General features: G+C 45.0%; 1 protein-coding gene and 5 long non-coding RNA genes across 10 annotated transcripts in view; 2 read left to right on the top strand and 4 right to left on the bottom strand.

The window, feature by feature from the left end:
• The window catches only part of TCERG1L (transcription elongation regulator 1 like), a gene marked incomplete at its 5' end in the record, with an annotated part of 102,397 nt that extends 95,810 nt beyond the window's left edge, over positions 1 to 6,587 (top strand). The window contains 3 exons of the mRNA XM_035330119.1: positions 48 to 137; positions 3,297 to 3,415; positions 5,602 to 6,587. Of these exons, the coding sequence (XP_035186010.1) occupies positions 48 to 137; positions 3,297 to 3,415; positions 5,602 to 5,758 (366 nt within the window). The remainder of the gene's footprint in view (positions 1 to 47; positions 138 to 3,296; positions 3,416 to 5,601) is intronic.
• Positions 6,588 to 49,045: 42,458 nt separating this feature from the next.
• On the top strand, positions 49,046 to 49,942 carry LOC118169449. The gene is made up of 2 exons (XR_004752110.1): positions 49,046 to 49,210; positions 49,365 to 49,942. It is a non-coding gene; the product is annotated as an uncharacterized LOC118169449 (long non-coding RNA).
• Positions 49,204 to 72,445, bottom strand: LOC118169450. The gene is made up of 3 exons (XR_004752111.1): positions 72,435 to 72,445; positions 63,954 to 63,960; positions 49,204 to 49,422 (listed from the first exon to the last, which is right to left on the bottom strand). It is a non-coding gene; the product is annotated as an uncharacterized LOC118169450 (long non-coding RNA).
• Positions 72,446 to 79,604: 7,159 nt separating this feature from the next.
• On the bottom strand, positions 79,605 to 88,465 carry LOC118168740. Its single transcript, XR_004751764.1, has 5 exons — positions 88,035 to 88,465; positions 82,318 to 82,640; positions 81,001 to 81,163; positions 80,091 to 80,164; positions 79,605 to 80,001 (listed from the first exon to the last, which is right to left on the bottom strand). It is a non-coding gene; the product is annotated as an uncharacterized LOC118168740 (long non-coding RNA).
• A 21,791-nt stretch (positions 88,466 to 110,256) lies between these two features.
• On the bottom strand, positions 110,257 to 137,058 carry LOC118169375. Of its 5 annotated transcripts, none has more exons than XR_004752051.1 (7): positions 136,885 to 137,058; positions 135,009 to 135,221; positions 133,759 to 134,289; positions 132,329 to 132,444; positions 131,392 to 131,542; positions 130,061 to 130,301; positions 110,257 to 110,595 (listed from the first exon to the last, which is right to left on the bottom strand). It is a non-coding gene; the product is annotated as an uncharacterized LOC118169375 (long non-coding RNA). The 5 variants fall into 5 exon arrangements; XR_004752054.1 differs by lacking the exon at positions 110,257 to 110,595 and having other exon boundaries at positions 129,737 to 130,301; positions 133,759 to 133,846; positions 133,935 to 134,289; XR_004752050.1 differs by lacking the exon at positions 110,257 to 110,595 and having other exon boundaries at positions 129,738 to 130,301.
• Positions 137,059 to 140,152: 3,094 nt separating this feature from the next.
• The window catches only part of LOC118169376, a 5,092-nt gene continuing 1,065 nt past the window's right edge, over positions 140,153 to 144,179 (bottom strand). Inside the window, exons 2-3 of the long non-coding RNA XR_004752055.1 lie at positions 140,666 to 140,770; positions 140,153 to 140,556 (exon numbers count right to left, since the gene is read on the bottom strand). This is a non-coding gene — a long non-coding RNA (uncharacterized LOC118169376). The remainder of the gene's footprint in view (positions 140,557 to 140,665; positions 140,771 to 144,179) is intronic.

The raw sequence follows: 144,179 nt of genomic DNA, 5'->3' as shown, positions 1-144,179 counted from the left end.
GTCCTTGTTACAATTCTTTAATGCGGCTGTCTTTGTATGCTTCACAGGTTTCAGCATTTTCTACATGGGAGAAAGAGTTGCACAAAATAGTATTCGATCCACGGTACCTTCTGCTAAATTCAGAAGAACGTAAACAGGTGAGCATTACTGCCAGTGCAGCTTCTGACTGGTGGCAGGCATTTCCCAAATTAGCACCGGGAAGTGAGCGGTTGTCTTGGTAAGATAAAAAGCATTGCATAGAAGTGAAGTTTCTTTTCTGAATTTGTCAGTGAGGCTTGTAATTGAGGTTCTGTTTATAGGAAAGGCAAATGGTAGCAAGTGAGTTGGCGTGTAGAGAGGAGCTGCGGTCTCTTAGGTTGTAGGAACACAGCCAGCGGAGTCTGGGGAACTCATCTGTAGAAAGGCTGATGGCCATAAGGTAATGTTTCCACTCTGATTTACCTTACATATTGTGGTGAGACTACTTAATTAGAAAATTTCCTAGGAGTTTGGCAGTATTTATTGCTGTATTTTGCAATAACTGAACTTGCTGGACATAAATGGAGAGAGCGTGTTGGCTGTGCTTGTGTGTGTTTGAATGGCTGTAGCTTCTGTGGCAAGCTGCAAAGGGAAGTACGCTTTTTGCTGCCTTGTTTATTTGGGCATTAATTATCACGAGTACATAAAAGGACTCGAGGGCTGAAGATTAGTCTAAAAAATTTAGGGGAGATGCAGGGATGTGGCAGGGAAGGTGAACTCTTTTACTCTGCGGTCATTTATCTTCCTTACCAGTTCTTTGTCATCCTGGAAAAGGAAGAATTTTGAATATGGAATTGTCCATTTTTAAAATAAACATCATGGCAAATGTAACACTTATTTATATTCTGCTGCACTGGGGCCCGTGTTGTCTGGGGGGTTCTCCAGAGAGCTTGCTGTAGGTAGTTACTGAGGGGCTGGGCACATGCATCTTCATCTACCACCTTTCCAGTATTTTATTTCCTGAGGAAAAAAAACCTGAAATAAAACAATAATGATACATGGGAATGAAAATGCGAGTGAAACTGCTAGGGTGGAAAATACTGCTAAATAAGAGGCTAAGCAAGGAGCTTTGTATTGTATTTCAGGGAATCAGCAAGGACAAAACCTAAACCTTGATCAGTCAATCAAGATACATTACTTCTTTTATTTTATCAGCCATGGAGATGATATAATAAAAATACATAAGGAACACACATAATATAATGTGGAGCTTTGCTTGAAGTGCTGGTGACAGGGACCTCATCTGTGGGGTGGATTTAGTTCAAGGAGAGACTGTGAGAAGCGAGCAGTCGGCAGTGCTGTGGGTAGAAAGCCTCTGTCAGGCAGATGTTGGCTCAGAGTGATTCGGGGCTGAGGGTGGTTCAGAGCTGTGGTGGAAGAGGCGCCCATCAGGAGCTCTTTGACTAGCCAGGTTAAAAAAAAAAAACAATGAAAAAAAAAACTTGGGAGGACATGCCGTGTATGTAATTTATTTTAGCTGCTAAGCTTGAAGTTAAGAGCTCTAGACGCTCACTGTAAGTACTTCCCTTTAATTAGACCTCATTCTCCTCCGGGAAGAAGTTTAAGAAGAAAGTGAGACCTGGACAAGGATAGATGACTTAATGAAAGCGCCCACTGAAATACAGCTCACGTTAGTAGAAGACTGCATTTAGATCCATGGAAACGTTTACCACGACAGATGCTGACTGTGTGGCCCAAATAGCGAGCCTCTCGAGTACTGGTGCAGTTTTGCAAAGGGATTAATATTTGAGGGGTCTAGGGGTGAGAAGTGGCTCCCTGTGAAAGCGAGGCGTGAGGGAGTGATGCGTGCATGCGTGGCTGGCCGTACCGCAGATTTCTTCTGCCTGCGGTCAAGCAGGTAGCCTGCAAGGGGCAGGGAAGGCGTTCTGAGTGTGATGTGCATGTGTCAGAGCGAACATCCTCTTGACTTGACCGTCTCTTGGGGTTTGGTTTGACTCCAGGAGTGCAGGCTCTGGTGGTGTGTGTCCTTACCCTGCCTGAGGAACATAATGATTGAATATTTACAGATTGATCTGCCTGCTGAGCAATATTTGCCAAGGGGTTATTAACAGTTGAAAGATGCTACTGTGTTTCAGTCAAGGATCAGTGAAGGGTAAAGAAGCAACTGTATTAGATAACGAGCTATCTGTTAATTTTGATTTATTGCTGTCATTAATAGCTTTACTGAGACCAGAAAAGCAAGCTGTAACAGTTTCATGGATTTTATTTCTTCTATATTCCCATCTCCTCTTGTATTCGGCTTATGCAATTGCGTGCAGTTTAATATATTTAGATTTCCTGTGTTGTCACAGTAGGTCTTGCATGGCCATCTCTGATGTTTACTCTCCCAGTGGTGTTCTTCCCTTTTTCACACACCATGCCCAGTACCAGTGGTAGTTCTGCTTTCATGAAATGCAGATTTGCACCTCTGCACCTTCACGGCTGATGAGAAAGCAGCCATGGCAGTGACCCCTGTAATTGTATTTAACGTACAAAATGTGTGGTGAAAAGAGAAGGGTGGCAAATACGGAAAGCTAACAGCATTCTGAGGAGCGGCTCCTCAGCAGCTTAGTGTGCCTCACTTTTTAGAGCACAAAGTCAGCAGGATCAGATTTTTGGTATTTTACAACGTGATTAAAGCAGTTGGCAGAATTTTTAGACGTAGGGAAGTCCTTAGTTCCTTTCCAAGACACCAAAACTCCTGACGTTGAGCACTCTACCGCGTATTTAGCTGCCGAGTGCTGTTAGGAGGAAGGTTGTCAACGCTTCCAAAGGCATTAAAGCTTTCGGGTGTATGTGTAGAGAGAACCATGTGTAAGCTCGTGTTTTTTGACAACTGAATTGAAGGGTCTTCAAGCTTTTTGGGGTAACATACAGGACATTGATGTTTAGCATTGTAGACATTTTCAGGAATTAATGCAAGTTGGGAAGGACGTGGGATCCCAACTAAATATATGCAAGTAGTTGTACAGATACAGGGGAGAAAAAAATAACGCTATAGGCATGAAGATGTGAGCAAGTCGGGAAATTGTGATTTATGTTGCACTTGATGTTTGAGTGGTTATATTATCTGTCAAAATTATGCCTTTTCCCATCTGCTTGTTTTCTGAAAACACGTGGTCAGTGCTCCGTGAAGCAGATTCAGCTGCATTTGAGTCAGCAAGTACTGAGGGCAGATAAGAGTTGGAGTTCTTGAGACTGACAACCCTTTAATGAAGCACAAATACCACAAAGCCTTTGTTAATAAATACTCTATCTTGTTTCCCTTATTTCAAAAGATATTTGAACAGTTTGTCAAGACGAGGATAAGAGAAGAGTACAAAGAAAAGAAAAATAAATTGTTGTTAGCCAAAGAAGAATTTAAAAAACTCCTCGAAGAATCCAAGTTATCACCAAGGTATGGCATTGCCTTATGAAGATTTGCTCAGACAAGGTTTCTCATTTAGTGTGTGCTTATCAGTCCTGGAAAGCTGTAAAACTGAATGTACTCGTTGCAGCAAGGCTTCACATCTGTTGTTACAATGCCACGTTGACATTTCTTTAGTAATATTTTACAATGTTGTCTGTTATTACTGGGAAGGAGAATTTCTCCCTGTTTTCCTCTCTCATTTAGAATGTGTAATATTTTGCAGAACACATTTACTGTATACACACAGAGATGGTATAATCACAGAACGCACGAGTGTCTGTAAAATCGGTACCTGAATGCACTTACGTTAGGCCTACAGTTAAACCTAGTGAAAAACTGCTTGGGATTCGATGGAAGAGAAGCATAACTGAACAAAGTTGTTATTAATATCACATCACTAAATTAAAGTAAAGCATGCAGTACAATAATTTATTTTTCTACATTGATTTTTAAGTAATGGAACCAGAATTGCACGGTAGCAAATGCAGTGCTAAGGATGGCATTTGCTCATTTGTAACTGATGCAGAAATAAAGAGGTTTATGTATAACAAGTCTGGTTAAATTGTCGGAACTAAGAAATTACAGTTTTCTCTACTAAAATCTTCAGGTAATTGTACAGCACTGCCTGCCTAGACACGTAGATGCAAACAATACATCAGACTCTAGGAAAGTAATAATTATAAGAAGTTTTTTTGCAATGAAACAGAAACTATTCTGGGATAGCCTAACCACTAACGCTGGTTGCAGCAATTTCATTTTCAGTTTGCAAGGGCAAAAACATGCTGGCCTGCAGGAACAGAGAATGTTTTACCATTTAATGTTTTTGTTGAGCTAACTGTGAGATCTCGGTGTCAGGGAAATTCATCTGCCTGCAATAATCTCTAGCTTGATTTTAGTGTGCAGTAAGATAAATAAACAGAAAATATTTAAATAGAACCAAACCAGCTCTTTACCCAGGTGACTTTTACAAATCCACACAGTGTTTAGAGCCAACAATACATATTGTAAAATTCATGTGACAGAGTGTAGTGAGCTCAACAAAGTCCTTGACAAGACAAACAAGGAAGCGGCGCGGTGCAGCCGGACGGTGTAAGCCCAGAGATGTGCATTGCAAATCGTCCCTGGTGCTGGCTCAGTGAGCAGCCAGAGCGCAGAGTAGCCAGGCTTGGCAGCAGCAAAGCAAACACCGATGGGACCTGGAGCACCTCCAGGATTCCCTGATGCCCTTCTGGTCTGACAGACAGCACTCGATAGAAATCCTGTGCACGACATGGCAATGCCTGCCTTTCCTATCATAGTAGCTTTGCTCCAATTCTTTGTTAACTCCAGTTTTCCATCATTTATCCCAGCACTGAGAATGCAACCTAAAAGCAAGTTAAGCTAGAAACCATTGCTCAGGCAGTGTGTACCTATGAGATTTCAACAGTCCCGAAGTTTAAAAACAAAGCCCCAGCCATCGCTCTGTGGATGCCGGTACCTGGAAGTGCCTGGCTGCTCTGCTCGCGGGTCTGGGAACGAGGGGAGGGAGGAGACCGGCTGCTGGTGAGAGCCGACCCTGCCCGCCCGTACGGGGGCCTGCAGAGGTGCCGCCAGGCGGTGCTTTTGTCCTCAGATCCCGTGTTTGCATCTGAAAATGTGGGTCCTGACCATGAAATCCCCAAGCAAAGCTCCCGGTGGATTTCAGTTGTGTCATGCCTATAACTCTCAAACTTACAATTAATTTGTTGCTGTTCTAGAAGAGATGAAGCTACCGCGGCATCAGGCACCGTGCGCTACCGGCAGGCAAAGCGCGTTCGTTAGCAATGAGGCCTAGGTTTGTTTCTGCTCTATCATGGGCTAATTATTGAATTGAGCTGCTGGGGATAGATGACAGCAGGAGTAACCTGCCTGTGCAAGGGCGGTGCTGAGCACTCAGACCTGGCCTCTCAGCTATCGCCCAGCTGTCTGCAAACCCAGAAAGGGAGTTAACCGTGCAAGCCGATCGGGGAGGCAGGAGCCGTTCTGGCACTGGCCCTGCCTTCCTTGTCGCGGGGGTTGCCGAGATGTTCACGTCAGTTTTTTCCCAGAACACGCCTCACTTGTAGCGCCCGTGAAAAGTTAGGCGTGCCATCCAGGTCAAAGAGGCGGGGTGGATCGACCAAGTTGCAGCTTTAAAATGTCTGTCTTTTCTGCAGAACAACATTTAAGGAATTTGCAGAGAAGTACGGAAGAGATCAGCGGTTTCGGCTTGTTCAAAAGAAGAAGGACCAAGAGCATTTTTTCAATCAATTCATACTTATTCTTAAAAAGAGGGACAAAGAAAACAGGATAAGGCTACGGAAAATGAGATAAAAGCTCTTGAAACTGGCAATAAACACAGAAGTTAATGCTGTGACTGCAGTTAGAAAATAAAATGAACGCTAAAGCAAAGGTTAAACTTGCAACAGCTTAACGAAGAAGTGGATATCCCTGGGAAGAACTTTAACGAAGTTTGTTGAACGTACGTAGAAGTTGTGAAGGCTGTTCTGCAGGAGTCTGAAGGATATTTTGTTCTCAAAGAATTAATGTTTCATATTGAAGCTCTCTTTTGTACAACATCCAGAGTTTGATGCATTTCTAATTGCCATGATATGTCAATCCCTTAATTGTTTTAATTATGCAAATTACTTGTAATATACACAAATTATGAATCCAGTGCAGATTTGTAATTAAGCAGAAGCAGATGCCATCCATAACAACCTCAAGATATTTTCATCATTTAGGGGAATTATCTATCGCAATCTTTGGCAACTTTACGCATTATCATAAATTGTTTAGCAGTACAGTGGTATGCAGGGATTCGTTACCCGCTGTTCACACGTCTATGTCCAGTTCTCTGAGTAGTAGTAATAAGATATTAATTGTTAATCTTAGTGAAGAGTGTGAAAATCTTGGCATATGTTCCATAGGAAAACGCTAAGTTTCAGAACTAGCTCTCTAATTACTGTGAATGGTGCTCTCAGGCACACAAGTGATAGCAACACTTCTCCGTCAGTTCCTATAAAGAAGTATTTTGTAAAAGCATCGCAGTATGAGTTGAATTATGTTCCTGTATGTGGAAAGTCTGCATGAGATTTTTCTCATCATCTTTGTATGAATAAATATTTAACTTTTTTAATTAATAATAAATATTTTAAGCCAATTTTCAGGGTTTTTTAAGTTTCTAAACTTTTGGAAATACTGGATAAAATAATGCAGGTCTCAGTGGTTTCAACTTGAGAGGGAGAAAGCCACGGCGTTCCTAGGACTGCTGATCTGTATGCAAATTTCCACTGATGCCGATTGGTCTTAAGGAGCATACTGGGAGCACAGTCGTCTCTCTGGCCGTGAAGATAAGATTTCATGGCTGGGGTAAATCAGCACAGCTCCGCACCGACCTCCAGCGCGTCCCTTCTCTTTACAGTACAGGAAGGACAGACTCTCCTGTCTGTGGTCATGATCATTTTCTCAGTTGACCTCATTTTTAAGTTGTTATGCATTAGATTTACAGATTTCTATTTTGTAGGAGCAATTACGATATTTTCTCCTACTAATGGGGATTTTTCTTTAGACTGGCTGTGGATATTTTTATAATCAAGGAAAGAAATGGTATTTTCAAATGCTTTGCAAAAAATGAACTCAGCATTTCAAGGTAGAGTACTTAACATGAGATGTAATCGAGAAAGTTTGTAGAGTTCCAAAGCAGGCTGACAGCTTTATTTAAAGTTGTTTCTGTTTTCCAGTTCTTTGTCACCTTTGTTTGGAATTTTTTTTCCTTCCATTCTATTTTTTCTCACTTTCTTCCACGCCGGTTTCAGAAATGCCCCACACAGCAGAGCAGAGTGCAGTGCACACAGGATCCGTTCCTGCTGCATCTCTGGGAAAAAAATCCCATTTATTTCTCTGAAAGCAAGACCTGACCCAAAGTGCATGTTGGTGAGAGGGAGGAAACGCGGCCAGACCGGCATTAATACGGGAAGCAGAGCCTGCCGCTTCTTGTCTCATCTCAGGAGGCGAGGTTTGTGCCTCCGGACCGAGCGGGTTGGACAGCAAGCCGGTAGCTGCAAGCTGATTTTGAAGGCCTGTAAGACTCGTGACAGCCGCTCCCGTACGACTTTTGTATGGCTGGAGGAGCCTCGCTCCCACCCATGGGTAACTCAGGAGTCTCGCCTGAATTATCCTGCAAACACTGGTCACCTGCAGGGCTGGTGAGAGCAGACGGCAGTGACCCCTGCAAAAGGTGCAGGGCTTTCGAAGCACAGACTTCATAGCGGTTTTCAGAGGGTTTTGCAAAGTTTCCCATTTAGGGGGAAAAATAACAGATGTAGAAAACCAATGAGATCTTGCTTTTCTGGCTGAAGGCTCTGCTGCGTCAGTGGCTCGTACCACTTTTGTGACTTTCTGTTCTAAATGTGTGAGCACATCCATGCCCTGCACTGCCACCCCCTGTGTCATGAATAAAGTGGGGTTTAATATCTTGGGGATTCTCCCATATTGGAGCATTTCCTGACCACGTCAGAAATCTTACACACGACAAGTGTGCCTGTAATGGGTAAATCTGTGGTTTTCTTGTGAAGCTCTGTGAAATGCCAGGAGTGAGTGATCAGTGCAAGTGGTGATGTTTGTTATAATGCCTCCAAGTGCAGCTCTGTTTTGTTATATTTAAAATGGAAGAATACTAAAATAAATGCGCTCAGCCCCGTGGCCCAGTGGAAGGCTTTGTATTGTCACGTTGCAATGCAAGCTGCTGCTGGTCACTGAGCTACAACAATTGCAGAGAGGAACGAGCTGAATCTCGTCAGAAGGAAGGAGCCAGCATCAGCAAAGCTGCCCGCATGTGGGGTTTCCTTGGGCCAGAACAAACTTGTATCAGGGTGAAAAGATTTTGATGCTGTTGCATTTGTTCAACACGACGGTATTTCAGCAAATGAGGGGCTGGGCTGGTGAAAGAGCCATGGAAAATAACCTTTCTGACGGGGAAATAAAATACTTGAGGGGGGAAAAAAAAGCACAAATTGTTCCTCTGACCCCTCCCTCCTCACCCCATTGGGCTGCAGCACCCTCAGCTGTGCATCTCCTGGGTGTGCACCGCTCATGGCCGGCACCTGCCTGCTTTGGATCCCCAGGCCTGGAGGTTTCGGGGAGCCCCCCGTTCCCTGCCGTGCTGTCGGAGCAGGAGAGGCTTCCCCCTGTGGCTGCAGCTGCTCCTGCTGCGGTCTGAGCCCATTGCATCTTAGCCCACAGGGGCACAGGAAGCTATTTACTGTTTCTTGTCTTTCCCCTGGAAATGGCACACGCTGGGAGTGCTTCGCTCTCTGCCCTGAGCAGTGCCTGCCCTTGGTGCGGGCGCCTCTCGCCCTGGGGGCCACCCCGCTGCTGCTCCCTGCCCGGGATCTGCCACGCTTTGGGCTCCTTTTCTCAGGTAGGTTCCTGCGGATATATAATGTCTTTAATTTTGGTTTGCTGCATTCCTGGCCTTCCTCATTTTTCAGGCTGAAAAACAAAGTTACAAAGCGTTTAATGGTGTTGGGCTCAGCCGGCAGTGTAGGGAACAGTCCTGAAACCCCGCCGTGCCCAGAGGTGTGTGCCAGGTGTATTCACGAGTCCATCGGGTCCCTGGGAAACCGCTTCGGGAAGAAGAGTGGATCTGAGCTGACCGCAGGGCACAGCGAGCTCTGTTTTGGCCTCTACTGGGTGCAAAATGCTCCAAAGCAAGGAAGTTGTGATTTAAAACCAAGCCGTGGTGAAACGCGCCGCCAAGGGCTTGAGCTGGCTGTGTGCTGGCTTCGCGGGCTGGTGAGACACTGATGATCTCATCACCAGGGCGCTGCTCTTTCAGTAATTTGTCTGTTTCCCCCCTTAGTGGGACCGCATTTATAAAAACAGGATAAATAGGAAGAAACAATAAGAACAATGATGTTTACATGGTTTCGTTTTCTACATATGAGAAGTACGTAAGGAACAAAATCTGGCCAGAATGGGCAACACGGAAATGAGCCCAAGGCTGCTGCTGGCCGCCCTTTGTGGGTTTTGGCTTTCTTGGCTTCTTTGTTTTCTGCCTCTTGGCCTCCCAGTGAGGATGAACGTTTTGGGGTGGAAGTTTAGTGGTTCGGTGATAGTTGAAGTCATTTTGTTTTCCTCTCCTAAGTAGTTCGTGTTTTGTTGTTGTTTTTTATATAAACTTAGTTCTTCCCATTTTATTTCCTCACTTGGGTTTACTTTGGTAAATATTACTTTCCTCCCGTTCCTCTGGGAGCGCGTTTTTATATTGCTGTGATCATTGTTCGGAGAGCTAATCTCTAACATAAATGAAGAGAAGTCAAAGAAATGAAAACAAATGATGGCAACGCTCCCCCGGGACTGCAAATTTACTTTTCTAGATTCACAGCGAGATGCTTTGGGTTTGCTTCTGTGAGCAATTTAACTTGATTTATCCTTCCAAGCGCCAATGAAATATCTATATATTGTATTTCTTCAGCAGTGGCTGTGACATCCAGAATTGTTGCCTCTCCACATGCTTTTCATAATGAATACACTCCTGGCAAGTGCGCTTGATTCTGAGCTGTTCTGTATCCAGACAATTTTTCATGGTTGTCTTCCATTTACTTGTCTTCAGGTTGTGTTATTTAATAACGCCTTCACATCAGGAGGAAAGCAGGGCAGCTACCAGAAACACGGCAAAAATGCTTTTTCTTACCAATGGGCCTGAGCTTCTCACCTTAGCGCCTTTTGGTATCGACAGGCCTGAAACAGATGCAGAGCAGTTAACTTTGAAGGCTTCTGTGAACAGTTTCCTTGGGAAAATAACCGGGATGCTTGGTGTAACCCTGACGTCGTGGCTCAGCAAAGTTTTCCAGGTGCCGCGGGCTGCCCTGCTCCTTTTTATTGCTGCTTGTTTCACGCAGGCGATGTCGCGTGTGTGCAGCGTGCCTGGTGCTGCTGAAGGCCGTCACCTCCTTTCACACCTGATGGAGTTCAGCACAGATGCGAATAAATGCTGGAGACGGTGTAAAAGGAGGTGTCTGCAGAGGGAGTGCCGCTGCTAGCGGCAGGAGGACGGCGAGACGCCCGGGCAAAGCCCCGCAGGTGTCTGTCCGTAGCTTCGGTGGGCATTAACCTGTCCTGGGTTTTTGGTGGTCGTTTGTTTTGAAGATAGTGGGTGAAATCTGTAGCTGTGCAAATGGAGGAGGGGGTGTACGAGGCGTGCTGGGAACCCAACTCCTGAGTCTCGAGCACATGAGGGACTGCAGTCTCCGGCTTGGCCAAATGCGCAGAAAATTAGAACAGCATGTTTATGTTTTTAATCTAATAAATCTAATAACCAGTAATTTTAAATTAATGCATAGATAAAATGCTTTGACAAAGCTCCTGCTGTTACCAGCAGGCCAGGCTTCTCTTGGGCCGTAACTGCTTAAATTTGGAGAGCAGCCAAGGCAGCAGGGGCTGGGGCCCTTCCCTCTCAGCCCCGTCCTGCAGACCAGCCCATTCTGTCTCCTGCAGGGCTCCCTCCCAGACCCCCGTCCCTTCATGCTGATGGTATTTATGCATTCTGTGTGATGTTTATGGTCCAAATTCAACCGTTTTGTTCAGGTGTGTTGGCAGAACCCCCCCGTGACCCTCCTGCCACCACTCACCCAGCTCTCGGGCGTGCTTCTGCCGGCCTCTCGGGTTGGATGCTTGTTCTTGCCATGGTCTCGGAGCTTTTCTTTGCACCTGCAGCAATCTGCACTTAGGGAACGTTTTTCTGTGCCCACAGCAAAGCATGGTAATTAGGTGCAGTTGCTGTATGGGTAGAAGGTAAATTTGTCATGTTTCTGCTTGATGTTCTCCTTTGTTGTAGCACAGATCAACCGCCAGGTGCTTGCTCTTCCATTTCACACTGATAAACGTTTCCCATCGCCGCTCGTTCCCCCAGGTTACCAGTTTCTGCTTGCTAAGCCTCCCAAGTTTGTGCCAGGCTGGGTCTCACCGGCGGCATCCACCAGCAGCGGTGGTCCTGCACAGCCTCGGGCCGGGCTCTGTAGCCCCAGAGCTTCTCCTTCAGCACCTCCCGTGGCTCCTCTCCCCTGATGGGAGCACACCTTAAGCTCCAGCCTTGTCCCCGCTGATAGCAGAACCACTGCTGATGCCTCCTCGGGCTCCTCCTGCGGGGTCTCCTCTGCGGAGCCCCCAAAAGGAGCCCAGCAGGGGACGAGCTCGGGGGTACCAAAGCTCCAGGGGGCAGTTCTGGGGGCCGTGTTCTGCATCGCCGTGCCCCAGCCTTGTGAGTACCCCAGGCAGCCGAGGTTACCAAATGGAGCCCCAGTTACCGGCAGCTGGAATCCTGGTGGCGGAGGCAGCAGTGGGGGTGCCGGGAAGTCGCGGGCTGCACAGCGCCATGCCCAGGAGCAGCCGGGGGAAGGCAAGCTGCAAGAGTCACCTTGCCGTGGTCCTGGGTTGCATTTCACCGGCAAAAAGTTGTCTTTTTTTTTTTTAATGTTTTCCTCTTTTTTCCTCCTTTGAAGAGAAAAATCTTTTTCCTGGCATCACAAGAAAGCGGTGCTCCTGCTCAGAACAAGCACTGCATGAGAAACACGAATGTGTTTAACTTTAAAGAGCATTCTTAATAAAGACATTCTGCACCTGAAAAGGCTGTGATCGTAGGCACAGTAGGCTGAGCTTTTCAAGGCCTGTATCTTGTTGGTGTGAAAAAAAATAATTTTCTATAATCAGTGGTATTTTTCCTCCAAAAAGAATAAAATATTGGCTTAATTCAAACATCACAGTCAACCGGAGGTTGATACATCTAACCCGTGTTGATGTTACAGGCTGCAAACTCAGAAGCTTTTGTGTAAAAATAAAGCCATAATTATTTTCTCCAGAATAATCGGCCCAGCTGTGGGGTTACAAAATGGGGACATTTCCATCCCCACAGCCCTTTCCAGCATGAAGGCTGTGCAGGGCAGGGTCGCCGCTGGCAGACAGAAAGGCAGCAGGGACCTGGCGTGGCCGGAGGTTGGTGGTGAGGGATAAGCACGAGAGCCTCCTTCACGGAGATTTCTTCATGGTTTCTTCTTTCCGCTCTGTTTCCATTTCCTACTTGTAATCCTGGAGGATTTTAAGGCGTTGAGTTCATTCACAAGTTTTGGTAAGTGGCCCGAGGTGAAACGGAGGCCGTAATTAAAACGTGCAGTTCACAGGGCACTGCAGAGCTCTCTCCCCGCGTGGTTCCCTCTGCAGGGAATACCTGCCTGCTCTCAGCCCTGGCCCGGCCGCCAAGCGTCCTGGCACCCGGCTGTGGCTCCGTAACTGGGAATTAGGATGCAAATCATGCAGCATGAGAAAAAGTAGGTTGAAACTGTCAGGAGAAGGAGCCACGTCCCAGTACAGATTTATTCGTCCCGGCATCTGTGGCCTCCGTCGAGCACAGACTTCAATTTCCCTGCTGAGCTGGGATCCTACCGCTCCTCCCCTGCCAGCCACGGCTCTTCTCCTTAGGCCGTGGGGTGAGAACTTCCCTTGCATGCAAGACGTGTTTCTAGATTTCTGCCCATTTCTGGATTTCTCTGATCTGGGTCATTAGGCTTTAACTACGAGGAGGACGAATTTCATTTCCCACAGCGGAGCTGTCAGCTGTGTCTTGGACAAGGAGCCCGTGATTATCTTTCCGTGATGAAACCTCCATGGTGATGAAACCGCTGTGTTTCCCAATGGGCTGTTTGTAGTCTGGGACAGAAAAGGGAGTTCTTGTTTGTTTGTTTGTTTTGCTTGTTTTGTTTGGTATCTTTTCTGATATTTCCAACTAAATGAAGTTTTCCGCCACCAGCCTGCCTGTAGTACCGAGGAAGGCACTGCTGTTTGGAATCCCACGTGTTTTCACGCTGGGTTTTGCTGTGTTTGGCAGACTGTCGCCCTGCCGTTGGACCTGTACCGCCAGGCACAAATCGATGTCTGTGCTGTGGGATCGGCTGCAGGGCAGGCAGCGGGAGCCCGAGTCCCGCACCCTGTGAGCACCCCCAGGGGCTGCCAGCGAGCCCAGCAAGAGGCCAGTTTCGGTCCAAGTAACTCAGAAATGTTTTTTAGTCCAGCCAGCGCCAGTCTGATTTCCAATTAAATGAAAAAAGAAGCAAAACAAACCGGAGAACCTGTTGCAGCTGATGCCCTTGATAGTTCCAGCCGCACCGATGCAGACCCGTGGCAAAGCGGAGGGCTCGGTGGTGGGAGTAACACAGTTCCCTCTGACAGTAATGACAGCAGCAGATGGTTTTGCACATGGTTTTTATTTCTAGTTCTATAAGCAAACGTTTACTCTGCCTGCCATGCTAAATATATATACCTCATTAAACGGCCTTAGCTGCTACCGCAAGTAGCAGCGATTTCCAAACCCGTGTGTTGGGTTACAGCCGCAGTCTGACACCTACTTTCCAGCAAATGGGTAGGTGATGGATACGTGTATGGATGCAGTGACACTGCCCCGAAGTGATGTGAGTGTAGTGAAACCACTGCCAACTCCAAAAAGAAAACACGGAGCGGGGGGCCAGGTGCCCAGCGCTGCTCCGGGGGAGCCCGCGGTGCTCTCTGCTCTGCAGAGGGGTCAGGGCTGTGCTGCAGGAGCGTGTTGGGGGCACGCTGGGGTGCTGCTGGTGCCCCCCGAGCTGCGGGCAGCCAGGAACGGGGCGTTGTGCGTGAGGCTTTGTGAAGGGAGCTGTGGAAGTGCCTGGGACACAGGGAGAGCAAAGCAGCTGATTGCTTTGGGGTAATTACAGGTTTCTGTTTGAGCAGATTCGTTAGGCAACCCAGCGTACTTGTACATGTGCGTGATCAACTGCTCCCAACTACTCCTCTTTCTTTTTTTATTCCTGATTAAAAGGGAAGCAATCAATTACCAAACAGAGGCTTTAAAAGAGCTCGGGAAATAATAATCCCGTTTAATGAGCAAGGACTTTTTAGACCTGCCATTTCAGCTACTTTCTTTGAGGAAAAGAGCTCTCCAGCCCAGCACGTGCCCAGCACCATACAGCATGTGGGCTGTGATGCACATCGGGGCTCTGCCCGGGGGCACTTTGTGCCAAGCCGCCCCCCTGTTGTCTCCTGCTGGGGGGCAGCACCCCCTTGGCAGGATGCTGAGGGCGCTTGGCAGCAGTTTGCTGCACAGAAGAGGCTAAGCTGCTGCGGCGTTGAGCAGGTCCGTGGTGGTGCTGTATTTAACGCATGCTGAAGAGCCTCAGAAATGTTGTGCTGAGCACCGTTAGTTATGTTTGCAAGCACGGCTGTGTGGGTTTCAGATCTCTGTGAGCAGGGTAGAATCAGGTGCTCCGCAGGTGTGAATTAGTGCTGCAGCAGAGCGTGACCCATGGGTTCTCCACGCGGCCCTGTCCCCAAATCCAGCCCCTCCCGGTGCCCCCAGGCCCCTGTGGCTGTGGCTCTGCTGGGCTCGGTCTCCGTGCCGCCCAGCTCGAGGCTCTGGGGTTTAAGGTGCAAACTCACACCTCGGTCAGGCTGTGGTTTCTGGCTCGAAATCTCAGTTACCATGCTCCTGACACAGCAGAATTGCTGTCTGTGCCTTGGCTCCCCGTGTGTTCCCTGTTCCCCAGCGGGCAGTCCCCTGGCACGAGGCTGTTTCCCTGCCCCGTCCTCCCACGGGGGCTGGCACCGCATGTCCCACAAAGACAGGTGAGAGCTGAGCCCCGGGGGACAGGAAAGGGTTCTCCAATGCTGCAGTTGTTAAAAATTTGTATCAATCTCCTCTAATGCTCACTTTTATTGACACGGTGCCACTTAGCAAAGCAACAGCTCCATTAACATCTGCATTCCTCCATCAGCCGTGCTCCCTCCCAGCTGAGCTGGCTCCCCAGGGTCTTTTACTTCTGCATTAATTCCCTCAAATTGACGCTTGCATCCCTCTGCAGCACTTTTAAGCTTCACATTAAGTCAAGCTGCTGTTTGCCCTGCATCACCCCTCCATAATTTTTGGTCAGACTCTCGATGTGTCTCTTAATGTGCTTTTAATTGGCCTCTGACACCGGCAGTGTCTCCTCTGGAGCAAGCCCTGCGCTGGATGGGGCTCGGCAGCCTCCTGCCGTCACCTGCTCAGCCTTTGCAGATCCAGGCTCCTCATCGGTCAACTTCAATGCAATGATTTAAAAGCATCAGAAAACGATAGTGAAGTTGTTAGAAATCTTGCAGTTTGGATTGAAATGAGGGTTGTAAGGGGAGCAAGAGCTGGGCAGGCTGGGCAGGGGTTGTGACATCCAGCCTGCTTTTTCTGTAAGTCTCTGTAGGCACTGGCCTGCAAAAGCCAGGCCAAAGGAAATCGGATTTTGTTATCACTAAAAGTTCTCATTTTTGCAAGAAGTGTCATCATAAATATTTTCTCTTAGTAGGGAAACATCCTTTTTTTTTTTTTCTGATTAGCTATGTGGTGAAAGCAAGTCCAGAAAGGGGAGCAGATCGTGCTTCATGTAAGTAATTTCCTTAATCTCGTGGGCTGCCTGAAGGCTTCAATCCTGGCTGCGAGGATCACAAAGATATTTTATTACTGCTGGTATCGCTGATTTAGTTAGGCTTAGGTTCTCCTGAACAGAAATCCTGCATGTACTTTTCCTGCAGATCCAAACCTCCTTTATTAATCTTTTAATGGGGCTCGGTGAGAGAGCAGAACAAGACAGGGCTTTTAGCACCTCTGGGGCCTCTCTGGGATGCACCCGGCTGTCCTCTGCGTGTGCTGGTCAGCACAGTCCTTCACACCAGCCTGGTTTTCTAAGGTGCCCCATCACAAACCAGGTCCAGGCTAAGCTCTCCTTGGTGCCAGGGCTGCCCTGCAGGAGCAGCGGGCGCTCAAGGGCAAAGAACATGCGAGCGATCCAATTCCCAAGGGAAAGGAGCAAAGGCAGCACAGCCCTCGCTGCCCTGGGATAAAAGGCCTTGTGTGGAGCGAGGGGTGGAGGCGAGCGGGGTTCTGTTGGTCCCCTGTGTCCCCCGTGCTGGTGAGGTGGGCGTGCTTTCGGCCACACGGGAGCTGGGCTGCAAGAAAAGTTCCAGCAAGATTCACAGGAACGGGGAAAACCCCATAATTTTAACAAACCTTTATGTATCCCCTATAACCAGTCTATGCTAAATAAGTAAGTTAAGAAAAGTGTTTTGCTACCACAGCTGTGGCCATGCAGATAGCTGATGCACCACCCGTCTACTACGCGCGCCCTGATATTGATCTGGTGCTGGAGCAGCTTGTGCTCAGATATTTATATTCCTAAAGTGATGAAGTCTTAAAAAAAAAAAAAAAAAAAAAAAAACTGAATAAGCAAACAGTAAAAATGCATGTGGGTGAAGCGAGAGGTGTGGGTGCCCGAGGAGAGCAAGGGGCAGCCCAGGCACGAGCTGGTGCTGGGAGCCCCCCGCAGCTCGGGGCAGCCAGACTGAGCCCCGGGGCTGGGGGCAGCCAGCGGGCGTGGGGAGGCCCCGCAGCGCCTGCCCGGTCCCGTTCACGCAGGGAGGGACCAGGGAGACCCGCAGCAGGATTAATTTATTTTAATGCCATCGGTGAGCTCTGAAATACGTCCCTTCTTTATCTGCTCCTCGGGGAGATCGCTAAATACGCCTTGGAAGGATTAGCCTCTCCGTACCAAATCTGCTTACATTTGCCCTGAAATAGCTCCGTGAAAATATTCCGTGTCCGGATTTTATTTCTCCTGCCGCGGAAGCTGGCGTATAATAACGTTGTCTGCAAATACTGGGGGGAAGAAAGGCAAACACAAATAGGCAGAACGGAAGAGGGGTTGGGATGGCAGAAGAATTTGGGAAAAGTTTAAAAAGAGGATTTTAAAATGGGGAACTTAACCCTGGGTTCTCTCTAGAGCCAGACACGGCATGGTTCCAGCGAGGCTGCTCCATGACAGCGGGGTTTTGCTGAGCCGGGGGGGTCGGGGCTCGCTGCTAGCTGCGGCTGTGCCACCTCGGCCTGCGGCGCTGGACGGCAACTTCGGGCACCTTCTGGCACCTTCTGGCACCTTCTGGCACCTCCTGGCACCTCCTGGCACCTTCTGGCATTCAGCAGCTCGCTGTGTGCTCCCGTGAGAAGCCACCTGGCAGGGTGTGGGAGCAGTCTGACCCGGGAAGCAATCCCTGCTTAATTGCAGCAAGGTGATTAAACACGCCTTTATAGGCCCACACAGGACACCTTCAGTAACAGCGTGTGCTAACCCCAAGTTATTAAATGGACGTAAGTCTGAATCTAGTTGATACAGGGCCTTCCCGGTGGCAGACGGAGGGTCTGACCCTGGCCCAGCGGGCAGCTCGGGAGCAGGGAACGGCCCGGGGAGGGCAGGGGCTGGGTGAGCCGTGGGAGGCCTTGCTGCAGGGCCGGAGCCGCGGGGAGAGCAAAGCTTCCAGCCCAGTCAATGGATCAGCGCATTCGCAGTTCCTAATTCCAAACGAGTGAAGTAATTATTGAAAGAAAGTCGTTAATTGAGGCAAAGCTCTTTATTGGAAATGCTACCGAGTCCTTCCTGCAGACGCTCGGGGGTTCGCTACGGCAGCTGTGAAATGAGGGCAGTCGCTGCTGTCATGGGGCACGGGCACTGCAAGGGGCGGACGGGGGCTGCCATGGAGCCCACCCTCCTGTGGGGCTCACCGACAGGCCTGGCGATGCCCTGCAGCCCCACGGGGTGACACGAGGAGGGCAGTCTCCTTTGGGCTGGGACTTCTTACTGCTCCCCACGTCGCTGTCATCAGGCTGTAGTGCTGTACGCAGAAGAGGGGCTGCGGGCACAAATCACCCCTCACTGGCCCCGTCCCCAGCATCACGTCCTTCAGTGCAAGGCTCAAGCTCCTCACCACTGCCCAGCACGGGCTCTGCACGCTGCTTTGGTCCTAGTCTCACCTGCACGTGAGCGCTGTGGGTCACGTTATTTCTGTAAATTCCACACCAGTAATAATCCGAAGGCCACCTCCCACCAGCACTGGTTTAATTCCGCAAAATGAAAAATTAACCAGCACCCCGCTGCACCAACACAACCTATTTGGACACCCAAAATCTCTGCAGTGACCTGTATGTGAGTGAACCCCACAAGCTGCCTCGCCGAGTGGCCGAGGGGCTCCTGCTCCTGCACGCAGCCCCCCAGCCTCTGCCCTGCCCCCCCGGGCACTTCTGGCCACAGCCTCGACGTAGTGTTCTGAGAGACTGCCCTCAGATTTTCTTCCATCTCAATAAATGAAATGAGAAGATGAAACAAGCTATTCCCTTATCCCAGCTCCATCTATCAAGGGCTTTGTGCTTTGTTACCGAGTCAGTTTATACTCTCATTATCAGCGCTGACTGGCTCCTACCCCATTTTGCTGCAGCTGATGGAAAGCACCGTGTTGTTCCCCTGTCTGTTAAGCCTCGCGTGGCTCCAGCCTCAGCGGCTGCGAGGCTGAGCTGCTCCTGAGCCAAGGCCAGCTCGGGGCAGGTTTGTGTCCCCGCGGGCTGCGGCACCTCGGGTCCCGGTGTCCCGGCTGGCAGAGAGCAGTGGGGTGCCTGTCCCTCGGCACAAATGGGGAGAGGTGGCCTTGAAGGAATGGGGAAAAAACAGGTGTAAAGGTGCCTGTCGGATAATGGTCTTAGTTTTTGCTATTGATTAGTGGTATTCTGATAAAATGTGACAGTTACAGAGTCCCTATTCATCCATAAATGGCAGACTGGGGAAAGGCGCCGGGGAGGGCTGTTAGTGGGGGTTTTCAGTGTTCTTTTCTTGTGAGGCACAAGAAGTTTTGTGGCCTTTTGGGGGATGTTTGTGATTACAAGCCCCAATTTTCTGTTTCAGGCACTGTGCTGTGAGTAGTATGTGACTAATTTCTGTAATGTGGTAGCATTAGATTAAATGTATAGTGTCTTTTTTAATGGTGCTGGAAAGAAATCCAGCAAGGAACAGGCATTTCAGCAGCAATATTGGTTTGGCTGCGTGTCTGTATGGACTTTCTGTATGGACACAGAATAAAGTGTAGCTCCTTAGCAGAGACTAACTCAGGAGGACAATTTGCTCAGGGTGGTTCTAAAACACCAAGAAATCGATAGCTAACTAAATAGCCAAAACAAACAAGCGGCCTCAGAACACAGGCGTGGGGAAAGGCTGGCGTCAGGAGCACAGCACTTGAGACTTCTGATTCGGATGCTGAGCAGAATTTTATTTTCAAAGGGTGCTAAATGGGAAGGCACAGAAAAATCATTCAGTTCCTCAGTCTGCAGTTTGGAATAGTACCGTATTTCATTTAGTCTTTCAATAGTGCTCCTTTATGTTGCTTTCAAAGCTATACTGCCTCTCCTTGGAATCACTAATACTAATTGATTTCCAAAACCAAAAAGTTGCAGAAAACATAAAGTAGATTGGCAGTTTATTAGCAAAACACGTTGCACCTGTGATCAGAAGCCTGACCCAAGGACATGCACAGCGGGGGAACTGCCTGCCCGCCCTGTTACTGCAGTAATCGGTTCTAAAAGCGTGTAATCAGGAATGACACCAGGCAACAAATGAATATGGCTGGTAATGGCATGGGCAGTAGCCGTGCTGATTAACATATATATATTCCATAGCTTCCAAGCGCAATGCTTTATCTGGAGTGCAGGCTGCAGAAATTAAATCATTTATTTCTGTGACCACATTAGATATAAAAATTATGTCATAAAGAAAATGGAATAAAACCTTCAGCGTAATTTAATAATGTTTTAAGTAATTCTAATCCACATGCTTGCATTTTCTGGCACGGCCACTCCTTTCTGTTTCATATTCCTTTGTCTCCAAGAGAATACTTTCAAATGAACAGCAGAGAGGTGTGTTGGAGGATTTTGCCCGGAGCCCCAGAGGACAGGGCACCTCCTTCTGCAGCTGTCCCACACCTTCACCCACTCTGTATTTCAAGCTGCCAAGCCAAAACGAGCAGTTACTGATCATTTAACCTCTGCTTTTTTGCCACCTCCACAGAAAGTGTTAGCTATTTTTTTATTGAGCTGATAAAGTTTCTCCTGTAAGAAAGAAAATGTGTCCAGGTATTAGCCAAAATTTCACTACGTGATAAAGCTGATAAAATCCATCCTGAGCTTGTTCATGGCAAAGTGCAACTTCTCCCTCCCCACCCAGCAATGACAGCCCCTTCCCTCGCTGCCGCGTGGTACAGGACACATAAGGGAGTAGAAAACCTGTAGGACTAAGTACAGACACGGTGGTACTCCTTCCTGCATTTCTCATTCTGTTTCAAAATTGAATAAAACGCTAGGAAGTCAAGTGGGAATTACCCTGCTCTGCACAGACACACTGTGTTCTTGTATGAAGTGTTAGGCTTGCGAGATTAAGGTTATTCTGAATAAATGGATTCTTCCTAATTTTGCTGAGGACTTTTCTGATATTCTGCCAGTGATTTCCAATACTCGAGGCTCTCTAAGCTATCCGTGTGTGTCACTCCTGAGTGTACCAGCCACATCCCACCTTCTCCTTTTTATTTTAATTTTTGTGGAAATTTTCAAAAGCACAGATAGAGTGTACAGAACCAGGTCTTTCACGGGGATAAGGCTTCCTCTCCCCTGATAAACAGGGAAGTTATAGCAGATGTGCCACACATCCCTCCTAGCTGAAAATTGGTTAGAATGCATTTTGTTTGTTCCTCCTATCCCTGATGCTCTTGGAGTTTCTTAAACATTGAGCTTCTAAATTTCCTAGATTGTGTGGCAGCCCAGACGAGCTCTCTTTGGAAAATGCAGTTCTGCTCTCTCTTTTATTCTCCCTTTTGCATTCAAAGGCCATGCTAGTTTTCTTGGCTGCTGCCTAGAATTGCATCGGGTGTTTCAGCTCAGACCAGCCCCAGCTTAAAGCCTTCTGCTGCTCATTTGTTACATGCACGGACAGCGTGCTCGTACTCGATTGCCCCCAGCCTGGTAAGCAGTGTTTGCAGCTCGCCGAGCACTGCCCGTATCATTATCGCTTTGCAACACCGCCACTTGATCAAGGTGAGGCTGCAGCCGCTACCTGGTCTGGCCGTGTGGCCAGACCCACTGGTGCTGCTGCCGTGGGACAGCAGGCTTTGCTCCTTGAGAGGCATTCTTCAGGAAGAAAACAAAACAAAACAAGTCAGATTCCAAACAAGTCAAAAGTAAAACTAATTTTGTGTCAGAAATTGTTGGTGTTTTGTAGATACCCAAATGGAGCGAGTGTCAGATGTAATGCTTCTTGCTCTTCCACTGGTAATTCCATGTATCTCTACAGGATGCCCTCTTATTTATTTTTTCTCGAATCCAACTATCCTATCTTTTTGTTTTGTCATGTGTTAACTGATTTTTGACACAGATAACTTTCTATTTCTGCCCAGCTCTTTCAAGGCAGTGAGAATTACTGGATGCACTTTCCAAGTAAGACCACTCTAATTTAAAGAAAGGTAAATCTAGGTTGAGAAACACTTCACATTGTTTGATTTCTGTTTCATTTTTATGCTGCCTAGCACTTCACTTGTAACGAGCAATACCACGCAGCGAGCAAACGAGCTTGCTCCTAGAAATGATCCCATGCCTAATGCCTACGTGACTGCAAGAAATCATCCAAAATTGTTACGACTGTGTCTTTGGCAAGACGTGGATTCCTCCACCATCATCCTGGCAATTTACCTTGACTTGTCGGGATCTGCTAAAGGTCCTCCCAGTCTGGTTGTTTTCTTGACCTTTGGTTCCAGGTAATTTGCAGTATCAGCAATTTCCTCACTCTATTGCTCAGTCTCTTCTAGAGCCAGGCAAAGATGTCAATTTAAACCGTAGAAAGTCTCAGCCATTCGTGCTTTGACCTTGATTTCTGTTGGTTTCTGAGTCATAAAAAAAAAAAAAAAAAGAAAAAAAAAAGAAAAAAAAAAAAAAAGACTGGATTTTCTGAGAAAATTCCCAGAAGTTTCTTAAAAGCTCGTTGAGGGTCACAGGTCTGAAAGCTGTGGAGACAGCTCCCGGGGGGCGGCCGCGCCTCCTGCTGTGAAACCAAGCAGAAGGAGCCCAGAGTGCTGCTCCTCTCTTCTTTCAGCACACAGAAATGGGGAATTATTTCTTTTGGTACAACAGCTCTGTCTGCAACACCCATCCGTAGCCTCTCCCTGGGGAACTCGGGCACTTTGCGCAGCCGGTGGCCAGAGATGCCTGAGGAAGCAGCAGCCCACACCAGGGACAATGCACTTCACCATCTCAGTTATTTTTAACCAAGTTTTATTTTGATAAAACTTTGTGATTCAGGCTTGAGGGGTCAGTTCCAGCCTTTTTTTTATATATATATATATTACTATTATTATTTTTATTTTTTTTAGATAATGCTTATATGAGGTGCAGACTGCAGAATAACAGCCGTGAATATTCATTCACAATCTGTCAGTAGCCTTCAATGCTCCTTAATGTGATCCGACAGCTTCTGGGCTCAGTGGGAGGGTTAGCAGCCTCTGTTCAGCTGCTGACATACAGGTGACAACAACAAAAAATATCCCCATCCCCACAGCAATTGCAGCCCCAATCAGCACCAGCTCCCGCACAGCGCTGGAGGCTCCCTTGCCCCATGGTCCCTTGGGCACAGGATGGGGACGTGGTTTCCTTCCCCATTGTTCCTGTAAACATGACTTTCTGCACTTGTTAACGCCTTTTAGAAGAATTTTAAAAATAAAATTCTCAGCGAATTTTATGTATTCGTAACCAAGGGGTTACCTATCATCGCTAGTATTGATCTGTTCTGCTCGACGTGGTGCTCCTTAATTCCATCCGTCCTAGTTATCAGAATAAGGTGAACCTCCTGGGACCAGAGCAGACAGTGGCTAATCTGTGGTCAGTGCTGGTGAGAGATCATATCAAATCTTTTCCCGATTTAAATTCCATGCTCATATCGAACATAAAGGCACGTCTTCATTTTTTCCTTCATTTTTGAACTCATATCAAATTAAACGATTTTTCCACACCTACTGCAAATGAAATTAGGAAAATCCTGCACGAGTTGTGCAGCTGATGGAAGCGGGGCGTGCTCTGCATTTTGTGAGACACCCGCAGGTATCCTCTGGAGCCAGGCAGTTGCAGACGGAGCTTGCACAGCCCTTGCAGAGCCCTCCCAGCAGGCTGTACCAGCAGCAGAGCTTTGGCTTTCAAAGGGGAGCGGTGCCAAACACGTCTGGGCACAGCAGGCAAAAAGGGAGCAGCCACCAGCCCAGCACTTCCCCGAGCTTTCCAGGCCCCGCAGGGGCTCCTCGGCAGGGCTCGGTCCCTCGGCTCGGGAGGAACTGCCAGTGTCAGCCCCGAAGCACCACGTTTCACGGGAGGGATGAGAAGGAAACCTGTTCCGATTAACCTTGGGGAGTTTCCCAGTTTGTCTGGTGCTCCACTTCTCTTCTGTGGGATATTCCTCTTTTCTTCCCACCCACTGGCATTAAATTCAAGGATAACACAGAATTAATCATAAAGCCATTTGATAGCTCATCTGAAAATTTATATTCTTTTTCTCAAAGAAAAGAACATAGCCTTGCGCGGCTGAATGGCCATGAATCACCTCCGTGTCACTGGCAGGACAGCAGAGAATTAATGTTTATTTTGCTTTTAAAATCTGATATTTAGGAAAGGAAATTCTTCATGCATTTTATAGTGTTATTTTTATTACTCTTGTCACTCCAGCATTTAGCCAAAATTAGGTTTCTGAGGAAGAGACGTTTGGAGAGGGAGTCAGATTTTGTGATGCGGGACTGTTTGCAGGGGCTGTGCGAGGCTCTGCAAACAACGCGCTTTGCACGTGCCCGAGGTCGGGGCGCTGGCACGTGCAGGTGGTCTGTGGGGTTCTGCTGCTCCTTCTGCTCCCTTCTGCCATGCAGCAGCCGAATTGTTGTAGTGCTGGGGTGTTTACTGGCGTGCAAACGACAGAGGACAGTTATGCTGCCCAGCGCGGCCGCCCTGACGCCTCCCACGGCTTATCCAAACTGCAGTACCAAAGCAGCAAAGGGGCGCTGGGTTGTTGGGCTTCGTTGGGTTCCTATGTTCATAAACAAAAGCACTCAAAAACAATTTGATTCCAGGAAAGTATTCCTACATAAGTAAATGGACTTTAGCAAATTGGTTTCAATTTATTTTTCAGTAATTGAAATTAAAATTGTCATGCAGCTATATCGCAGTCAGGTTTCCCTTCACTGTCACGAGCAAGTTTTACCTGTGCCGCTTAACAGAGGCATGCAATGGTTTTTAACGCAGCTTACCACGTTAATCTTAAAGGCTCGCCAGAGACGTTCAGTTTTGCGACCTGAACTGTCCTGGGAGTGATTTTAAGATTTTGTATGGAGCAGATATATTTCAAAGCTATTGCCTTATTCGGTGATCAAATTTCTTGACCAAGTTTTATGATCTATGCTTTTTTATTGTGATCCGTATTAGAATAAGTACTTTGTCTTCTGTAGTCATAACTGACGTGGTAAGTGTTATTGATGCTCGGAGTGCTCATCTGTATCTGGCTGGCAGAGATCATTGTGCCTCTGGGTAAACCTTGAATAGAAATTCATCTGCTTTGCAAAAAAATGTATGAGCCTCAAAAAAATGTGTGAAAGAACATGAATAATGACTTGAACTTTAAAGTTCCTAAGACTAATCCATGTTGCTCATAAGTTTTCAAATTCCCCCTGTACAACAGGCAAAAGTAATAAATGTTGCTTTTCTCCCCTCTGTCCTTTGCAGTGCAACAGGCCCTGTTGCGGTAAGAGCAGTCCCAGTTTCACGTGTGCCTTCGGGCACCGAATTGCGGAGTTCATTCCAGCTTGGCTGCAGCTGACGGGCCAGCCATTGCCGCACGTCGAGTGGGCAGGACAAGCATCTGTTCTTTGGATGAAGACGGAAAAGACGTATAATGAGTTGGCCCCTTCTATTGCTGTGGGGGAACAAAGATAGGCGTTGCTGTCCTTTTTATATACCACAGAAATGGCAGAAATCTGTCACCAGAAAAAAAAAAAAAGGTTGTTGGCTGATATTTCTTTTTTCCAGTGTGTCCAGAATTAATTGGCTTGTGTGTCTGCTGGCAAAGTTACTCCTGAGAGGAGGCTGGAAGACAGGGTTATTGAAAAATAGCTCCTTAAGGTGTTTTTTTTTTTTTTTTAATTATTATTATTATTATTATTATTATTTAATTTATTTATTTTTAAATCAGAAGGCAAGTATTTCTGTTTTTCGTGGGTAACGCGTGAAATTCCCATCACCTGCCATCATCTCATCTCACAGACATTGAGGGACAACTTGTGATTGTTCTCTGCAAAAACCCTTGCATTGTCAGGCTGCCTGTGGCAGTCATCAGCTGGTTTTCAAACGCTTAATTAAAGGCTCTCAGCACATACCTGGTACATAAACTGTTTCTTTTCCGAAGCTGTCTATTTGATGAGAATTTTGGAGAAATCCTTCTACTCCTTGTTGAAAAATAATTCCTGTATTTCATATGTGTGGGTACAAACACAGTCTGTCTTTGCAGAAAGCCTCCCTTCGCCAGAAACAAGTGGCACTGAGCTTAATCTTAGTGAATTGAGCTGAGCAGGTTAATGCCATGATATCGTAAAAGTAGGAGGGCTTGTTCATGAAAGTTGGATCCCTGCTAACCAGCCTCTTGTAGTCCTGGGCTGAAAAATAGGCTGTGAACAGCCAGAGGTGAACGAACTGCCATCACCACAGAGAGATCAGATGTCTCTTGATTGCCTGTCCTTCGTAGAATGAGTCTGCTGCTGAAAGGTTGGGAAATGTGTGCTCCGTTCAGATAACTGAATACTTTTTGCAATTGAAATGACTGAAGTCTTATGTTCCTAATGATGAGAACAGCTCTGGTAATTGAAGGCATGTGGAGCCGTATGTGTGTGGTGTGTATGTGGGATGATCACTGGTCTCAGGCTATCTTCTAGTGGAGCGATTTATATGCCTAAAAAATAAATGAAAAAAATCATATAGCGATCTTGCTGACAGCCTCGCGAGGAAGTGAGCTATATGCTACAGAAAAATTCTGCAAAGAGGATCGCAGTCTGCTTCCAGCTAAATATGGAGAATTTGTCCTAGCAGCTGTCACGCTTTGACATGGTTTTTAGTCAACAGTGTTGTCAGCCATTTTTCAAGATGTGTGACTAAAGCCAAACGTGTTTTGGGAATATGCTTACAAGTAGAAGTGGCCATCCACTTCAGTAGTATTTGCAAACCCTTTTGTTGCCTTCCTCGTGAATATCAAAATGAACATATTTGCCCCACCTCAGATGCATCCTGTTTCCAGGAGCAGAGGTGAGCTGGCCATGGCTTGCTCTCCCGTCTGTATTTCCCTTGTGCTTTTTTGTGCTAAGAATTGTCTTTTTCCTCTGGTCAACAAAAGTCCACATAAAATATTTTGATTCTTCACCAGTAAAGTACAGAGATGCTTTTCTGGCTCTGCATAATCCATTCTTTGTAAATGGTTCCATCTTACAATGTCCCGTATATCCTTTCTGCTTTATGACTTTCTGCATGCACACATGGCAGTACGTGTTTTGCGGTGTTATGATCCCCTAACTCAAAAATGCATTATTTTGAGGAGACTCTTCTCCCAACACCATGTCAGAGCACTCTGTGCAGAGGATGCTTGGAGGACATCAAACAGGTGGAAAGGAGACAAGCTCTGTTAAAAAATAAACAGGAAAAAAGCAGTATTTTTATCCTTTTTGATATTGCAATTTTATATTACAAAAGTCCTCTAGCCAGAGAGTGACAGAACATGCATTTTTTCTGTTTCCAAATTACCTTTAAAACAATGGGTCTGTCCTTTGAATAACAGTTTTGAGCAGTCATAATAACGATCTTTTCAAGCAAATACTAAACATGATGAGAACAATTCTCTTTCATTCTTTAGATCTATTATTCACCTGACTCTTCCATTTTATGCTTTGTCCAAATCACAAAAAAAAAATTAATTAAAATATTTGAAAAGAAGAGCAGTATATAAAAGCAAACAGAGCAATAAAAGGAACACAGAAGACAGCGCCATGGAAATTTGGTTGGGTAATTCTCACAGGGTCTATACTTTGGAAATCACTACAGGCAAAGTAACTATTGAAATTAATTTTTAAAATCTGATAAATGCACTGGCCTTCTATTTTAACTTGGGTACTTAGGTAGATTGAAAAACGTTAATACTTCATTTTAGTGTCTTGACCTTCCAAACAGCACTGAAAAGATTTCAGGCTGAGGCCTCAGGCCGGCAAGCATTGTGCACATCAGCTGCTCCCCCAAAGGCCTTGAGTGTCTCAAACCTATCAGTGGAAATGGGAGTTTAGACAAGGAGGGCCAAAAGGTGTGCTGAGATGCAAGGTGAAACACCCAGCTGGGTGTAAATTTAAGCTGCTGGCTTTCCTTCAGCTTGCAGCACGTCAGCAAACTATCCGAGTTAGAGCAATGAACTCAGAACCTTTCCTGCCTTTAAAACAACGCAGGTTTCCCTGTCTTGCAGAAGCTCATGTTGTTCTTGTGTCTGGATAGCTCTGCTGCCACCAGCCTTGGAAGCACGGAGGATCCACAGCTGCACGTGCAGATGAAGATGTGCAACCTGAGCCCACCCAGACGTGGTAATTGCAGTGAGGAGGGAAGGATAATTGGCATCAGCCCTTTGAAGAGTTTTTATTCAGGTTGATTGACCCTGCGAAGTTAAGAAGTCTTATTACATCTGATAAATAGTGGAAGAGTGAATTCATTGAAGTCGAGGAAGTAAATTTGTACGCGTGTAACTTAGAGAGGTCAGACCCTGGCTGGATCAGCATTTCAAAGGGGACCTTCAAGAGAAACACATGAAAAGATCCCTTCCTTCATAACTTAATAGCGAGGCCCCGGCTCAGCACGTCCCAGCGACGGCCCCTCACTGGGGTCAGCCTGGGCATGGTCTGCGTGCACTCGGCAGCATTTCTGCCTGAGCTCCCACCACAGGGAGAGGAGGGCATGGTGACGTCCCCATAACTCTCCTGCCTTCAGGCTCGACCCTTTAGAAATCTGCTCTGACGAGGTCTTTGCATTTTGAATGTCAATGAAGCAATGCTTGACGTGATTCCATTTACATGTATTAGGCTATTACTGTACCATATAAAATACTCAAAAAATAATAAAAAAAGTCAATACATATTCTCCATGCCCCAAACGACAGAGATGTGGGGGCATGAAAACAAAGAAAGGTGTCTGTACCCATGAGGTCCTCCCGGCCTTCATCAGTAATGGCGTTGTGGGAGAAATTCTGAGGGAAAAAAAAAAAAAAAAAAGGAAAAAGAAACCACATGTGTTTTGTGAAGAGCATAGGTTTTAATCTCTGGGTTGAAAGTATTTATTATCTAAATCTATCTTGTATGGTTGCTTTATGATGATTTCTCTCACACTGTGTGAGAAAGGCTTGCTAGAGATGATCCCGTTGCCCTGCCCCATTGCTAGCAGCACTGTTCTCCATTTCTTTCCATCCCCCCAAAATTGTCCCACCTTTGCAGCTTTCCTGGAGCAGAATTAGTACCTAATTATTTCAGAGTTGAAGAAATAGTTATCTCCAACAATGACAGTAACAGGAAAAATAAACATTATATCCTTCAGAATGAGCTGAACCAAAAGTGCTCAGCAACATCAAAGTATGGTTTTAACGAGAATGTTACATTTTAGTCTGAGAAGACAAGAGGGAATAGGGTTGAATTAGAAAATTATCAATCACCAGAATTTCCTTTTGAGGTCAGTACTGAGATATTCTATCATCATCTTTCCATTAGAGACAGAAAGTCACATGTTTAACCTGGCAAGAACCACGACTTAGTTTGAACTGTACTTTGATTGAAGATTTCTTTTGAAGATCCACTACTTTATTTGAGAGTATCAGATAGAATAAATAAGAGGAGCATCAGTACAGACCATGAACTGAAAGATAAATGCCATAGGATGTGTTCAGAGCATAGTATGAAATTCAGATCAGTGGTACATATTTGAAACAGCACTACAGAGAATGTAAGCATTTAGAAATGAATGTCGAAATGGACTCAGTACATGGCAGAGGAGGGAGAACAGATTAAAAATGATTTAGAAAAATTCTTGCCTCAGTCCAGTTTAACATGTTTAACACATATTTAAAGTAAGACTAGGCCCTTATAATTGTCCAGGCTAATGTCATACAGAAAAACAGCAACGGCATTTCATGCCCTATTCTTGCATTGTGTCCAGGATTTCTGGTGAATGCATTTTATATTTATGTTTTTTTGTTATCTGTAAGGAAGCTATTCACTCTGGATTTACGGTTTGTTCCTGAAAAATACTCTTCTGTATCCTTTGACAATGATCAGTGGGTTTTGGCCCTTGCTATTAATTTAGATTCTGCCAGAGGTCAAGTGGTCTCTGGGGAGGGAGTCTGGAGATGTGTGTGGCTACTTGCGGGGAAGGATCTTTCTCCATCTTCTTCTTCCTGCCCACATGAGTCATCTGTTCTTCCCGGGCATCTTCTGTGTTTTTGAACAGGCTTCCAAGACTGGGATTTCAGTTCAAAATCATGGCCAGCATTCATTACGAACATGATTTGAAATAATTCCTGCATTACCAGTGTGGGTTTTAGCTGGCTGTACTATAACTTGTTATCATCCTGAAGCTGATTTTAAAGCACAGCCAAAATAAGAATTTTCAGAATTGTTAATCATAAATATTCATATTGCAGCCTCTGTTCAGCAATACTGATCAGATCTGTAACAATGGGATGAATAATAAGAGCTACTAATCATTGTAAGCCTGTGGCTTTGTCTTCTAACAAAGAGAGCGGTATGTATTAGTCTGCTCATGAACACAATTAATTACATCAGTCGTCATTTCCTTTCCGTGCACAGCTGCTGGCACTACCGGCGGAGGAAGGGGTGAGAGAGCTGTGTGAGTGCACCAACTGTGTGATTAATGTCACTGTCAGGGCAGGCAGAGGAGAGCTTCTCCCTTATCTTCTGCTGCAGGACCAGCAGACAGAGCTCAAAATAATGATGTGCTTCTGTTACTTTAAAACACGTATTAATGACAGTATGTTTAATTAAGCAAATTCTAGAGATGCATAAGGAGAAATCATTTTCTGTGTTTTAACATGGTTTAGTGTTGTATGGAAAATACTCGAGAGTTGAAGTTTGATGTCAAAGGGTTTGCTTTTCACCCGTTTTCCCTCTGGAGGACGGTTAGTGACGATGCAACCAGCACCTGGATGGGAGCTCCTGCAGCCTCGTGCACCTCAAGCCATGCCAACACATAACACTTCAAAAATCAAAGCACCCCGAGAACCAGCTAGCCGGTTACCAGCCACTGTTATCAAAGAAAATAAACAGAAATCAAAATCTATAGATGTCCTACGTGAATACACTGCTCAAGCTCAGGTTAGCTGAATTTGATAGAGGCAGCAGGAAAAGCACACAGGGATAGGTCCTGGCTCCTGACAGCCTGGTTAGTATTAATTCTCATTTATAGGAAGCATGACCAGCAGGCGAAGGAAGGCAATTCTGTGCACTGCCCCGTGAGCCCCACCTGCGGTGCTGCATCCAGCTCTGGGCCCCCAGCCCCAGAAGGACACGGAGCTGTTGGAGCAGGGCCAGAGGAGGCCACGAGGACGCTCGGAGGGCTCCAGCCCCTCGGCTGTGGGGACAGGCTGAGGGAGCTGGGGGTGTTCAGCCTCAGAAGGCTCCAGGAGACCTTGTAGTGGCCTTAAAAGGTCTTCTGAAGAGGATGGAGAGAGGCTTTTTACACGGGCAGATGGTGACAGGACAAGGGGGAATGGTTTAAAACTAAAAGAAGGAAGATTTAGGTTAGATGTTGGGAAGAAATTCTTCTCTCAGAGGGCAGCAAGGCCCTGCCCAGGCTGCCCCAAGGAGCTGTGGGTGCCCCATCCCTGGCAGTGCCCAAGGCCAGGCTGGGGGGCTTTGGGTAGCCTGGGCTGGGGCAGGGGGCCTGCCCATGGCAGGGGGGGACTGGGTGGGCTGTAAGGTCCCTGCCAACCCAAACCGTTTGGTGATCTATAAGGACTCAGCTAAAGTAATGTCTCCTGTTACTGTACACGGTTATTTTGGGGAAAGTTAACATGAGCTGCAGCTCTGCCACAGCACTGAGCAGGAGCAGGTCAGGACCTAGTTAGGGTCTCATCTTTGGTATGTCAGGCCTTGCCTTAGCTCAGAAATTTAACCCACAAAAGCACGCTAATCTCTCTCATTTTGGGGGAAATCAGGACCTGGTGGGACACACACCCACAAACTAAAAGAACAGCACCCAAAACGTGCTTTTATATCTTGCCATATCCATAGCCCCTCTAACTCCCAAATACTTCAGAGACCTGTTTACAAATATTGAATTATTTCTGACTATGGGTCCCTGACAATAGTGGCTTTGTATGGACAGCAACTGCCTGGGGATTGCTCTGTTTTATGGAGCCATGTTTCAGGAGAGCGGCCTCAGGCCCCGAAGGGGAAGGTGGGTGGGAGTGCAGGCCGCAGCTGGGAGAGGCCAGCTCCTGCAGCGCCTGCGGACCCCTTCCTTCAAGCCAGCACCTGGAATCAGCTGTAGAGGCTCCCCAAAGGGTACCCTCTAGACTAGAAGGACATCCAGGAAGTTTAATTTTTATTGATCTCCCCCCTTCCCCCATTAAAATAGGTTAAAAGGCCTAATTGGTTTCCCTTGAAGAGAAATGAGCTCTGGCTGGTTACTTAGCAACAGGCGACAATTTGCCTTTTCCTCTCTATTCAGGAAAACTAGATCCAAACTTTACAATAGGACGTTCAATTCATGTTTATATTCATCATAAAAAGGCTCTCCGATACTGTTTTGTTAGCCTTTAAAAGCAGCACACACACACACACCCCGCTGAATTGTCCCTTAATGACCAAATATATCAGAGACAATTCCCACAGTGTGGTGTGCATGGAGGGGCAGGTAGCATGGACACTGGCTTCTCATGGCATTTGTACCAGCAGAGGAAACAGCAGGTCCCCTGCTGAACAGAAATTGTAAATAGGCCCCGTCTTGCCCAGTCCTGGCTGTGGCCTTCAGCCCCCAGGCCGAGCGGGGTGCCAGGAGGGCTGGGAGGAGCAGGAGGGGCTTTCTGGATGTTTCAGCCCCTGTTCTCCTGGGGCAAGGCTCTTTGGTGGGCAGCACAGGAGCACAGGATTCACTGGCTCAGCACATTTCCTGGAGCAACTCGGTAGTTCTGGAGGCTGTTTCTACAGAATTTTGATCGTGCAGAAGAGACCAGTGGTCACTCTATAGTGTGGCTCTCCAGCAGCTGTCTTCTCTCTGAATCCACTGAAAAGACATGAAATAGTTTTCTGTTGCCTTTGTGTACACAGTTTTTGCACAGCCATTTTCATGGGACAGGCCTTTCTGGTAGCATTGACATGATGGTGCTGTGCTTGTGCATCCCATGGACAAGCAGATGGTGCTGCGGCATACCTTTCACCTTCTGATGGTGATTTCCAATTAACATCAGCTTATCCCTTGATGACTTAATGATCTTATGGGTCTTTTTCAACCTATAGAATTCTATGCTGCCTTTGTAATTGGGCTTCCATGTCCCTTTTCCTGTTATTTCCTGAGCCACCTTATGCTGGTCTTTGCACCAGCCACCCTCCTGGTTCAGTTCTCTGTCCCCAGCACTTTCTTCCCCACACCTCCAGCCCTGGCAGGCAGAGCTAGAGCCAAGAGCTTGCAGAAAACAAATTGCTAAAAGCTCGCAGTTGATCCAAGACAACCGAGATATTTTGGCACTCTGTTTCACAGAGTCTCTGTGGGAAATTAAAAAAGGAGGTGTGCTGCAGCCAGGTTCTGCAAGGGCTATTTCCCATGCCCAACAGCAGCAGATTCAATATGGTGCACGCTCTGCTGTAACAAACTGCGGAATAAGGAACAGCAGGAAAACAGCTGCAGTCATCTTTAATGGAGTTGTCCATAACACTAAACCTTTCCAACAAAACTTTATTACCATTTCTAAATTGTCTGCTCGTGTTTTGTTTAATATGGGTAAACAATAAACTGTCTGTGTGCAGAGATAAAAGCTTCTAACGTTCTCACAAGCTCATTCAAAACATTCAAACATCTCAAATGTAGAATAGTTATTAAAAAAAGGAGAGGGGAGAAAAGCCCAGATACATGTTTGGTGTAAAACATCGGCCAGGCTCACCAGCGGTGACACCTGGAGTTGGTGTCCCCAGGCAGGGCTGAAGAGCAGGGCTTGCTAAGAGCTTGCTTATTTCTGTGTCTCATCTAGGAAACCCACGAGCTGGCAGAACCTCGGCCTCTGCAGTTGGAGATGAGCACTTTGCACCCCTGCGGCACCCACCCCCGCCTCGCAGCCTTCCTGTGCCCCCGTGGCATGTGTCCTGGTGCAGAGCTGCAGCCAGCCTGGGGCTGGGGGCTCCGTGCCACCAGCGTGGGATGCACAGGGACAAACTCACGGTGCTCTGCTTGGAGCTCTCCTTTGAGTCTCTCCATGCAGGGGGTGCCAGGTGGAGGCACGCTTGCCTGTGGCACTCAGCAGCCACTCAGGCACTCAGTAGGACGGGGAGCAGCAGAAGAGCAATGTGCTACTCGTGGCTTGGCCCCAGACATAACAGCAAATTACAACAGTGCTTTATTTAGCAGTCTGGAAGCTACCACTAGCTTTGCTTTAAAAGACGAACTCCAACGAGAAGACTGCCAGATGCTTAGCTGGTAGCAGGACATCTGTGACAGCGTGAGCAGCGAGCCCTGCGCTGAGCTACAGAACTGGCCCTGCGCTGCTGGGGGAAGCCAAGCGGCTTCACTGGACAGCAAACCTTGGTATAGCTCCACCACTAAATGGCTCTGTAGGCAATTTGCATTATGCCAGACATTATTAGAATTGCATTATGTTCTTCAGCTGACACAAATCAACAGTTCAATATCCTCACATGACGCTTGTAAAGCACCATTGCTATATCTGCCCCATCCCCAGAAGGCTGTTATTCCTTCCTAGGTGTTTTTGGAGGAGGAATAGAAACTCTGTGCTACACAAAAGAAGTAGTGATAGTTGTAATAGAGCAACACCGTAATGTAAAGCTTCTTTTATTAATAAAAACCTTAAAATTGTACACAGTAATAATGGTGACAGGCAGGTGAAGAACTGGTGAGGAGAATGAAGCGCTTACTACAGGAATGAAAACATTATTTCTTACAGCACCGATCACGGTGACGCTGAAATACATAATACTGTATGTTTGATGTGAAGAGCCACGATGCTAGACCTGCAGATGGCTTCATCTGAAGTTAATGCAGGTTCATTGAAGCAGGCGATGGATGAGCTCAGCCTGCCAGGGCGCCCAGCGTGCTCGTGGGGAAACAACAGCTAGGTGTGTGCTCAGCCTCCGGCTAACAATCCTTCTCATTCCCAGGACTGTGCTGACCTGAGGCTCTGACCGAAGCCCCGTGCAGAAGTATGCAGTGAGGGTCCCCAGGGAGCAGGATGCTGGCGGAGCTGCAGCTGGGCAGGCAGACCCCTGCCCTGCCGTCCCCGGGGCATCGGTCACCGGAAAGCCAGGGGCACACGGTGCCTCCAGTTCTGGCATGAAATGGTGGTGAACTGAGTTCTCTCCGTGTGATTTTTTTAAACTTAATGTTTTCATTCTCACCTTTCACAGTTTAGTCTGCTTTCCCCCACTTTGGTTGGTACTTCAATGCGATCCCATACAGCCCTTAAGGAGATGAAGAACTCCCTGGGGTTTCTGGGAACCTTTTTTTCCAACCTTCTGCTCAGCGTTTGGCAGGATTAAAAACATCCAATACCTTTGAAACCAACAGGAGGTTTCTGCAGGTTTCAATTGGGTTTGGAATAAGCCCTTTCTCTGTTATCTGGAGGCAAACCAGAAAGTCTGAGGCCCTTGCAGGTCCCTGCAACTCGGCTGACGTGCGGGCAGGGGGCAGCTCGCAGGGCGCAAAGTGCCTCGGCTGCAGCACGGAGCCCAGCTCCTGCATCAGGTGAGGCTGTGGAGGCTTGCTGCTTATCACTGCAGCATGCAAATTAATTCACTAAAATGTATTTGAAAATATTTCTTTTTGGAAGGTAACAATTTTGAATGTGTTTTTCCTTTGACTGTACTTTATTTCAGCTTTATGCTGAAATATGTGGTCAGATGCAGGCATGCGGCTGTGCACACTGATATTTTTCTAAGAATATCTTGCACCTGACAGTCGTACTGCCATATAGAGGATTTGCATAATAATGAATTTATTCCTCAGGAGTGTGCCACAGATCAGAGCAGATGAACGCTAACTGGATCTGGAAATTCAGAAAGATGAACTTTCTCCATACACAGCTCCATTTTAATCTTCAGAAGTGAAAACGCACTGCGTGACAGAATTACTGTGGTCTTGGAATGCAAAACCAAAAGGCTTTATTTACCAAAAACAGAGAAATAATGCAGTGATGTGGAAAGAAAGCCACAAAATGCTTGTATACTTCTGGAAATGTATACATCTGGAGAGGGGAGACATATAATATCACCGGATTAACCTTTGGGAGATTTCCAGCAGCTGTTCCTGATGCTCTCATGCTCAACCCAGTGCTGAGCACTGCAGAGTGAACTGAAGTTACTGAGATAGTCATCACTTTTTGAGAGCTCCTCTTGCTATTTTTCAGCTATTAACTTCTTTATTCACACTGATTTCATCGAAGCTTAAGTCACTGTTTCAAAATCAGACAAAGACAGTTTTCCCTCCAGTTTACAAATTTTATCACCCTGCAAGAAATCAAGGTACCCCAAATAGGATCTTGGTAGAATATGGGCAATCTGCATATTTATTTAAAATCCTTTACGTAAAGATTTTGAAGCTGTAAAGCTATAAGGAGGTCTGAACATAGCTAAAGGATATATATATATATAACACTGTTTATCTGATGTACATTTTGTTAGCTGAAAAAATTGGTTGGCATCACAAAAAAAGTATGAAATGTTACATGCCTCCAGTCCTGGAATAAAATGTTAATAAACTATTTTCTTTTTCCAGACCTTCCCCCTTTTTTTCTTCTTGTTACTTGATGACTTTGTTCCTACTCAGCTGTGTTTTTTATGTCTCATCCACAGCTCTCTAGGTTTCCTTTTGATGTGGTGCTCTAGAAGCCTTCTATAGATGTCAGGTTCTTGAAAGAGAAAAAATTTTACTTTCTGAAGGACATGCTCTGTTTGCAAAAGACACAGTTCCTAAAGTATTGAGAAACTCAAGTGACTGCTTCGTCTCTTGTAAGACTCTTTAAAAAAAGAAAAAACTATTTATCTATAGATGAAAAAGAACTGGGCCGTTCACTGACTTCACGCTTTCTCTTTTCCCTACTCATTAAGCCGATCTGCTGTATAAAAACTTCTGAAACATATTTTATAATCAGGAAGAGATGATACAATATGGTTCAAAATAACTTTCAGGCTGGGAACCATCGTAGAGATGCAAGCTCTGATTTTGTACATGTCGGAAGTCACCCACTGATGTCCGTGAGAGTTTCCGAAGGACTTTGGATTAGGGTAAAGGGACGGGGGTAAGACTGGGCCATGCACCAGAGAGGGGCTTGAGAGAATGAGCTGTAGAAGGAAACAAGAAGCTTGGCGGTATAAAAGTCATTGTCTGTGAGAAAAACAGCTATCGTTCTGGCTTATTACTGGGAACGGTGCATGTCTGCTAAATGGCAGACTTTGTGTCTGTGGAGGCGGCATGGCACCACCATGAACCCTTTCTGTGTCTGAGCTGACTGCCAATATTTTCAGCAATTCTTTCCAAAGCTTTCCTTCCCACATCCCGTGCTCTTTTCACTGAGCACACTTTCACCTGCTGCAGAGGGGAGGGCAGGCAGCGTGGCTGCGCACAAAGCACCCTGGCCGTGCTGGCGCAGACCCTCGGGGGGCTCTGCCTGGCGGTCTGTCACCTGCCTTTGTCCCAGAACAAAAGCCGGTGCCTCTCGCAGGGGCTCTATCTATTGGGTTTTAGAGGCCAGAAAAAGATCCGACAATTTCATAAAATGAATGTAGGGATGAAGCAATAAATACTTTTGCCTCCCTTCCAGGTCTCTTAATCTGTCGTTAAAAGAGCTCACTGCCTTGTTTCCGGACTTACCTTTGCAGTGAGAAAGCAATTAATCTGACACACAAGAGACTGCAAGAAAACAAATACATCATTTTCCAAAACAGCATTCCACAGGTTTTGTGTGTGCACCATGTGTAATAACAGCTCCAAATGCCATGCTGTTTGCTGTGAAGCTTACTGAATAAAACCGATTTTCTCACACGTTTATGACCACTTTGTTTGTAAATTAACATCCTGATATGCGTCTTCTGATATCTGTAAGCTACTTTTGTAATTTTTACCAATGTTTCCCAAAGCTTTAACATCAGTATTAATTAGGCCCATGTCTTATACTGCAGTTGACTGCAATAAATATGACATCTTTTTATTGTGTCTATTTCTCCTAAATTCTAGAAAAATATCCCATCATTATTTTATTTCAGAGTTTGAGAAGTAGGTTGCAGCACTGAGGTATGAATGTATATACAGCTATAGCTATTTTGGGAAGGGGGAACTGTAATGTCATCAGAGCTGTCAAGAATGTGCTAGAGCTGTTTGCCAGACATTTATTATTTTGTATGGAATCTTATATTTTCTTTGATATCACACTCTGTTGCCATTTTCTCCTGATAAAAAAAAATAACACAAATCTCCCATTTTTTGCTACATCTCTACTGAGTCTCTGCTAAAGATTTTTATTAAATTGCCTTATTCAAATTATAACCACGTGGCATTTCCAATTAAGAGTGTCTTAACTCGTGTGAAAATGAGCTTTAGACACCTAGATGTAAGTGTCTGATAAAAAGCTTTTTTGGAAACAGCTCTGAAACTGGCACAGATAATCCCCAAATATTTTCATTGTGACTCAGACTTTGTAATTAGACTAGTTTTAAGACTTTTTTTGTGTGTGTCAAGACTATTTTGTACACTGTCTTTACTATCTGTTAGAGTAAGAATGGTTCTTGTGTCATGAAAGAGCACTGCTGGAAATGGGATCTCCCTTTCTGGATAACAAACCGTAGCTTCAGAATGAATAAATCCGCTAACTCACTTGTGTCTGCCAGTAGGACAGAGGGCTATTAGCCATGAATAAGGCGGATCAGCTCTTGCTCTGTAAGCACGCAGGGAAACGTTCCTCCTTGGGAGCCAGGGGCAGGTGTTCTGGATGAAGGTGTAACATTCACACCCCCTGGGAACAGAAAATCTGGGATGGCCAGCTCTAAGCATGGCAACCCTTCCTCACCCACAGTCTGTCAATTTACAACTGGCTCAAGTCTGACTTTTAATATACCTCACAAGGTTTTCCACAGAGTCTCCCTCTCTTCCAAATAGTAGGAAACAACGGTTTGGTGGGGCCAGTCTGGTATTGTTCCTGAGCATTGTCTTTCAGGGCATGGTGTGGTCAGTGCTGAACGCTGTTTTTCAGGGAGGACAGAAGGAGTTTGGGTCTGTCACAGCATGATATAAACTACTCTGTACACCACAGAGTGTACAGACTGCGTGCCAGTGCACTGGAGAATTAAAAAATAATTCAGTGACTTTAAATTGTATGGAAATGAAAAACAAGATTTTCAAAAGCACTTAAGAACTGAATTCCCAAGGACATCTGGGCAGTAGTTTGCTGATGTGCTTAAATTTGTCTAAACCTCGACTCCAGTTTCTCTACCAATTTTGCATTAAGTCACCGGTGATTTAGGGGCATACATTTAATTTTCAAAGACCATTTGGGACTCTTGGCTTTTTCTGAGGGGGGCGATTCACACCTTCTGACTGCAGAAGCCAGCTTCTCTGTGTGAGTTTCACATCTGCTGAGACAGTTGTAGTGTTAGGATGCCGTCTCTTGCACATAAATATGCATGACAGATGAGCGTGGAGCTGTGCCAGCCGAGGCGCTGCCTTACACATCCATATTGCCTGCACTGCGCTCCTGCCTGAGATGTTTAATGGAGCTGTCCAGAAATGTTTCTGTGCAAAACACTTTTTTTTTTTTTTTTTCTTTATTTTCAGGAGTGTTATTTGTTGAGACTGAAGCTCCTCCTCAGAAATAGCCGAATCTCCTGGAAAGTCCCCAGGAGGAAGGAGGAAAACCGTGCTCACCCTGAGGGCTGGGGCAAGCACAGGAGCACATCCCAGAGGCTCAGGTCTGCCTTTAGGTCTGGTCTGGAATCAGACCGTCTTCCCCATCCCTGGAGTGCCTCAAGCCACTGATGCTCACAGACAAGTTGATGGCTCTTCTGCAATTCATTTCATAGCTGCCCTTAGGGTTTTGCTGTTCCAGTGCTGTGCCCAGCTCCCTGCCTGGGCCGAGGAGGGCAGCACAGCGTGGGGCAGGCTCGGGAGAATCAGCGCTCTGCGGGCTTGGACCAGGAGATCTCAGCCCTGCTGTTTAAGCTATTGAAGCCCAGAGGGACTCAGAAGTGTTTTAGAATAAAATTCAACTCTTACAGGGTAGTATTTGGGTGCGGGAGGGATTTTTCAATAGAGTGTAAGGTTAAAATAAATAATTTATCTTCAAAATTGCCAGTCTGATTTTCCCATAACAGACATTAAGCTCATCCTGCGGTACCAGACATTCGGCACGGTTACCCAGGCACTTCGGAGGATGTTCTGTTTCACAGACCTTGTAGTGTTGCTCACAGTCTTTGCTCACATCCACACAATTGGGTAGCTTGCCTATAAATGCAAGCATACTTCTGGGCAGTGGATGTGGGGAGAAAATAAAATTGTTCCAGCCCAATGGGATGCCAATTTTCCAAGTTCTTTTTTAGAGATGAAATCTCCCTTAATAACCACGCAAATGTGATCCAGAAGATGGTGAAAGGGAAGGGTAGTTGCTTCCACATTCACAGAGTACAAAACATATATCCTGTCTAACAGGCAGAAGCAGCAGCCTTGGACCTTTTAAACACTTGAATTTATTGACTGACAGCCTCCTAAACAGCCTGAGGTTTAATTTGGTAGCTGTCAGGCAGTACAACTCAATTCTTCAGCATTTATCATAAACACAAGCTGGCAACTTGTCAGAAGTTACAGATTTCTCTTTTACTTAATTTTGGGGGCATAGAAGTCGCAGACTCCGTCGCACCAGTGCCACCGCGGCGCAGCCACAGGCCTGGACACAGAGGCCTTTGCTCTGAGCTGTGTGCAGGCCCTGCTCCTCCTTGCTTGGGGCTGGCACGGGGGGAAAGACTTTAACGGAACTTCAGACCCCAATAATTGCATCTCGAGGGCCGTGCTGGCCCCGATCCGCGTGGGTCAGTGTGCAGGTGTGGTGGTGGGGCAGGGTGGCCGTGGTGCCCCCTGGACTTCTGGTGGCACGTCGTGGACACAGCCCAAAGCCCCGCGCAGCTGCACCCCACTCGGTGCTTTGGAAGGACCTGCTTCGGAACGAGAGGAATCTACCTTTTGGCTTCAGCTTCTTCCCATCTGTTCTGCTAATCTCTTTGAACCTGCTAAGCAGGGCCAGGGAGGGTTTTTGGCTTTTGTTTTGTCAGGCGGGGATGGTTTGATAGACAACGAAACACTTCAGCCGCAGCAAAAATCAGAAGTGTTCATGGGAAAATAGTTTTGACAGGCCTCATTCAGCGAAGCCTTCAAGTTCTAATTAAATAGCCCACCAGTGCGGATTCGGAACCCCATCCCGCAGCCACCGATGAGCCTGTGCTCGCTGCCAGCAGTGGGGGAAGGCACGGGGATGGGCAGGGGCGCGGGCAGAGGGCCCCACGCACGCTCTCGTTGCCATCCTCGGGCTTCTGTGCAGTGCCAGGGTGCCAAAAATACTTGTTTCAATTGGCCACATCTGTTGTTGTCAGCCAAGCAACGGTGTTTTTATGATCTACTACACTGTTACACCTCCACAGCAGTGGCACTACACATTTACTATGGCAGTAAAATCCCTGAACGTTGGCTGCGGCCGGTGCTGGCCTGACCACGTGCAGGCGAAGCCCATGGAGTGCTGCGGGCCTCCGATGCACTTCTACTGACCTGGGACAAATTCGGTACCTGAGGGACCGTGGTGGCCTGGGGGCTGGCTTCCCTCCTAACAGCTAACAGAGCTGAGGGATGGGGACCGTCTGATAGACTAGGATGCCTTTTATTTTATAACGTCTTCTTGTAAGCATCATTCAAATAAAACAGCCTCTTCAGCTACTGATGATGGTCTGTACCTGTCCGATAGCATTTCATTGCCAACAGGTTTTGTGGAATGATTTCCCAGCTAGTGGATCCCAGAGGTCTCCTATAAACACACAGTCAGGATCGCTTTGGAGACAAGCCCGAGTCGTTTAGCCCAGCGCATCTTGCCAAAGGACATCGTCCAGAAGGGGCTGGGGGCAGAGGAAGAGGCGCCTACCGCTGGCTCTGCCCATGGCCGGGCAGCCTGGGACATTATCCTTGACCGAGCTCCCATCATCTGAGCAGCCAGCCTTAGGGGAAAGGACACAACCAGCAAGCTGTGTGTATTGCAGAAAATGATGATTTTTTTTTTTTCTTACAGTGAATATGCTTGTATCCTGGTAGCTGTACTCTGCTACAGCCAGTCCCATAAATCCTATCTCAAAAATAATGCGACCCAGTAGAATACCAGTGCATTGCTTACAATTTCTGCCCGAGAGCTAAATTTTTCATGTGAAAATGCATAAAATTCATAAAGCACATAAAGTGCTCTGCACTAGTTTTTATGGGGATGTTCACTGTCATTTAACAAAGGATAACAATAGTAAATCCATAAGGGTGGGAGTTCAGTAAGTTTGCCGTGGAACATAAATTACCTAGTTGTTTAGGTAATTACCTAAATTAACTATGCAATTCACATTACTTTGCATAAATTATGTGCTTTAGCCTAATGAATCCCCTTTATTTCTGATAAACGCCTTTGCCTAATCTTCATTGATCCACCTGGCACCCGTCCCTGCCGCCCTGCACCCCGCTGGGGCTGAGCTGGGAGCTGTGGGCTGGTGCTGGCCACGAGCAGGTCCTGCCCTCGGGTTCGCCCCTCTCGCTTCAGCATTGGTGTGTCCCTGTGACCCAAGGGATGTTCTCCTTGTGCTGGGTGGGTGCACAGCAAGTGCTTTGCATTCTCCCCATCACCTGTTCATCATCATTAGCACCGCTAATCATCATCCCAGCAGCCCAGCCTTCAGCCTTGTATAAAGCAACTGCTTCCTGGGTGCTGCTGGCTTTGTGCTGGATGTCAGGCAGCGCTGGGCCTCCTTAGCCAGCAACCAAGTTGACGCAGGCAGGCTAAGAAGCAGGACAGAGGGATTCGCGTGGTGCTGCATGCACAGAAGGTAGGTGCTGGCTGCTTCAGCTGTCTTGTTTGCAAGCATGGGCACAGCCAGGTGCAGTGCTTGCACTTAGAGGGTGGTTTTGTATTTAGGGAGCGTTACAGGCAGGTTCACGTGGTGCTTGGCAAGAAGTTTGCTGCCAATGCAGCTGGTGGGGCAGAGGGAAGAGCTCTCTGCTTAAGGAGAAGGCACAGAAAAATTATTCACTTGTGCTTCAGTTTGTCTCTGGCTGTGCTCAGCACAACAAACTTTAGAGATTAAATATTTGTTTGTATTTAAAGGTGTGTGCGTAAAAGCATACATGCAAACATAAAAAATGCCTGTTCTGAAGGCAGAGCATATTAGTCAGAGGAAAAAAGTCTTGTTCCTTAAGTAGCTTCATCTTCATTAGCTGTTATTTGTAAGCCTCCCTGGCAGGGTGGAGAGGTGTTCTTTTTATTATATATATATATATATAGCACTATATATACTATTATACATATAACATTATATATATCATACAGTTTGGGTGCTTACCAACACTGTAATGTAATAAACTTGTCTGCTAGTACCTAAAGGGGGCCAACAGGAAAGCTGGGGAGGGACTCTTTCTCAGGGAGCCTGGTGATAGGTCCAGGGGTTATGACTTCAAACTGAAAGAAGGTAGATTTAGATTAGATGTTAGGAAAAACAAACAAACAAACAAAAAAACTTAGAGGGTGGTGGTCCAGAGTGGGCCCAGAGCTGAGGGATGCCCCCAGCAGCTGCTTGAGCACCTGCCCTCACCTTGAGCTGTAGGAGCTGCAAAGCCTGCCCTGGCTGGGTCTTCCCGTGCCAGCAGCACTTGTGGCAGTGCTGTGCATCCCCTGGGCAGTGTGCTTGGGCCCCTGGCACCGAGCTGCTGCCTTCTGGGCTGGGGTCGGTTCTCCCTGGAGAAATGGCACGTGGGTCACCTCTTCCTCTGCCGCTGCAGGGGTCTAAGGGCCTCTAGACCTGCTGGAGGTCTCGCTAGGCTGATGCACGCTGATGGAGAGAAGGCAGAGCAGCTGGCAGCTATACGAAGCTTTCATGTTTTTGGCATTTGGTTTTCTTAAAGTGGCTGTAATGCTGCTTGTTTGCCCATAAAGAGCATGGGCGAAATTAAATTTTGGAAGGTGTAACTGATATGCCTGCAGACAGGATGTAAAAGATTGCAGTGCCGTTTGCATATTGTCCGTTTGATTCTGCCCTTGGTAAATTATGTTATTTTCATTTTCTCTTATTATAACTGCAACTTTATCCTGGCTCATGTTTTCATCTGTCAGCCGGCATCTCCGAAGGCCAAGGATAATTCATTTTAACTGCAGCTGCTCCTTGCACTCTGGTACTGTGACTCACTGGTTTGTGTTGTAATTCACAACACATTCCACCCAAAAGATGGCATTTTGGGTGCTGTTCTGCTAGCACAGTGCGATGGAAGCTATCGCTCCTGTTTTCTTTCATAACAAGTTCATCCCTGGTCAGAGGAGATCAAGCTGAAATACAAAGCCTGTAATTATCAATAATGCAGTTTGAAGTAAACCAAAATCCACTCTCTATTAGTGTCATATGTTTAAAGCATTTTTTTTTGGCTAGATAAAGCAATTCCTTAAAGAGTAATATCGCAGATATGATAAATATGATAACTTATTTTTGGCCTGGCAATTTTATGTTATCTGTGCACACAAGTACCTCCTTGGCTGATTGCTTGAGGTATTAAAGGGAATAAAACCTGGCATCAGGCATCAGAGCAACTGTGAAATGGGGCCAGATTTCCCATATGTATGGATATATATGCATGTATATATATTTATTATATATTTACACACACATTTGAAATGGCATCACGGTGAAAACATGCTGAAAAGACTGGAAGCTTCTATAACCTCAGTTTACTGCTGGGACAGTACCACAAAGTTGGCAGGTAAACATGCATTACCTGGAGGTATTTTTCCAAAACTTTCCAGCACTGCAGCTTTCCCACCAGGAAAAAAAAAAATGTAAGTGGGAGAAAAGGGTTTTATTTCTTTTTTCCCCCTAGCTGTGCCTCCATTGGCCCTGGCTCTGGGCATCCCCATGGGGCAGTTGGTGGCTGTGGATCCTTGGGGTGTGACATCCCCGTGTGCTGGCAGGGAGCCCCCTGAGCCTTTTTACCCCAGCTGCTGCTGGGTCAGGCACTGCTGCCATCGGGGGAGGCAAGAGCAGGACGTGTGCCTCCTCGGTGAGGAGGTGCTGGTGCCCCCCAGCATCTCCCCAGTGCTGCCGCAGCCACTGCTTTCAGGGCTGTCCCTAAGGGTTTACATTCCATCCACTTGAAGGACCGTATTTCAGTTTTATCCAGACTGCTAATAAGGGGTTTAAGCGTGCTGGCTGTATAAAATAGTGTCATTTTTCTTCCTTCACCGAGTAGTGGTGCCAGGCCTTAATGGAGAGCTGTAACCTGGTTTCTTTCTCTCTCGTTTAAAAAGCAGCTTACATCAGAGCTGGGAGATGTAAAAGCCTGACATTGGATTGCGTTCATTGATCATGTCCCTCGTTTCATTAGGCGTCCGTGGCTTTTATGTCCTGTGGCTTGTATCACTTTTATTTTGCACAAATTGCTTGGAAAGTAAGCAAAGAGATGCTGTTGTGTTCGGGGGTGCGTTGCACCCCCGTGTGAGTCGGGGTTTGCCTGTTTGTCGTACCTCATTCCACCTCTCTCGGGGCTCGTGGCGTTATAGGGGGGGTGTTTGGTGACTTCTAATGCACAGAGACAGTCGCTGGTCTGAAGAAAAATATTTATTTTGCTATTCAGGAGAAATAGAAAATGAGAGCACTGGAAGCATAGAAGCTGTATATATGCTGTATCCCTTTCTGCATCTCACCTTGTACACAGCCCTAATTTGACTTGATTTCCAGTTTCCACCCTCTAAACCTTAACTTTACCTCCACATAGCTCATTCCAAGAGGCGATCAGCAGCTCTGCTTGTCCTTTACGGGAGGCCATCCTCTCGCGGGAGGTTTCCTGGGCTGGGCAATGGGAAACCCTCATGGGACAGCCAAACCATGACTCGGGGACTTCACTGTTTTCCCCCGAGAAATGTGCTCCTCACAATTGGGTTAATTAGTCCAGGAGCTACAACTTCTTCCACTGGGTTGTTTGTCCTCATTACAGCATGCATATAGCTATATGTCCGGGTTATTCCACTCCCATTACCCCTGGGCAGAGGAGGGACAACTCTGCCCTGTGCTGCCAGGCCCCGGGGGACACCAGCACGCCACGGCCGTGCCCCTGTCCCCCTGTGCTGGTGCGGTGCTGCTGGAGGCCCCAGGGTGCTGCGTGCTCCAGGCCGAGCCACGCAGGCACTGCAGGAGGCCCTGAGGCTGCAATGCTCCCCTTGATTGTCCATAGCCCCTTCCTCTTAGAAGCTGGGACTCTTCTGAAAGTAGCATTGTGGCACAGAGCTGTGGGTATGCCTAGAGGTGCACTGTAAGCTGCAGGAAAGAGGATTGCCGTCACCTGGAGCAGCTGAGGGGTGCATCAAAATCCATGTTCTTCCTGCAGGATGTCCTCCGAGGCAATCAGTGCCTGTTCTTCTGTCGCTTTTTGCACAGAAGAGCCATGGAATCCCAGCTGTGACGCCTCTCGCACAACTTCTTCGCTGCCTAAGTTGTCTCTAAATATAAGCTAGTACATGCTTAAGAGATCTGGTTTTGAAGAGGTTGGTTTGAGCTTTGGTTTTGGTGGGTTTGTTGCCTGACTCTGAAATCTCTCTTGGTATTGACACAAAGTTGTCTCTTTTTAAAGACAAAGGCATGTTATGGTATATTTCTGTACTTATAAAAAGAATTAGAAAGTAGGCCATGAAACACAGAGAACACTTATGAAATAAAACAATACTACTTTTCTGGACCAGTATGTTTTTTTTCTTAAAGTTCATTTTTTTTCTATTGTACCTTATAGATAATGGCAAGATACCAATAGAAAGTATTTTATATCTTTAAGTACAAAAATCAATCTCTAGAAAGAGTTAAGAAAACAGCTTCCTGGAGGAGCCAAGAGTATGTGCCAGAGCAAGTGATCCTGCTCAGAATATCCTGCTCAAAATATCCTGGGAATAAACACTTCCATAAAAACTCCTAGAAACTAAACCACAAGCGTCAAACAACACTTAATATCTCCCAGCACACTGATAACTGCTGTGTTAAGTCTAGATATAACACAATGAGAATCTGGATAAGTAATTGTTTAATAACACTTCTTCCTATTTTAAAAGCTGAGGCTTCAGCTGTGGCTTTTAAATAGCGAGGGCAGTGTGCTGGGCTGTGTCACGTTTCCAAAGCAATAGACGTGATGGGGGATTTAGGGCTCCAGAATCTGCAAATGCTTCCTCCGTGGGACTTCTTGGCAGCACAGCAATATATCACCTCTTCCTATAAGTCTGTCTTGTGCAATCTCTAAACAAGTAAAATACATTTTTTTACTCCCATATCTAAGTCCCTAAATAACCTGAAAACTCATTTAACCACCACACTAATAAAATGTAATTCTAATGGATTGGGGGGGGGGAGAGAAAGCAAGCTGCTCAAGCAGCTTTTTATCAAATCCTGACAGTTTGACAAAAGCAAAGCATTTTGGGGGGTAGGCACTTAGATTTTGGCCAGATTCCCCCTAAAATAAATCAGGGCTCTGAAGATGACCTGCCTGTTGTATTTTGGCTCTGGCAGCCCAGCCTGCCTTGGGCAGCATCTGAAGTTGCAGGTCATCTAGTGTAATCCTCAGCTCAGAGGGCTGACTTCAAGGATATATCGTGTTTTTCAGGACCCTGTCCAATTGGCCTTTGAAAATCTCCAAAAATGCTGAGTTTGCCCGACCCTTCTGGGCAACCTCCTCCAGTATTTATTTCTGTCACTGTAAGCAGGGATTCTTCCTTATGTCTATTTGGAATCCACCGTTTTGCAACTTCTCTTTTGTCCTCTTGAATTTTTCATCAATTGTATTTTGTGGTGAAACGTTTGGTTTTATTAGTTCAGAATTAGGAGTAAAAACATATACAGACTTTTTTCTTAAAAAAAAAAAAAAAGCTGCTCCACAAAACAGAGGAGTCATGTTCAAAAGCAAATATAAATATAGAGGCTGCGTGTGCTTGGATCCATCCAATTGGTCTTTCGGGGTCTCAGTGGATTTCTGCGTGAGCAGCAGGGTCTATCCTGGTGCATGTGACTGTAAGAGCAGTTCAGGGATCATAGAATGGTATCAGAACATGCATATAAAATAATTCATAATAAACTTATTAAGATTCCTTCATATAAAATCCCATTTACATCCTTTATTTTCTGTTGGGAAATTAAGGATTTCTAGTAGTGAAATTTTTTATTCTTGGGAGACTCAGCATTTGCAGCCTTCTGCTTTCAGCATCTCTGTAGCAGGGTAAAGAACAGGGCAAAGTAAGAGCTGGCCGTGTTCTCAGAGATTAAAAACCATCACCAGGTGAAATCCCCCCGTGGTGCTTCCTGCTGTACCTGTAGCCCGCGTATGCTGGCATGGGGTAAGGAAGTCCTTATTCTGACACAGATTCAAAAAGCAGAGCAGATGGTTTTGCTTATGGAGGTTCCCAGATCGTAATCACAAAGGACAAGTCAAGCTGAGGGTTTCTAAAAGGATCCTAGGAGCTCTGACACCACACTGCCAGGGGTAACCGAGCACGGGGACCCCAGCTCACAGCAAGCTTACTCAAATCACTTTGTGCTTCGGTGTTAACGCCTGTTGTACAGGTTCCCTGTGTTCTGCATTGCCGTATCACAGAATGGCCGAGGCTGGAGGAGACCTCTGGAGACGATCTGGTCCAACCCCTGCTGAGCAGGATCACCCAGAGCACGTTGCCCAGGTGGGCGTCCAGGCGGGGTTTGAATATCTCAAAAGGAGACTCCACGGCCTCCCTGGGCAGCCTGTCCCAGTGCTCTGTCACCCTCCCAGTAAAGAAGTGTCCCTTCATATTCAGCTGGAACCTCCTGACAATATATTTCTGAGGAGCTAAACCTAAGCATGCTCCACTGAAATCAAGGATTTAAGCCTATTTAAGCCATAAAGAGCTTGCATCTGAGCTTCAGTATCGAAAGCTTCAGTAATAATGAGTTATGACCAGAATACTTGAATCTTTGGGACTTGGTGGTAGCACATAGCAAATTTTTGGTAGCAATTTTTTTTTTTTTTGTATATTAGGAGTTCTGGGAAAAAAAAATCAAACTCTTTTCCTGCGCTGTCAAGAGCCATCAGTAGATGTCAACATACAGTGCCAGAAGTACTATAAATTCCAGAGTAACAATATAAAGGCATTTTTTTGTATCCTAGGTGACCACAATTTTCTTCTGCAAATACTGAAAGGCAATTCTTTGCCCCTGTGCCACCAGCTGCGCGGAGAAGCACTTAATTCCTGCGCTGGATGGACGGTGAGCAGCCACCACCCCCGTGCTGAACGGAGCTCGGCGGGGAGCAGCGAGGGCACTGAGCTCTGCAGGGTGATGTGCCTGCACCTCACCAGACAAAGGGGCTTCTCTCTTTTACCTTGTTCTGATGTGTTAAAATGTGTCCGTGCTGCTGGCTTTTATGGAAACGTTGAGATTTGGCACGCTACTGCAAGTACTCGCTGTTAATTGAGTATGCTATTTCCAGATGGCACGTGGGGTCTGGCATGGGGGTGTTGGTGGGACAATCGCTACAAGAAGATGAGCTGGGTGCTGAGTTAGGGTGGGGACATGAGCTGGAGCTCTTCCTCCTCAGCCTGGGCTGCCTCGCAAGCTGCCTTTGCTCTGCCTTTCTCAAGGGAACCTCAAGGATGGTGAAACGACTCTAGAAAATACAGTCTGAGGCATTTTTAAAGATGAGTCAGCTAGAACATTGGTCAAACATGGATTATGATGAAATTCTAGTTTCTTATCAGAAAAAAATCACTGCTGCAATTTTAATTTTTCATTAGCGATACCCATACTACGTGGATTCATAAACCAGTTCATTTAAGCCCAGCTGAGCTCTTTGTATTTTACAAGCTATTATGGGCAACAGATAATATTAAAATGAATATTGAAAATATTAGAATTGCTCTGTTTCCCTCCTTACTCCTGAGCAAGCAAGAGCACATTTGTTGTCCTCCTTGCATTCGGAGGAGAACACGAGTAAATTCAAACGCTTTTAAGCAGTGTGATTGATGTATTTCATCTCACAGCTATGTGATCTTCTGTCTTTTCACCATCTGCACAAAGATTTCTTTGTGGCCGCCTGGTTTCTCTCTCCCCTGTGGGATAGGGTCCGGGTGATCACCACCCCCTGCCTGGCATTCCAGGCTTGGGGCTGCCCGGCAGGGTGGGCGAGGGGTCCCGTCCCTCCCACCACCCAGAGGCAGGGGCGGGTCGGTGTGGATAGGACAGAGGAGGTAATGCCTCCCTGGGTTTATAACCTGCAATTTTCCTACATAAGAGGATGGAGATGTCCTAGAAAAGGTATGCAGACTTTCAAAGGTCATGGGGGACGAGACAGTGGGATCTGGCGAGGCGAGAGAAGAAATATTGCCCAGGTGAGGCTATTTCTCAGCTCCGTTTTGTTTGGGTATCTATTACAATGTTCCTCCAGCTTTAATTGCTGACAGTAATTAACTATGTAGGTGGCTGTCTTTAATCATCCTTTTAATGAGTCAGCCCATACTGCAAATGGTTGCTAGAGATAAAGCTGTGCTTCCATTTTTTCTCTGGTTATCATCTCGTCCACGCCAAGTGCCTGCAGCAGCAATGTGGTGCGACCCTTCCCTGCTCTCCGGCTGCGTGGGGCCACCCTATTCATTAACTTCCCCCAAAGTCCTCTCTGAGGCCTGCTAACGTCTGCCAGGACTGGCCGGGGAGGCTGGGACGTGCTGCTGGTTTCCTACAGGTAAGCTGAGGAGCAGAGAGGACGCGCGGATGGGATGGTTCAGTCCTGACAGCTGGTAACGCAAATTGCTCTATCCTGGTGCATGCGTGGTGCTTCGACAAGAAATCAGCTAAGAAAATCCGAATTTGTCAGTCATCCAAAAAAATGGATTAACGAGAGAGAGAAAAGGCACGATGTTTGTTATAGCTAAAGGAAGCCCAGATGAGAATTAGATTTAGATTTTATATATGTACATGTATTTCCTGTTAGAACACCGTGAAGGTTATTTGGGTGGCTTATAAGACTGTTTCTGCTGCTGGCCCTCAGCGGAGGGTCCCTCCCCGAAGCGCTGATGCCAGGCCCCCCCCGCTGGCTGTCCCGGGAGCCCTGCTCGGCTCCCTCCAGGGCTGAGGACGAGGAGCACAGCGCAGAAGAGAGAGGAAATCGTTCAAGGTAGTAGCTACGTAGTAAGTTATATTCTCACCCCTTTACTTTACAGGACTGCTATGAGAATGAATCAGCTGGCGTACCTTAGCATGATATGCCAGTATCCTTAAAATAAAAATATTCTATTAAAAAAAAAAAAAAACACACACAAAAAATAAAAGTGAAATGATATATGTAATACTAAGGAAGTAAAAAATAGGAAAGCCCAGAACAAAATGCGTCAGCCCTTCTGTTTTGTTGAGATACTAAGAAGCAGTCGCATCATCAAATTAAGCCAAATGCTGTTTTCATAACATAGAGTAATAGGAAATGATTTTATTACTGTGTGCTTAATCCTGATAAACGATTGTCTCTATCTTCCAAGTTGACATGAAATGATATACTGTAAAACACAAAAAAATACAGATATACAATCAAATTTCTGGGGTTGTCATAACGTTTGTTCAGACAAAAGCAGTGTGGGGTTATAACATATCCTACAGCTCATGGCACTTTGACATGTCTTATTACTGTTCTTTTCTGTTCTTCTCGGCGTTGCGGTTCTGACAAGCAGACCCTGCCGTTTGTTCCATCGTTATTTAATTAACACTGGCATTCCCAGCAGTTCGGCAGGCTCCAAACTCATCTCATGGTGTTCCTTCCATCGTGTGTGAAGGATGAGCTGTTATCAACAACAGGAGAACATGAACTGCAGCTGAACAAGGTGCTGGGGCTAAATGATGCGCTGAGTTTCATCCGCGTCCTTTCCTCTCCTCTGGCCTCACATCACCTCCGGCCCCGATGTTCCTGGCACCTGTGGATCCAGAGCAGGGCATAAAATGCACCTAAAGGAGGAGAGCTGGCTTCCAGGTAACAGACACCCCCATTAGCTTTAAAGGCATTGGCATGCCAGTAAGAAAATCACCCCCAAACCCAACAATTTTCACAGTGCATTGTAAAGGAAATGTTTTCCGCAAGGAAAAAACGATGCGCTTTCTGTTCAGACCTTTTCCCCCTGCTGTGGTCGCTGTGGCTGGAAATTCAGCTTTGACAACAACTGTAGAAATTCTAACAACAAAGAAGATGATTTCAAATGCTACAATAGTGCTTTCTATTATGTTCTTTAAGAACATGTCTCCTGGAAAATATGCTGGCCATGGCAGCCAGGTTGTTACTTTGATTGGCCAGGTTTTGTGTTACCAGCACGGTGTTACTTTGATTGGCCAGGTTTTGGGGGTGGATTACAACCCCCCCTAAATGCCGATCATTGCCATATTTGAGGCTTCATTTTCATGGGTGAATATTGTTTTTTGACTAAACTTTTTTTATTGTTTGGTACCAAAATTGTTGTATGAAATTTCACTTCAAAGTACTCTCAGGGTCACTTCTATCCATATAATGGGTGGATAGGTTAAATGAAGAGCCCTTCACTGACACTGCGCATCCAGTTACACCAAAGCCTCCGTGCTGGGAACTGAAACAGCTACCAGCACAACTTTGCCATTTCACCACGCTGTTTCCTGGCCAAATACCCATTTGCTCTGCTCCATTTCAGCAGAGCACGGAGACAGAGTGACCGAGATTCGTGATGCTGGGGAGGAGGGGGAATAACGTGATCAGCAGCAAGGCCTAACGTGCTGTGCTTGAGTGGATTGTAGGAATTTATCTATGCACCACAGATGGGTCTGCCCATCCTGAGCACGCCTTTCTTTGATAAAAGCCTTCTTGGAGCTAGAGAGAGATGTGTGATCTAATACACCATGTGTTGTTTTGTCTAATAGAAAACAGACTTTGCAAATGAGCTCCTGAGCACTTTAGCAGGGGGTACGTTTGCTCTCATATTTGCAATTTCCAGTTCAGGTGTTGACAGCCATGAGTCTCACCGTGATAATGACACTTAAGACCCGTGTGAAGGTCAATTTTTAATTGTGCTTTACAGATCAAAGAAATGTCTGTATCAGTATAGTCTAATAGCATTGATTTCAGCATGGAGTTATCAGCTATTGTTCAGAGCTCTCTGTTATCTTGCTGCAGTCCCGCAGCAGATAGTTAACGTTTCGTGGGACAACCTTTAACGAACTTCCATGTCAAGAGTGAATTCCCATGTGCAATCCCTGTTCCTTCATAGAGTGCTGCTTGGGTAAATAAGGCATTTGTTGCTTCCGAGGATTCTGACACCCTGAGAATACTTTCACCCTCAGCTGTTTGCAGATGCTGCTGCTGTGTAAACAGCTCAGCTGTGCAGGAGCTGCACCGCAGGGCAGCAGGAGAAATGACTGTCGTTATCCTGTTACAAGAAGAAGGAAAAGCAAAGAATCACGACCACGGCGTGCAAAGCTGTGACTGGGGGACTGATGAAGCATCAGGCGTACAAAGCGCAGGCCGCATGACTCTCAATGTGCCTGCGTTCTGCTTTTACTCAGTAACGAGGAGATGCTTTATTAGAGTCATCACTGATGACTGTGCTGCTTACAGCAGCAGCGTGGCGGCTGGTGGTGAAAACAGATGGTTTCTGTGGTACCGTTCCTGTAGTCCTTTCCCTTTGCTTGTTTCTCTTTGTCTTTTCCGCAGGCTTCACGTACATCCCTGTGCCCCAGCTGATCTCTCGGTGCCCTGCTGGGAGAGAATGGTTTGGTCATTGGGGATCTTCCTGATCCCTTCTTCTTCTGACAGTTCCCTTCATCTTAAATCCCCATCTCTGTTCTTAAACGTCTCTCCGTGGAATTACGTGCTGTTTGCCAAGAGGCTGGGAAGGCAGCCTGGATCCTCAAGTACGTCTTGAAGAGGCAGGACCATTGCTCACACTTTGAGTGACCTTGTAAAGCGTGGCCCATCACAGGGACTGAAAGAACATGATAATGATCCCATTTTGTTTTAGTAAATGGCTCAGGTTTCTCAAAAAAGTATAGTTCTTCCTGCAGTGTCTGCATGAATTAGCGAAGCCAAACCGCATTTATTTCTTCCCGGTAGGCCTGTAGGACCCTCGCTGTTAGTGGTGTTCAGAGTAGACACAGATACTCTCTGCTATCTCAAAAGAAAACCTTTCAGCATTTAATTATTACAGTATAAGCTCAAGTAATGTATTCATGGAAATATCAGTGCAAAACACTGAATGGCAGGCACATGGCCGCGTGCTGATTCACTGCCCTGCATTTCCTGCAGGGATTGGCCCGCAATATTCTGCGGGCGTTGTGTCTGCACTGGGGTGGCTAATGGAAGTGACTGGGAATTGTACCCCGGGGAACTGGTGTGGGTCTGTCAGCAGTGCACGAGCCACCTCTTGCTGTCTTTTTTTTTTTTTTTAATTATATTTTTTTTTAATTTCAGAAATATTGGGTTGCTTTGAAAATCCTGGGCTTTCCGGATAGTTTTTGTGCTTTCAGCTGACCTCAGAAAAGAATGCTGTAATTATACACATACTTCACTTAAATCAATAGTGAATTACAATTCTGCAGGGCAGTTTAGTGAGACCGTTCACGTAAATAATGCTGCCAAGGCATGCCCTGTTAGTCAGTAAGTACAGCTGCACAAAGAAAAGTTCAGGGTAAAAGGTGTCTTGGGCTGAAATTCTGAGCTCAATGCTCTGCATGTCGTGTGTGCAGAAGCTAGGAAAGCTGCCTGAACCTGAAACTGCACACATGCATAATATACATAATGTTATAGCATGTGAATCATTATTACTGTGCGCTTATGTGTAATGTGGTCATGTAACTTGCATAAATACTTAATTCTTCAAAGAGAAAAGTCTTAATTACTGAGATCAGGAAGATTCTAAACATTTTAATCTGACCTGTATGAAGAGTGCTGAAATTTTAAGAATGCTTCATCTAAACACCGAAAGTTTGTGTTTCATGCAGTGAGTTGTGTTGAATTTAAAATCACAAAAATGTGCTTTTGCAGTTTTCAGTGATTCTGTGATATAAATGTGTATTTATAACTGTATAATATTCAAAAAAACATAAAACAAAATTAAATGTTTTGCTTATAGATATACAGATATAAATCTATATAGATAAAGCGTAGTAAAGGAGACCTTTATGACAACTTTATTGATAAGAGATCATTTTAGCAGTTAAAACAGCTTTCAAAATTGTGCTTTCATTTAATGCAATGGGCCTGGAAGAGTCTTTCCCCTCCTGGCCAGCTGAGGAGGTTCATCACAGGCAGGAGCTGCACTTGCAAAATTTTCACTTGTGGCTATTTTTGGTTCACTTCACATTTCTTTCAGCTTCGTTTATTTAAATAGTGATATGTTGATTACAGTTGAACAAGAGAAATAAAGAAAAACATTTTTATCTCATTATTAGAACAATTTCTACACAAGGTTAATGCAATAAGGAAGCATTCAAATGTTTCCTTTCTCAGCACCAAGGGGTAAAGGTGGTGAAAAACATGTAGCAAAGCATCATCTCCAGGTGCAGCTCTGACAAACCACTAGTCAATCCCTCCTTGTATCTCCAGGACAGCTAACTTATTCATTAATAAATTATATGTGATCCCTGTCATGGCACCATAAGTACTTGGTATGATATTCTGTGTTAAACCTCCCCTCACTTGCATTTATATCCAAGTATCATTGAAACCCCAACATTTGCTTTCTGAATGCTTGCCACACTTCTTACAGTTAACACAACTCCCATGTTTAAGCAGCAAATCAGCTTTCCTCGCTCATCTGCTTCAGCACATCGTGCTCCAGGTTTATTACCCACTACCTAATAACAAAGCCCTGTGCATCCTACTCAGAGGTAGGGATGCCTCTCTGCCTCCGCATTAATGAGGAAAACTCCTAGTTCACTAAAGCTAATAACGCCCTCAAGGCATCTCTTCTTCTCTTAGTATTTTCTAATCAAAGCATTAAGATAAGAGTTTTATATCCAGGCAATACACTCCTCGTAGTCGATAAAGGTAAATGAGGAATCATTTATATGATTTAGTTTATGAGAAGAGCATAGGAAGAGAATATAAGCAAAACATTTATTTCCCATCTGTATAAATATGCGGTTGCTGTTTCTAATAAATCTCACTTGAAAAAAATATCACTGTTATGAGAGACGAGGGAGAGCAACCTGAGGCTTTTACCTTGATGGTGTTTCGGCCCCCAGTTCAGTTCAGATGAGTTTCTCCTTTTCTAGCCTTTGCCTCTACAGGCAGAAATCTCCTGGTGCTGAAGAAAACGTGAAGGGGGTTCATAAGTGAGAATGGGCAGCACAGTGCCACGAGGGGCACAGAGCCCAGCAGCACCGGGGCGGGGGCTTTTCACCAGCAAAGCACTGGCTGCATGAAGCAGTGGAGGAGAAATTAGGAGCTTGGAAGCAAGAACAAATTGATATGTCATGTCCTTTTCATTTCTGCTTCCATCCTCATTTTCCTTATCCTTTATGAAAGAAATATTTAATGGTAGAAATGAATTCTGTAATTTCCACTTGTATTCTTTATGCTGGGAGATTTGGAAAAATTATTCTTTTTTCCTGTGAAGTTCCTGATCTGACAAAATAGAATGAATCCTTTGCACAAATTTGCCTACTAATTTCTAGTCATTTTTTGAATGTTCAGGTTTTAGAAGAAGTAAGAACTGATGGGTCATCTAGATTTCTGTCCTCTGAGGGACTACCTGAAAGCATTGTATTAACGTATTAATACAATGTATTAACCAAGAGCATCCGAGAGGATGGAGGGGACGAGGCACCCGTGGGACAGGCAACGTGGCCAGCAGGGGCTGAGCAGTTCTGGCAGCTTCTGTTTGTTCAATATTTTGCAAACATCATCTGCTGGAAAGGCACCTGCACGTAGCTTGGAGACCAGGCTGCTGTTGGAGCGCTGATTATGGATTCTTAATTACACAGGGCTTGATGTGAAACATGATATAGGTGGGAATAAGGTCATACGAGCTCTCTTAATGTCTCTTAAACTACCACTTTGAAAAGATGTTGAATCAGGACTATGCATGGAAATACAATTTAAATTGATACCTTCCATACACAAAATGTTCTGGGTTTTTAATGATATGGATTCAGAGTGCTCCAGCTTGTTACAGCTACGTGGATGAGGCCAATTTTTCTCTAAAATAAATAAGAGTTGGGGGAAAAATGGCAAAAAAAATAGTTGTTCTATTTTTTAGAAAAGTTTTAAGGATATAATCCTGCTTTCCAATATAGTGATGTTATCTCCCTTAGTGCTGTTACACCAGGAAGAGAAATATTAATTGGTTTGCAGTTAATCCCATAAAAAATATAACTTCCCCACCACGCCACCAAAAAGAACTCCGGGCGCGGGGCTCGGCTCAGCCCAAGGGCCTGCAGCAGGCAGGCAGAACACGCACATCTCGTGTTGTCACCGTGCTGCGCTCATGGGCATTACATTCGTGATGCCAATGGGCTCACACAGCTGCCTGTGCTCAGAAACAACGGGGGAGGACAGGGGAGCTTCTCTACAGCCCCGGTGATGGCAGCACCGGAGCTGCGGGGGCTCCTCCTGCGTGGAAACCTCTCCGGTCCGACGTAAAACTTTAGCATGATTCCTGCATAACCCTCAGACAGTTCTCATCTGCTTGACATAAGGTACCAGCACTGGCAATTATTCATTTGTGCTGGCTGTTAGTGATCTTAATAAAATGTTGACAATGCCTTAGGGTAAAGCTTTCAAAAATGCTTTTTAATAAACTGTGAAAACTGTTGTTTCAGCAATTGGAAAATAATTAAGAAGCAATTACAGAAGCAAACAGAAATCCTGAGCATAGTCAAGCTACTAAAATATGTTCTCCACGAAATTATTGCAATCACCCTGGAAAGAAAAGCTACATTTAAATAAGGTTATGGTTATAACAAACTGAAAAGAAAGGAAAAAATAAAGTAATTCATACTGGAAGGAGTAACCACTCATTTTCATACACACACATGCCCCATCACACAGTTAATCTACGGTAGGTTTTCTTTCCTTAATTTTCTTAGTTTCTTTCTTAATTTTTCTGCAGAATAGTAGTTGAATATTTTGGAGGTTTTTTCTTCTCGAGTATTTCCTCTCGTGCAGCTCTGCTGCCAACAGGTGTATGCAGATGCACGTCTCAGAAACTTGAAAACAAACAAAGCATTCTTTACCAAATTCTCAGCTAAAATTCCAGGGGTGATGTGGGGAGTGTGCAAATACAACCTCCCCTATTTCCACCCTTCCTGGTGTGAGGGCCCTGGCTGAAGCCCTGCCCTCTCTCAGCTCAAACTTCACCTGCCAGATTTCATTAAAATTGTGCACAATGGGAAACTACGTAGCCGAGCCTGGTGAGGCTCTTGGGGTGCAAGGTGGCACCCTCCCCAGCCATGATCAGAGCCCTTACGTGTGTTATCACCAAAATAAATCATGCCTTCAAACCCTGAGTGGCCCTCCTGCTTCCCTTCTCCAACAAACAGATTACATTTAGATACATGTAAATATCTTGACGTCACATTCTGCACTTTCTAATACATTTTGGTATATATATATAGTTATATATATTTAATATATAAAATATATGTAATATATTACATATATTTTATATATTTAATATATATATAATTGTTTTTAATATACTTGTTGTGTTACCAAAATCAGATAGGCATAAACCTGGTCTGAAAGTCACACACAGCCAAGCCTGTGAATGGTTCTGGGAAGCTGAATCATGAGTATATGGTTGTGGGAACGCTTCTTGTTCCAGGTATGGCCAAATTAGACCCATTGCTCATCGAACTGAATGGCGCATTACAAAATCGATAAAACGCTGCTGCAATGAAAGTCGTGCCCCTTTCATGTGCCAATATGGAAGGATGTTTCTGGTTATAAATTCTCTATGCAAAGTGCCCATTATCTCAGTGAAAAAGCAAAAATCAATGATATTGCCACTCATAAACCACGTTCATTGTGACTGCTTCTCAGAACAACCGTAATTGTCATACTCTGTCTGTCCCGGGGACCGCATCAGAGCAATACAAAACATGATCAATGGAGACTCGAAGAAGAAATGGGTGCAAAAAGGCCACACCAGACGTTAACCCCTTGCCAAAAATCCACCTTTTAGGCAGAGAGAGGGGCTAAGGGGCATGGCGGGAGCTGGGTGGGAGCTGGGCACCCCTGGGTGCCTCCCAGGATCCATCCCCTGGTGCCAGCCCCAGCCCGTGCCCACGCCAGGCGCGCTCCGTAGGCTGGAAGGCAGTCAAGCAGCTTCAGATCTCCAGCTAATAAAAAGACATATAACTCATCCCAAGGGTGAAAATGAAGAGCGAGTGAGTGAAACTGCTGTTCAGCCATTGAAATCTGTTGAGAGGGTATTTTGGTTGTTTTTTTTAGAGATAACATCTTTAAACCTGCATGGGGTTGGATTAAGGAAAAAAATTAAGCTAATTAGAGACGGTCCTTTTTTGGTTTCTCAGCAAGATCACTGTTTGAGAAACTGGTCTATCTGCTATTTAGAAAACAAAATGGGAATCTTATTATGTTTTCTAATGAAAAAAGGGATTGCTTCAATGACAGAGCTGTATCAGTCCGGGCAGGATCGTCCCCCTCCAAGGCAGCTATGCCAGCAGTGGCCTTACTATAGATGCTCATACAAGAGAATAAAATTGTCCGGCTATTAACACACACACAGGATCAGGGAAATTGCATTCACTCCGGTGAAGATAAGGCTGCTTCCACCCTGGTGGGGCCCAGCCACATCCACACCTCCTGCAGTGCACTGAGCTGCTCGGGGCAGGCATGGCTCTGGCACCGGCTGCAGGCATGGGGCAGGAGGGCAGGGGAGGGGACTGATGCCAACTGTACCTCCCCCCTTTTTCTGTTGTTATTATGACATTTTTAAACATTGGGCCATTTATTATTTTTCTTCTGTAATAGGTATGTGCCTGAAGACGCACTTTATTTTTTTTTTCCCCAGCAGAATTGGTTTATGTACTTCAAAAATTACACAGGGAAGAACGTGCTGGAGAACAAAAACCCTTCTGCTGCTTCATGGGGGTTGCTCCCGTCCAGATGAGCAATGGCAGTGTCTCTTCAGCTTAATGTGCATTAGTTATCTCAGTAAAAGAAATAAAAATGTCCCGTTTTCCTGCTTGTTTGGCCCTGTGCAAGGTGCTGTGTGCCCATGCAGAGCCGCCAGGTGCCCTTAGCACCGGTGGGTGCTGGCTGAGCTGCTCTGGCACATGGTGGTGCCCAGCTGGGGCAGCAGCAAACCGCAGCCCTTGGTACCGAAGGGTCCCAGCAGGGCCCCCACGCCCTCCTGGCCCCAGGGCTGGCCACCCACTGCACTACGGCACCGAGCAGCTGACACCTTACAGCTTTTTAGTGCAACACAGACAAAAGACTTCATTTTTCCCCCTCACTCTTTGCCATATACTCTGTTAAATTACAGGCAGGCAGTGAGTTTATTTGTCAAATGCACTTTGTGCTGACTCAGCACCCCGGTTATCTGTTGGGCATTAAATTTCACATCGGTGTGGAGCCTTTTTTGTTTCCCTCGGTGAATAAATTACAAATGCTAATTTCTGTTCAGTAGAAGCAAAGATTAAGGTAGCATAACAGACAGGCATGCCAAAATATTTATTGAATAAGTTGCAAAAGCGAAACAAAAAGGCTGTGTGTTTCTAACTGAACACCGAGCAGGGCTCCACAGCTGAATTTCAGATCAGCTCCTTTATTCACCCAGAATCCAATTTGGTGCAAGTATATTACATCCGACATCTGTATTCTGAAATCCACCGCTGAATAAGCTTCTAAAATTATATTTTCTGTAGTTTCAGTGTATACTTGCACATATGTTCCTTAGTAAATTACAGTAATGACCCTAATTCCATGTGGAGGACCTAATCCAAATGCTGTCCCTGGACTGGTACCCCACCTACTCCACAGCTGCTCTACAAGGTTATCATTCATTTCCTTCTCTATTTCCATCCAAGCTGCTGTAAAATGAACTGGGAGAACAACCAACTGAAAGCTGTTATAAAAATATTTGAGCTGTAACACTTGCATTAATATCTATTTTGGTACCTCAGTTAAAGAAATGTGCATTTCCATTTCACTTTCCAGAGATGTGGTGAGATGTCTTCTTTTTTTTCCCTATGAATGCAGGAACCGAGCTGAGTTACGTGGGCATGGCAGCAAAGGGGTTAACTGTGTGCCAGCACTTTGTGGCAAATTTGGTTTCAGCCCCAGAAGTGTGAGCCCTACGTCCTCACGGACACCAGTCCCTCGCCCAGCCGCGGCACTTCTCTGCCCCGCTGCAGTCCTACAAAGCCTCCCTGTGCCCAGCACTGCCCGTGCACACCGCTGGCCAGGGGGGCTGCAACACCGTGGGGAAGCCCTGCATCAGCCACCACCATGCCAGAGTCTTTATGAACATTTTTTTTTAATTCTCCCAGATTTAGAATATTTCAAGCTGCTCATAGAATCGCATGCATTTTTAATATGTATATAGAAAAGCAAGATTTTATTCTACTTTTGAAAAGCAGTTTCTGTAGCACCGTATTCAATTTTGCAGGCATTAAAGACGTGATTTTGCTGCATAAAATAATCAGTTATGCTGTGTCTGCATTAAATAGCAGAGATATATATTAGCTTTCCCATGTCGCCCTTCTGTCATAGTGAATGAATGCCACGCGCCACATATGGGCTCATTAGATAACATCCAACAGGTTAATATCCATCAATGTGTAGGGTTTTATTTATGCTTGTATAAGTGCTTTTGGATATCCCAGCAAATCAGGCCAGTGGAGAGAAAATTCGAAGAAAGCCAAAATAATTTGAGAGCATTTACAGAAATGGAATGTTGAACTTAACCATTTCGGTGGGTGTTGAGCCTAGGAGCAGCCTGTGCTAGAAACAGCCTTGTTCACCTTTGATATCAAGTAAGAGAAATAGTGCAGTGCTCACTTTTAACGTGAACTGCTCAGAGAAGTTAAATTGGATAATGAATAAACTTTAGGAAATAATGATCTGTTTGCAGACAGCTTCTAAAATTATGTGAATAAATCACGGAGCATGATTTCACCCTTATCACTGCTAAAATCCAGATTATAACATTGAAGTTATCAACAAATGAAGCTTTAGCATCCACCGGCCTCCTTTAGCCGGGAGTTGACAGCTTAATGGCACACCGGGGGACAGCGTCCCCTCAGCGCTGGGTGGGATGCTGTGTGCCCGAGGCTGGCAGGGACTGCACGTATCTGTTAGGGAAGAAACGAGTTGAATAAGCAAGGCAGCGGTTCTGAGGTGACCGGAGAGGGAAGTGAGGGACCCATAGAAATGAGGCTGTGGCTGCAGGGAGGTCGTTTGCACCTACTGCTGTGGCTGCACGGTCTGGCAGGGCCAGCACGGGAAGGAAATTGGGTGTCTGCACACCACCTAACTGTGCGGGGAGGCACCGAACTGCCCTGTGCAGGGGCTTCTGATGGAAAACGAAGCTCATCGGGTCAGCGGCAGGGCTGCCCGCACACACACCAGCCCCACACACCCTCCACAACAGCGGCCTCTGCCCTGCGCACGTTTGCTCCACGCCCCCTGAGAATGGGCTTTAATTCACCTGATAAGGGGACGTGCTCATAATTTAGAAAGAAATCCTACAAATCCTACACGGTTATGTGCATATACACTTGTGTAAGTGACTTGTGTGGGTATATAGTCTCATATGGAACCGTTTATATAAATAAACTGTAAAGTCTGATCATTTTAACTGTTTCCACCAGCTTTCTGTTTTGGTTCCCAGGTGGAAAAGTTCTGTTTCCATCCAGATTTAAAAGTACTTGCTTGGCTTTTTCACTTCTCCCAGTGACAAAGTGAATGATGCGTAATAGCCGCATTTACAGAGCGCTCGAATCACTAACCATATACTACTTTCTTCATGAAAAGCAAAGTTGTCATGGTAACAGCGCAGACTGATATTTAATTCCACTTAAGTGCACGCAGAAGGTAAGAGCAGAGAGGTCTTGGGGGTCAACGAGTCCTGGTCCCGCTGCCACCTGCCCCTTCCATCCCGTTAACACAACGCCTCTCAGGTAAGCTAACAGGATGCGTGTAAACAAAAGCAGGAATTTCCTCCATTTGCCACTGTGGCTTGCTATTGATGAGAGAAAAGTAGTCATTTGTGGAGTTATTTCGGCTGAGGGATATGTGACTGGCATCACGACGAGAACCATGACATTCTTCTGACAAGTAATATCAACAGTAATTGGCTTCATTTCTCTTTCAGTGTCTCTATCGTTAATGAGATTTGTGATCTAATTTTTCATATCTTTGTCATATCAGTTGGGAATAATTTTTCTAACAAACATTTATGGACATAATATGTGCACATTCATCGAATACGTCCTTTACAATCCAGTGTTCTCCAGAAAGTATTTCTATTCTGACAGATGAGTTTAATAAAAAAACTCAGCTGAGCATTCTGAAACATAAGAATTCAATAATAATAAAAACTTAACCTAGCCCAAATCAAAGCATTCTTTCTAAATAGAGAGCAAGCATCCTCATATTTAGGTCTCATAAAACCATTTCAATCCATTGATGTGCCGTGATGCTACACACATTATTCCCATTTTACAAATGAAGTGATTAAAATACACAGGAGCAAAGTGAATTGCCAAATTTACCTGTCAGTTATCTCTTAAAATTTACTTACAGCTCCTTGCAGAGCGCACAGGAGAACCCCTTCTGGGCCTGATGTTCCACCAACATCAATATTGCGCCTCTACAAGGAGCCAGGAGTGAGGGATAAAGCCCAGGTCCAGCCATTTTCTGAGCGAGATTTATCCCAAGGCCCTCGGTTAGGATGAGCTGCCGATCCCTGCTTTGTGGACCCAAGGATCGAATATATATTTTAAATCACTCTGGGAAAAAAAAAGGAATGACATATTTGGTGTTTCAGAGGCATAGCTGTGTTCCTCAAGCACTACAACCCACACAGAAACAAGGTATAATGAACACATCACAACTTCTGCAAACATTAAGGAAACATGCAGGCAGAATAATAAATTTCCCCAGGAAAATGCAAGAGGCCTTTTCTTAACGCTAGCACTGTGAAATTAAGGTATTTAATCTAAAATATAAATTCTGTTTCCTAAATTGCTTCTAACTAGATGGATACATTTTCCAATGTGATAGATTATTCCCCAAATACCTTGAGTTTAATTTTAAATTTTAAGATGCTAAACTGCAGCCGACGTTATAATTGCGTTCTCTAGGAAATGAGCACCAAACCTTACACACGTCTATCTCGGCACTGCTGCATCCTCTGTCCGAGGCACACGCAGTCACTTAGAGGGGAGATGCGGGCTTTGCTCCCAGTCCCCCTGCTGTTCTGGTGCAAGGAGTCCAACACCATTGCTCAAACCCCGGCTCCCCCGGGGTGCTCTTCCCTCCTGCCAGAGAGCATAGCAGCTTGCTGGCATGCCCTAAGTGCACTGCGAGGAAAAAAAAAAAGCACATTTCTGTGCATCCCAGCCGAGGAGCGTGTTGGGAAGTGCTTTACGCCCTTACCGTCAAAGTTATGGAGAAAGCACATTTCTGAAGTTTCGTGTTGGCTTTTAATAACCCAAATTCTTTGCCGTAGATGAGCACCCTAGTGTCTCTCGCTGGCAGTGACAAAGCAGTACTGTCTTAATAATGACAAACTCTACTGATGTACCATGTCATAGCTGCAGAACTGCTATATAAAACCTTATGTGCTTAACCTTCAAGCTGCACAGCAATAGGTTTTTCAGTAATAAATGTTTTACTCCTGAACTTTACAGAACTGAGTATGTTTTGTAGCGTGTGTCATCTCCATGCTCTGCACTCACTTTTTCAGGATTCTCTGTGGCTGGTTATTTGAGGTGGCTGACTAATTGCTGACAAGAAGATGATACCTTCATGTCTATTATCAAGAAAACGAGCACAGTTTTAAATCTGTGGACACATTTTCAAGACCAAATTTCAAGCATATATTCCAAAGATCCACAAAATACCTCAGTGAGTTGTTCCTGCTTTACTTTGCCTCAATCCCATTGCCTAATATTCGCAGAACTGACACTAGCTGTATACTAACAGAATTTTTCATAGGTGATTCGAGTATAGAGACCGTATAGCAGACGTCACCTTTTCTTTGTGGTATAATAAAAGGAAAGAAAAGGGAAAATGAATAAAATACCTGGTTTAGAGATTTTAAATTATAGTGCAAATAGGCATTTTCTTTTTAGCCATCTCACCAGTCTGAAAGCATTTAGGCAATGAGCAAGACTTACTTCAGTTGCAGCGTGACATTCAGACGACGCTGGTTGTCACTGTACAAAAAGGGCAGGCAGGACTCAGGCTGGCCCGTCCTCGCATGTTTTGTGGAATACAACTGCAGCTCTGCCTTTGAGGTCTGTGCTAACACCTGCCCCGGACAGACTTCTGCCCTAGATCAGAAGGTGGTCTGCCGATTTCAAAGGGAGAAGGAGCAAGGGCTGAACACAGGAATCGCTGTCCGGGGCGCTGCAGTGTCACTGGCATCAGGGACTGTCCTTGACATCTGTCCCTAAACACAGAAAAGACCAATGGGTTACTGTAGGGGAACTGGACAGCCAAGAGCTCCCTTTCCCCCTCCCTTTCTGCCCATGCAGCAGTCAAAGGGAGCAAAATCACCCCTGAAGGCAGAAGCTTCCCCGTGTCGTGGCTGGGGCTCGGCAGGGATCTCCCGTGATGAGTCCCAGCTCCAGGCTATGCAGCTCACACCCATTATCACAATTACTGCTCAACTTAAGCAATATTTTCCTCAGGTAGCGTGCCAGGTATGATAGTCTGAACAGCAAAGGAGTAATATATTTTACTGTCCTTAGCTATTTCTCTAGTGTTAGACAAGTATTTTGTAATGGGAGAAATAAAGTTGGAAACGGTGCAGAGCAGCATCCTAATTACCCTTAGGAGATTCTGGATGAGCAGAGAAAGACCTGCAAGGTCATTTCGTTTTGCAATCTCACCATAGCTGAACGTATTGCAGATAATACCTGCCACTACTCTGAAATAAACTTTTCCACCCCCAGTGCCTTGAGGCTGGTTGCAAACCTTCAGCTGGTGGATGTCCTTAGGGTATCATCCTAGGGACCTTCCTCCAAATGGTTTGCGTGCTGCAGCTCTTAGTTGGCCCATTTTTGTGGCGAGTAGCTCAACCGGACGATACAGAGTCCCTCTGTTCCTTCTGTGTGGGTCTCTGGCCAACAAACACCAGAGGTGCCGTGGGCAGGAGGGACTCAGAGCCCAAATGTCCAGTGGGGAGAGCAGGGCTGGCAGCCGGGGCATGGGGTGGTGGCCACCATCAGGCACAGCACTGCTCGTCCCCAGCCGTCTGGCGTCGCTTCTTAAATGATGCAGCAGATAAGGTAGAAATTGCATGTGCTCCTCCCATGGGCTGGCACAATGGCTCTGAAGACATTTATTAATTCAAGGAGATAACCCATAAGTCCAGGGCTCTACGCCTCTCCCCTCCACACGTCATACACTCAGGATGCGGGAGCTGGCTCCGGGACTGGGGCCATGCTCTGACACTTGAGCACTTGCAACAAGCCATCTAGCAAAATGACCTGGCAGTAATTTGGGCTCTTAGAGTGAAATTTGTTGAAAGATCAGTATAAAATACGTGAATTGAGGTTACATGCTACAAAGCATTCCCCACACTGCAGTAAAATTCACAGTGAAATTCAGCAAAATGTAGCTCTGCCCTGAAGAAGCAATACTCCTCCAAAAAACACCAGAAATTTATGGTATTTATTTTTTTTCACAGATTATAGAATTATGCTTGATAATAATCAATAGGAAAGAAGGCTTAAATCTTTAAGGAGCTTAGGCTCCTAATTCCAACTGAAATAAAGAAGAGCCAAGTGCTGAAGTATCTTAAAAACACAATTATTCCCTAAGATAGGATGTGACATAACTGAATAAGAATACTCACATGCCCTGCAGCATTAACTGTGGGTTGTAAGCAATTTACAGGAAATCATTTGTTAATTTTTTTCAGCATATTTTTCAGGTCTGTATGCTGTAGTGCTGTTATTGATAATTGGCAACGTTGTTAGCAGTGTACAATGTGCATGTTCCCGATAAGAGTGCTGATGTCTTTGTTGCAGTGACTATAAAAAGGTCTTTTTATGAGTCACAGAAATGCATTTATTTTTCATCTCTCATAATCATTGCTAAGAATTTAAATATTAGCTTTGCTTTGCTGATGGTGGTAAAGAGGAATTAGGTAAATGCAATGAGCAGCTAGAGAAATGATAAATACCACAGGCAGAAAATTATAGTTTTCACCCATTTTCTAACAAGTTTTCACAGCAACAATGCCAAGAAAGTGATATCCAAATAGCACAGAACCTTGCTTTGCTCAGATCAATGTGAAGAGGAGTTGCTTCAGGTCTGCATTGTGATTTCTTACAGGAGATGATGGAGTAAGTAAAAACAAGCCCTTTGAGTTGTGCTGGATACATTCAGGCTGCTATTCAAAAGGATTACTAACAGAACTTTCCCCACAGATCAAGACTTCTCACAATTACAGATTGTCTGCCTGTGAAACCAGAATCCAGAGACCACGATCAGGATGCTGCGACAGGTGCAGACCCCACGGAAACACTCAAGCTGTGCCAATAAATATTTTCAATTCGCTAAGTGGCTTTTGAAATTCTGCTTCATCTTCCTTTGTTAAACGGTCTCCAAAAGTCTGTTTCTCCATTTTTCTTGCTAAGCATTTTAAATTTTATTTATCACAATGATGGAAATGAAGCAAAGATATGCAGAAGAGGACTTCAGGTGTGACGGGAAGCTCTGCAGGCTGCCTAGACCTCCATGTTACTGCCGAGGAGGTCATCAGTATTACCATAGGGTGCTTAAAGGTGATGACCCTGCCTGAGTTTTCTAAAAATTTGTGCACAGAGAGACTGGAAAGGACTAAAAGAGCAGGAACAGAGTAAAATCTTAATGACCAGAGGGTGAAGCCCTGGGATGGGCAGAGAGTGAAATTAGGCAGAGTGCTGCGTACAGGCTGCTTAAGGAGGGAAAAAGATCAGGCTGGCTTGTGGGGTTGAAAAGCACGAAGAAGAGCAGCTCAGGATGGAGACCACAGCGACTAAGAGGCAGCAGCACGGTGCCTAGAGGGTCTGGGGGGGATCTGGGGGCAAGGGCAGACTTAGTCCTGCCAGTGGAAAACCCTCAGAGAGAAGCAGCCAAGGCTGGGTGCAGCTGTGCTGGGAAGAGCACTGGGCCCTGTGGAAGGTGGTAGAAAATGCAGTGCCACAGCAGCCAAAGCCCTTCTGGGAGGAACAAAGCACCTCACCGTCCCCAGCGTGAACCATTCACTGGCTGAGACTAGAAGGAGACCGCAACTGGGAGTTCTCACATCCAACCCCTTTCTTTGCCTTCTGCTCCTCCTGAAGCATGCGGTGCTTTATTAGATGTCAAAGAAGATGTTGAGCTGGTTGTGGCACAGCGTGAGCTGCGAAGCTGTGCCCGCATCGCTGAGGAGACGTCAGATCTTAACGAGGTGGCCGTCGTTAGGAAGAAAGCCAGAACGGCTACAGGGAGCAGGGATTGAGCTGGCCCAGTGAGCAGACGGCAGAAACTTCTTGATCTTCTGACAATCTCCCCCAAGATCAGCAGCAGATCAAACGTCTTCCTACTCCTCTAATGTGACAGGACACAAAGACAAGGGCTCGCCTTGCCAGGCGGGCACAGCCCCGTGCCGCGGGTTTGATGAAAGGACGTGTGCTTAAAAGCTCCTTTGTACTGCTCATACACTTCTCTTTCTCTCTTTCATCAGATATTGCTTAAGTATGTACTCTGATAGCAGAAACGCCTTTTAAATACTTGTCTGTAATACACTTCAGTGGGTGTATCAGACGTCCCCTTCCATTTGCAGTGAAGACTTGCTGCTGGGTCTGCAGCTCGGCCTCCTCCAGCCTGCCGCAGGAGGCTCCAGGAAAGCCAGTGGGACTGCCGGAGTAAAATAAAGCTATGGGCTGAAGATCCACTTCTTAACAGAACAATAATGACCCTGCTACGGGGACTGCGGGCTTGCAGTACCTGCAGGATAATCCAGACCTGTCTGAGCAGGCCCTGAGCCGCACGACCTGGCTTTGGGCCTGCTGCGCGCAGGAGGTTGGTGCAGCGGTGCCATTTGTCGGCTTTCATAATGTCATTTACAGAATTTTCAAAACAAGCTTACACTTCAGCAGCATAGAATAAGAATGAAAGTGTAAAAGCTTGCCATGTAAGCATTAGAAAAGTTGATGACTGGAGTGTTTTGTGCCAGTAGGAACTGCTTCAGGTTTTGCACCGTTTCTATCACTGCAAGGTCACTCACCGCCTGGGGAGGACACTGAGCACCTCGGGTCAGGCTGGGCTCACGCAGGGTGAGCGAAGCCCCAGGCTTTCACACTTTTTCACAGTCTTTTCGGTATCGATCCATGCAGATTTCCTCTTGAGGCTCTAGCTGCTCTCAGTAGCGTGCCTTTTCTTTCCCACTATGTTGTTTACAAGAGCAGGGCCATAAATGCCCAGTGTTTGAAGCAAGGCAGTATCACTTATGTGCATGGTGGCATCATCGTGTGTCAGTTACACTTTCTGTTCCAAGTCTTTAAACAACCAAACATTTTGCTTGTCTTTTTATGCAAACTGCTGCCTACTCAGCAGATACTTTTATTAACTCACCACAGTGATGCCCATGTCTTTTTCATGACTGTTTGAAGTCAATGTAGTACTCACCGGTGAGTCACAGTTCATCCTATTCCTTGTAACGTGCATTGTTTTGCATGTCAGCAGAGCAATCCATCTGTTATGCTGCTGCCTTCTCACCCACCTTTATTAAATCCTTTCGATGTTTCCCTCAGACTGCTTCTCCAGCTGACTAGCTGAAATAGCGTGCTGCGGGCACGCTGTGCCACCTCTCCAGGAATTAAGGATCTATTGAATACCACGGACCTGGGATCCCACACCAGCAGCCTCTGGTGAGCTTGTTCCTCCTCTCTGCTGTCTGTCTCCGCAGGTATCGAAGTGCCGCACCTCCTGCCCCAGTACTGCTCAGTTCCTTAGCAGCCTCTTGCGAGGTTTTGTGGGAATATTCTGGCAGCCTAAATAGGTATCTAAAGTGCTTTATATCTGGTTTATTTGCTGTGTCTAGACATGCTGTAAAATCGCCACTAGATTAGGGAGGAGTAACCTGCAGCTGCAGAAGCCACGCAAGCATCTCACTTTCAGTGCTTGAACAGAACAAATGGATTTCCTTAGCGTTTCCTCTGTTATGGAAGACAGATGAAAAGAAAAGGAGCTGCTCACATCTGAAGTCTGATCACTGAAAAAAGCTGACAAAGAACAAATTCTCCCTCACATCTCATTTGTCTTGCACAGACTGACTCAGACTTTGTTTGAATAAGAAACCAACAGGAGCTGCATCGAGGTGTGCATGTGAGAGGTGCAACACTACAGCTTTGAAGCGTGTGCTGGGGCATGGCAGTGTCTTATTAGAGCCCTCTAAAATGAAGTCCTCAGGGACAGAGCACAGCCTGAGGCTCCCTGGAGCACTCCTGGATGTTGGTGGGGCCCAGGGCACTCAGGTGCATTTTCTGGTGGGAGAGAATGTGTTTCAGGAAATTCCCCAAAGGAAAACCTGCAAACATTAATGAAGGACATAACTCACCAGCCTTTTGGGGGCAAAGTTTTGCCTAATATTTTAGGAGCTGAAAAGAAAACTTAGATGGAATATCTGTCTATAAACACATGCATACACACACCTCCCAGCTAGGCAGCTGCCTCCCTGTGCCTGCTTTAGATCACCAGCTTCAAATGCGTACTGCAGATAAAGTTTATGCGTTCAGTTACTCAAAGATGAGAAATAATGGGATTTCTACAATTACAAAACTAAAAGACATATGCTTTGTTGGTGAAAGATCTGTCCACACGAATGCAACTCCTGATAATTAAATATGCCCTTCTATCAAGCTGGGAAAGACAGAGAGCAAAGATTTAGAGGCAACAGAGGGAATCTAAAATTAGACTTGTACTATACACAGCATTACTTAGGGAAAACAGAAATTATTTTCTCCACTTGTGAAGTCCCTAATATTCCCAGGGAGAGACTTTCTTCTGCAACACATTAAGAAGATGTATCAGGTTTTAAGCCTTCCAGGGTATTTGGGGCAAGGTGCTCTGCTAGGGAATAACACACTTCTGGAAATGAGGAATTCAGCCATCCCTGGATTTTTTCACGTTGTACAAACACACAGGCAGATAACCTGCATGTGCAATTCTGAATCTCAGCCGAACATCACCACTGCTTTTTCTCTCCAAATGCCTATCTTCAGCTCCTTAAGATATCAATTTCATTCCCTTTCCCCCCATCTCCAATGTGCACGCAGTGGCTGCAGCATGGGTACCTGGGCAGCAGCAGGGGCAGAAATGCCTCAGTGCTCCATCAGCTCCAGCAGGCTTTAACTTCTATCTGCATGTACACCTGCTGGCCTGAAAACAGAAAGGCATTGCAGCATTATCATGAAGAGCATTACGTGAAGACTGCTTCATGTAAATTGTTGCTTAATACGCATTTCTCAGCTTTTGGGTTTGTAGTTCCGAGGCACTGTCACAGTATTACCCCAAAAACAGTTATATTGTCAAAGCCATCTGATTTTATGGAGTTTTCTATTCTAAGTTAATACCGTGGCAGACTTAGGCTTTACTTATTATAAATGATGTAAACAGGAAATCTGAAAAGAGGAGAGAAATACGATCACTGAAAATTGCGCTTTTAATTAATGCATCTTTTACCTGAACTTCATCTGCTTTTCCCCACTATTTCCTCTTCTGCAAGTGCTGCTCGGTGTGACAGGAAATTAATTAAATTTGAAGCTCTCATCAGTTAACCAAAAGAATCATTAATTTTGGTACTTTCGAAACCGAAGTCCTGATTCACAGCATTTCCAGGCAGTGCAGTTTAACACCTGATGATGGACAGTGCCAGCCATAGCCATTTGCTTCATCTGCAGCCACCGCCACCATCAATCACCAGAGGAGCGCAGGTGAATGAGAGTTCAGTGATGCAAATGTACCTGATGAGAAATGGCACCCTCTGACAGCGCCTGCAAACGTGCCTCTGCCTTTAGAGTTGTATTCCGCAGTGTAGATTCACCCCTGAACAACTGACAGTGACATGCCAAAAAATATTGGAGTTCGATGTTATTTGCTTGTATGAAAGCCTTCCCAGTGATTTGGGAAGCCCTAAATCTGTGATTAATGAATTAAAGGTAATTAATATTAACTTTGACATCCAGACATCGGGGGGGGGGGGGGGGGGAGCAGTCCATAGTATTATTGACAGATTTCAACACATCAAAGTTTTGTACCAACTGCTGTCACCATGAAGATTTTGTCTTGTGATCTGCTGCGTTATCAGAGCAGTTTCAAGCTACCGACGAAGCTGAGCTTGTTTGAACTTCACTGAACTTGCTCAGAGAATAAGACTTATCAGCTGCGGTAAGAAGTGAAACTCCTGGGAGAGAAGTGTTTTCCCCCTGAGGCGAGAAGGATCGATCCAGCTCTGCTCTCGTTACAGTCCGTAAGGAACTAGTGACCTTGGGGCTGCAATTTCACAGCTCAGGTGTGCCCACAAACACTTCTGAAGGACTGCCAACTGCCTTAAAGTACTGTCAGCACATCACTGGCACAGGGTAGGTCCTTGCCACGCAGGGTTCCCTGCACAGCACCCAGGCTGGGCTGGGAGCAGCCCCCAGGGACCTGGTGCCGAGCCCTGCTGGGGCCACGGGATCCTTGGTGCCGCTGGGCAGGCAAACAGTCCGGCCTTGTGCCTTAGAGCACACCTTCCAAATACACCTTTTTCTGAACAAAACCTACCAGTTCACGTCGCCATCCCTATGGCATGTTATCATGCTGAGAGTGTTCCCTCGATGCCATGCCTCAAGCAATAGCCAGATGCTAGCCTGGAAAAGAGTAACATGCCTATGAAAATTATTTGGGGCTTAAAAATAAATAAAAGCTTATTGAAAAATGCTGTCTATAAAACATGAAAGAGAGTTAAAGCACCTCGCACTGGGGTTTGGGGCAAAACCCCTCAGAACAGGCTGGAGGGGAGCCTCGGTGCAGGCAGTGCTGGACCTGGCCATCTCCTGCCAGATCTCTCGCAAAGCTGGGGAACACCTCCCTGGAGGCACCATGTGTAAATGCATTTTATATGCATCAAATTCCTGTTGGTCTCCTTCTTCTAGACATCACCTGGATTTTGTATCTGTCTCACACACTGGCATGAAGGGAAAATCCAACGGTGTGGCTGGTGACTACCATTCTAGTTCCCTACAACCAGAGCTAGTTATGGACATCTTGTTCTTGTCAATGCTGTAACTTTTAAAATGCAGTAAAAGCATTCAGTACTTTCACTCAATATTTATCTTTTCAAAGCTAACATTGCTGCTTGCATAACCATAAATGATGAGTACTGAAGATAAAATATACAGGCAAATCTAATGCTGACGCTCCTATTTCTAAACAGCACACTTTCCTTCCCTAGGGCACTGCCTCTCTTGCTGGACAAGCCTTCCCTGCTTTTCCAGATGTGAGCTGGTTCATTGCCAAGTCCCCTTGGCGCTCCCCTTTCCTCTCTGCGATAAGGGGGCTTTGACTTTTGCATGTAAAAAATTATGAATTATGACGAGCTGCTCGCAGCGGAGCTGCTCTGCTCAGAAGAACACGAGGCAGCAGAAGCCTGGCCAGAGGCGAACAGCTACCGATACCCGCCTCAATGGCAGCACGTGAAGACCCAGGTGGCAGTTTGCATTTTTAACATATAAAATGAAATTTAAAGGACCTCAGAATAAATGGAGAGTAGAAATGGGAAGAGAGATCCTGATGAAGGGCCAGAAGACGTTGTCCAGAGCCAGGCAGGACCTTTAGGGAGAATAAAGCTCTAAACCACAGAGAGGGCTGCTTAGAGCCAGGGCATGAGCAGTAAATACCAAGATCATCACTGATCTGAACACAGTGGACTGCTGCTTATGTGCAAGGTTTCTGGACAGAAAATACCTTTTTCCATTCCCATAAATGTTTTGGGAAGTACAGAAAGCTAACCTGGGGGTAGCTTCAGCTCATATGGAGGGAGAGGGTGAGTAAGTGAGAAATAATAGCAGCTTGTTTCCAAGTGCAGTCTACAGGCTGCAAGGTATTTGCCCACTGGAGGAATTTTTTCCTGATAAAAAGCATCTTCTAAAAGTCTTTGATGACTGAGTCTGAAAAAAATGGAAACTCATATCTCATCACAACCACTGTTAAAAGTTAGGTTCAGTAATTAAGTAACTAATTGTCTTGGATAAAATGGGAGAAAAAAATCAAATTCATTTCTACCACCAAATTTTAAAGAGATATTTCTCCATAAGTAATAATAATAATAATAATAATAATTTAAAAAAAAAAAAAAAAAGTTAAAATGAATGACACACTTAGGACTTGCTCTACATTATCTCAGACTTCACAGCAAACAGACTAAATTCTCCAGGGATTAAACATCAGTTTAACTATAAATCCAGCACAATGACAATAGACTGCTTGGCCAGAGGTACAAATAAGGCTTTGCTCTGTGCAATAAATTTCATGTCCTCCTTTTCCTCTAAAGCTAAGAAAGAAAGAAAGAAAGACACAAGTGAGATTGCCTGTATTTCAGCAGTCCCTGCTGCGGCAAACTCACCAAAGTGGAAAAGCTTTGGTTCCAGTTTGAAAAGGAATTATGTACAAAAGAAAGAACCTAGCAAAAGCTTTTCCATGCTCAGCTCAATACATATGAAAAAATACATTGATATATGCATGGAGAATAAATAATTTATCCACTCCCTTCCTGCTGTTATTTCAGTTATACTGCAAAGGTTTCTATCAATGCATAAATTATCCATTCTTATGAAAACATTTTAATTCTGTTTCTTTTATTTGAATTTTAATCCAATTCTTATCTAGCATTGGTATATGAAAACATTAAATAACAATAACAGTGAATGTGTTTTGAATGTGTATGTAAAACTGCTCATGCAGGAAGCCTGATTTTTACATCCTTCCAATGGCTGGAAAGGAAAACAGGCACCAAACGGCATGTCAGATCCAGGAGGCAGCAAGCACCTCTTGGCTCATACAAGCAAGCTACCTACAAAAACGGCACATCTAATTGGGAAAAACCACAAATACTTTCCAGACATCTTGTGAACAGAAGAATGAAAAAATAGCTAACTAAGGAACTTGCCTTAAACGATGCACCCGTCTCTACCGTCTAATTTTCTCAGCGGGATTCTTCTGTCTCATCTTAAACACGACACCTTAGTCTGTGTCTGGTTCAACTGATTTCAATATTTTATCTTCATATTCAAAATGCTTCTATTTTTCTATGTGCCTTGAAACTTTCCCCACATTATGCTGTGGGTTTCGAAACAGTTGTGCCCTAGCAGGGCCGCAGAGGCCAGGAAGGCCAGGCTTTACTGCCGTGTCTCACCCATAGGTATCAGTTGTTATCCCGTGGCTATCACCCTTAACAAATGTATTTTAGTATTAATGCACGGTAATATATGACAGATTAAATTTTAAAGTCGACAAAGCACCGATATTTGACCTGTGCTATTTTAGTATTCATATATCTAGAATGCTCTTCTTTTATCCTTCCAAGGCAAATGCTGTTCCATAAAGATGCCTCTTAAGGTACTTTCATTATCCGGTACAATAAATTAGCTAAATGTGATATTTGTTCAAATCCAGTGCAAAAATAGACTGTTATAAAAATCTGAGATGCTCCTTATCATGGGGCCCTTATCTTGTGCACTGCAGGGAGGTCCCTGGTGACCCCTTCATGTGCACACAGCCCCGGCGCAGACCCCACAGGTGTCAGTGGGGCCATTCTGGCATTAGCTTTTACAGCCATCATTTTTCTTCATTTATGAATATCCATAGCTCCAACAGCACACAACATAATCTAGAAAATACTGGTATAGGATAGAAAATGAATAAATGTATACGAAATGAGAATCTTCCAGCTGAAGCCCAGCCATAACAAGGTGTGGATGAGGAGCCGAGGTGTGCGTGGGGCCGTGGGGACGCAGCAGCAGCCCCGGCTCTGTCCCGAGCTCAGCATTTCGCACAGACAACTCGCAAGGCACAGCGCACAGGGTCAGCATGCTGTTCTGCTGCAAGTGCCAAGCGTGAGTTGGAGATGGCAGAAAGCGCCAAGGCACAAATTTGCTTGACACAGCACTTAAACCTGAGTATAGGCTGCACTGGACAGGCACTAAACGATGAAGATAGCTGCTGATAGATAAAGAAATCCATTACCAAGGTGAGAGGAGGTGAACTTTGAAAGTACGAATCAATCATCTTGTGTTTTGACTGTTTCATCTGTTTTTTAAAAGAGCAGGGAATGAATGACTTGTTTGAAGCAGACAATGGTACTGTAATTTCTTTAGCTATATATATAATGGCGTCATGAATATGCATCTTTGGAGATTAAAGAAAGCCCTTCTTCACACTCTGACATACAAAACTCTGAATTTGATTATTTAAATCATAGTGAATTATCAGTGCAATTATCACACAGACAAAACAAGTAGATTATTATTCTGTGCAACTCTCATTTAAATGAATGGAGGAGAAACAAAAGGAAAAGGAAAACCATCTTAACCTTCAAAACGAGCTCCCAGTCTGTCTCCTCTTCTCCTTCAATATTCATCCCTTTCTTGCAAGGTGATAAGTTTTTGTCCCCCAGTGCCCAGTGCCTCTTTTCTTTCCTGAACATCTCCATTTTCCCTGCACTTTTCAACTGAAGACATCCACTTACAGTAACAGAGCAGCCCGACAAGTGCGAGTGCCACGGGGACTGCGTTCCGTGCTGCTTGCTGTCAGCACCCACGTCCTTCTGCACGGCAGAGGTGGCCCCGGGTACTGCCGCAGGAACCACGCTCCAAACGCAGCCACCGTGAAAGTGCAGCTGCTCACTGGGGTCTTTGGTGTGCCGGGAAAATGCGGGCAGGTGCGCACAATCACCTTTGGGGTGAGCAGTACGGTGGCGATTCACACTTGCTGTGGCTTTCACAGGGCATTGCTCAGTGAAGTGTCACCAGGCAGGGCAGGGGGTGTCCCCCTGGCATCCTCTTTCTCACCCTCATCCTCTTGAACCCGCATCAGGGAGCAGAGGCAGAGCTAAGGGCACAGTGCGTTGCTTAAGTGCACGGGTGTGTGACCAAGGCCAGCCTTTTTTACCTGTAGGAGCCCATCTCATACCCACCCGTGGGAATGCCCGTGGATTCGTTATGCACCTCTGGGACTGCGCGCGATACCACGTGAACTGCCTCTCCTCGGGGACACCCCCTTTGCCGTGCTGCCGCCTCCAACGCTCCTGCTGCTCACAACGAAGCCTGGTGACACAAATGAGCATCCCCACGAGGACCCCGCCGCTGACACACTGCCAGCCTGCAGCACCTGTCCCTTCACCCAGAATTCGCCCCAGCCAGGAGAGGTCTCAGCGCCGTTGCATCTCCGCTGCTTTCTCAGCGGAACTAAGGGAGAGAAGAGGAGCAATGGGCGTCGAGATGAGAAGCTACACGTCTCACTGAAGGTGAGTTATCTCAAATTCTACCACAACCAGCGGGAAGTATTTTTCTGTTGTGTCGGGAGCACCAGGAGCATATAGATATCGACCACCTTTAACATTTCTGTAGATCCTAATCTAAACTAATCTACTGCAAAGGGACATTAAAGGATGCTCTTCAAAATGTTATATGTACGACGGGAGATAAAACCTGTCAGGATGCACTCTGGGTTACCATTAAGTGTGATGCAGCACGCAGGATGCTGTCATTGCTCATCCTCCACGCCACTTTACGGTGTTTGCATGCACAATGTGAAAGCTCAGAGGGACACATTTTAATTTGAGCTTTATGATGTGTAAGGTTGAAGCCTCATAATGTTAAAAAAGGGAGTCATAAATAACGACAACTGTCCACTGCATACGAAAAAGCCCACAGCGCTTTGTACAGCCCTCCTGGGACAGCTGAAGGTGAGCAAACACAGCCAGAGTCTGCCAGCCTCACACGCTGCCTTTCCACGGCCACCTCTGGGCTACACTGGAGTTCCCAGCTCGTGCCAGCGGGTGGGAACTGGCTCGTTTCTGAAGACTTTATAGACCTGGAGACAGAAGGAGAGGAAATATTTTGACCACAGTATTTTGTCTGAAATCCTCATATTCTCAGCAACTGTTTTCTATAACTTTTGGCCCTGCATTCAACCAAGCCCAGTCCTACCCTTTGTCAGCACACCAAGGGGACAGTTAGACTATTTTATCTACAAATTGGATGTTAGGGATCCACTGGAATGAGGATGAAATCCATCAGCTTACACATTCTAACAAACAACTTTGAGTTTATTACAAAATACTTTTTTAAAAAATAGATTTTGGTTCAAAGGAAAAAATATATTCTTTCTAAAGAGTACATCTGTCTTTTGTAAAATGTGTTGATTAAAGGTTGATAGGGAAGGAAGTACCTTACACAGCCCAGCACGGGTGAGGTGCAGCAGTGTTCCCTGGGCAAGGTTTCTGTTGCTCTGCAGGTGGCACCGGGGGCAAGCTCGGAGTCACAGGCAGGACAGACCCAGGCAATGGCTCGTGGTGGGGAGGCGCAGAGAGACACAGGTGGCCGCAGGCATTTGGGCTGACCTTTGCAACACGTATACAACACTGTGCAAGCACTGCTGGGAACAATACTGGCACTGGGAAAGATCTGACCTGCGGAGCTGGCTTACTGCCTGGGAGGAGAAGCAAACAGCCACGCTGCTCCAAGCACCTTAGGGACAGAAACTCTCCTGCAGCCCCAGCTCTCTCCTCGCTCACGTCCCCGGGCTGCATAGTGCTGTATGTGTGCAATGGACACACAAAATCACATCAAACCAAGACAGAGCAAACCCTTCTGAATTCTTCCAAAACTCATCCCCCAGTGCCGCTAACTGGATGTCCCTGTGCGTGCTGATGCACGACTGCCAGCCTGGCGGAGAAACTGGCCTCGTTACAACACGAAGGTCATGGGCTCAAATTATCTTAAGCTGATATTGTTAAAATTTCTATTAACTTTTCTTTACATCAAAGCAATTATAAGTGAACTTATTACTGTTATTTGCCTAAAACAAAAAAAAATAAAAAATAAAAATAAAAACAAATAAAAGACCACTAAGCTGCCAAACAGCAGCAGCTTTCTTTTTCTCATTAAAAAAAAAAAAAAAAAAAAAAGGGAACAGAGAAGAAACGATCAACATTAGATATGGCAAGCTTATTAACAAGTCCATTAGCAAATTCATTTCACTGATTAAATTCAATAATACGCATTCAACAGGAGCGGCGAGATAACAGTAGGAGCCGGTTCCTGCAGCACACCACTTCTCACGGCAGGTTGTACAGGGCAGGGCTGGGGCAGGGGCCAGCCCCACACGTGCCTCGGACCAACCCCCAACTGGGATGTTCTGGGGCATTTGGAGGGAGGCTGTGGGCAGCCGAGGCACCCCATGGGCTGCAGGACCCCTCCACTTCTTCTGGCACTGGCACAAGTGCTATGCTGGGGCGGCGCGTTGAACATTTGTGCCCCAGCATGAGGAAACGGCAGGCATAATTTCATGCACTAGATGATCCCACAGGACATACACGCGTGGGAGAACTGCTGCCCTAGCCAAGGCTCTGGGTGCTGGGACCAGCTACATTAATACAGCACGGCCAAAGGCTTTGTCCCGCTCGTGTGCCAATGGCAAGTAAGGAACTTGAACTGTCAACTCTGACATGAGGTGTGTGCCCTTACAGGTACTTGTCTGCCAGGAACAATGATGCTGGTCTGCGCTGGGACCTGTGTGTGGATCTTAGTCTAGAGCTTGTGTGTCTACACGTTTTATGTCATCCGTCTTTGGCCTCTAATTGGCCATTTCTGTCGCTTTCCATTACTGGATGGCTGCTGGTAAGTACCTCATTCTGAAAGCAGAGGACTAATAAATATCTTAATTTCAAGCACACTCCAGTGGTTTAAGGCATGATACAAATGCGAACTTCAAGTCATCCACCTGAGCATTGAGAGTCATGTCCACTTGAATGGCTCCTCCGCTTTAACGCTGTTCATGCATTGCTGCAGGTACACCTACTGCACTGCATACAGCTAACCTAAACTAATTCCCAGCACATAAAATATTTGTATGCAAAGGCAGATCCCACCTGCAGGAATCAACCCCAGGGTCTCTCCCCTACAGCTGACAACCAGGCTGGACGGATGGACACATGCCCCCATTTACAATCCTTCATGTGAATATGGCAAAAAATAGAAAGCGCTGATACTAAATCAGCTGGGAGTGTGAATGCCGACATTTTCTGCAGTACTTTCTGTAGTACTGTCAAATAACAATGTGGTTTCCGGAAAGTGCTTTATGATGAACTTATTGTTGTTATTACAAGTGCTCTCTGCTTCATTCTGGGAATGACTTCAAACATATTTGAGGTTCAGTTCCTTTAGCAATTTCAGCCCTAACAGTCTTCAGTAGTGAACTGTGCACTGTAAATAATATGGGGGGGGGGGGGGGGGGGGGGGAAAAAAAAACATTTCTTAAAATGGTAATTTCTGGACTTCTCCCTGGCTGAAACTCCAGCAGCAATAAGCACATTTGCATTATATCAGCAGTCTCGCACCATAGCTATCTGCTCTGCGGAGTTCTCATATTTACAGTGCTCACGGTGCTGGCTGTTGTTAAACTCATGAACAAACTCAATGACCCAAAAAAACTGGGAAATGTATGAACTGGAATAAAATGAGGATGAGAGGAACGTGCATGAGGTTATCACAGGCAGCAGGATAAGTGCAAACAGTACCCCCGCCCCTGCCTCCCGCCCAACAAGCTCTGTTTCCTACCACCTGCAGCATTCATAACTCTGCTCGTTTGCTGCTCCCTGAGCTCGCGGTGAAGACAGGGAGGCGAATCTCACCTTGCACCAGGGAGGCCTCCCAGCGCTGGCTGCTTGTTGCCTGTCCACGTTCCTGCAGCTGTCCTGGGGTCGCACCTCCTGCATGAAGGATGGCCGGTACGGAGCACAGGTCAGCGAGGAGGTGGGTACGTCTGACACCAGCGTTCAAGCAAGAAACTGCAGACTTGGTAAAAAACGACGAGGCTGCCCCTTGTGTATTTTTCATTCCTGCTAACTGCTTCTCCCCCCACAGCCCCCTCCTGGTGTGTGCTGGGGTCAGGCCAGGGCTGGGAGGCGAGGTGTGGGCCATGCACGGGCCAGCCTGCTTCACCTTGGCATGGGGCTCCGCAGCCATTCACCCGTGTGCAAGGTTTGTTCTGCAAGGCAGCCCAACGGCAAGGTTATCAAGGAGCTCGAGAACTGCCTCGCTCGCTGTGCCGAGCCCCAGACCCTGCTCCTCGGAGGCAGCCCAAGGGTGTAGGGGGCACCCACGGGTGCTGCCTGCACTGTGGGGGCAGCCGTGGAGGTGTCGGGGCTGGGGGTCCCATCCTGCACACCCCAGGGCTGAGCAGCACAGGCTGTGCCCACGCCCCACAAGTACTTTCTTTTCTTTGTTCGTCATTAAAGGATTACTCCATCCTTGTCTCAGGATTTTGTTAGAAGATGAAATACAGTATTGAATTAAATCAAGAAAAAGTGTAATTTTAATTTAGAAGCTTTGTTTTCCACTCTCTCTAAAAATATATCTATTTTCCCAACCTTTAAACGTTTCCTTAGGTAATACTAGTGTACATAACAATATACCATAATGGTTCCCCATGCTTTTAGACAAAGATGGCTTTATATTGAGAGATATTTCAGTTCACTGAGTAGAATATTAGAGTCTATAGAGCTTAGATAGGAGAAGGAGTGATAAAGATATATTAAGTTATTCTGCAAGTAAATGATAAAACTGTAGAAAATTAACACTGTTTGTGCTACGTTGTCAAATTTCTAATTTTATTTTCTGCCCATATTCGTTCATCAGGAAATGCATAACATTTGTGAAAGGACTGCAGCACCAGTCATTTTGGTCTCAGAATGTTCACCTTGATACCTGTAAGGGTTACACACCTTCTTTTACATCTGAGAAATGGAAAATTACTTAAATGCAATTTAGTTTCTGTTTTCTAGAGGATAGTTTATATAATCTATAAATAATTGTTATTCCTGTCTCTAATTTCTGCTAATGCCTTTTGCACTACTTCAGAGATGGGCGGAAATCCCAGGGAGAGAGATGTGAGCAATTCCCTAATTTGGGGGAAAGAGGGGAAGAAAAAGAGTGAAGAAGATGGTAACAGCATATGCTGTTGTACTGCACTGCCGATAAGACTCCTCCACGGGTGCCAGATGATGAGGAAATCTGACACAGCCACCCAGGTGTCTAAGGACTTGGGCAGTCCTTGCTGCGCCCAGCCCCCCGGCAGCCTTCCCCAGCTGCCCCTCATGGCAGAGAGGCTCTGCCCGAGCTTTTGTAGATCACAGCAGCACCTCTTCGCCTCCCGGAGACAGGATGCTGAAGAACAATGAAATGAGGATCTTCCAGCCTGCCCGGGACTTCATCAGGATGGCAATTCATGACACTCCGCACCTGAAACAGCGAGGGGTTGGATGGAGCAGTCCTGGATCAATAAATTAAAAAAAAAAAAGGAAAGAAAAGGAAAAAAAAAAAAATAAAAAAAAGGAAAAAAAAAAAGTTGGGGTTCATCTCTTTCTTCTCTTTTCCAGCTGAGAGGCATCGGAGCAGGCCCGGGCTGCTGCTGGGAGGAACTGAAAACACAAGCCGAGGTATGGCTAAAAAGCAAAGAATTAACAAATATCTTCTCTCAATACCATTCTAACTGAACATATGATCACTGACTAAAATTGTAAGTAATAAGATGACATGCTGAAAGATAAACAATGAAAAAAAAAATGATACTATCTGCCTTTCTAAAAGGGAAAACCATTATAGATGGCTGTGTACAACGATTGTAAATTAGATCATTTGTGTATCCATTTGTATTCCTAATGTGCCTACAACCTTAACACTCAATAAATAATAATGAAGGTGCTTTAAACTCCCGGATTTTTTTCACGGCCCCAGTGGCCTGTGGCTGTTTGATTGCATTACAGAGCCCTAATATTGCTATTTACACAAGACTGACTTGCAGTTTATGTGAGATCAAGGCTTTTAGTCCTATTTGTGAGCTCCTCAAGTGAGAAGCTGAGCTGGATTTCCACCAGTCCCTGTCCAGCAGTTCAGTAGCTGTTACAGCTGGCAAAGCAGGGAGGAAAACCACAGCACGATGGCTGAGTCTGCTTTGGATTCTGCCACGTTCATAGCCTGGAGGAGCTCTGCTGTGTAACCTGAGTGCAGAACTGCACTTGCAATGATGCTGCAGAACCGTGGAGCACACGGGCAGAGCTCGGGGCAGTGCCGATGCACGGGGGCGTGCAGCCACCTCCTCCTCCTCCTGGCACCCCTCTGCCACCAGCTCTTCCTCTCACGTTCAGGTGGCCACAACTGGGTATGTGTGCGTATGGAATAATAGGCGGCAAGGACAGCTCATTTACAGAGGAAAAATAATGCTGAAAAGGTCAGAAGTCCTGGTAGTGAAATATTAGATAATAGACTATTCAAATGAACTGAATTATCAGGGAAAAAAAAAAAAAAAAAAGAAAAAAAAAAGAAAGAAACAGAAGAATATGGAAATCAGAAGCTCTGACCTTTAAAAAATGTGCATTTTGCAATGCCAAAATAAAGCCATGTGGGAGGACCTGGCCTCCAATTTCAACATGACTAAATATTTTGCCATTGAAAAGACTATTGTGACTTACTGGCATAAATTCAGTCTTTCTGTTTACCTTTTTGCTGGTTGAATGCAGCATGCATAACTTTAGAAGGAGGCCCGAGACTTAAAAACAAAGATAAAAAGATGGATTCGTACACGAGCTGCATGTTCCATGGACTGCTTAATGCTGGAGGCAAACAGCACAGAAAGAAATCCTCAAAGTTAGTAACAAATCAACACGTCACTTTTAATCTGTACTTTAATAAGTTATGCAGAAAAGTCTGCGGTTTCTGTCAAAACAGAAAATAAATCTCTTTTATAAATCAAATCTGTACGGCTGTCTGCATCAAGTTAAAAACTAGGTGATCAATAGGTGTTCAGCAGCACGCCAAACAAATATCATCCCGGTGTTATAATTGATATAAATGCTACAAGTACACATCTGTCACGCTGCCTTTCGGTGTGTGGAGGATGCAAGGAGCCACTGAGTTCACGCAGGGGGTCTCCGGCAGCCCCTGAGCACAGCAGAGCCCTGCCAGTGCCAAGGCTCAGCACCCAGCTGGCCCCACGGGGCTGCAGCCTCAGCCCCCGGCCCCGCAGAGGGTGGCAGGGGGCTCCCCACACCCCCGCCACATCCAGCTGCCACCACCAGCCTCGTGAGAGGAAGGTTATTAAGGAGTAAACATTGGCCTGTCCAAGGACAAGAAGCATCAGAAGGTGGATAATATGGATCTCCAGAAGATGCTTAGTATGCATCCTATATGAGTAGGAAACATCTCATAACACTGCAGAAAGGAGTGGCACTGGGCAAGCGCAGAGCGTAACGGCATGCCAAACAGCACCTGAAACACCCAATTCCTTCTGCTGCTCCAGCAAAGACTTTTCTGATTTTACCATTCCTGTCTACCTGTGCAAATTCCCCATCTCAGCTTGAGCATCCCACAAGACTGGGACGCTGTCAGCAGGCCCCAGCTGTCCTGCGGAAAGCTTTCTCCCCAAATGGGTGGGACAAACAGGTCAGGTAGCACCCCCCTGGCTAACACAAACCCAGTGACTTAAAAAAAAAACAAAATAGAAGAAAATTCAGTCTCAAGAATTCAACTAACTTGAGCAGAAATAATACAAGTCAGCAACAAGACTGACTCGCAGCTGTGAGTGGAGCAACCCACAGAATAATGTAGTAGACTGAGAAGAAGTGACAGATTCAGGGCTAGTATCTAAAAAGGTTTAAATTTAATACTTGTAGCATGACAGCACTAAAATAATTATGTCATTTTACATAATTATAAAATAATTAGTATATTAAAATATAAAGTACTTTTTTTTTTTTTTACATGCTGAGTTACCCCCAAATTTCTCTACAATTAACACAGTATCATGATTACATCATTGGTAAGGAAAAATAAGGCACTGTTTGATCTTTTCCCAAGTCTGTGCACGGGGGGATGGGAGCAGAGACGGAAGGAAAGCTGCTTGGAAGTATAAAACTACCATTTTGGGCAATGTGAATGTAAATGAAGTAAGTTTTTGCCTTGATGTGTTTGTGGAGGAGAAAGCAATTTTCACGCATAATTCCAAGCACTGTTTGCTTGTGGCTGAAGTTGAAGTGCACCAGGCACGGTGTGCGTCCCTCACCCACCACGAGAGCTGCGAGCAGCTGCGTTCCCATCTCCCACCTCCTCTTTAGTTCGTACTAGGAGAAAATGAATAAACACCAAATATAATAAAATAATTTCCAGGATAACTGTGGGTTTATGGGCCTGATCCAAGGTAAACAAGTGAGACAAAAGTCCTTTCACCGGGACATTGGACCTGGTCGTGGATGGATGCCAGACAGATGAGTATGGAGAGAAGGATTACTAAAATCACCATCCGTGCTCAGTGAGCTCCCTAGGGCCAAACTCACCTTTCCTCAGGAATAACAGAGCCTTGTCCACGGGGATTCGGATGGGGGTGCCCCAAAGCACTGCCATCCTGTCCCTGTCCCTGCCGGGCTCTGTCCCCGCTGCCCTGCCCGGCAGCCACGTGCGATGCTGAGGCTGAGGTCGGTATCACGGGAAAAGCAGCAAAGAGAAAATTTCCTCATTGGGCTGCAGAAGATCAGTCACAGAGGCAAGAAAAAGGTGAAAAGCGCTATGCTACTTACGTTACCTGATTCTCTGGGAAAAGCTACTGTAGAAATCCCCCAGCTCTGTAATCGTGATGGATGGCAGCGCACTTGGTGAGTAATCCCTGTGAAAGGTGCCGAAGCCCTTCAGCTAATACCGGTGTCCGTGCTTGACTAGTTCATTTCTTTCCTCCCCCCGTCTCTCTCTTTTTTTTTTTTTTTTTTTGAAACTACAAATCAATTTTTGGTTATTTATTTGTTATTTCATATTTATACAAGAAAGAAATATTTCTCCCCTAAAGCAAATCAAGGATAGAATAACAATCTGAGAAAGGTCAGCATCTATCCCGTTTGTTAATTGAATCTGTCTTCTGAGCCACAATGCCAATACTTCAAGGGCAAGAAAGGGCAGGGATATAATAATAATCAGAGCAAATGTCTTTGTATGAACTGGAATTGATAGCGGATAAGCTCAAGACAAGTGCAGCCCAAGCTTCAAATCTTCTCTAAAGAAACCATCAGCCCTTGGAAGTTTTGTCATTTTTCTCAAGGTAAATGGTTCCATGAGGCTGTAATCCTCTGTGGCTAGTCCCAGGGGTGTAAATTATCCTTAATCCTCAGATATTTACAGCCTGCTCAACTCCCCACCAAAAGACCGCAGCTCAGCTCTCTGCTGCTGCGACACGTGGCTAAGCATCACGGTTACACACCATTTCTGAACTTCACAATATTTCCAACACCTAGCAATTAAAGCTTCAGGAGAAAAACGCATATTTCCATAATTTTTTGCAGCCGGGACATTTAGGATGTTACTCACTGAAGCCAGCCCCAGGACTGCCAGCCCCCTTGGCAGGAAGACGTGACTTGTACCCTGGGGACACCCAGACACCGGCGTGCTGGCACCAGCTCTGCGGCAGGGTCGCGAGGTCTTCTGACCTATTTTTGCTGAAAAAGAACTTGAGAGATCTTTGCAAACCAGAACACCTATTCAGCTTGGAAATTAGCAGTCCTGGGCGCACAGCAGAAGAGTTTTGCTTCTCTGTTAAGTCTCTAATTCTGACAAACTTTCACTACAGTCAACACAAGTTACTTGGGGATGTTGTTGACAAAAGAATTTGATTATTTGGGGGATATCAAGGGATTTTTGATATTAATTTATTTGAACAAGTTATTACTGTTAGGGACTCAGAGCTGAAAACATCTCATATACAAACTGAGCCAGTTAAATGAAATTCATTGGTGGAAAGACATCGCTCTTGTTTATAATTTGTTGAAGGACAGCTACCGGATTAAGATAATTCTTGTGAAACAAATACGTTAATCCTGTAAAAAGGAAAAAGAACCTAAATGTTTTCCTTTTGTTTTATTCAGTAAGGGTGTTCACGGCTGACTGACTTCTTGCATAACAATTAAATGTTTGTTATAGAGAAACGAGCAGGGCCTGTAGGTAAGAAATCAGATCAACGCATGGCTGCTCACGAGGCTCACAACGGCCTCTCCCCATCCCCGGCTTGTCTCAAGGCTCCAGCGCTGTGACTCATTCAGCTGCCAGGAACAGAGCGGTGGCAACCTCCAAAATCCCAGCCGGCTGAGTACTTTGAATCGCAGTGACTGTACAAATGGTTTTAAATGTGAAACTATTTTAAAACAAGTTTGTTTGTTTGTTTTTTTTTTTTTTTTCACTAAAACATGTTCAAATGCATATTTTATTTAGCTTTCAGCTACCCATTGGACTGTATTTAGTCTGGTACATAAGTTTCTTGTTTTCCATTAAAAAAGCTGCTCAATTCTGTTTGTCCATTTCTACCACTAAATTTTCACCTAATTATTGCAACTACAAAAAAATAACACTCCTTTCCTGATCTCTGTTTTACATCACTAAGTAAAATGATGCACACATCCCAATGCACCTTCATGAGGGTGCAGGGGAAAATGCCAGTTACATCCATAATTCGCTTTTCTATGAGACCTGACAGGTATTTTTCACCTTTTGTTTCTGAAGAAGGCATTGACAGGAACTTTCCTACAATGCCAGTACATCATTCTGGGGGTAAATCAGAGTTTCTGTGCCTCTGGATCTTATTTGCAATATCTCAATCAAAAATTATTAAATATGTCATCAGTCAGACTCTTACCTTCACTTATCCATTTACAGCTGTGGATTTCTGTTATCAAGCCAGTTTTAGAGATCTCCTCCCCACCTTTGTTTTTCCACAGCATCTGATATATATGTGGCTACTTAGCTATACCCACGGTGTTTTAAGCAGCAGTCAGGTGAACAGAAGCCAGGTGAAATGCATCATCAGTACCACCAGCACCACTCCTCCTTCTTCAGCATTGCTGGGGGCTGGGACTTACACCAAGGTGTTAGTGCCCACCCAGCACTTACACAAACAGCTTTCTTCTGGATCCAATCCTTCCCAGCCACCAGGAAGCACACGAGAAATCTTTAACCAAAATAATGTAAAGCAAGGGGAAATAAAAAGTCAAAATAATAGCATATAATAATATGGTTCTTTTCAGTTTCATAATTTTACCAGCTCTTAATTCAGAGCTGTTCCCCTTCCATCCAGAAGTACCACGATCCCTGGATCGACCGAGGGTAAGAAACAGTGCTTTAAACAGCTAGGTTTAAAAATAGGAATTAAAAAAAAAATAAAAGAAAATTAAGTTTGGAATACACGGAGATGGAAACAGTATGAAAACAAGGGAAAAACAATTACTGTGCGTTTCCATGCTGGTTAGGCAAAATCATGACTTCCTCGGGGTTCCTTCTCATCAGTGGGTTTACAGCAGCTTAATTCAGTAGCGTCCATGAAGTTTTCTAAGTTTTTGCATAATGCATCTGAGAACAGCCCTAGATATTGTGTTTCCTGCGTGTGCACCAACCTGCAGTTCGTCCTCCAAACTCCACCTGTTGGGTTTGGGGGGTGAACACTCACAGTTGGCATTCATGTTAGTAGAAATTCTGCCATTCCTGTGAAAACCTGGCCCCGTGGTTAGCTGCCCAGATGTGCGTGTACGTGCCAGGCTTTAACACCACAGCAGTGCTGCTGTCGTGGGCTTGCTGCACGTTCCAACATTAGGCTGCTTTGCAGCCAAGCAAAATAAAAACCTATTGTTGTTTTATTGTATTATTACCACATTGTTATGACAGCTTTAGTGTCTTAAATCAATAAAGCCAGTTGTTTAGAAATCAATGTGGAATGGAGTAATATACTCAGCTGAAATTAAAATAAAACTAATTGAAACCACTGCTGAGCACAAACATTAAAGAAAAAAAAAAAAGGTTGTATGGGGTGGGGGAGCAGCTCCCTCCTCGAGCAAAGTCCCATCCAATTTGCCTGCGTGCAATACAAAACCACTGCTCCTGCCAGGGTAGCCTTTGTCTGAACCAGCAGTGAGCCTAGAAACAAAATCGCTCCTTTCAACAGGCTCCCGAATTGATAGCACTGTCTCTCCAACGAGCAGGATCACAGCATTAAGGTCTATATGAGTTTCACTGCAGTCAACACATAAACAAGAGAAGTACTCAGACACTCTTTATTACAAATATCTGCAGGTAAAATGTAATCTTCCAAAACAGTTTGGCCTCCAGGAGCAAAATGAAGAAGACACACTGTGGTGCTTTGATGACGATGGTTCCTTTCCGACAACAAAAGAGCTACTTTCAGAGTCGCTGATCTCAGGCTGGGTGCACAGACCGGTGGGTGCAGTCCCGAGGTGGGGATTGATATGCTCGTGGCATTTGCATGATGAGTGAAAACAGGGTCTGTGGAACAGAAACAACTGAGCTTTCCTCCCGAAAGTTTCCTTTTTAAAGAACTGTGCTTTTAAGGAGAAAAAGCTTGATTCCTGTGTGCGTATTTTAATTGCTTAAAGTTGTTTCTCTTAAAACATAGAGAGGACATAAAGTGGTTATTTATATATACATATATATATATATATTTAATAAAGGGAGACCTGAACTGAAAACTGGCCACAACCACCACTGAAAGAGCTGTTTGAAATACATGACAAACACCATTTTCTTTAAAAATGATGATGATCATGCTGCCTAATGTGTTCTCCTAACACTGCATTTGAGTTTCTGAGCTTCTGCTGAGCATTTACGCATTGCTAGCAAGGTGAAATAAGAGTAAACAGACAAAAATGTGCAGAGTCCAACAGACAAATAGACCAAATGAATATGGTTTTGCACTTTTCAGATAATGATCTTTTTCTTAGTAATGGTTTAATGTAGCCTAGAGGTCATATGCTTCCATTTCAACTCAATTCTTTCTATTGTAGGGCATAAAAATGATCTATTGACTTCACACAGCATCAGGTCTAACATGCAGGGCTAATGGCACATTGATGAATTGTTAATGCTTTTTCTATTGTCATCTTGACAGTTCCCCAGGAGCTGTTTTCAATGTCAAGCTTTTCCTGGGTTTCGTGAAATATCTTTATCCTGTATTAAGAAGATGCATTGCATCTGATTCTCCCCACCATTATGCAGGCACTGCTCCCAGACAGTAAGAACACTATTTGTTTTGTGTGCCATTAATAATTAGGGATTACCTGAAAGGCCAAGGTAACGTATTTTGAAAGCTGTGAAAATGAGTTCACTGAGCATGCCCAACGTGCACGCACATTTCCTAAGCACAGACCAGATGGAGGCAGACATTTTAGCCAAAATAAAGAATATAGTGCTCCCTGAAAACGTGGCAAAATGTGTCAGCTCTGCTCGGGCACAAAGCCTTGTAAGGGCTGGAGCACTTCAGCTGCGGCTGATTAAGAAACACAACATTTGACTTTGTCCAGTGAAGAACAGAGTGCACGTGGCATCCACCAATGCTCCCATTAAAGCTGTAGTGCTAATTAAACTAATTACACACACGAGGCTGGCAAAGGCAAATTGCTGGAACCTCACAGCAAAAAGAGCCTCACATCATTCAAAGGGCCAATGATATTTAAGCATAAAATTGCTGGAAAAAAAATATGGAAATGAAATGTAGCAATCCATTAGCAAAAATTATACCCTCTTAAAGCAAGACTTGTTTTAATGTCAGGTTGATAATTTCTCAGTTGCATAAAATGTAACACAAAAGTTGCTCTGTCAGCACTGGAGTTCCCAAACATCTCTCTACTGAGCCATAACATGTCCCTTACCTTTGGGATGCTGAATAACTGCCTTAGTTGACAAGAGCACGTCCTCTTTTGGCAAGTAGAAGATCTATGTATTACATGGTATTGGACAGTAAAATACAATAAAAAATCCAATGCCACCAAAAGGACAGCTATGCTTGAAAGAAGTATAAAAGTTACACAACCAAAATACAGAGGCATTTCAGAAATACATGCTATTAATTGGCTGTGAATGCTACATATCCCTGAGTCCATCTCTATTTCCAGTAAGGGAACATGCACTGGTGCCGTCGCTGTAACTACAAGGGAAATATAATTGTTCCTTTGGGCTGTGACATGTGAGCATGGGCATAAAAATCTGCTTCTTGGTAGATGCTTTCACCAAAAATCCTGTTCACTTACCATGCTGGTGATGGATTACAGTCACACCAAGCACAGAAGCTATTCTCGTACAGAGTAGCTCCATCAGTTACAAAACACAATTCACCTGTTTTCCCTCCGTTCTATTAGCTCAAGCACACCCTCATTTCACTTCAATTAATGTCAAGGTTATATATTTCCTAATGACTGTAATGTATTAGTGTTTCCTGTGTAATGTAAAGGCACATTTGTTTTTGCAAAGAAGAGTGCGGTTTTACACTGTTTTATATTCATGCATATCACTGAAATTTATATCGCACAGAGGAAATTTCCATTTTGCTACTGTTAACAAGCTGTTTTCTGTTTATAAGAACATCTGTAAAGGAAGCCAGAGTTAAAAACAAGGGTGAACAGTTTGGAAAAACTTCATACAAGTTTGCTGTCAATCCGCATTGGTTCCCACTTACCTCGCAAGCCTCCATGTGTCAGATCTGGGCTCCAGAACTGCCCCCGGCCAGCCCTGGGTGCTCAGTGCCGCATGTAGCAAACACAATGCCCAGTGAAACATTTCCATCGATGCGACTGGTGTGGGATCGGAGCATTTAGGCAGATGTGATTGGTGTCACCTCCTTCACCAGGGAGCTCTGGCAGCGGGCTTTGCATGGCTCTTTGCAATCTCGACGGAAACGTCCCTGGAAAAACCCGAGAAACGTGGGCCCTGGAATTCAGTTACAAGGTGCAGCAGCAGTACATCACTGTCATGCTTTATATTATGGCCTAGGAAAACGGTTGTGTTAAGCACTAACCAGGGACTGGACAATTATTTTTCAAGCGATATAAGCCCTGACAACTTTAGCAACAGTGCTATATGCCAGCGTTGTAATAAAAGGCCCATCAAGCACCTCTGATATGTATATATATTAGGTGAATGTATAAGTAATGCTGCACACAGGCGCGGCACTGCATCTGTTCAATTAGGCACTGACAGGCTGATAACAAGGTGATGTGAACCTCTCCCACGTGCCTTGCGTTGCCAGAGCCTGAGAGGGCCCAGCCACATGCAGCAACACCGCTCAAATTCCAGATGAGCGGTCCTTACAGCGAAAAACCAGCCCTCTCCTTAAGGATGTAGAGTTTAATTCCAGCCACTTCGGTGACGTGAGCCTGCTCCTGGCCTGTGAAGTGCCACCCTGGACAAACATCTCAGCCAAGTCAGCAGCAGCTGGGAAGAAAGGGGAAATGATGAAAAAGCCGATAGCCCTTTTATATAAGTGTAACAGCACCACCGGGCCTTGCCATAATGATCCCTACACTTGCAGGTTGTATTTTTTCCTCTTTTTCACAGTGATACATTAGGTTAAGCATAGCATAGATGACACTCAACAGGTTCAAAAAAGACAAATAAACAAAAATTCCCTTGTAACCAATTTTTCTTTTTCCTATCAGGGAAAGCAAAGACAAGCCAGTCTGCTGGAAACAAAATTTCATCCTGAGTATATATGACTGCAAGAGTTTAAAGATATTTTGTAGTTATAACTGCAGAAGAAATTGCCCTGCTATCTTTCCATTTCTCCTTGACACGCATCCAAAAGAACATCAATATTTCTGTTAAGACATTGCTAGACTTGACTGCTGTGATGCTACTATTATTCTTCCCTTTCCTTTAATTATTTTCTTCTGTATATAGCAATTTGTTTTCCTCAACTGATAAATGTCATCAATTTAAGGAATGTTACTACAATATAACTGCATGAATATATTTAGCATATAGAAAGCGTGTTCTCCCTTCGTCATTATAATCGAAATACAACTTGATTTATAACATTATTCTCTCCTACAACCCACCCGATATTTCAATGGAAAATCCACAGGTGCTGAGAAGAGAGGAGACAGTATCCACCAGCATCTTTCTTTATCTTTTCCTGATTAAAATTACCTCTGTGGCTCTCTGAAATGGGTGAGGCAGGCTGGCATCAAGGCACCCCAAGGCCCCTCTCCACTCAACCTCAGAATCCAGGGCAAGATGTAAACCTTGGTTTTTGAGGGTTGCTCTTGGGAAGGACGTGTGCCCACAGAGCCACCACGGTATCGTCCCTGGATGTCACCCGACCTTCCCCGCCAGCATCCTTACATGGGGGGGCAGCACCCCACCCTGCCTGGCCACTTACTGCAAAGCACCAAGGAGTAGCTCAAGCTGCTGCTGGAAAGGATTTATGTTAATTAGCTTACTTTGCAGAGCACAGCTACGAGTGCTGAGCTCCTTAGTCACCGGGTCTCAGCTGAGGGCTGGCAGGGAATAGCTGAGAGGCGAGAGCTTTCACTCCTACATCTGTTCCACCGCTGAGCTCCTGGCTGTGCCGTGTCTGTAGTCGCCAGCGTTCAGATTTCAACTTCTCTGCGAGCAAGACTGAGTGATGGCATTATTCATCCAAGTGCGTTTCCCAGGCTGGCACTTGCTGGAGTGCAAGGTAGCTATTTAAAAAGCCTTTCACTGTCTTTCTGGGCACAGGGAAATTTTGGCTGCGACAATGATGAACGTGTGCATGCTGAGTTTGACATAACAAAGTGAAAACCAGATTGGGAACTCACTGAAAAACACACCTATAATTTATCTCTGCTGCTCAGGGAGTTATCCACGACAAGGAAATTTCTGTCCTCTGAAGCTGCTTCTCACAAGGTGTTGTGCCTCTGCCAGATCTCTCCATCAGCTGTTCCAATGATTCCAAATTCTCAATTGCAAATTTTCCATATCTCTTGTTAACTTTTTTTAGATGGTTACTCAGAAATGCACATACCTTGTTGTTTTTATTCCCAGTCTTTCATATTCTTTTGCAAGGGAGGCATTTGTTTAATGAGACTTTGATGGATCTTGGCTGTCAGCTGGAAGTGGTACAGTGGTTTTGTGGGTTTTCAACAGTTGCTTTTGTTCTCAAGCCATGGCTTTGCAATCCACAGTTTAGATACACTCAGTGCTAAAGCCCTGCGTGAACCACAGTGGTTCCTGCCTCTATTCTTCCAAATACTTCTAGTACTGTTGAAGTCCTTGGCGATGCTGAAAACCTGCTGGGGTTGGATCCTACACACACTGCTGGCACTGAACCACTGTGGGCAGGAGGCTGGGTCCAGTGAGCTCGGGAGCTCTGCTTCCAACCACATCATCCAGTAAGGACATTTCATCTTAACAAATGTCAAAATATTTTTTGATCAAATAGTATTTTTTTTTAAAAAAAAGACACCATACTTACAGTCATTTGCTGTGTGAGTGAGCCAAAAAATACTCTATTTTTTGCTAAAGAAGTGCACATCTTGGCAGTGTTTGCATGTCCCAAACCTATGTCCCTACAGGATGAATACCCGCCTGGTACAACCTCTGCTCAGCGTAGGCATGCTCAGGCCAGAGCTCACCTGCCTGCTGCGGGGCCCTGCTCACCCTGATGCCCTGCTCATTTATTTTTTTCCTGCAATGGGCTCCAGCTGTCAGCGTGCGGAGCCCCACGCCGTGCACACTCCCGACGGTGGGTGCCACCCGTGGGGTGCACAGGCACCATGCGGTGCCCGGCCCAGCACCGCGGGCACTACACAGGGCACTCTGGCCGACGCAGGTGATGTGGTGGATTTACAGCCAGTGTGGTGGGTGGAAAGTCTTGCAAAATGCTGGCTCGAAACTCCTACTCTTCCATCTATATTAAAATGAATCACGAGCATAATGCGTATCTTCTGTACTCCTTCTAATTAGAAATTACAACCAAACTGTCCGCACACTTAGACCTTTCAATTTTTGTTCCAGTCTCTCCAATAATGGATTTATGTACTCTGAGTTATTAAAGAATCCTTCCCCTTCTGATATAAATATTCACTAGATGCAGGGTTGCTTTATTTTTTCTTTTCTTTTTTTTTTTTTTTTTTTTTTTTTTTGTCTGCAGAATAAATATTGCTCTGAAGCTCACCAGGAAATTAAAGCGGAGCCTGAAGCTGACTGTCCTTGGATGATGTACTGCGAATGAACTGTGTCCTGTGGGGATTATTCCAGTCCCTGAACATCATACTTCTTGTATCTAAACATCAAAATATGTTTTCTTCCAACTTCCAAACAACAGTACACATATAAATTTTCTAATGGATTTTCTGTTTAGCTGTCACTTTGGCTGATCCAGTAGACAGAAATATAGCAGCAACATCCACTTATTTCAAAAGTACCTTAACATCCCCAAAGTTGCTTTGAATTTGGTTTGATAGTCTGAGACTTTAAGTAATGCAGGAAATGATATAATAAGTGTTTTCTTTTAAACTCCTTCACATTTCCCATTATGTGAATTACCAGTGCCGGGTCAGGGGGGTAAGGAGAGCTATTAAAGCCTCTCTTCCAAGCAGGGCTTCACATCCAGCGAGGGCTCATCCTGCGGGTGGGGATGTCTGTTTGCTGCTCCCCTTGCACTCCCTCCAGGCCTGGCAGTGCAATCAGTTGCCCACGGTCGCTGTTTTCCTTCTCCGGGTTGCATTCTGTGTAGGAAGCTGACGAAAACAACGTCAGAAGAGGGTTGCTGTGTGTATCACGCACCGTGCCGGCACACACCCGGCATGGACACCCCGCGGCACCGCGGGCCTGCAGCTTGGAGCTCACCCTCACACCAGCATTACCCTAATGACCAGAACGGCAGCGTTACACCCAGCCTGTGCCCAGCCCTCTGCTGTGGCCTCCTGCCCCAGGCCGCCTGTCCTCAGCGGGCCCTGTCCCCGCTGGTCCCCCCCTCTCAGGGTGGCACCGCTCAGGCCGCAGGGGCACCTCTGGGATTCAGGTGCTGCTGCCAACAGGCGCTGAGTCTCCTACAGCTCCACGGTCAGCTCTGTCAGCAGAAACTAAGTTTGCTGCCACTGCTTCTTGGGGAAAAAGCTCAAAAAGTGTCAGCGTGTTCTTGAACGCTTTGCCCTTACTTTCAGGCAGGGTAGTGGCACAGGATTGAATGCCAGAGTGGTCTGGAAGGATAAAAGGGGATGTCTGCTCTCCATCCATCAGCAGCTAAACCGTATTCATCAGTGTCACGAAAGCTGTTCCTGGCTCACATCCTGGCCCGAGTCCAGCCTGTGCTGGGACTGGTATATTGGTTTTGGATAGATTAGCTCTCAGTCAGTCTTTAGCTGTCTTGCTGAGGAATTATTGCACTATAATACAGTCTGTAATTACATGCTCACATGATATCTTTTCCATTCAATGCACTGGGTGGAAATGTATGGAGAAGCATTAAGGCTACAGGGACAAAAATGGATTTGACCTTCAAATGCTTGCCTCTACAATTTTAAAAGAAACATCCCTTTAGCCTAGCTTGTCAAAAACTGTGTTAATTACATGGTGGTCGGATTTGCCAGGCTACAAGTAGCAGTCAAGCAGGCAACAATCCCGCTCTGAGAGCTGCATGGTTAAAGATCCACAGAAAGTAGGCACAGAAGCGAAACTGAGCCTCGGGCACACCCAGGCAGAGAAGCTGAGCCAGAGCAATGTCAGCAGCAGCCGGGCGTGAGGGGCCGCGTTGGCCCCACTACCACACGGCCATCCCACCACCACCGCCAGCCCTTGGGGCCCGGCAGCAGGCCGAGGACAGCCACGCGGCTGTGGGCCGTCAAAGGGCCGGCACAGAGCACACATTTGCCTGCAGGCTTTGAACTGAACCTCAGCCCCCAGCCCGGACACAGGCGGTCTCTCCACACGTCCCCCCTCGCCCAGAGAGGGCAGACACCAGTTTTGTAATGGCAACATCCAGTGTTTCCACTGCAGGCCCTAAGCCCGTTTCTGGCCCAGCTCTTCCCTTCCCGAGCCCTTGCTCGGCAGCGAAAGCGCCGCTTTCACCTCGTTTGGCGCATAGCAGCAGCGTTGGACGGGCACTCGTCAGCGCTCCGAGGTCACCAGCAAGTACTCGAGTATCAGCGTTACCATAGCTCATTACACTGCAATCCCATTCTAGATGCCATTACCTTCATTTTTATCTTTCAGCGGTTGTTATAGCCAGTCTCAGATTTTAATGTTCCAGTGGGAAAACAGACTGTGGCAACAAAAGCAATAGAGCAAATATTCGATAGGGCTTCGTAATGCTGGGCTGCAGCACGTCTGACTTTCTCATGTTGCATCCATGTACAATAATTCACTGCTGAGATTATTGAAAAAGCTTTAAATGTGTCATAAATAACAACAGGCTGAGGTTTATGAAATTTGTTTTCCTGAGGGAAGAAGCAATTAAACTATCCACTGGAAAGTGTTAATACGTTCCATAATTATTAGCAGGCAGCTGGCGATGCCATTTTTACCAGCGTCTCAGCAGGTATAATGCAATAACAGCACACTCCATTGCTAAGCTCACTTGCAGTAAAGTTTGCCCAAGTAATTTTGCTTCTGATTTGAGCAGATTTTTTTTTTTTTTTTCCCTCACAGTATCAGTAGCTTTTGCCCATAATGCGGAGACATCTCCTAAAGTATACAAAGTCTCTTTTAACACAACATGGAGAGGAAGATGGGCCCTGATCACTGCAGTGCCCAAGCCCTACCTATACCAATAAAAATGTGCATCTGGACCCAGCACAGCTGAAAGCTGCTGTAGGATAGAGCAATAAAGAAAACAGAATTTGCACAAAAAGAGGATTTTTTGGTACAGACCTTTTAAAGGATGGGAAGGGACCAAGCTCATGAGTTTGGTTCCCTCTGGTCTTTTCTACTCTTCCCAATTCAGATGTCCTTCTGTATTTTGCAGTGCCTTGTCATAAATATATCTTGAGTTTAAATAACAATATTTTTTGAGGCTCCTCATTGAAAATTCTTTTTATCCTTTCTTAGACCTGTTTATTTTTGTTAGATTTTTTTTTGTTTTGTTGTTGTAGTTTTGTTTGGTTTTGTTTGTTTAAGCAAAAGCTAAATGATTTAATTCTGTTTAGCCAGTCATTATCTCCTACTCTGAATTACCATAACAGCAATCTTCATCTACAGGGTCTGCCTCTGCCTTTTATTTGTTCTCTATGATGAAGCCATGCTTCTCTGTTCAGGCATTGTCAGAGTTATGAAGTGGATGTTTAACTGTGCATGGCAAGCTCAGAAAAAATATAAAAATGCACAGCAAGTCCAGAGCTATCAGTGAGAATAGACAGAATAAGAATATACAGGAGTATTCCAATGGCCAAGCCACAGCCCGTTTCTGAGGAGAATAGATGTAAACTAGCTTTTGCATCTGTCTGGTGGGCATTTTCTGATAAAGGTATTCAAAACAGATTCTGTTTTCCACAGGAGAGACATCTCTGAGGACTAGTCCATCCCTCAGCAAATAACTCTGCTATCTGTGAGCCAATGAGTGCTGAAACACAACAAAAAAAGCTTCAGCTCTAATCCTTCAGGGCCTGAATGTTTGGAGCGTAAATGGCTGTGGTGCAGGGAGGGTGATTATATTCTTATTCACTTCCTTTTTTTGACTTGCCATATGCAGCCAGGAGGGTTATCCATATGCAGATGGATTTGTCAAACAGCATAGCTAACAGTAATAGAGAAACCTTCTAAAAATCTACCTTATAAACCTCCTTCATTCTATAGCTTTGAACTCCGAAGTTTCAAGACCTGAATATACCAGGATCACAGTTAATATGTCTGGCATTTTTCCCCTTCTAGTCCTTTGAAATTTCACAGTGATACTGATTATCTTGGGTTGGTTGGTCAGTGTTGTTTTGTTTGTCTGCTTTCCCTTTGGACTATATTATATTTATCGTAAAAAAAAAAATGCATTAAAAAAATAAAGGTGTCCTTAAGGAGTAAATAGAGCATTTGCTATCATCCAATATGTGCATTATAATGTACCTATGACTATACATATATACACATATCAAAGAAAATGAAAGAAAAAGCCTCTACCAAGCATCATTAAGAGACTTGGATAGATGTAGAGCAGTGGCAGCATTGAGCTCTGGTACTCACGGGCTGTGGGTACGGAGGGATCCCTCACTCACTGTGCAAATGTGCCCTCAATCAGCCTGCAAAGCATGGCGAGCTGGTGGTGAGCCTGCTGGCAGCCAGGGAAGACACCTCTTTGGTGTAAGTACAAGCATACAGAAGAGGAAGGGCTGTGGGGGTTTAATGTAACAGGAACAAAAGTAACCTTAGGAATTATGCAAAACCATTAGTGGATGAGGCTTACGACACATGTTGACAATGATGGACAGAAATTAAGGCAATTCAGTTAATGTTTGCATTATGAATTGATTAAAAAAAAAAAAAAAAAAAAAGGCATAATGATACTCTTGTGCCTTAAGAGGAAGCTGAAGAGTTTTCTAGTTTGTTCATCACCAAAGAAAACAGTAATATCCACCTGCCAGGGGAAACAGCGAGCTGGGAGGTGATGTGTGAAAGGCCTCTGTCCCTCAGAGGCTCTTTTCTAATAAAGTCGAAGCGCGCGGCCACAACCCTCACTCCCCTCACCTCGGTGCCGCTAGCTTTTCTGAGGGAGGAAATGACTTTCACCCGACACGGGCTTGTTCCCAACAAGTGCCTCCTGGTTTGCACTCACAGAATCACAGAATGGTTTGGGTTGGAAGGGACCTTAAACATCCCCCCTCACCATGGTCAGGGACACCTGCCATTAGTGTCACGGTGCCATCTCCCGCGGTGCCCTGGCTGGGCACTGCCTGCGCATCGTCCCTGTGCATGGAACATGCAGCAAGTGTTCAAAACCACCATCAAAGAAAAGCACCAGAGAAAATCCGGGACAAATACTAACTGGGTGTAAGCAATAGCCTCCACGGGTGTATCAAAGTCAGGAGCCTTTGTGGTGAGAGCACAGCGCGCGGTGCTGAGTGCAGGGCAGTGGCTGCCAGCCACCTGAAGTGGTCCTGGGAGGAGGTCGTTTTTATACAAAAACAACCAAGTCCTCCCAGAGAGTTCTGCATTTGTAATGCTTAGAAAGGCATTGGATCAATTATTTCACATCTGTATTTCACAGGACTATGCATCTCTGACTATCTATCCTGGTGCATATATGCAATGCTTTCAATACAACCAAGGTGTTTCTGCCATTTAAGCTTTTCATTTCTCTACTCAGATGACATTAAATTTTCTTGCCTTTTTTTCTTTCTCCTTCCAAAACCAAAACAAAATATTGAGTTTTATTCTGACCCTGGAAAACAACAAGCTTTTTGTTGTTTACTAACTTCTCTCTCCTCTGTACTAATCAACGAAGTGGTGATATCACACTTTCTCTTACTGTGCATAAACATGGTCAGGCTCATAATGCATAAAGGATCACTCTGTGTTTAATTTTCATCAGCAGTTCTTGTAATAAATGTAACAACACGTCTTTGCATTTCTAGCATATGCTGTTTGTCTTTCCAGCGCAGCAGCTTCTGAGAGGCTGATACCCTCCAATGTGACAAACCTGACTGTGGCACAGGAAGCATGAAATCTTCAAAGAGCACTGCAGCATTGCTATGAGTGCCATGTGCATCTATGTGCATCTCACAGCGGGAGAGCTTCCCAGGGAAACCAGGCACTTAGGGAGTAATTAATGTAAATCACCGTTCCACATGTTCCCATATACACTTGTTCTGCTCCAAGAAGCTTGCCATACAAAGAAGGAAAATGCATAAAGTGACAGCCATGATCTGTTAATAAATAAATAAATAAATAAATAAATAAATCCAGTAAATCCAGTAAAATCCAAACCAATAAATCTGTTACAACAGGAATAAATACCCAACCTGAGTGGGACCTGCAAGACCTCCGGGGCAGGCAGGAAGTCATGGCACGTGTCCAGGAAAGCTGCACCTCCTGCTTATGACATTTATTAGTAATGGCCATGTAACATCTTTAAGATACAGAGCAGTGTTGGTACTCTGAGAGAGGGGGGGACCACATTTGCAAGTTTGGGCCCAGCCCCTGCATACCTCCAAGGTCAATATTTCAAAAAAAACCTGATCTCTAGGTCCGTGTTATCACCTCTGGAAGTCAAGGACTCTCAGGGCCTCTGTGGTACCATCGGACCATAGAGCCACGAGCACTGCCATGGATCAAAGCCACTCCTGGCATTTAGGAGTAACCTGCAGTTCTGGAGAAGCAGGAGCCTTACCCCAAGTCTTAGATAGCGCCATCACCGAGCAGGAAGCAGTCCTGGATGAATTATTAACACATCGCATTATCAAGCTCAGAGCAGAGTTTGTAAAAATGGTGCTCAGCATGTTTTCTGTGATGGTTTTTGTGTACATTTGTTATTTAAATGCATTTTCCATTTTCCTGCATACTAAATTCGCTACTGTTAGCTAATCTGCTTCATGTCTGATGAAAGTTAAGATAATATGAATACTTAAAGGTTCCATTTGATACAATTTTTTTGATAAGACACAGTGAAATGGAAGAAATTTCTGAAATAATTCACTTGACATTTCTCTACAGCTCATTTCCTTCATTTTCATTTTGCTGGCATCTCATTTTCTCTGCAAATTCTTCCATCCAGGTTGTAAATTCTGCAAAATGTGAAAGCAGTCAGAGATGACCCTTTCAAAACCATGCAGGTGACACAGAAACTTGGGACTTGATTCCAAAATTGACTTACGACGTCTCATTGAAAGTCAGTTCAGGTTTTTAAGTTGTTTGATCCCTTTTGAAGATTTTGTCCAGCCTTCCTTCTTTCTCACAGACATTTTCAACAAACGCTCTGGTGTTGTTTCCTTCCTGTACATGCTCATAGTGTACAAGTAGCTTGTACACGTCGGAGCCATTCAGTGCCTCAGCAAATCTGGATTTTTTATTTTTATTTTTTATTTTTTTTTCCATGAGGATGGTCAGACAGTGGGGCAGGCTGCTCAGGGAGGCTGTGGGGCTCCATCCCTGGAGGAGATCAAACTCCCTGGGCACATCCCTGAGCCACTGGTCACAGGCACCTGCTGGGACAAGGACCCCCTGCTGCTGCCAGCCTTGGCCTTCCTGGGACCTTGTGGTTGTACGGTTCTACAGCTGAGAAATAAATCATATTAAACCCACTCCTTCAAGACAAAAAGATAAAAATATAGCCCCCTCAGTTGGTATGAAAAATTCATGTACATCCAGGAATTTGCTTCAGAAAGTAGCTTCCATTATTAGATATTCAGAGGTATTATCTCTACCAGATTTTGCAACCCTTCCCTCCCCCAGCTGAATGAGGCATACAAATTGGCCCTGTAAAAGCTTCTTGTAAAACCACATTATAATTTTTTTTCTCATCATAAAATTACTACAAACTAAGATAAATAAACAGTATCTGGATATCCATAGCACATGGGCAATTTCTGATTGTTCCAGGAAGATGGTAAGCAATTGATGCTGCCCTTGACTTTGTGCTCTATTTTAATTTTATACCTAGCATTTTCCTCTTTCATTTAATGGAAACTTGATTTCTACAGAAAGAAAACAAAAAAAAAAAAAAAAAGACAGAAAGAAAGAAAAAGAAACAAAACCAATGTGTGATTCAATGCACTCTAGCCACTTGTAATTGCCAGACAGTGGGTTGGGGTGGAGGTGGGGGATTCCTCAACACAAAATACATTTATTTGAAAAGGAATGAATAGTGCACGTCAGCCCAGACCCACCTGCAAAGTGATGCCCTCTCACTCAGCCCACATTCAGAAGCTGAACTGTATGCTTTTCCTTGGCGTTTTATAAGGATTGGTTGAAACATTGCCCTGCGGGAGCGGTGACTCGGTGGTCCCGTGCCTGCGATGTGCTACCTCCCACTGCTGGAGAAGAGACTTTGGGAACTGGGTATTGAATCAGCAACATCTGAGGGCTTCCTCACTGGGGACGGCTGTTTTGCCTCAGTAATTGGTATTTCCCACACAATGCAGACGCCTTTTGCTGGAAAGGTTCCTTGCAATCCTGTTAAGATATTTTTTAACTTTCCAAAAGTGCAAGGAGGGAAAACATAGGCTTAAGAATCTGGCTTGATGCAATTCAATCGTTTATACCTTAGGTGGCTCTTAGAAGGGAGAATGCAAGCATGACATCTTTGTCAGATCACTTGTTTGGTAAAATTAGTTTCCATGCTAATCAAGATCGAAGTTAAGTAATATTAATAACAATACTATGGCAATAAACTAACACATGCTGGTGTGAGGCTGACAGAAAAATTACAGTTCAATAGTCAATACAAGTTTATTGATGGTATAAGGTACCTAGCATCTGAGAAAAGTTTGGGAAAGTCAGCCAGGCAGGTATATTTATCAAAGGCAGGTGGGATAGTAGTTCTTTGGAAATGTCTTTATGATTGTTTCACAATTATAAAGATTTTACCATGTTGTGTTAAGATGAATTTTGCTTAAATAAAGCCATGACTTTCTGGATAATCTCAGTGTGAAAGGGAAATCTAAGGAAAAGAATAAATGTTGTGTCATGCCTAAACTCAACCTAATACAAAAACACTATTATTATTATTTTGAATAAAAATGTCAATAAAAAGTTGTTTGTTTGTTTGTTTTGTCAAGCCTGCTGGTGGTATACCAGTGCGAATTATATTTCCTTCCTTTGTTTTAATTCTTTTAAATCATCTGATCCCATACTAAATTTCAGCACCAAGTGCTGGTTTTCTGCCCAGTGACTTGTGCTCTGGGTGAGAGAAAAGAACCAGTGGAAAAGTTGTGCTGCTTACCAAGCACAAGTGCCTCTCAGGTTACAGAAGCCAAGATCGCAAGATTAAGAAGCCATCCTGTTGTTTGCTATGGCATCTTTCCAATACATAACAAGATCTCTTACCCGCATACATAATTATTTCTCCTTCTGGACCACTGTGGTAGATGGATGTATTAAATATCAACAAAAAGCTCAATTCATATTGCCAGAATTGTGATGCTTATTAGAGAATATTAAAATTCGGAATGGTAATAATGGTATTGTTCCTCCTTTTCTGTGCATGCCTGCCTTGTGACTTGGGGTCTGTTTTACAGAAGGACGTGGTTCCCATGGTGCAGGTAGCACTGACCGAGCAGCCCCACACGGGGGGAGCGGCACCTGCACGAGGATCGCCAGAGGCTGTTGGAGCTCTTGTGGTTGCAGGCACTCAGGTTGCACCGCGCTAGACATCTCGCCCCCAAAATTGCTCTGTTCAGAGTGCTAGTCCCTGAATTAGCCCCAGGATTATTGCTAGAACTGCAAATAGCTCAAAGCCAGAGCTACTGGGTAAGACCAAGCTTCACAGCGTGCTGGTGAAGGAGTTCGGGGACATGGGGAGAGCTGGGCAAAGCACCTGTCACATCCCTGCTGCCACACACTCCCAGGACACAGTGTACGTGTGCCACCCAGGGGTTTTCTCTGCACACGAGAACTCCTAAATATCCACCTGAGCCCATCTGTGGGCAGGTTGGCACTGCTGCCAACTCCCATTTTCTCCTGCGCAGCAATGCATTGAGTTGTTTCAGAAATGAGTGGAGAGCTCTTGCTCCAAAGAAGGAAACCATCCCAATAAAGCCCCCATGCATTCAGTCCTTCCTAGGGCAGCCATCCGGCTGGCTGCAGCCAGCACTCACGCTCTGCAGCACAGCAGCAGCTCCCTGCCCACAGGAACAACCAAGAAGTGAGAATCAGCGTGGGAGCTCAGGGTGGAAATTTCCAACAGCAGAGTGGTGAACGGAAGAGCGAGAGAAGCCCCAGGCAGGTTTTTCACAGATGAGTATGGGAGCCTTCATCCTCTCCTTTGGCACTTGCACATCCCGACCCACCTCCCGGGCTCAGCCGGCCGGGGCTCACCTCCCCCGCAGCCCCTTAGAGCCTGCCCTGTGATTTCCTTTGGGTTAAACTGAAGTAAATAGAGCACAGCTATCTTAAACTCTCTTTAATAAAGCTTAACAAGAACAAACTCTCTTTAATAAAGCCTAACAAGAGCAGCAATGCCTGCAGTCTGCTCTTTACAGTCTGGTGGTTCTCCTCCAGAATGTAAACCAAAATGGGTCTCGGACTCTTCTTCTCCTATTTCTGACAGCATTTTTCTGTTTTCACCCAACCCATTTGTATAAAAATCCATCTTTGAATACTTAAAGGATAAAAAAGCTGTGGCACCTCACCAAGACAGCGGAGTAAGCAGAGATGAAACACTTGGTGAAAGCATAGCAGCAGTACTTGGGATCACTCCGAGGCGCTCAGAGCAATGCCAGCAGGGTCCTTTGACATTTAACTTCCACGAAGCAAAGCCCACGGCATACAGGAACACGAAGAATGTAAATGTCCACATATGGATGGCCAGGAGAGGGGCTTGTAAATCTGTAACTCATCAGAAATTAATCATAAAGTTAGGGGAAAAGGCTTTGGGGCAAGCTCAGGCAACAAGTGGCTATTTCATAACAACTAATATTCTGTCTTCATTGTCTTTTTCTCGCACCTAGTTTATCCCAGATCAGCCTGGTTTTCGGTGTATTATGCCTCAGGTGTGGGGCTGCTCCTGCAAGCACTGCCCTGGCGGTCCCATGCGTTTCACAAACATTTAACAACTTCAGTGCAAAGAACTCTCTTTGGTAACCAAAATACAATACATTTACTAGATGGATTAAAAAAATAATAAGAATAAAAATAAATAAATAAATGAATAAATAAATAAAGAAGACACACATAACGTAGAAATAATTAACAAGGGTTTGATCTCCTTAACCAAGAAACAGCTATGGTGCAGCAGGGCGCAGTTACAGCATGAAGAGTGACTTCCCACACCACTAGATGCTCATATACAGCCCTGAAACGGGGTGCAAAAAATCCTTAAAAAAATATAATAATAAAAAATGCATCTATACATTTTGCAGACTACATCCAAAACCAGAACAGTTAGTTCATATACACCTATTAAACATGAGGGTCTCAGGACGATCAACTTCTAAATGTCTGCAGTAAATAATGTGAGCAGCTTTACTTTTTATGATTCCCCATTACTAATTGCACACGTCCTTATTAGCTTCAATTACAGCTGCTGAACGTTCAGTAGTCATGCAACATTTACCAATCTAGCTGCGATGACCCCTAGATGTTTTTCCTGAGATATGGCTAATTTTGTGTAGTACTAGAACCGGATGATGTGCCCATGCAGTGCAGGGAATACGTGTAAAAGCATTAAAGCTCTCAGGAGTCAGTAACCAAACAATAAACACATCTAGAAAATTCTTCAAAAGCTCTGTGCTAAAGCCAGGAAGGGTGCTGTCCTCCAGATGATGCTCTCTCCGATCCTCCTCAACCCCTTGCAATGACAAGGGGATGGCTCAGACACAGGGAGGGCAATATTCAGCTCAAATTGCCCTTCATTTCTGTGTCTGCAGCCATTAATTAGCTCTGACCCCGCTCCCGTTCTGCTGCACCTCTGAGCTGTTAGCGCCCAGATGGAGCCCCCGCGGGGTCACAGCAGCCCCACCTCGAGAAGCGCTACCTGCGGGCGTTGGGATGTGGAACAAATCGCACGTGAGGGCAGTGATAATAACTGCTGCGGTGACGAGGGCAGCGAGCAGCGCGCTTAATGGGAGCTCCTGCGTGGTTCCTCACCACATCGCCTCGTTAAGCAGTGCTCACACTTGAAGCCAGAGCTGCTACACAGTGGTTGGCACGAGGTACCCAGAGGAAGGGCTGGGAGAACCACTCCGCCAGCACCCCACAACCCAACAAGAAATTAGGGGACACGCTATAGAGCATCCTACTTGTTTCTTCCCGTGTACGTCCGCTACAGCCCCTCCTCATGCTCTGCAGAGCCAGGGCAGGGCAGCACCCTCCCGAAGCAGCAGGGTGAACGTGCAGGTGGAGCCCACAGCCCCACCTCGTGTAACTTCTCCAGCTGGAGACAGCAAATTCCCCAGCTGCCTCCCTGCTCTGTAAGAGCCCTGGCTCATTTTCTCACGAAAGGCTCAAGGGAATTACAGTCTCCCATAAGAGTATTCCAAAGAAGAAGAAATAGCTGCCAGAGACTTTAAAGAATTATTCCAGAAATGGTAATAAGCAATATAAATGATTCCTGTATTTTTCTACACTTAAGAGCATTTATCACAGCTATAAGTTTTAAAAGCCTTTAAATTTTTTTTTATAGCTGGCAGTAGATTTTTACTGGTATGTACTATATTAAAAAGAAAAAAAAACCTTATGATCTACACAATGATTATTTTGTACAAAAGCTGAAGTTTTTCATTTTAATTTATCTTCTACAATTTATCCTTTTTGTTCTTTTGTAATTTTTTTTTCTAACCCATTAAAGAACTTCATACTTATGAAATTACCACTGTCTTACCTTCAAACTAGTTAGATTAATTCATGGTGTTCCTTTATGGAGCAAGATGGTTGTACTGATCATATTTGTGAGTCTAAAGATAAATAAATTTATGAGAAAAAAGAGAAACAACAACAACCAAAACAACAACAATAAAACTTGTGAAAAGCACATGTTCAAGCTGCTCGTTTTGAAGCTGGAGACAGAAAAAGAAAAGAGAAGAATGCTGCTAGAATCACAGGAAAAACTCCACAGAAGAGCTTTTGAGCTAAGCATTGACCCACAGGAGGTGACAGAAGTAGGAGATAAGACACTATTTCTTCTCTGATTTAAAAAAAAAAAAAAAAAAAAAAAAAAAGACATTTCTGTTCTCTGTAACAAATACGTTTCTACCAGAAACTCATGATGGCCAGTTTCTAGCAGTGACTGCCAGCAGCTCTGGCAGCAGGGATCTCTGATAATTCCATTTTCTGTTGATGATGGCTGATGAATATATGCTTGAGAAGCGTACAATGACGGTGCTTTCTGGCTGTAGATTTAGTTTAGCTGAGTAGGTAGGAAATTGAGGGTGGGGGAGGGGATTATAATACAGGGAGGAACCTTACAGTAATTAAGATGACAGGATTTAAGTGTCTAATAAGGACATTCTTACTGGCTGTTGCTTACTAATCACGAAGTAGCACGCAGACAGTGCAGTCCACTTGCAGGCTTTGGTACACAGACATTTCTCAAACCCTTATTTCCAGATATCTAAGACAACTTTGTTCTGGTGTAACCTGAAACAATGTATTGTACTGATCTTACATTCACAGACTTCAAAGTTTTTTTCTATCTACAAAGCGTGAATCTTGCTCTATTACAACACTCAAATCAGGCGAGCAAACGTACCTGTTTGATGCCACTGTTATTGCTTCCTGAATTTTGTTCGCCCAGGAAAGTAAGATATGTACGTTAAGAAACCTCCATAAAACTCTGGTACAGAATATGACAACCAGGCCGGCACGGTTCATAAACATTCGTGATGCATTAATCAAACCAAGACAATCTTCCCTCCAAACATGCAGGTAACCGTATAAACAACTTTGTCAGCACTGACATAAAAATATATGATTTAACTCTTATTAATGAGTGTGGATTGTCATGTTTAAGCTGATTGTTAAGCACACAAGAAATAAGAAATGTGTTTTTGCTGGATATGCCAACAGTATGCGTGCATATAGCTAGCAGAAAAGGACAGATTAAAGACTGCATCCCAGATAAAAATGCAATCCTGTCAGATCAGTGCCATTTCTATAAGTAAGAATAAGACTAACACTGCCAAATAGATATCAGGAAGGGAATCCATTAAGCATTGAAAGTCAGGGTATCCCCTCCAGCTAAGAAAAGTTATTAGTCTGACAAATGTCAAGTGCTAATCTAGAACTAATGGAATTTAATTTTATGAATTGTTTTCATAAATATTCTAAAACATCTTTAGAGAGACATATTATATAGTTTTAGATCTGAATTCATAAAAATATTTTAGCATAGAATATGAATAACTCACCGCTATAATTTTATCTATGTAGAGAAATGATATTTTATTTGTTCGTGCCTTAAACCAGAGCATCTCAAGCTCCCTGCTTGCCACAAGCCCAGTAAAACACCGGGGAGTGCAGGAGACGAGCAAGGGGGGGCAGGCAAAGCGCTGCTCCGCAAAATTCATCTGCCTTAGATAAGATGAATCAGGAACCATTATTTTATCTCTGTAGTGAAATAGTACTTAGGACTGTCATTTCAGAGGATGTATTGCTTTCTTCTCTCCTGTTAGGGAAGCCAGAGAGAAGAGTGTTGGGTTTCCCATGCTCTTCATGCCAGCCGTCTGCTGTTAGCAAGAGACTTTTTCTCTCCGTTCTCCCTTCTCCCAGAAGAACAACATTAGAAGGGGGGTTTGCAGAGAGATGAAAAGTACTTCACAAGGCACGGGAAAGGAAAGCAAGAGACTGAAACCCGTTTGTTTGTGTGATTTGGTTTGTTCCTAGGATCACTTTGCAGGGCAGCCGCTGGACTGAGTATTCCTCCCCACCCCCCAGCTCTGAGCCTTCACAGAACAGGATCCAAAAACCCATGCCCGTTTACTTCTGGATTTTTTAATGAGCAAATTACACGGTGTGTACTGTTCCGTCATCTTTGCAGCATGCATTCCTAACACACACGGCAGAAGCCTGGGTTTGTGTCTTCCACTCTGAGGCTGAAGGCAGCAGCAATGTCCTGCAGAGAAACCACGGCACCGGGCACCTGCTGACCCTACTTACCTCCTACTTCGGTGTGCTATAAGAGTAACTCCTCACCCAGTGCAGCATCCCCCGCAAAGCTCTCCTTCATGCGAGTTGTACACCCTACCTTTCCCTCAGACTGCAGGCTGCCACTGAGAAGGTGATAAAGACAGCATAAATGATAAAGGGACGAGCTCTCCGTCTGCCTTTCCTTATTCTCCGACAATTCTGACTTTGCTTTAGCTCAGGTTTTGCCCCCAGGTCCCCTGTCCCTGGCTGGGGGTGGCTGTGCAAGGGGTGCGGGGTTGATGGTGTGTCCTACCTGGTGTCACCCTTCCCTCATTTCAGCCTTTCGGGGATCCCTGCTGCCGGGTGCAGGAAGCATTTCTGAACATAGCATTTCTGAACATAGCATTTGGCAGGAATTTCCCCCAGTGAGGGGAAAAGAGCCCATACCTTATAATAACATTTCCCAGGCAGCTGTTAGATCCTTATGAAAGAGACTTTTAGGTACTCTACAATGCAGCAAGGTATTTCAGCAGTAAATGAGGTAATGCTGACCTGAATTTATTCCCCAATATAAGGGTGAGATGGAGAATCATCGAGGTTACAAGTTCCAACTCTTCATCGTCCTGCAAACCTCAGTGCAATGCTGTCTTGGCATGGTGACATTTGTGACCAGCATTGGTGCCATGTCCTCAGACTCATCTCTTGTTCAGGTCTCCATTTGGCTTTCATGCCTGTCATCAGAAAAACAAGACATTTTACCTATGGCAGATTAGCTTGCATTTTCTTAAGGGAAGAACGTTATTTTATAACTCCATCAGCTGCTTTCTGCCTATTTCCCATTAGATTGTGCAGTCTTTTTACATGTGGACAGGGACAGAACAAATATCGCTATTATTAGCAGAGACAGTTTCTGCCATTTTGCTCTAACCCATTAGCTGTGACAACAAAAAGGATTAAGTGTTGAAAGTTCAAAAAACTACACTTTCTAAAAGGGAAAGTAACTGTGATAATACCTTCTTTAACAACCAAAGAGAAGCCTTTAACAACCAAAGAAGCCCTGGCTGCCCAGGGCTTGGAGTGCACCCATGGGTACAAAAGGTGAGGGCACCCCACCACAGTAGATGTGGAATACATTTTCCCATGTTGCTTGTTTTTTATTTCACCCTTTTCCACTGCCAGATCGCAAAGAAGAGATGGGAGAAAAAAAAAATAAAAAAATAAAAAATTTAGGGCCGATCAGAACAATTTCCAACCGTAACTTCCCAAACCAAGAGATCTGCAGAGCAGCTTCTCCAGGGGACGGCTGCAGCTTCTTCACAGACACTTGCACCAAAACTGAACTTCTCCTACGAAAACTCTGATTCTGAGTTAATCAGCTTCTTCCTCCCTCCCCAAAACCTCAGCTAAGCCACTCCAGGTCACTTTTCTGGGTCAGTTTTTAAGTCAGCTACTCTGCTCGCAGCAGCTTTCTGCAGCTCCCGACACGTTAACTCAGTAGTGGAGCACGAGCAGAGGGGCATTGCCTTACATCTCCTCTTGCACAAAAGCTGTTGACTCCAAAAGTGTTAACTTTACAGCGACTTACATGGTTGAATACTCCTGCTGACAGAGATATTACTTCTGTCTATCACAGTGGAAACCCGTCCAACAAAATTTCTTATCTGTCACCCAGATGTAAGCTGAAACTTCTCCGGGACGCGCTGGTTATCTGTCTCAGAGTAAAAGGGTGAGTGCCACGTTGGGAAGTGATTTGTATAGATCGCTGGGTTTTAATGATAAGCGTAAAGTACTTCACCTCTTCAGGGGTGTCACTGAAGAAATCGAGAGCTTAACACGATCTCCTTGGAAAGCAATTTGTGTTGCAATTACAAAATACCGGGGTGCGTGTCACGGAGAGCTGGTGGATTGCAGAGGTTTAATTCACAATTCACTGGAGGCAGGGCATTACGCAGTAACCGACATCCTCGGGATGTGCAGCGTATTCAGCGGAAACTTCCACATGTGGAAATAAATTAAAGAACCTTCTCTAGCAAAAACCTCTGCCTTTGTCTAGGTGCTTTACTCACTGCATGCCCAGCTTTGGAGGTAATGAAAGTAGCAAGGAATGAGTAACAGCTACATCAGTTTGCTGCGTAGTTAGTTAGCATGGCATTAATGAAAGCTCAAAGATCACCTCCCCATCAATGAACCTGGACACGAGATGTGTCAACCCAACTCCCCCCCCCCCCAGCTCTATTTTTTTTTTAACAGGCAGTGGCAGAGGTACAACTGGAACAGTCTTAACATTTTTAAATCCTTTTTAATCTTTAGACAAAAGAAATATAACCGGTGCAAACATATTTTAAACTGTATTTTAAAATATATTAGGAAACGTATTTAAGTATTATATAAATAAATTAACTGTTTTTTCTTTATCTCTAACCGTTTTATATTGTCTGGCAAATCATCTGGGCCGTATTCTTTAACAATAGTTATAAAACCTAACAGGGGAGGAAAATAGGCTTATTGCAGTACAAGTTACAGCAGTACATGAATTCGCTTTAGACATACAAAAAGAGATTTTTTCTGTCTCATTCTTCCAGGAAAACTACTTTTGGGCTCATCTTTCTGAGTCAGTAAAAAAGCGATAAAAAATAACTACAATTCAGGAAACCCAGGTTATTTTTCACGGAGGGAGAACCACATGTGAAGCTCAGGAACTCTGCAGAGGTCCTGCTCCATCCCTGCAGGTACAGCCCTGGGGGCAGGGGCACGGCAGAGCGCAGAACCCAGATGGGTGAAGGCGACCAGCCCTGCACTCCCTCGTGCCTGGGAGCCACCACGGCAAGGCGAGTGGCACAGAAAGCAGGCCTGACCGGAGAAGAAAATGATATTATTCACTATGTCCAGATTTTATTTTATTTTATTTTTATAGCTTGCATGACCATGATCTTTAAGGAAAATAACTGTAAAAAACAGAGGGCAGCATCCCCTTGCCCCCAGCCATACCCTGCTGCATCTCACAGCACTGCCCATCCAATTTTTTAATGTGGTACCTCTAAGGACAGGCTTTCCGAAAACTGGGAATTATTTGGAAATAATGTAGTCTACCATGTCAGTTATGAATATCAGTAATCCTTTTACCTCGGGAGCGTGGTGATTGGCCTGATCTTAAACCACGAGTGGGATCAATTTTCCTTATGAAAGGATCCTACACTGAAGTTTTGAGGTGAGCAGTGAGTTTTACATTCTGTGAACTGGTCAACAAAAATTGCCCAAATAATGCAATATGAAATAATTAAGGACAAGCTACACAATCAAAACATTAAATTCCTAAACTGGCTCTGACATTACTTGAAGTTCAGTAGTTCAGACTAATAAAAGAAGTTCAAACTAATAAAAGTCTCCGAGAGGTTATTTTTCCTGTGTTGTCAGCACATTGCTAGTTAATGACTTCTAGAGCAGGTCAACTGAAAAGGGGTTTCTTTCACACTTATATGTTACTATCATGGTTTTATTTCCTTTGTCAGCTATTATTTCTACACTCCAGAAGCTGTGAACATGATTTTTGATTTATTTATTGCAGAAAATGATTATTTTCCCTTCACAGTGCAGCTGATTTTGAAAAGTTATTCTTTTTTATGACTGCATAGTCCTATCTTATATCTCCAACACCACAGCAGAGGAATGCTGCTTTATAATTACGAAAGCTGCATATATTGCTGTTTGACTTGCCAGCCTTTATTAAATCTGCTTTTTATCTCAGACGTGTGAACCTGAGAGCTGCCTGTATGCGAGCAGGGCCGTGGCCGTCGTGCTGTGAGCTGCCCAAGGGAAGCGCCGTGCCAAGCCCCGCTTGGAGGTTGGCCTCCTGGACACAGGTCATGAGGAGCCAGCTAACGCTACCAAAGGCACCTGGCCCTGGGAGTTAAAAAAGTCAAGATCAAACTTATCTTTGGGCAGGGTCACCGTGGGAAAGGTCTGAAACAAAGCTTTATTCATCTGCAGCTCCAAACGCATGTTCACATCTCTAACTTGAGGATCACGGGTGGCTGCTTTAGGGTTCAGCAGCAAGTTACCCAACAGAGTTGAGGAGCATCAGTGGGGAAAGCGGCATCAGTGCAGGATATGTGGTTAAGCTCTCCCCCCCCAAAAAAAGAGGCTAGATTATTAGGAAGACACCTGAAAAGGGAGAGCTTGTGGTTCTGATCCCCTTTGCACACACTAGGTAAAAACAACTTTGCTTTAATGACTTCAGTTCTCAACCAAAGCAAGCAAGGGCATTGTTCCTCAGCAAACATCACAGCCCAGTTCCACCAGCTGTCCTGCTGCCCAAGGCACTATCACCAACCTAGGCTCTAGTTCCAAAAGAGGTTAAAAAACACCGTGGCTAAAGATGCACAGCCACTACAGCAACTTCAACAAGAGGTGGCCAAAGCAAGCTGCAGGCTGTCCCAGATATTCATCCATACAGGGCTATGCTTCCCTTCAAGAAACCTGAACAAATTTGAAATGAACTTTCAATGAAATTTTAATACTTATGTATTTTCTGCACACAAGTGATGGCAGAATCTGGATCACTGTCTATACTTTTAAAAGCAAAGCTTTGAATAATGAATGGAAGGTGGGAATTAAATAGTTGTCTTCTCTGGGAGGAAATGGAGTTGGACTCCCATTCTTTTAGTTTCCTCATTATTAGCTTTATAACCAGCTTCTCGCTATTTCATGAATATTAGAAGAATATGACAGTGAAATATATTGTAATTGAAAGAATATTAATTAAGGTTCATCTCATATTCTACGGCTCTCTGTAATACCATCTGAAAAAGAGTCATTACACAAAGCTAGAAAGTCATGCTTTATTCAGGACAGTGTTATCTTTTTAAGCAGATGTGAAGTTATTAATTTAAAACAGTAAAACAGTTCAAAACCTGTATTCTTCATTGTTTCAGATATTAAGAAAAGCTGTTTCTTACTTAAGCAGTCAAGATTTTACTTGATTAATTTTCTTTTCAGAGAACAGGAACTGTGGGTTCTTCATGATTATAACTTTCCTCCTAACAAATCAATGCAGGGAGCAGGACAAGTAAATTATATCCAGAACAGCCACAGTAAGAACTGGCGACAAGCACCCAGCATAATTCATTCCCTTTATTGTTCCTGATACTTTGCATTACAACATATCACTTTTCTCATGCCAGAAACAATGCACACTTTACTGCAAATGAATGCTACCACGGAAGTTGCATAATTTATTCCTTCTATTTCTCTTTGCTCATAAATGCCAACTTAAATACTCCAGGGATCATCCATTCTAATAAGTTATCATGTTGCTTTCCAGACCCGTAGCTACAGACAAAAATTGCCCCTCAAGATTTTTATGACCTTATGGAAGTGAATCCTTTATTTTTTTTTTGGGGGGGGGAGGAGGAGGGACTTTTTTTTTTTAAAATCTGCTTAACAGAAAATGCTGTCCTTAGTCACAAACCTATTGAAAAGACACTCATGGCTCCATTATGGTTTTAAGGAGCGATACAGACAAATATATCCAGACTTTTGCAGTGATAGAGTAGTTATCTACGAAAAGCTGATAGTGAGTCACCGTTCTGAGTCTGATTACCACATACAAGAGACTTTAAAATAATTAATGTGAAGATGTTAATGTAAAGATGAATTAGTGATAATATTGTTCGTTCTATTATTTTCTAGGAATTCAACTGGGCACAGAGCTCCCTGTGGAAGAGTCAGGGCTTTAAGATTCAATAGTCATCACTGTTCATATCACTAAGAAAAGCGGTTACTTACTTAAGCGGTCAAGATTTTACTTGATTAATGTTCTTTTTGGAGAGCAGGAACTGTGGGTTCTTCATGACTGCAACTTTCCTCCGAACAAATCAATGCAGAGAGCAGGACAAGTAAATTATATCCAGAACAGCCACTGTGTGAACCTGCCCACAGAAATAAATAAATAAATAAATAAATAATAGTAAATAAATAATGAAACCCACAACTTTTTTCTAAGAAAGCTTTGAAAGCAAGTTTTCTATTCATTGAACTGCCTCCAGGCTCCAGGTTAGCTTTTACAAATGCAGGGAAGTAAATGCATCAGGAAAATTGTCCCGATTCTGAGGGATTCATTGATCCCTCAGATACAAAAAAGGGATACAAACCTAAACAGATTTTTGGTTCTGTTTTCCTATTAAAAAGTTAGTAGAATTAATAAATAAATAAATTTGCAGCTAATAGACAGCCTACTGCTCACATACCCTATGGATCTCACAGGCTGACGTTACGAATAAAGTCTACTTCAAAATTGCCCAAGTTTTGAAACAACAAATATCTTCTCACCATTTATTTCTTCATTTTTCCCTATGCTCTGATTTCGTATAAATTAGAAGGATAACTTTTGGTTGAAAACATTATTTTTAAACCTTTATTCTAGGATTAGAATTAGTGTGGGTCTGTTCTCAAACTCTGCATGCAACACTTAATTAGCAGTGAAAATTTGTTTGACAAACCTTCCACTGAACTACAGCAATGAATAAGTTTTCTTATACAGGCTGCAAATTCACTTTGATGCTAGTTCTGGTTATATTCTTGGAATGAACGATCATGAATTAATGGCCTATGAACTGAACAAATAAGTCTGGGTTTGCTAGCCTGTGAATAAATATCGCAGCCTGCCGTGCCATCGCCACCATCCCAGGTTTGACACAGTCCATTGAGTGCTGTCAGGGCTGAAGGACCTTGTGAACACCGAGCTACTGCGCCCTGCTGATTTATTTCCTCCTTTCTCCTACTCTAAATGGTTCCAACCCCACCCAAACTTGTCGTGAGATGTCTGAAGCCCTACATCTTATTTTACCAACCTGCAGGCGTGGCTTCCCTTACTCTTCTATCCAGTTTTACTTGGGTCTATCTGAAAACCTTTTGGGCTTCAGATCAATGGGAATAATCATTGCAAAGAGAGAAAAACAGGAAAATAACACAGTCAAACACTACTTATTAATGTCACGTGTGTCTCCCTGTCGTATATATTGTTAAAGTCACGCTTACACTACCAGCGACGTGTTGCAGCCGCACTGATTTCTGTCCAGCCTGTAGTTAACTTTTTGTGTTTTGTTTTCAGTAAAGTTCTCCCCTGATGGAAACATGAATGAGTCTGTTCAAGGACCTGTCCACTTTTACAAGGAAGCTAACGTCACAAAACCATCAATCTTTGCTGTATTCCCAGTTTTATTGCAATTCTCAGCTGCACAAAAGGAAAGCAATCAGGCTGACAATTTCTCTACGATCAGATCCCAATTCTTTTAGTTTTTGTGCCATTTATGAACAGCAATTCAACCTGCTTCACTTCCTTACTTACCTGTAAATGTTTTTCTTCTAAATAATTCATCGCTTGCATGAAGAAGGGTCAAAACACTAAATCAACATCCAAAAAATAATAGCCTCTTAGCTAGTTTTAAAGTTATTCTTTAATTAAAATGGAGAAACTGGAAAAGTGTCTTAAAAACCCATCACGATTCTTGTATGATTCCATATAGCTATAATTACCATCCACTTTACCAGGCAAGCCCTGAAAGCAATGATCAAGTCCTAAACGCCTGAAGTTAAAGTTCAATTAGAGCAGATGAAGGGACTGCTGAAAATCGGCCAGCTGATTAAGATCTGTGTAATTTGGCAGCGCACGGTGCCTGGCTGTGCTGAGCGGAGTCAGAGCCGACGTTCGGGATCACGCCGCGGCCCCGAGCCCCGCTCACAGCACCGAGGGAACCCACGGCACGGCCGCGAGCAGCGGTGCCACGAGCTGGGGCACGGGGAAGGCAGGCAAAAAGAAGCTGTTTCGAGGGACACGAGGGCTGCCGGTAGCTTTGCGTGGTGTGTGCGTAGTGAGCAAGTAGTTAGCGCTTAGAACAGCGTCAACATTTTATGAATATAAACATAGAGAATTAAATTTGTCCCTTTTACAGAGCAGAACTGTAGCTTTGCACTGAACACTTACTGAAGGCATTGGTTTTCCTTCAGTCTCTGTCCAAGGATGCCAAGGGACGGACACCGCCGCTTCTTCTCTTGCTACTAACTGTCAAGAGAAAATCCTAAGGGAGAAATCTGATAAAACACCCACTCTCATTTTGCAAATGAGAGGTTAAGATGGATTGCCAGGTATTGTGCCTTCAGAAGTACGGAAATCTCCTAAAGCAACCCCCAAACACAGAGAGCCTTCACGCTCTGCTGTTCCAACACGCAAATTAACGGCGGGGAAATATTACCGAGACTATTTTCAGTGCTCTAGGACAGCGCTTGCTGGAAGCTCGCAAAGAGACACAGCTGCTAAACACTTCTCAGGCGGGGTTTGAGGAGGAGGACGGGCAGTTTGGGAAGACAGCTTCATCCCAAGCAGAACCAGCGATTTTCACTATTTCTAGCTTCCTGGCTGCCTCCAAAGCCAGTAAAATTAAGCTGGCAAAAGCGCTAATGGCACCACCACCTTGCAGACAAGGAGGGGACCAGCATCCCACCGAGAAAGGGGAGGGTACGGCCCTGCTGCAACAAGGGGAGGGATGGGGGGCACACTGGGAAGAATTCACTCCACTGGGCACCCACGGGGGGGACGAGTGGCTCTGGGCAGCCCCCCGGGCAGCTGGTGAGGGTGGGTGTGGGCCATGGGGAAACGCATAGATACAGGACAGACCTCAGAAATTAACTCTGCAGAGTTAATGCTGAGGCGCCAACCAGTGCTCCGGGTAGCTTGGTGAGGCAGGGCACAATAAACCTGGTCTCGAGCAGGCCCGATGATGATGACAATAGAGATCATAAAAATAATATGCTCACTTCTGCTCTCGGCTTTGTCGGGATGATCTGCGCTGACTTTGTGGAATCACTGCAGCGAGTTGTAAATGATGTATGAAATGAAAACCCTCTGTTCGGCCACTGCAGAGGGAAACTGCAGACCGGGCCTTTCAGTCACTTTTGAACTGTGCTATTTGCACTGATATTGAGCTCAGACGTGCAAGAAAAGGTCACCGAGCTTGCATGTGCACACAGACACCAAGCAAGCTGCTCCGTGGGATTACACCGAACACAGCAGCGCCGTTTAGAAAACAAATGCAGCCTCAGACTGCTTCAGTGCAGTGCGACATCTAGGAGATGATTCTGCTTTTAAGGGAACCTTGGCTCTGAATGGAATTACAAGTTGTCTCCTGGCCGCTGCACGCACAGGAATTTTACAGCAATATGACTGAACAGGAGCACCGTGACTTCATCAGCACATCTCGTTATACTCCCTGCCTTTAACCAAAAGAATCTTTTTCATCATCTCCGTCCCAACGGGAATTAAACCTATAACCACCAGGGACGGTTATGAATATTTATTTATTTATCTAATGAATCACAGAAGGGGGTTCATATTTTCTCTTCTTTTCAATCATTTCCCTCTCTGTAACTGCAGAAACTGGAAAAATAGGGTATAGCAAGATGGGCCCTACTCTCCTCTGATGTTCTTCTAGAGATGTTGGACATCACAGAGCACTATTCTCATTTCTTTTGGAATAACAAGAGGTAGGCATCAGTTTCTGTAAATAATACGCCCTGAGTGCAGAGATCTAGGTCAAAGGATCTCATGGCAGCCCCCAAATCAAGGGGAGGAAAACCAGATCCTACGCTACGAAGACGTGCTGCATTTTGCACGCAGTAAAGGCCAGGCAGCAGAGCGATGCGCAGCCGCCCCGGGGTCCCACCGGCAGGACTCGGTGCCTTGCAGCTCACTGCAGGCCTCGGCAACAATCCTTTCCTCTTGTGGTTTTATTCTCAGAGCGCCAATGGTTTTGTCATGAAATGATGGGACCGGGAAATCATCCAATTCCCAAGAATAACTGGAGCTCCCCTTTAGCTCCCTTGGTGTTGCAGGTAAGCAGCTTGGAAATCAAGCACGTATTTCTAACCTGGCTTCCAAATTAGAAGTCCCTTTTGCAAATTTAACCCTCTGGGCCAGGAGAAAGCCAGAGGCATGTCTGCTAAGTGCCATGCTGTGCTGCTCCATGGTTTTAAAAAGCATATTCTCATAGCACAGGAACAAAAATCCTTGTGACAGTTTGTGATCTACTTCTTACCATAAACTGCATCCACACCCCAAGCCCCACGCCCCCTCCAAGGCCAACACGATAGAAGAAAAGATGAAATGCACTTTCATTAGCCAATGCTTTGCCCCTCAGTTCTCAGATTAAAGGAAATCTCAGTCTCTAAAGACATATCATTTAAAGGAATGGAGGCAATTAGGGGGAAACGGAGTAAACACTGTTAATGAGGCTATCTAATCATGGTGTTGTGCAGACAATAAACCCCAGATTTTTTTGGTTCAGCCAACAGTGAAAAAGTTAATAGACCTAACACTAAATAATCTTAGTATGCTTCTGAACTACGTCCCACACTATATATAAAATATAACATATAAAATATATAAATATTATATAGTTGTTTTTTTTTTAATTACTCACTTGGGTGAATTCTATTGGTGTCGAAGCCAGCTCTCAGTTTAAATCTTGCTCACACTTTGGAAGTATCCTTCCAAGGGAAGAGCTCCTGTTTGTTTGGACACCAGGAAGGTGATGGAGGCCGGAGGTGTGGATGTGTCTGCCCAGGTCCCCGCTGACCCCGCAGCCCCCAAGCCCTCCCCCAGCCACTCTCCAGGCTGGCAGCAGCAACTGGAGCTGGACCAGCTCTGTCACACCTGGGGAAATTTCTGTCTCCTTCTAGAATCCAAGGGAACTTTTGCCTTACCATGTTTAGTTGCTTCAGATCTCTCTTTTATTTCTTATTACCATGAACATCATGAACGTCAGCTGCTTTATGAACATCAGGGAAACTCAAAATTTTAAAGAATATTTCTGATATTCACAACCTACCTTCTGAGATCGTATTTTTTGTTCCGTTTCTCTTTCATTTCCACAGACAGATGGTGAACAATTAATACTGCTACAACGGCGACAGTATTTCACTTTCTTCTGTCTTTCCTTCTCCATAATTAATTTACCCAATGCAGCCTGCCACTTCATAATCAATCAATTAGGTAAAAAGGCTTGCCTGTTAATTTAAATACATTGTGATATTCGAAGCATATTCCCATTTTAAGTTAGCACATCATGGACTATCATGCCTACACCAGGCTCCTGTTCAGTCACTGCATGGACGCTTCAGGTTCCTGAGGTTTGCTCTCAGGCTTGCCGCAGACACTTTCCCATGCAGAGGTCTCCTACGCCGCTGGATGCAGCTCTCATCAAGCCAGCCACATCCAAATCTCCTTATTTCATAGCAGCAGAAGAATTAATGAACTCATTCCTGATCACAACCCCCGGGCAGAACGAGGAATCTCCTGGAGGTGCTTGGGCAGCGGCTGCACAGCTCGGGACCGCCCGGTGGCTCTCCCACCTCTGCTGTTTGGGGCCGATAAACCCGCTGTGGACAAACATTCACCAGGGAGGAGGGAAAGCCTGCCAACTTCAGCCTTCAGTGAGATGTTGTACTCTGAAACAAAAGCATTTCGTGTCCCTCCAGTACATTTACCCTCCTAATGAATAACTGAATATTCTTATTACCTATATAAATATTTAATCTCTTACAAATCCCTGTGAGTCCTTACATTCAGCGATGTTGGTATTACTGCCCTGCACTGGCTAACAGAGGCTTATACAAGAAACAAAGGGCTTTATTAATTGGGCTGTCTAATTAGGCAGCGCGGTATTTGTTTTTCTACCCAGCAAGACCTTCAGCTTGGTGGCCCATTCAAAGTCGTCTCTGAAAAGAAACTCAGAAGGTGGATTTTTTTTCTTAAGTTTTTCAAGCCACCCCTGGTTGTGGGAAGACCAGGAAGCTACGTGGATTCATCCAGACCCCGTGGCGCCCACGCAGGCCCTGCAAGCAGCGTCTGTGCCATGCCCCTCTGGCCCCGGCACACAGGTGCTTTGCTGGGCAGAGGATAAAGGGGGGGTGAAGTGGGGCTGCAGCCACGCAAGGGGAGCAGCAGGTGGGATCCTGACTCTGAACTGTTCTTGTTTCCCTTTGAAACCCTGTGGCTAGAAACGCGGCGCTACTGCGATGCTGCTGCACCCCCCACTGCTGCCGGCCACCCAAGGAAACGAGGTTTAAATTAGCAAGAACAATGTGTGCTTAAGGGCTCAGCAAAGCCCAAACCTTAACACAGCTACAACTGGTTATTCGCATTTCATCTCCAGCAGTTCTGGTTTTTGAAGAACCTGGCACCAGAGCTGCTCTCGGAGACGTCCCTGTGAAGAAGACAGCAGCTCTCAGCAGCAGCTCCTTGGGACCACCGCTCCCCCAGGAGGGTCCCGGGAGGGAATCGCTGGCAGATCTTAAAAGTAACCTCCAATGTAATTAACTCCCTGGTCGGATTTAATGTTGTAGTCGTTGGAATATTAATACACCGGAGCACTTTCAGCAGAGGATGGTAGAGCTGCAGAGCCAGCTGCAGCACAGGGAAACAGCTTCAGTGTGGCTGCTCCTCACATCCCCACGGATTTGTGAAGAATTACCAGAATGGCCACAGTCACTGCCAAAATCTCCCAGGTGACTTACGGCTCGTGTTCATTCCAGTCAACCAAAGCAGGCAACAAAAATTGGCAAAAATATCTTATTTACAGTCATTCTGTAAACACTAAGGAACCTCTTCAGGACAGAAAAATCCGTCTTCCTGCAAAGCAACACTTAATTTTGTTTGCAGAGGCAGTGGTGCAGAAAAGTAAATGAAAAGTTGCATTTTTTCTAGTCCTGAAGCAAGATCAGCTACCCCGCCTCGTAAAAGCTGGCTGTGTACCGCCAAACTTCCAGCCAACCTGTTGCACTCTCTTCCCCCCGTTTAATAAAGCTATCTCCTTCAATAAATGTTGAGCAGTGAGTGCACTTCAGCAGTCAATATGTAATTACTTGCAAACAAAACATCATTTTTATGATGCCAACAGAAAGAAAAAAATCAAAGTGTGATTTTAAGATTTTAAAATGCATCAGTTTTAAATGGTCTGCCACTATAGAAAAGTAGTTCATAGACCCAGTGTTGGAGAGTCATCTATATGAGCCCCAGCACCATGTTTTCCCCAATACTGTTTAAATAGAATTGATCAGAAATTACAAAATTATCCTTGATATATAAATACAGGAAAATTATAGCAGAAAAGAATGCACAAATCTCTTTCCTTGTTTTTACAATGCACTCTAAAATGCTGAAATGCTGAAGATGGCGATAGCAGTGTCACAAAACTATCCAAGTTTTGGGAGGCTGCTCAGTGGTGGGACACGAACCCCACGAGGGGGTTTGAAGCCCTGACGGGGTTCAGGAGAGGTGCCACGGGGCAGTGCTGTCCGTGGGGCACCAAGGACCTCACCACGAACCACAACCTCTGCTCCTCCACCGCTGCTCTGCCTCCTGCCTCCACACCACCCCAGCTCCCTCTTCTCACCACCTGCTTTGCACAGGAGGTTGAGCGTTTTACAAAGCCTCTTCTTACTTCCCAAATGGGGGAAGTCCTAGCCCTGGCACATGGTTCTTCCTTCATTTTTTCCCCAGTTCCATTTCAGTGCTTTCCGTCATTTGACCCATCACCCTGACTGATCACACCTTCCTGGATGTGAACGTAATTCATTTCCCCTCCCATGTCTTTGAATCACTTTTAGCCTTCTCTCACTCCTTCGCTTCTTCCTTTCCTCCACTCATCAATAACTTCCTTATCAGACAAAACCAGAGACTCGTTAAGCTTCCCCCACGACTTACTGTGTTTGCAAGAACAAGAAACCTCATTCACAACCAACCACCTCAGCCCTGTGCTGTGCGCAGTTTGATCCAAAGACTTCATCGGTGCACGGACCTGTGCTGCTTGCACGGACGAGCACTATTCATTAGAAAGAAAACCTCATTAGAATCTACAAACTATCTCTGGAAAATTATCACAACCTTTTTCTCTATTTTTTTTCTAGACACACTTACGGACATCATCAAAAACGTTTCATGCATGACAGTTCCAAAACCCGTGTACTGAACTTGCACTTGATGCTGCTTAGCTGTTGTTTTTAAACCATACTCTGGTATAGATTGAGTAATCCTTCCTCAGGCAGGGATGGCGTTACTTCTCCAACCACTGCCCCGTGTCTCCCGACTACAGAAAATCAATTGCTCTCCCGTGCTCAGCTGTTCAATTAAGCTGCACCACGCTGGGAAGCATGGCAAGTACATTTGGTCTACAGCAAATGCGCTCACACACAGGAGCTGCGCACTTGATAAGGGGCTGGCGTGTGGTTTGAAGGCACGGGAGAAGTGCTTATTGCTAAAATCTGCCATTCTCTTTGAAGTTGCTTTTATCACCTTGTGATCTTCATGAAAGAGCCATGCGCGCATTCTGGGAAACCCTGCGTTTTCCTTTTTGTTTTCTCCTGATAAGGCCAGAAGCTAGGCTGGTAAAACTAGTAAGTGGGTTTTGTGAAGTGCATTGGAAATTGTGCGCTGTAAAAACAAACAAGTCAACACAAACCCTATAGGTATGCAAATTGTCAAAAATCTCTCCGCTTTGCAGAGCTGCTGGTCACGCCTGTAGGCGAGGAGATGCAGCTCTCTGTGGCAGTGACCAGGAGGCTTCTGGAGCTTCGATCTGACCCACTGCTGCATGCCCGGTGCTCCAAGCACCACCGCTTTCGGCACCAGATATTTGCCTTGGTGCCTGCCCAGCTCTGCTGGGCGTGAATGAGGCTGGCAAAGCTCGCCCGTCCTGCTGGAGCCTCCGTGGTGCTGCGTGCCCCGCTCAGGCTCCCACGGTGGCAGGGAGCCGCAGCTCCTCCTCTGAGCAGTGACGTGGGACATGCACAGGGCTGCAGAGCTGCTGGGAGCCTGCATTGACTCGGGCAGCACCCAGACTGGAGGGAATGATAAAACAGATACGAACTGAAAGAGCCTCAAGCTGAGCAACAAAATTAGCAGCCACGGAAACGAGTTTGACCTTAGCTTCTCCATAAAGCCCTCACACTTCAAATCACCCAGAGAAGCACTGCAAAAATAGCATCGCTTGGTGCTACACTGCGAACCTGGCAGTCCCTAGAGAAACAGTCTCATCCAAATTACCCACCCAAGCAGTCTAGGTAGCTGTGAAATGAGAACCTATACAGGCTGGAAGAGGAAATAAAAAGAAATACTTTGTAATTAAGCCATCTTTCTGAACGCTCCAAACCTCTGCAGAGGTCACAGCATGACCACGTAATTAAAGATCCCATTATAACCCATGGTACAGATTACAGCATTGCGTTATTCATAAGTGTCTGTTTAGTAACCTTAACGCCTATCTTAGCATAGCAGCTTATGAAATATCAGCATAAGTGGAAACCCACAAAGTGGAATGTTGTTCCAGAATTACCACTTGCAGTGGGAATCTGACTTTGACTGCAGCAGCTAAGGCCCTAAATTCCCGCACCCCCGAGCAGCCAGGACTACCAGCAAGGAGAACAAGCACAGGGCATGCAGGTGGGCACCTGCTCGTCAGGAATCCAAAAGCTGATATTTGGTGTATAATAACCCCGACGCGTTGCAGTGCCAGCAGGCTCCTGTGCTAACCCCTGCAGCGGTGCCGGGGGTGCACTTCCAGCCACTCTTTACGGGTAAACTGAGAGCCACTCATCATAATTCGCTGAAGGGGCCTTAATTCTGTGGTTATACATGCCAGTATCAAATCACATCAAATTATTTAAAGCAGGTGTAAGTACAAAAAGGGTTCTGTTTGGTAACTTAGCCAGGTGAATGGCTCCGAGCACCTACTGCAGCCTCCCAGCGCTCTGCCGGTGCCCCTCGGCAGAGCTCCAGCTGCCCAGGCGTGGGGTTCAGTTTGAACAGCGGTGACTAACTCTCAGCTTTCAGAGAAAAACTGCAAAATCTCACCTTCCCGAGCCCCAGAGAAGCGGCAGAGAGACTCCCTTTCCGCAGGCCTTGAATGAATGGCGTTTCCCCAGCCCATGGCCAGCACTCCTTCTCCGAGCCAGAAGCAGCCATGAAAGTTCTTTTATCGATCTATTGTATGAAAATAACATAATTCTTTAAATTAAGAGCATCCAAAGACCACGACAGAAAAGGAAAGTAAAACCATTAGCAGTAAATTTACTGCCTCGAGCTTAGCTTTAAGAAATGGGCTGCCAATACTGCATTCTCCCTGCTGAAAGCCACTTACTGGACTCACACCGTCGTTTATTGCAGTGTTCACAAAATGCTTTCCTCACAGAAAGGGCCCGTGTCCTGTTTGGGGTTTAGGCCACTATTCCGGACGGCTGTACTCGTAGGCTGGTGAAACTAATACCAACAGTTTGACAAATACCAAAGTAATGCCTGCATATAAAACATGTTCTGAGCAGTGCACCAGATAAGCTGCAGCAGTAAAAAATAAATAAGTACATAAAAAAGAAGCCCAGCTAGCTAGCGGGCAAATGCGCACAGAGGGCAGCATCACTGCAGGGCAGGATAACAGGGATACCCTCCAGGCTCACAGGCTGGGAACATAAAAACCCTCGAAAAAAAGTAAAACCTTCATTCTTTCCCAGAAAAGGCAGGATATCAGCCCCTGCTGCTGTGCTCGTGCCTCACCTCGGGGCACGCAGCGTGCGGGGCCGAGCGCTGCCCGCAGCCCACTCCCACCGCGTCTCCAGCGCTCCCCTGCCTGCACCGCCACGCTGACCTTGGTCCTGCTGGAGAATCCAATTTGTAGGAAATTAAAACATTTAGCACGTGTGGCGCTCCTTGTCGTCGTATCACGCTGCGTATGATGAAACCAGGGCCTACAAATTCACTTACCCACAGAAAAATGACAAGTCCCCATAAGGCTCTCTCTACAAGCTCAGAATACTTGATTCCCATCTTGGAATTAGAAACGTTAATTCTTAAATCTTTGTCAAATTAAAGTACAATTTGGAGGGAAGTTTTCCTCCCTGGAATACTTCCCAGCCAGCTGTACCTGTGACTCCTTTCTCTTCCCTCTTACTTTGCCTTTTATGACAAAATCCATAAAATAAGTTTCAAAATTGCATGTGGGAACATGGTTTTACAAGCTGCTCCTGGCCACTACCCATTCGTCTTGGGAAAAAAATCTTTGTCCTGTTAAAGCTTCTAATTTGTTCTACAAAGGCCTGCTGGTGCCCTGAGATCACCTGCCCAAGGAGCGTGGAGCTCGGTGGAAAAATTTCTCTAGCTTTCAGTAGGCTGCGAATCAATCTCTGGGAAATTAAACAAAATGTTTTATTATAAAGGGAAATCAATTGTGAGCAGCAAGGAACAAGCGGTTGAGGTAAAATAATGAGATAATGATCTCAAGGTTCATCTTTAAATCTTAGCACTGTGGAAATGCCTCTAATTAGCAAAAGAACAGTGCCTTCTATGTAAAATCAGCGTACTTGGCTGCAGTATAAAGAAAAAAGAATAGGAAACATTAAAAAGCTTGAAAGGCATTTCTCGTTGCCCAGTGCAAGGGCAGCCCTCTCGCAGGGCTGGGCTCCTGGGTCAGAGGAGAAGCAGGAGTGAGGAAGGGCACGAGGCGTCTCCTGCCCGCGCCAGGCAGCGGAGGGATGCTACCGCTACGTGCCGTGCACTGCCAAGCTGCTCAGCAGCAGCCAGGTGTGCAAAGGGCAGCAGGAAGGGCACGAGGCTGCTCTGTTCCCCCACATCGCTGAGAATGCAGAAACTGGGGCACAGGAGGGACGGGTACAGCTGCAGGTGGTGAGAGGCACGGATAACTGCCCGAACACACTAGTGCCTCCGTTGCATCTCCTGACCTTAGCAGGCAAGAAAACTGCCAGTGTCGCAAAGGAACCAAAAGTCTTATGATCAACATTTTTAAATCATAAATGACACATAATAGATACAAGCTGTGGATTATTTTTTAGTTAGTATTGCTACTCTTTCACAGTTTACTTACTGCACTAGACCAGCAAAGCATCCTTTTTTCTCTCTTTTTTTTTTTTTTTTTATTCCTGTAGAGCCTGTTACATCGCTTATGCTCTGCGCCAACCACACTTAAAGTGCACAAAGCAATTATTTATTTCTGTGATGCAGCAAAGACAGCAACTGGCTGCTAGTTCCTTAAGCTAGAGACATGTCTATTTTGAACTGAATTGAATGATCATCCCTTCATTCACACACTTTATGAAATAGGCAGCATTTGATGATATACAATCACTTCTAATGCAGACCAATTCACATGACAAAATAATGCGATATAAACCAGGTCACTCAAACAGAAGCTAATCCACGCGGCCAAGCTGTCGTCTATTTTGCAATGCTTTCAATAAAATATGTCTGAGGAGCTAAACAATAGTTTGAGGCTACAGAAGAAACCCCACAAAGCCACCACGTTAGCTTTGGTCTTCTACTGGGCAGCTCTGGGGGGCGAGGTGCTCCTGGGTCTGCACCCTGTCGATGCAGTTCCCCGCATCCCTAAGTCGGCTCTTGGACAGAACCAACGCCTCCCCAGCCAAGAAATGGCTTTCTGCCACTGCCGCGCCACATCTCTCAGGAAAAGGCTGCTGCTGTATCACTGCTGAGTTTACAGTATTTCAGTGACCAAGCTAGTAGCAAAGAGCATCATTATCCACTCCTTTGCTGCCAGAGGAATGATGAGCCATTACATGATTTCCCATTATACAGTAATGATGGAGACAATTTGCACTTACGCTCACATGCCTCGCTTACGTGAGCCTTTGGTTTCACTTGAAAGTGATTTGGGGGAAACTTGTATCTAGCTTAATATTCTTCCAGATAATAAATTAAGCTCCTAAATTAGCATGTCTCTATAGAAACAGCTGAAAGAGAAATATTAAATTAAAAAAGCAATTTTCTTTATGATGTGATGATTTAGCAAGGATTTCATTCGGCCATATGAATTACAGCCTGCTGCTTGTTCAGCTTATTCTAATAAATATTTGAGAATCAACCTTTTGATCTGTATTTTTCAAACCCATTGGTTGACCATTGTTGGAAGTAATCACCAAGTGATTTGTATGCTCTCAGCCCTGAGACAGGGGTTTGGCACAGGGCTTCGAAAACTTAATTAGAAACACTGCTATCTGCCATGTTTTATAGCCTTAGATACGGAACAGAGAAAAGATATGTGGGAAGAAAAAGCTACTTTTTGAAACCAGCCTTGAAACTAGAGAAAGGTCTTCGTTTTAAAGAAGCCTGAAAAAACTATGGCGTAGAAAAACGTGGAGGAAACTAGAAATGTTATTTCTTTTAAAGTTAATGAGTTAATCGTGAGATGTTGGACCTTACGCTGTTTCAGCACCCCACTCCTACCCACTTCTCACCTTCTTCAGTGTCCTTCCCCGTAGGTGCTGGCTCTTTCCTAGCTTAGATGATCATCTTCCTGAACTTGCCCTGGCAACTTGTCCAGGGTTTGAGGATTTTTTCCCCTTTCTTTTCCCCATTTCAGGGTTTTGCCTTAATTTTTATTATCCCAAGTTTTGATACTGAGGCATTGTGGCAAAGGAAAAATCCAAAGGGGCAGCTGGTAAACCGAACCCCTCCCTGGTCACAGCACCCACGAGACAGAAATTCATCTAGCAACAGGTTGGTTCCCTTCACAGAGCATGTACAGAACCATTGTGTGCTCCACCGAAATGCTGCGGGCAGCAGGATTTATTAGATGATCACATAGGAGATCATCTAATCTCCTGTGAGATTAGGAGATTAGATCTCATAACCTCCTAATTATGAGATTAGGAGATCTAATCATGACAGATCTCCTCATGATTAGGAGAGAAATGCAAACGACTCTCCACTGCAACAGAAACAGTTTGTGGTGGCACCAAGGCATCCCTGACTGCGCTTGGTCCGCGCCCAGCAGGCGATTCATCTCTAAGAGCCCAGCAGGAGCTACTTTCTGGCTCCTCCTGCAGCAGGACACCCCCAGAGCTCAGGACTGCCCTTGCCTCCTGCTCACTCTTCTCCCCTTTTCCCAGATGCTGTCTTCCCACCTGTTTCTTCATCTCTTAATTTCCCCTGCTCCTCCTGGCAATTTTCTCTCCCCCCTTTGGCTTCCACCTCCCTTTTTCATCTCCATCTCCAGCCCCTCCTGCTTAACTCCCCTTCTCCTGTTTTATTTTCACCTACAAATAAGTAATGCCAGGCCCTCCCCAATCCCATACAACAATAAATAAATAGAAGGTTGTTACACACGAAGAATTATTTTTTACCTATTTATTTCATAAGTCAATTTTCTGCCTCCAGTGCATTCCCGTGTCGCTGTCTCTTAGCGAAATATTTCCTGTAGAAGTCACTTTCATTGTCTAGGCTTCCTAGGTGATATTTCTTATCAATTATATAATAAATTAAGTCTCTGACGGTGTTACTTAAATGGAGTTCACACTGATGGTGATGCCTGAAGAATCCAACAGAAGTCAATCCATCACGGGCTGTTCAGTTTGCTCCCTTTAGCTGGAAAAATCAAAGGATTGGTTTAACACTCAGAATTTCTGAATATATCCTAAAGGAAAATGTGGAAAAGAGGGGAAGTGATAAAATTAGCATCCTGCTTAATAGAAACTTCAGAAAAGTCTGAGATTTGCCTCAAGATTAATCACAGCATTCTTCACAGTCTTCTTCATAAAAATCTCATTTTTCCTATTGGCAGCCAAGCCAAAGTCTCTTAAAGAGAAATAAAAAGCAATTGTGTTAGAAAGGTGATGTCACCACATTCATCACGAGAGATTAATGCTACCCATATTTCTTTCTTTTTATTATTTTTTTTCTTTCCGAGGAGTGTGCTTCGCAGCCGCACCTGCAGTCGGTCAGGTGTGTGTTAGCTAAATTTATGTATCTGTACTTTTTCCCACCTTACCTCTGCGATGGTTTCCCCGTTTGCAGGTTGTAAATATCCGTGACAGTCACTGAACCTTGCAGCGGTGAAGCACTTGATATAGTGAAATGTTCTCAAGACAAAAAGCAGTTTGCTGTAGAAATACTTTCCCAAGGTTGCCTGACAAGCCTGTCCCTTTCTGCACGAGCACTGCGCTGCTCTGCCCACACCTCTGCTGTTGATGTTGATGTCAAATATACATGTACACGCGTGTTACATGAAATAACTCGTATGACAGAGGCATTCATCCTAGCAGGAGACACCCTCTGGCTAATAATGCTAACAGGGATTTGGGATGTACAGCTGTACCCTCCCCGATGCATTTTTGGGTGCTCCTCTTGTCCCACTGCTCGATCCCCAGGCAGGAGGTCTGGGTGAGGACCGCAGGGGCTCAGAGGCACCTCGCTGGCCAGAGTGCAGGGTTCTTACAGCAGGCAGCAAAGTCAGCATAACAGAGTGCTTTAGAAGGGCTGCGTGACAGAAAACGGTCTGGGGACTACACTTGGAGTATGTTGATGAGTACCAAGCAGACCAAACCTGGCTTTCCCCAGCTCCAGAAGACAGAGCAGTTGGTCTGCTAGGCAGCTGCAGCGCAGTTTCTCACCGCACAGCAAACTTAACCTCTGCTCAGCAGACCCCAGGACTTGGCCATAATATGCAGTGAATTACCTCCGAGCCCAGGCTCAGCAGAGCGATGCGACAGACTGCTATGATGTCTGGCCCGCGGATAAGTACGGGACTTCAGCGCACAGCACTTCTGGTCCTGCATCTTCCCAGGCAGGAAAATCATCCCGCCAGTTAGAGAAAATAAAGGCCATTTCTGTGATAGAAAAAGAAAAAAAAAAAAAAAAAAACATAAAAAACAACAAACAAAAAATGACAATCAGAACATACTATGTATTAGAGGGATGCACTGAAAATATCACTTAAGAGAAAATGAGTTTAGTAAAAGCGATATATAAAATTAATGCTTGGCTATTAGAGCAGCTGATGTAAACCGTCACCTAAGGGAAGAAAACCTTTATCGTCATTTTGGTGTTTTATTCACTGGCATCATACAAATGGCAAAAGGCCCACGAGAAATCCTTTCACTTACCTTGGGGCATTTTTTTAAAGCACAGGCGGCAGTGCTTGCTGTGTCAGCCCCTATTTCACCCCGTGGTTAAGCACCAGCCACCCTCCATCAAGGCATAAGGACCACCAGGGAGCCTCAGCACAACCGCGCTGCTGGAGCTGCCTCGTGCAGCAGAGCCCTGCTGAACACGGAGCTCCCAGTGCACGCACGGGGTGAGCGCTGCTGCCAGCCACAGCTCGGGACAGCTCTGCCACGTTCCCTCCCTCCTGGTGAGCCGGGGCACCAGCCAGGCTTTACCAGCACAGAAATCACTGGAAAGCTGAGTGAAGCCCCAGCGATGACATGTTTTAAACCTCATTATTCTGACTTTGTAACCTGGGTCATTTGTTTTTGGGTTTCTCTCAAGCTGATAAAAATTCACAGGAATTCCATCATGTAGGCAAGGCATGTACCTGTATGTACACATCTGTACGCACACAGGATCACAGGGAGCTGCTGGCAGCTGGGGACTGCCGAGGCTCAGTCGCACACCTGAGGGCATCCCCATGGAAAACAGCAAAAGCACTCAAAGTCTCTTCTCTGCGTTCTCTGCTGCTCCTCCAGGCTCCATCGGCACAGTCTGCATTATTCTCACCAAGCCTCTCCTGCTTTTTTAGGGGGAGGTGAGGGCATGGAGAAGAGGAGGTATGAAAAGAAAGCAATTATTTCCTGCATTTCCCATTATTTGTTTGAGGCATTTCAAACTCAGTCCCAGGTGTGCTCATCACCTGAAGCAGGAATTCTTATGCGTGATATGTAAAAAGCAGTAGGAAAAAAAAATCAGCAGGAACATATTGCCCCTCCCAAAAAGATACCCAAAAAGGCATTTATATATAGCAAAGCCTCAATGTTGTATTATTTGGACAGGAAAATGTTCTGCTGCAGTGCTGACAAAACAACCCATTTTCTCCCTGAGGGTGCAAACCTGCGTGCATCAGGCTCGCTGGGAGCCACTCTTATTTCTCAGATATCAATAGTGTGACAACCTGAAACAACACGTACATTTTCTGCATCTAATTAGCACATTTGTACACCGAGATTCAGCACTGTCACAGCTCTGGGATGCTGAATCATAAACCAGGTCAGGCTGGAAGGGACCTGGGGGGGTTGGTGCCCAATCCATGGCTCCAGGCAGGGCAGCCCACGCACAGGGATCTCAGGGCTGCTCCCACTCCACCACCTCACCTCATCGACACAGGCGTCCGAATTTCCCTTAACACATTTAACATCATAAGAAACTGCTTTGAGAGCTTAGCTTCCGAGAAGTGATGGTTTCTGTGAAGCGAGCTTTCCTTGGGCATTCTTTCCACTACGCTGAAGCTCCCTGGAACTTCGGGTAACTTAAAAAACGAGCAAATATTTTATTGTCAAATCATTTATCTCCTCCCTTTGCATTTATCTGAAAGCCATTTGAAGGGAGCATAAAGGCTGGCCATTTGCACGTGCTGGAAGTCCACTATTCATCAAGGAGGTCTGCATGCAGCTGAGCCCGAACACAACGTGGACAAGCAAACCAGGCTGCTGAAGCGACTGGCACCACCTAATGACATGGCAGCTATTTCAGCTGGAGCTGGGAAGACCTGTACGGTGACACAGAAATACAGACAGCCTATGCCAGGTTTCAGACACTGTTTTCCACCTCATACAGAAGCAACCTGTGGTCCGTAAGAGGTTGTTAACCAGAAAAAAAAAAAAAAAAAACTATGCCTGGTGCTCACCAGTAGCAATTCCTCCAAGTTCTCCTTATCTGGAGACAATGCACTAAAAGTAAAGAATTTGACCCAACCTCCATCACCATGACCAGACTGGATCTTCACTCTGTATACAATTTATACAGTCTTTTACTTATTTTCTCCCTTAAAAGTACTTAATAATTAGGCCTTATTTAACAACTGAAGAGAAAATAAAACCAAACCACTTACTACTTATACCTTTCCCTCTAAAAAGAAGGAAAGAAACAAACCCCCAAGAGAAATCAGTGACACTGTTTGAAGGAAAGGTTTTCAGATGCTGCAATGACAAGAAGGACATGAGGAGAATTATATAAAGACTTGAGAATGGTGCAATAAAAAGATAATTTGCTTAATTCCATCATTACCAGAGGCAGGTGTCCTCCAGTTTAATCAGAATATCAATTTGTGCTGTTGCGTTTTTTTTTCCATTGCAGTAGAAAAAAAAAAAGACCATAAAAAGAGTATCTCTTCTGTGTTTTTCTATCTTGAGCCTCCCACCATGACCACCTTGCCTCTGGCACCCAGCATTAATAACCTCTGATTGCAGCAGCTGAAACATCCCTGCTCTGCTCCCGGGATTTCAGCAAGCTCGGGAGCTGCTCGTGGCTGGCTTGGTGTGGGCCCCTGGCTGGTGGTCGTTCTCTGTAGCTCACGTTTGCAAAGTTAACGTTAATTTCTTGGCTTTGGAACTGAAGTTCTGTAGCACGGAGTTCTAAAGACCTTTTAGAAGCCGAAATAAATAAATAAATAATGTTGGGTGAGGGCCTGGACTCCTGCTGGCAGAAAAAATACAAGCCTACATGGCAACTGAAGAAGTTTGTGCCAGGGTAGTGATGAAAAACTTTGGAACATCCTTTTGTTTTCAAGACTCTCTTCCTGTAAACTAAGGACACGCATAATAAGGACACTTCACCCATGCATGCATCAGAAACAACTTTTCTAGAGCTGTGGCTGCAGTCGTTCATCAGCGGGTGCATTCCCTGGCAGAGGCTGACGTCTCAGTCCTGTGCAGCCTTGCCTGATCAGCCCTGAGGTGTGGAAGGGCTGCAGAGTTTGTTAAAGGGCACAGTCCTAGCATGGACTTCATCTGAAGTTTATTTTCTGTAATTCAGTTAAAAAGTGAGTGGGTTTAAACCCTTCTGTCCAAATTTCCATCTGTTGGCTCTGAGTTTTGACAAAATGTTTACAGAATTTATCTACATCTATGTGATACTTCAAAGGAAAAGGTTTCCATATAACCAATGTTAAAAATAATAGTAATTTAAAAAAAAAAAAAAAAAAAAAGTTAAGAAAACATTATCCGAGTACTTCATCTGTTGCTAACTTCAGTGCTGGCATTCCCCTGCCAGCCCTGTCAGTGAGGGGAAAACTTTTAACCACACAGACGTTTTGTTGAGACTGCAATGGTAAGAATTAAAGGCTAGTGCAAATATTAATACCTCATCCATCCTCTGCAAGTGTTTCCTGCTCCCAGTAGGACAATTCAAGATGTATTAAGGTCCATTAGCTGCAGCTACACACTAATTTTCAATTTTTTGATGTTGCAGACCACTTTGGTGGATGACCTTTCCAAGGCTCATCTCTCCCTTTCAGTCTCTGCAGAGCTCACGCGTAGCAATTTTGTTCGCTGTGCTAGTAAATCAAACCATCTTCTGTATGGGAGAAAAAATAAGAATCGCGGGATTCAGACATCCCTCCACACAGGAAGAGTTGTGGTTTCTGCTGGCTCCCACACGAGACCCTACAGAACCAGCTCTCTTCTGCATGGTTCAAACTCTCAAGGGCTTTTGTCCCACCACCCAGAAACCCTCTCCAGTCCCTCCTATTCAAGCTTTCAGTTTTCTCCCCCTAATTGTTTCTGATAGGTATCCCCAGCACTACTAACACACTAAATGTTCAATATAAGGATGGTATGCCTGGGATAAGATGTCTCAAATTACTAGGTTTGTACCAAGCCCATTAATTAACAAGTTTCAGATCAACACTGAAAAGAAAAGCCTTTCAGACACGGGGCTGGGACCCCGATGTTCATCAAAAATTGAGCGTATACAAGCATTGTCCAGACTCAGAAACTCCAGACTTCCAACGTACAAGAAACCAAATCTTACAACTCTTTGAAAACACGTGTCAGTGCTCCTGCAGCAGCGGTGTTCTCGCAGCCCCGGTGTGCCAGGCTCCGTACAGCACCGTGCCTTTGCTGTGCAGCACGGGCCCCTTGTTCACAGCACAGCGCTGCACCACCACCTTGACTCTTCCCAGTCTCTCCACTGGAGGAAACGTTCACTCTTGCATATGAGTAATAATTTAACTGCATCAGAGCTGTGTAATAACGTTGGCAACATACAGAGAGGGAGAGAGTCACAAGGAAAACAGGCACAGCTCATTTCAAGCTCTGAGATCAGAGAGAAGTGTGAATTACCGGTTGTAGTTTTGATCATCCTACACAGATTCATGGCCTCTGAAACTCCAGCTTATAGCCCCTTGAGAAACCTTCTGGGTTTCTTTCTCTCTCTCTCTTTTTTTTTTAATACACTTCCTGATGATATTATACGAAACGCACCATCTGTCAATGGCAGACACAGGCAGTTTACATTCCTGTTCTGTGCGCTAACAGCTCAGTGCAGAGCACCACATCCCCACGGTGCTCGCGCATGGTCAAATTAAGTTGATGAAATCACTCTTTGCAATAGTCACTTCCCAGCAGTTCTGGCACCTCCACAATATAATTTCCTTTTACTTCTAATTTATATAGCTAAGAAATTTGTTTGGACTGAGATTTTAAAGCTTCACAGTAGAGATGGATTTTGTACCAAACTTGCAAGGCCTTGGAAATAACAGGTGAGTAACTGCGGACATGAACCTCACCCGCGGTGATTCCAACAGCTCTGATGTGCAGACATTTTTAGCATTGTAATTTTATTTCCTCATACAAAAAACAGCGTCTCTCAGGTAGCCGCACGAACAAACCCTCAAGAAAATACTTGGGGAGGGTTATATGTGGTGTCTAAAATTGCTCTGGAAGACATCGACTGTGCTTTGCCACTTGGTTTAATTTCAAAGCCACGGTTAGGGCAGCCCATGAGTATGTGCTTTCCTGAATCACTGTCATAAAACAGGGTAGAAATGTCCAGGAAAGGAATGAGGGAAAAAAAAGTTATGTTCCAGAGAGGAGGATATATCTTGTCCTGTTAGGTGAAAAGCACTTTCCATTCAGCTCTCTCTTCACTTAAAGATTAATAGGTAAATAATGCACATTTTCCTTACACTCTTAACATACCTCTCACGCCCCAGGTATCATTGCTCTCCTTCTCTTACCTGGCACCGTAACAAATCCCGCTGACAAGCCTTCCTGCTGGGCTATTAGGATGCCATATCAAATCCTAATGCTCTGACCCACGGGAACATGACAAGCAGCGCCGGGCGTCCCGGGGGCTCGCGGGGGACGGAGCTCCTCAGCGTGACAGCCACCCACTAGTGCACCCCAGTGACATCCCAGCAAACGAGACGGAGAGGCTGTGGGAAGGTTACTACAGTCCTGATGAGGACTGGCCTGTTCTGCCTTGCCCTGCGAGATGCACATGCAGGTGTTAAGTTCCCAGCAGATTACACCCACAGAAATCACTCTTGGTGAGATGAAGACTGCGGGCCCAGCTTTGCCCAGGCTCTGAACGAACAAGCCTGAGGTTGCTGCTGGGTCCCAGACACAACAGATTTTGCTCCTCCTGTGATGCCACATTCAGCGCCGGGGCATCCTCACCACAAGTGCATCAGTTGCCCACCCAGTGCACAACGCAGCAACTGCACGTTTGTGGGGTGTAAATCACCACAGCAGCTCAGGGCTTGTAGGACCAAGGCCTGGCTTTCTGCTCTTTCAGTTCTTGTCTCTAAAGCAGGGCCAGGACGCTTCTGTGCTGTGGCACATAGCAAGAATGGATTAATTAAGTTTTCTGTAACACTTTGAAGAGGAGGATTTCTGTAAAAATATAAAGCACGCGAGGCTGGTATTTTATAGCTCAGAGTCAAATTAAAAGCAGAGTTAAAGGAAAAGGCAGACAACAGCCTGGGAAAGAAATCACGAAAGGTTGTTTCAGCAGCAGAGCTGTTATCACTGCCTGTCCTCCCTGCTCAAAAGCTGCATTTGATCATATATTCTTCTGAATTATCTACTGCATCTCTTGAATGCTAAAGGCAGAAATAAATGCTGGATAAATATCAGAGGGTCGATTTCAGATTACACTGATGCTTGAAGCTTGCAGTCTGTAATTCTAGCTTTCACACCAAGTATTAATTATTTAGCATTATAGGAAAAATTAATACAGGTCACTCAGAAAGCATATATGAACAAAAGCTGGAATACTTTTTTTTTTTTTTTCAAAAAAAACCTCTGACAAATTTTACCTACAAAGAGCTTGTCAGAGTTCTTTTGCTCGCCTACAAAATTTATAGCTGTGTCTGTCTCCTGCTTATGAGGCAGAGCTGCTTGTGCATCACCCACACGGCAGGGCTTCTCCTCTGTCGTCTGCCTGAGCAGCCAGAGCCAGACCCCTTGAATGCAGCAGCAGCTCCTCTAGGTGGGACATGGGAGCCCGAAATGCTGCCGAAACAGCCCCTCATGGGGACACCTCTTCTCCTGCCAACAGTGTGGGGCCCACCCGGGTTTGTCCCGGCTCCCTCCTAACTCCTTGGAGGGACAGGCAGGGTGTGTTACACCTCCTGGTGCATCACGCCTGCTCAGCATTCCCCCACAACCACTATGCTCTCAGAAGGAGCTTTCACATTTATCCTTTGGGGCAAGAGCAAAGCTCCTAAGTCGTGCACTTGTCCACCCTGGCTAGAGGATCAGCTTTGCCAGCATCTATGAAATTCATGGAAATAATGAGAAAAACAACCAGTGCCCTGACAGGACCAGGGAAAATCCATGTATACTCTATGTATTTTCCAGCTTCTCTCCTCAGAATTCTCTTTTATCCATGGCAATCTCCCTGAGAGGCAGTGAGTGCATCTGACAGCCTCTCTGTGTTGTGAACCTTGTCCATGAAATGCTTCAAAATCAATACAAGTTAAAGAAAGCTTGTGGTTTCAAAATTATATTTAAATTTTTAAAACCTGCATAAAGAAAGACAAAAAAATCTTAAACATTTCCATTAGATGACCTCAACTGCCAACATACCCCCAGAGTTCTCCAAAGTGTAAAATGAGTTTCTGCAATTTTCCCCGTAAGGCTGAGTTTGACACAAGGGACCCTGTGCTGCCTGGCCATGGCCTGGCAAAACTACCCCCACCAGCGAAAAAAAATCAAAGGAATGAAATATTCACATAAAATGAGAGCAAATAAACATAGACAAACAGCTGACTTGAACTAGAAGAACATGCTGAACACCTTGTTTTTTTCAAATTCACAAGTCATTTACAGCCTGTTCGTCGTACTGAGAAAAAAACAGTGCAATCAGCATCTCCTTTCCTCTTAGCCACAGCAACAGGACTGTAGACGTTAACATACTCAGCATTATTTAATTCAAGAATGATTGGTAATATTTGTGACCAGTTTGCTCATTGCTGGCATTGGTGCATTTGACTGGCTGTAAGCAAGCATCACATGAAGCAGAAGCCGATTACCTCAGCTATAGAACGATTGCACTGTGTTCCCGTTGGCATCTGGAAGAAACTCTGAAAATTAACTTTGCTCTAGCATATCTTAATTAGAGCAGTCTCTCTCAGCTCATGTACAAAAGGAGTTTACGGCAAGTGGAACAGGAGATGAAAGAGCAGTTTGCTCTCGTGAGAGAGAAACTGGTGCAGTTTCTGCAGAACCAAGGCAATTAACCAAGAGGTAAAGCAAAGCCCCCAGCTTAGGGTCGGCGTGCAGCCCTTCCTCCAGGACTGCTATGGGTGTGGAACCACAGCGAGAGCACTTTGACAGATTTGGCCATGATTTCATCTATAACTTCTCTTGGGCCATTTATTCCAGGATACGTTTTTACATAAATGTTTATTTAACATTTAACATAAGAGTTACTTCCTCTCCTCCAGCACCGACCAAGGTAAGGCAGGGCCCAGGTGGCACCGAGGCTGACACCAGGCTGCCCCTCGGCCCTCAGCTGCTGTCTGGGGACATCAATGATTCTGTGACACAGGCTAGTTCACATCACACGAGGACAAGAACCTCTCGCTTCCAGCAGGCCCTGACATGCTGTGACTAAGTCAGCAAGTCCATCATGATTGCAAAAACAGCAGCTCTTGGATGAAGCCCCAAAGGAAGGTAACAAAAATTGCAGGAAGACAAATTTGCAAAGAAAACCTTCTGTTCTAGGTAACACCTGAACACATTTAACAGTCTTCAAGGCTCCATGCACAAGAAGCCAATATGTGAAGAAGAATTCTCATAGGACCACACCTAACCACGAAAGCAAACTGCATGTAACAAGGCAGGTGCCTCAGCACGGCCCCCACAATCAGCTCCCTGGGCAAGACCCCTGTGCACAGCCAGTGCTGGCCCTCACCCACACCAGACGAGTGCTGTCCCCCCTCTTCACCCCCACAAGCAGCTCTGCTGGCAGGGGTGGAGGAAACCCAAGGGCTCCAAGGGTTGCTCCGATCATCATTTCACCACTCCCTCACCTCTCAAGAAGACACCACCCAGGCAGCCCTCATGGTTAGCAGCTGTGCCAATGGCAAGAAATGACTGCTAGATAAGGTTAACATTCACTCGAAGTTGATGTAATTTGCATTAAAAAATTAGTAGCAATGAGCACATTAATTGGTAATCAGCACAAATGTTGGCCTGTTTTAGACCTCTCGTAGCCCAGGAGCCCTGCCTGCCGGCACATAAGCAAAATTGCTCAGGCGCTAAGGTGGATTATTCCCCTCAGACACTTGGAAATGATTTGCTAACCAGAAAGGCAAGCACTGCTTAAATGTTATTGTGGAGGACCCAATGCAAGGCACCACGGCAGTTCTGGGAATGCTCCACCGGGACGTGGCTGCAATCTGCAAGAAAAGAGGAAGGAAAACCACATTGATCTTTACCATAATTCACAGACCAATATTTCTACTTTTCCACATTACCCAGACATGGAAACAAAAACTGTGGGTTTACCTGAGGTCAGACTCTAATCCAACAACTGTAATCTAACAATGTCTAATGAGAAGCTGGAGGTAGCTTGGGAGGCAGCTGGGAGGGAAAGGTGAAATCCCGCAGCTGCTGTTAAAATAAAAAATTCTCTTTGACCATCTCTTCCACTTAGTTCTGAAAATGCTATTAAATTACTGCATTCCCTCTGAATTTGCCAGGGAAAAAACATCCAAGAGCTGTGTTCCTGAAATTGTAACAATCTTAATTGGTTAAATACTAATTATCTCCCAACTCTTCAGCATTTATCTGAGATACTGCAGCAGTAAGAGTAATTAGCTCACAATTGCTAGATTCTCTCTCAACAGTTCAGGCTGGCAATAAGGTGTTGATAGTGAGAAATGATCACTTCAAATGTTTAAAAAAATAGTTGCCAGAAGAGAACTTTTTTTAAAAAAAAAAAAAAAAAAAAAAAAAATTAAAAGGGAAGGCACACAATAACACCCCGTGTGTGCTTGCTGCTTGCAGGGACAGTGAAGGTGGCATTTGGGGATGCAGCACGAGGACCATGCGGCCACAGAAAGCTTCAGTTCAACGTGGGGACTCGTGTGTAGGTCACCTCCGCCCCCAGGACAACCCAACACTTCCTATGGCAAAGCCTCGGGCTCTCCAAAGCTGCATTTCTGGGGCGACAACTCAGTCCTGACTGGAGCCCAACAGTGGGCTCCAGTGGGAACTAATCTGAATATTTCATGTTTTAAATGGACGAGTAATTTTCTTCAGCTTCGATTAAAAGCAATGGTTACAGCAGTATTCCCATTCCCAGCTGAAAACAATTACTAAGTGGTTAAGGAGACTTTTGGAGCACCTTAAAAAACCTGCAAGTCTCCCAGCTGAGAAGGGAGTCAGAACAGCCACAAAACTGCCTTGCCACACACTTCTTCCAATTAAAAACTTACTATCAATCAAACTGGGACTCTCAAGGCAAGAAAGGATGCAGACATACCTGGGATCTGCTTTAAAGCATGGAAATTTATTTTTTTTTTAATTCTCTGCAGATACTGGTGGTCAGGCTGTTGAGAAAGATTCCTGTCTGTCTGCTCAATTTCTTCTTACATCTTTAATAAAAAGAACTACAAGAAAAAGGATTCTGAAAATCTCCTGATTCTTGCTTTGCTCCCTGGGGTACCCACACCATGACAACACTTTTTATACAGAAAGGGACACCACTCTCTGGGGCACCTCAAGGGACTTCCTGATGTTCTGATAGCACAGTGTCTAATTGCTGATGTTAACTATACTCCAGGTTAATGAACGGGGAAGATTTTTGTATGACAGATCCTAAGTCACTCTTCTTTTCCCCAAATATCCAAAGCATCATTCAGTACTGTCCCGTTAGGCTCACTCCATCCGTACGTTTACCATCTGCAGTCACCTACAGAACTCACACACCACTTTGGCCAAATAGGTTTGGAATAGAACTTTTTATAAAAAAAAATACTGAGAAAAACAGCAATTCCCTCATCCATCTTTTCTACGGATTTTGTCAAATACTCATTATTTTAAAAGAAAATCCTTTCATAAGGATGACTTATGACATACCCACTTTCTTCAGGTTCTCCCTTTATCCTCCAAACTGATTTCAAATTCTCCTCTCCTGACATTTTGTGCTATTAAGTAGTCATTTATTACGACTGTTGTTTCACACCTTCAAAATACACAACATGAGTTTATCAATTACAATTATTGTGAGCATCCCTTTTGCTTTTTTCCTCAGAGGCATGTGTTAATTAAATCTAAGAAATGAAGGGATTGTGCCATATTTTCATAACCTTTGTGTCTTCATATGCATAACAAGCACAATACTGATTTAAGTAGTCTTTTTCTTCTTCCTTTAAGAAAGACAAAAGCAAATTCTATTAATCCTTAAGTATATTCACTTTCAGTAGTTCGAAGCACAGAGCATCTTGAAATGAATTTAAACATCTCTCTGATCATCATTCAATAGCTCAGTGAGTTTCAGCTTGTTCAGAGCCTTTTATTATTATTATCATTATTATTTTTCTCTTCACTTTAAGGTTAGACAAAGCCAGATTTTGTAAACAGGGGCTCTCAAGAACAGAATAACCCCCTGTAAATACATGGACTGTACAAAAGGCATAAGTAACTCCTGCAGGATGTCATCATCAAGGCAAAGGTACAGCTGAGCTCTGGAAACCTCTCACTGCTCTCCCTCCACCTGCTGGGGCAGGAGGATGCTTCCTCCCACACCTCAGCCCTTCAGCTCAGACAGTGTTAAAACAGGATCAGACAATAAGTTAATCATTTTCCTTTCACTAATGAGGTTTTATAATGCATTTTCTTTGTTTTGAATAATTGAAACTGTCATTGCGGTAGGTCATCAGATATCCCATCCACCTCAGAAGCCTCCCTGTAACAGCCTCAAGCTCTATCTGTTAAAAAGTTAATCAAGCTGAAATGTCATGGAATTTAATAACTACCAAGGAAGAGTTTTTAAGTTCAAAATACCACTAATTATGTTATTTTCCAACAGGAAATAGGCTTTATGGTAATTGACCAAGTATTGTTTTCAGTGACACTGGGCCATTTATTTTTGTTCATCCCGGCTTTGCTCTTTCCCCAGTTGGGAACAGATCTAAACCGAAGCAGGCACCTGAAGCGAGTGTAACTGCACACCCACATGGCTCAGACTCAGTGGTTACCAGCTTCCTTGCTCTCCCCAGTTCCCTTTTATTGAGAGACTTTATTTCCACACCCCAAGTGTCCTGCAGCTGGAGTCTCTAAACTCTTGACTTGACAGCTGAGACAGATGACTAAAGGCAGCCACTGACATTTGAAAGTATTCGTAATAAAGACATTTGAATAAAATCAAGGCACAAGCACAAAGACAGGCTGCAGTGTCTTTAAGGCAGCAGTGCTTACAGAATTGTGTGCTATCACACAATAACAGGCAGTAACGGTTTCTGGCAACTTTAGAAAAACACTTCTAAATAAATAAATAAGTGTTCCACCGTGAACATACTTTTGATAGCAACCAGCTATTCACAGACAAGTGTGAATCCCATGTGGCTTTGTGAATTTTAAATGACTCTATCTGATGTTAGGAGCAGAGACAGAGCCAACACTAAGCATGTGCAGGGTGGGCACAAAATACATGGCAAGAGAATAACACAAAATCTATATCACATTGATTGGAGTTTTGGCGTTAAACACATTATTCTACAATGCAGAACAACAAAGTTATTCCTTTCTCTTCTTAAAAGAAACAAAAACCTCAATGCAAAGCGTGGCATTCAGTTTAATTGCATATGAGCATTAGAATGCTGACTGCAGAAAAATAATAAACAGTATCCCATATGGCTATCAGTGTTTTAATTTAGCAATAAATAAAATGCAGAAGAGAAACTCCAAGGTAATAAACATTTTTCACCTGCGCCCTTAGCATTTTACCACAGCATTACAATACGTTATGGATTGTTTGGTGTTCGTTGACATAAAGGCACAAGCCAACCTATTTTAA

The sequence above is a fragment of the Oxyura jamaicensis genome, chromosome 6, assembly GCF_011077185.1.
Source record: "Oxyura jamaicensis isolate SHBP4307 breed ruddy duck chromosome 6, BPBGC_Ojam_1.0, whole genome shotgun sequence".
In the NCBI taxonomy this organism is placed as follows: Eukaryota; Metazoa; Chordata; class Aves; order Anseriformes; family Anatidae; genus Oxyura; species Oxyura jamaicensis.
The sequence above is the reverse complement of the archived record's forward strand: the minus strand, read 5'-3'. Positions and strand labels throughout refer to the sequence as shown.